Source organism: Thunnus albacares, chromosome 15 (assembly GCF_914725855.1).
Source record: "Thunnus albacares chromosome 15, fThuAlb1.1, whole genome shotgun sequence".
In the NCBI taxonomy this organism is placed as follows: domain Eukaryota; kingdom Metazoa; phylum Chordata; class Actinopteri; order Scombriformes; family Scombridae; genus Thunnus; species Thunnus albacares.
Window position 1 is genome coordinate 7,739,590 of NC_058120.1, and position 144,179 is coordinate 7,883,768.

The window sequence follows — 144,179 nt, forward strand, 5'->3', positions numbered from 1 at the left end:
AATAAAGAAAATAATTAAACCATGTGAAGATATAGTGAAAAGGTTAATGCAGCAGGATGCTAAATGGGTCTATTACTTCTTTACTGTCAATCCAGAAGGTCTGATTGAGGAGCTTTTGCTTTACTGCTTCCTTTAAGCCATAAAGAGATGAATCTGTGTTATTTTGGTCAGATTTGGTGTGTGTATCTGTCATACAGGTAGTCAGCTATATATAAACAAGTGTAACATACTTAATCTAGCTTCAATAGTATAATGTTGTGCTCTGTAGGATGCACCTAGCAAACCAAAAACACTTCATGATTTAACCAACCAGAAACATACTGTACCACCGGGTATTTAATGCCGCTCACTCAGTGATAGCTGAAATGAAGACACATTAGCTTTGTATCATCCTCCATTTCAATAGGCTGAGTCAGGTTTTGTAGAAGATAAAGAGAAAAACTGTGTGCTGATAGACTGTGAGGTCAGATATCTGGCTATGATGCTGAGCTCATAACAACTCTTTCACTCAAGCAACAGCCTGCTATTCAGTTGCTATGTGTGATTATCTGCGTGTGAATCAGCTATATTACTCATTCTATGGAAAGAATCTGTGCTTTGTGTCTCTTTTTAATCTGCTGAAGGCCATCTAAGATGAAATGTCAAGTCTGAATTATATTAAATAGTTGATATTTTTCTTTCAGGATGAACTTGGTACCCCCTTTCTATCTTCTTTCTTTCTACTGAGACTGAAAGGAGAAGAATGTTCTCTGCTCCTTTTGCTTTCCTCTGAGGATGTTAAGGACAATCTCTTCAGTCAAATTTCTTGACGTTTTGTCTTTTCAAAGTATGTTATATTTCTATTTCTCATAAGTATGTTTCTGATTTTACGGTAAAATATCTCTGTCTCTTTGTCAGATCTAACAACTCAGCCTGTAAATAGGAGATTTTTCACCTTCCTTGTTTGCCAGGACCGGCTTGCACCATCTTTTTGTAAATGTGTTACTATAATTGTGTGTAAGTTTTCATTTGTGTAAGGTGAATACTGGACCATGATTGGCCAAAAAACTAGTTGTGATGTCAAAAAAATCCTGCTTGTACGTACACATCTTAAACTCAGATTAAGGTGAGCACAGAGAAACTTTGCACTTTCAACAGATGAATGTGAAAACAGCCTTCTAGTGTCAAACTCTGCACATACATCATCCTGCACAGTGAAGCTCAAACATCCAGCTGAAGGAACAACAAGCAATATTAAGTAGACGAGGGCTTTAAACTCAGCAGCCAACAGCTAACCTTTGTAAAATATGGATGACTTTGCTTTATTTATATCTGCACACATGAAGAAATATCTTTCATCATGTATAGAGTTAACACTAAAGGGAAATATGACCAATGCTATGCTAGTCATTTAGAAGTATTATTAGCATTGACATGTTATTGAGGTTGACTTTTTGTAATTTGAGGTGTATTTTGCTAGTTTTGTGAAATATAATTTAAAAACATCACAGTTTTCATCATTATTAACCAGCATGTTGATCAAGGATCAGGTTAGATATGTCAGCCATATTCCACATGATCTCTTACTAAGGGGTCATATATTCAATTCAATTTTATTTATATAGCGCCAAATCATAACAAAAGTTATCTCAGGGCACTTTCCACATAGAGCAGATCAAGACTGTACTCTTTAATTTACAGAGACCCAGCAAGTCCCCCATGAGCAAGCACTTGGTGACAGCGGCAAGGAAAAACTCCCCTTTAACGGGAAGAAACCTCAAGTAGAACCGGACTCTAGGTGGGCGGCCATCTGCTTTGAGCGGTTGAGTTGAGAGAGAAAGGAGGGGGGGGGGAGAGAGACACAGAGAAGCATGCCCATGTTAGTTTTGTCAGTTAGTTCATCAGTTCAGTTTGCTACACCTGGTAGTTACTGGGTGTAAATATTTAGTAACAACTAAGCTCTATGTAAGAACTAGTTTGTTTTAATTTAGTGATGCATAAATCTACACTTAATAAACACTTAAATTGTAACTAGGATACGTTTGAACAGCTGGTGCAGCCAGCTCTTGATCATGAATCTTGCCTTTGTCATCTTGCTTTTTCTGCCTACATGTCTGCTCCTGTTTGTAACCTTGCTGCTGTCAAGAAGAGTAACAGGAGATGGACCCAAATGCAGGATGCAAGAATCAACATTTATTAACTCAACTCAGGAACAGAACTCATAAGTGCAGTGCAGTGCAGTGCAGTGCAGACCAGACCAGACCAGACCAGACCAGACCAGACCAGACCAGACCAGACCAGACCAGACCAGACCAGACCAGACCAGACCAGACCGATCCAAAGATCCAAAGATCCAAAAACTGAGCTGAAAACCAGGACTTAAATACAAACTGATCTAATGAAACAATAAGGAACAGGTGGCAAGGCTGGGAGCTGACTGGGGAGGACACACGGAGTAGGGCAGGGTTAATGAGACTGCTGCAGGGCAGGTGTGGAGGGAAGAGTGGAGGAAAAAGCAGGCTGAGAACACAGGAGGAAAAACACAGGGCAAACTGAAAAGCAAAAACCCAGCATACACATGAATATAACTTAAATAGACAAATCACACTTAGCAAACACAACAAATAAACATCAGCATTACATACCAACCTAGGAACCTTTAAAGAACTTAAATGTACATTACTGTTGACATAAATATGAAACAATAAGTTTGTCAAGTGGAGTGACCTGCATGTAACAAGAATAGGACTGAAAGACAACTGTTGGTCTGAGCTTCAGTCCACTTTTGCACAAAGTTTCTTCAAGGGTCAGTGTGTAGTAAGCAACAGTCCTCAGTCACATTTCCTTGAGAGAAGACCTAGTGTGAATTTCAATTTCAACTTTAAGGGCCTACTGCCACTCAGTCCAGTTCCACAGACAGGGAAAAAACTGGTGGGCTGGTGGAAGGACATAAAGCCAGACTGGGACAGAACCATGACAGCCACCCCATCTCAGCAAACTGCCTCACAGCCCTGCTACTTGTGGCACAGATCCAATTAAGCAAAATGCCAGAAGTCATTTTTGGAATACCCACTGGTCAACCCACTGCCACTATGCCATCATCTCCCGCAGTTAAGAAATGAGGTTTCTTTCATATGAATGGTTTACTGCTCTCACAGAGGACGACTAACAGCTGAATTACTCTGTTGGGAAACAACAACAGCAGCAGCAAAGCCCAGACAAAAATGGATAGACGCTAACCGACCAAAACGAAAAGGAACACTTAATCTTTTAAGCAAATTAAGCTAAGAAAAAGAAAAACAACTGTCAACGTGAATATTTCCAGATTGGATAGGATTTACAAGTCTGATTTGATGTAAAAACTTCTCATATAACCCGCATAAAAAGTAACTTTGAGTGTAAAAACGAACCATGTCCCACCACTATACACTGTTTCATTATAAATTCCCCCGCTGCTTTGAACAGTGCCTAAAGCTTCGACATGCACACACCCACACACACATACGGCACTGTATATACAAACTGACAGACACATACAAAGGCCACCCAGTCAAGCATATAGAACTCTAACTCATTATAACGAAGCACACTCAAACTTGTGCAGGTCAATATCTCAAGAACATACTGTAGCGTCCGAGAGAACCAGCGATGACACACACATAACCGCACGCAGAGTATCATTCGCTCACATGTTTCCAACTCAGTGCAGTCTGCGGTACTTCAAGAATGAAACACAAAGAGTGGGTTCAGTAACTCAAGCATACTCACCAAGAGATGACGGGTTAGCATGCAAATGTTAATGGCGCCACATTACCCATGAGTATAACGCCTGAGTGGTTATATATCAACCTGGAGGCTTCTGCACAGATTCACACAGGCAGACCGCGCATACACAGGAAATATTCATGTCCTCATATACATTACATAACAGATTAAAAAAAATATGGGAGGGGTTTATGTAATTTCGTGGCAGATTATACTGTCTTCTAATGGGATGAGTTTAGCAATGATAGCGTGTATATATGTGAGAGAGCCAAGCTCTCAATGTGGTCCCAGTTCAAAGAGGGACACCCCACTCCACACACACACACACACACACACACACACACACACACATAGTCGAGCTAGCGAGTCCAGGAAAGTCAAGTCACTGCACAATATTTATTCTTTTCACGGTTAGCCTGAATTCTGTTGCAATACAGTGTAATGTGGTGAAATACAGGCCTTCAGCTACAGTACTGTATTCAAGGTAACATGCTTTAGTGGCGATATAATGGCTCCACAGTGGAGCATTTCATAGAAGTCACCTGATGGGTGTTGGGCTTGTTAATAAAAATGTGGTGTTTGTTATGATTGCTTTGTATTGAGTTCTAAAATGCACTTATGCACTTGTCCTTGGGAGAAGTGCACAACAAACGATTCTTTTTGAATCCAAGTTAATGTCCTCTTCTTTTATGAGCAGAAAAAATACCAGCTTTTTTTTTTTTTTTTTTTTTTTAACCAGAGCTATTTGGACTTAACTGCTGTGTTATATATTTAGTTATTACAGCTATACACTGAAAAGACAGAAAACACTATTAAGACAGATTTGAAGATAAAGTGAAATACTTGCAGCATGACTTCCAAGTTGCTTATGAAGACTTGTGATTAGACATAGATTTGTCTCTGCTGACTTAAACCTAACCTAAGACTTGCTTTAGATGTGACTTGAACATGTCTCAGTTTATTTGACACTTGACTTTTTTAGTCACGACCTGAGACTTGATTTTGCCTTGTCATGATTTACTTAAAACTTGACTTGAGACTTGCTTTGACACAATTTGAGACTTGCACAGCCTGGGTGACCGAGGCTACAGCCCTGAATGTTTTATGAATAGCCCCGGATCTTTACAAAAATAAGAATAATAGCCCCAGATCTATTCATCTGTCATTCCAATTGTGCATTAAAAACCTGGAAAATAATATAATATTGTTGATCAAAAATGCAAGCACATTTTTGGGTCCTCTGTGTGTCATTCAAGCAGCAGATCTACTACTCGGCACACAGGCATTTTGTGTGAACACGAGAAAGAGGGAGAGAGAGAGAGCGCATTGATTACAAGATTTGTCATTGTTGTCATCTGGTGGTAGCTGGCTAGCTGATTCACTAAGGCAAGACTTGAAGACTATGGATATAAGAAGCTTTTTCAAAAAGAAAAAGGATGAGGGCAACGAGGTGTAGGAAGAGTTATCGCCTGTTGCAGCAGATGAGTCAGGACATGAGAGTGCCTCTGCTTCATCTACAAGCTCTGTTTGGTGAAGAAGAGGGCTCTTTAGATAGCCAGCTAGTCTAGCTCAGTGATTCTCAAACATTTTTGTCACAAGGCACACCTTTACATATGGCTATAGCTATGTAAATCATCATGAATAAGACTAATTCCAAGGCACACAGTTTGAGAACCACCGGTCTTGCTAGCCTGCATTCACTGTGATGGAATAATGCATTAATGGTTTACTTTTGTGTAATCTGATGTTTTTAGTCTATGTATAAAATTGATCTAATCATTAAATCAAAAAAAATGAGAGATTTGGTTAGATTTTTGGTCGGCATATGCTGATTGCATCCTTTTTATGAGCAGGACAGGAGAGAAGAGAAGAGAACAGGAGGAGAGAGCAGAGGAGATGAGACAGACAGATGAGACATCAAAAGAGTTACTGGAGGGGTGAAGAAGAGGACAGCATCAGATAGACAGATAAGACACAGAGTTAACACAGTTTGTCACACTTCATATTTGTCACAGTTCAAAACAAGTCCTTTTCACACAGTAGAAGCAGAACCTATGAGACCAGGGTTGGTCAATTGGTCAAAATTGAACAAAGCACTGGCAACATACAGTATGACTGCTTCATCAGTGTCATGGCTTCATCACTTTACTCCTGCTGCTGAAAATAAAAATAATAAGGAAGTTGAATGAGAACTCAGATTGCACTCATTTTGTTTATTTTGATGTCATGTTGTTCTATTCACTTTACTCTGAAATAACTTGAAAATGGTGCAATTATCGGGTGAAAATCTAAAGGTTTCTGGACCCAGTGTTTCATGATCCTAACAACACCTTTGACCTGACAAGACTTGGACTTGTCTTGATTTATTTGAGTCTTTATTTGGGAATCGTTTGGTACCAGTTGAGACTTGACTTAAACTTGTGTCGACTAACTTTAATCTATTGTTCAGAGAAGGTTGTGAAAGAAGCAACAGATTACTGGAGTAGAGAAATAAAGCCAGCTGATGAACTTGATCAATCATACATGATTATTGAACAATATTAACAACTCTCACAACATAAAGCTGTAATGAATATGCAAATGGAAAAGTGTGGGAATAATTTGTTTTCTGAATCAATGTAAGTGTAAAGAAATAATCTTGAAGGTTGTCAAATGTCTTTCTAAGGCTGACAAACTTTAATGAATGCTAATGCACACTGGTTGCTGCAGACTAACACTGGACATAAATTTGTCAGATAAATAAACACGGCTCTGTTTGATCTGCTTGACAAAACACAGAAGTCTCGGTTAAAAACTGAAATGACTTAGTTTTATGGAAGTTTGCAGTTTTGTTCAGACTTTTAAATGTGATGAGTCATTTTCACAGATAATATCTTTTTATATCTCCCAGCCAGAGAGGCAAAAAACAAAAGGAGGAAGTTATATGAGGGGATACGAATAAGAGAAATATTACAGAGTAGCACAGAATAATGGATATATGGACAGATAGATACATACTGTACTTACACATATAAAAGTCGTAACCATGACTACTGTCTTTGATGCACCAATAAATCATTTCTTTCTTTTCTCCCTCCGTTCAACACCTCAAGAGACAGGACACCCAGAGGTATTTCTCATTAAAAATGGCTGAATGGAGGCTATCGATGTTTCACATCGTCCCTGTCAGAAAGCACAGAGGGAAGGGTCATTATCTGACCGGCCTTCCGGATCGCTGTACTGTAAAACATGACAGCTATGGACGCCGTACAGAAACTCCAAATCGATTCACTGTCGAGCTAAAAGAGGTCCGCCTTCAACAGCAGGAAGAGGCAATTTAAGGAGAGGAAACTCGAATCGAGGACTGAAAAGGACAGAAAGATATTAAGATGACAAACACATATATAGAGACCTACAGGCATGTAGATGTTGCTCCAGGTACACCGCACCATGAGCTTATCTGCACTACATGACAAAATAAAAATAAAACCACACAATGTTGCCTCATCAGCAATTCTTTTATTTCACTTTGGCATAACTAACAACAGATGGTCTTCTTCAGTTGACCAAAGGTCATCATAACACTGTATTTTGAGACTGTCCTCACAAGAACATTTTATTTATTTATTTTATTTACGAGCAACATCTCGCAGCCATGCAAATAATGATGTATCAACAGCAGGAAGAAGCAATTTAAGGTCCTTGATGCGCAGCATAGGGGGAAGTGACATCATGTCATACCAGCACAAGTGGTTTTAGGTTAGAGGATGGGTGAGTCAGTGGTCGTATAAACTGTGCCACTTTGACAAATAAAACGTATTCCACAAAATCAACATTGTTTTTTTTTAACATTATCTTTCCCTATTATAAATCGATCATATTTTTTCTGATGTAAAATATCAATCTGAATAGTAAAAGCATAATAACAAATAAATGTAGTGTGGTAAGATGTACGATATTTGACTATGAAATGTGAACAAGAAATATATGTACTGTAGCTTTACGCAATGTCTACACAGGCTGTGTGGTGAAAGCAGCATGTCAGTAGCACAGCAGCTTCAGTCTTCCATCAGCATCTACAAAGGATGCATTCAGGCACAGTGCTGTGTGCAGGTCATCTGATTTTTGGTGGCGCTCAGAGGCAGAATCACTGTAGTTACACACATGAAATGGAAGAATGTTGACTTGAAGCCTGAAATTACACTCTGTGTAAAACACGATGCGTCCTGTGCAGAAAGCTGTATTGATCAAAATAGAAGCGGTCATGTTACATCCACAGGAGACAGAAGCTGAATCGTCTCTCATGTAGCCACATTGTTAGATGGAAGTACTTAATGACAGTACATTCTACCACTGACCCTAACCAAATACTGTTAGTTGCTCAACTTAACTAGCCCTCAACCATCGGGGGTGCAGAGCAGGAAACACTGATATGAGTTGTTTTCGGAACAGCTATATGAATCATATTGGAGGCTTTGACAGACAACCTGTTTCTGGTCTTGTATCCATCATACAATTCTTCAGCTGTAGAAAATTGTGATTGTCCCACTTTTCCTGCAGAAAGCATGTACTTGCTTGTCATGACATCTTATTCTTTTCACACACTCTTTGCAAAGACCAACCACACTTAAGATTTCCTGCTGGCTCCCAGTGTACCTGTGCAGGTTATGAAGCCATAGACACAAAAAATGTCACCCTGATCTTTCCTCTTTTGCTCATGTACTTAAAGCAGAGAGTCTTTTTTAGTTTATCATGTATAATGTGGCCTAAGAATAATAGCTGGATAAAAAAAATCTCATATTTCACTGGGAAATGTATCTACTACATTAAAAAAGTTTCAATTTATCAAGCACTTGAGAGTCAATTATATTTTTGGGGGGCACAGTCTGTTGGAGACAGGAGAGAAAAATGAGTGAGGTAAGGTCTGCTCTTCAGTGCTACTTTAAGTTAATTAATCAGGTTTCAGGTAGGCTAATGGAAAATGGAGTCTTGAGATTACATCTGCAAAGTTTCAGTATGTACCCGTTCATAATTATGGTGTCATAGAAATGAAAAAAACCTAGATGTATTGGACGTGCTGTTGAAATTTTATAAGCATAAAATTCAATCATAAACCAAAACGTTTCTGCGAGGAAAGGTTTTGTTCTGCAATTTCCAGCTTCACTGACACCAGACAATATCCATAACTTGTGAACATAAACTTTGAATGTACTGAAGAATACGGATGAACTAGGTGTTAAAGTCATATATTTTTTTAAGCTGATGTCAAAGATGGTCACAGTTTTTTAGTTTTGGTAGTCATTTCTATTGATAATAACTGAACTGAACTGTCTCACCAAAGTAACTGTTGAGATATGAGAACACAACAACATTCCTTCAACCAAGTCCAAATTGCTAAAAAACCCAAGATTTAAACCTGTGATGTTATCAAAGGACACTCTTTGCCTCTGACAGGTCTAGGACGCCCATGACATGAATTGGCTGACTTTGTGAACAAATGACAGTACTAAGGCCGAACTGCCAGTTAGACGAACATTTTCTGCTTCCAAGCTGTTATTAAAGGCACCTGTAAACAGTCTGCATCTACAAAGTCTGTCCCATATGAATCAAAAGCAACTGCTGCAGACAGTGTCTGTTTTACAAGATTATAATAGTGGAATATTGGCTCAGTCGTCTCTTGCTTTGGGGTGAAACATGTTCTGTATCTGAGCTACATAAAATCCTCTCTGTCTGTGACAGAGCTGTGTGTGTTGTTATAGGCCATGCTGCCCACATAAAACATGCTGCCCATACATGTCTCCCTTGTAGGCAGACATACACTGTCAATAGCCCTGCTGTAAAATGAAAAATCTTATTACTCCCTGTTTCATTTTTCATATTTTTTTTAATATTGTAACATAAACTGAAGAGTTTTACTCTTGAATTCCTTTTTAAAAACTTGATAAATAGGCTCATAAGGTACACAGTGGTCAATCTGTAAATGCTTTTAATAGTCTACAGAATGGATTTTCATCCAAATATTATGTTTTTCCCCAATGGCTAAATCAGTGAATCAGTAAGGCCAGAAAATGTGTTTTGAAAGGAAAAAACAAATCTGCAGCTGGCCAACAAGTAACAAGGCCGTGGTGAGAACTGATTTAGGTATATTAAGGTTGGTTTAATTAATATAATCTTTATTAATTAAGATATGCGGTTTAAATGAGCTGCAGCCCTCACTGCTAATACATACATAAAAGCTTTTTTTTCACTTTTACACCAAACTCTGAATGATTCATTTCCTTCTCTTCTACATTGTTGTTTTGATTTTTAACTCAAAAGCCGCTAGTCAGTCAAACATAAAACTTAAAGAATCTATTCCCTTGCGAGCTTTTAAGTCCATTCTCTTTGAATTAGAGGTGAGGCAATGTACTGTAGCTGTCAGTCTTTCTAAAGTAATTATTAGAATTTTTTTTAAAATTTAATCTATTGCATATGTTTTTCTATTACTTGCTGTGGTATGTTTATTGTGATACATGTGTCTCTGGGGCGGCTTGGGCTCAGGAGATTACAGGTTGTCCACTAATCACAGGGTTGGCAGTTCAACTGCCAGCACCTCCTGTCTGCATGTCAACGTGTCCTTGGGCAAAATGACACCAATTTCAGGTGGCCAGCACCTGTCTGATGGAAAGGCCACCACCACAGCTTGCTGTTATCAGTGTATGTGTGAGTGGGTGAATGAGAGGCAAAATTGTAGAGTGCTTTGGATAAAAGTGCTACAGAAATGCAGCCATTTACCATTTATGTTTTATAACCTCTAAACGTTATGTTCTATGTGGTACTGAAATCTTGGCCTTGAAACTGCTTCATATTAAGGCTTGTTGTTTTTATGCACATGGAATTGGAATTTGGTGAATGAATGACTTAATGAAATTAGATACTTAGATGACTTAAAGGGCACACTTTCTTATTTGATGAGATTCATGATATCAGTATCCTACATGGCTGGCAGGTATCTGCTGTATACCCGGCATCTGAGTTTGGTCTTCATTGAGGATGATGACAGTGTAACTTGGAGTTAACACTGTGAGGTGTCCATTACTGTCATTAGTAATTTGTCCTTTGGAGCTTGTTGTACAACCAGTGTGGAACATCCTTAGGGACCACATTACCAAACAAGGTATATACTGTACATCATTACGTCAGGACCTCACGTAACTCAGTCCATCTGTCTATTGCACTGCTACTGTAACTCCTTTTAGCTCGAAGCATAGACAGTGAACTGAGATGAATACCTGTGGTCCTGCTGCTGTAACATGATCAAGGAAGTAAAGCATCACAGCTATACAAGTATCAAGATCCCCCTTTCACCAGATTCAAGTTGCAATGACTTAATTTCAACTTTGCAACAGTGAATCCTCATCAGGCAGTCACTGATTTCCCAGAATGCTACAGCAGACATTGATTCTTTCATCGACAAAGAGGGAGATTTGACTTGAATACCCAGTTCAGGCATTAAATGGCCATTTAAGGGAATTTAATCCAAAACCGGCATCACAGACTTGTTTGTCCTCTATCAAAGACCTGTTCATCATGAATCACTTGACACAAATGTGTAAAACTCAGGATCAGTGTGAACATTTTTGTTTTGGTGCTTTGAGCCCACAGGTGACTTTTGAATTCAACCATTTTCATTTAAATGTATGAAATACATCTAGTTTAAACTCTTGTACAAGTTGACATAATCACCTTAGGAATAAAAGTATTCTAATCAAATCACTTATACACACAAAGATACACATACATATATACACACACCCACACTCTGCCCCTGTGTGCACTTTTCAAGCTGTTTAACTAATGAGGTAAATCTCACCCTGCTTTAATAGATGTGTGGGCTTGGCTCACTTTCTGAAACTCATCAGTGAACAAACATATAAAATAAGAGTCACACAAACATGAGAGTGCAATAAATGTCTCATACAAAAGTGGAATGAAAAGAGAACGAATCAAAGAGAAAAAGCAGCTAATTAAATCAACATACTTGTAATCCTGGCTGGTGGTCATGTCGACATATAAAATGAGCATTGGTGGCATGTGGGGAAAGCAGAAGTACTGTGACAACCTTAAAGCCTGTCTGCAGCTTAATGAACGTCAGTATATCCAGTTGTCAGCAGGAAAAGTAAAAGGTTTCTGTCCAGATGATGAATACATTTTTGATGCACTAAACTCACCCAGGGTCTGTGTGAGAACGTTGGTTTAACTAACCTGGAACCTGAATCTGAACTTAACTAACATTCACTAACCCTGAGCAGTAACCCCTGTCCCCAGAGCAGTTAGTAATGGTAGTCAGTGGAATAATTAGATACCACTGGCAGGACTCTGTATTGCTTTACCCGCATCCTCATGCGGGGGCGCAAGATACAAAACGGGGAGCCACTGATCAAAACATTGTTCCATAGTGCTACTAGTAGACAAAGACACAACGGGGTACCTTTAAGTGAGTGCATGGTGAATGTAAAAAGTCATCATAAATGGCACTCCTATAGACAATAGGTAAATAAAAGTCCAGTTTGCTACAATGGAATGAGGAATACTGATATGTGCATCTGCCAATTATAAATATTTTACTAAAACAAAACTAATTGAGCAGTGAAAGAGAATGTGTGAGCTTAAGTGTGAAAACATTATTCAGCATGTTCACCTATAAGCAGTGAGATGTCATTGTAAACATATTTTTTAAGTCCAATCTGACGGGGACAGATGGCAACAGTGAGTAGCGTGGGTATGGCACACACCTATCAAGCTTCGGATTTCTCCACATGGATGGAGGCAGCAGTTATAAATGCAATCCAGTTGTTGTTGACTGAGGCAGGGAGGGAGGGAGAGAGCAGAGCAACAATTCAGTTGAAAAGATGCAAGAATAAAGTGAGACCTTCACTGCAGTAAAGGCGCTTTGCTTTAATGTCAATCAAGGCTCTTATCTGAGGTCAGAACCCAGTTATCATCAGGAATCACCTCACTGAGCTCCTCCACAAACATGATTCACCTCCACAGAGACAGTGAAGGAGACAGAGAAAGGTTGAGAAAAAGAAATAATAGCGATTCAGGATGCAAAGTGATTGACACTCTTGTCTCAAGTTTTAAAGAAAAGAATGGATCTTTTTGTGCTGCTACAAACAGTAACCTCTTTGACTTTGAAAACACACTGAGCAGGTGAACGATGGTTGGTAAAGTCTATTATATCACACTGATGCCACAACTTATAACAGGACAGGATGACTTGATTGTCAATTTAGCTGTTCAGTAATTAGAACATAGACTAGATTGTTGGCTGCACTCCTCCATACAAAGATCTCATCAGAGCTGCTCTGTGCTGAATGATAGCAAACTGCACTATGTGTGTGTTTGTGTCTGTGAGTCTGTCAAAGGATACTTTTGCGGACAAATTTCAGACTAACAACCAGTTGATTGGGGACAGATTGTCCAACTGGGGACAAAAGCCGTGTCCCCAGTTGGCAAAACTGATTTTTGACTTGATTTTTGGGTCAGTGGCTATGGTTAGGGTTAGGTTAAGGTTAGGGTTAGGCAAGTAGTGGTTATGGTTTGGGTAAGTTCCCAGGAAATTAATGTATGTCTATGTAATGTCCTCAAAAGTCACCTAGGACAACGTGTGTGTGTGTGTGTGTGTGTGTGTGTGTGTGCGCTACAGTGAGTGTACATGACCTACAGTCTGGTGTGTAGTTCCACATAGTGCCACAAAGTGGAGTGTTACACTGCTGATCAGCTACAGAGTTCAGGTCAAAGGTCAGATTTAATATCAACAGAGCCATATGACTACAGATTAACATGAAGATATTTAAAGGACTGCTGGTTCAAGTTCAAGATTATATTCTGTATGCACAAACAGTGTGTGTGTGTGTGTGTGTACACAAGAAAGTGTGTGTGCATGTGATGATGTGATAAAGTGAGGATACATGAGGTTAATTCTGCACAGCCGGATTGTAGGGTTTCTGAGGTCAGAAAACAAATTAACTCTATTAACTTTAATTAACTTAAGGCCTTACTCACTCTGTCTCTTTCTTTCTTTCTCTCTCTCTCTCACACACACACACACACACGCATGCACACACACACACACACACACACACACACACACACACACACACACACACACACACATACATACACAAGCAAAAGGAAATGAGAAGTTGCCTTTTTCATTCCGACTGCACTTTTACCACAAAGCACACTGGCAAGTGTAGTGATATAAATTTTTACCTGAGGTTTTTTTGTATTTATTCACTGATTCTTAAAGGTTTTAAGATTTATTATAATATCTGCTTTGAATAATAATGTGTCTAATATGTTTTTTTCCACAAAAAAGTTAAATTACCTTGTTAAAATCCTTAAGATCTACTCATTCATCCTCACTGAAAAATCATGAATTTATGAATATGCTAATATTTTTCATCTCAAAGGTTTAACTGCTGGATGCAAGATGTCTCCTAGGCTACTTCACTAAAAAGTCCATTCTTAGTATATGTGCAATGGAGGTTTCAAGTTTTAACATCACACTAAGTTGCACACTGAACCACGATTGGCTCCAAACTAGTTGTGATGTCACAAATCCTGCTCTTAGGGACACATCTTAAACTCAGATTTAAAGTGAGCAAAGAGAAACTTTCCACTTTCAGCAGATGAATGTGAAAACAGCCTTTGACTGTCAAACTCTGCACATACATCATTCTGCACATCTAAGTGAATTAATAATGAGCAAAACACATTTTTGGGTGGAGGGGGACTTTAAATGACAGTTATGTGTACTGTAGATGGCATATTATTCCCAGAGCAGATACTGATATGATACTCTTAAAGTAATACTTCTCCCTATTGTAAAATACACTTATTTGCTTTCTTGCTGAGAGTTAGATGACAGTATCGACACTATTCTCATGTCTCTATACTAAATATGAAGCTAGAGTCAGCCGCTGGTTAGCTAAGTTTAGCATTAAACTGGAAGCAGGGGGAAACAGCTAGCTTGCCTGTCTCCAAACATAACAATATCTGTCTATTAACACCTCTAAATCTCACTAATTAACATGTTATATGTTTGTTTATTTGTAAAAATGACAAGTTCTGGTTTTACTTTGTGGTTTTCCCCTTTGCTTTATGTTAAGGTGAGCTAGGCTATCCGTGTGCTACAGTAGCTTCATACATGAGACATCAGAGTGGCGTAAATCTCATCTAACTCCCAGCAAGAAATATAATAAGCGTATTAATTTCAAGGTCTGTTGCATTGTCTCTGTGTGTGTGTGTGTCTGTGTGTGTATGTGTGAACATGGCTGTTTGAACCTTGAGAGATGCTTTTCTAGCTTTCTGCCGCCATCTCTGCTGACACGAGCATTACTTATATAGCTGACACTATACATTATGTTAATATATAATATATTTTAACTACTAACGTGATTTTAAAAACACAATAGCTTCCATATAAAATAGAAGAAGACTTTATAATATGGAACAAATGTCAGTTAATGCATTACGATGTAAATAATGTCTTTGATACACTGAGTAAGAACAATGAGTAAATGCACACACACATACAGACAGACATCATCTGGGTGCAACCTGTTGCTATTTAGCCTCGACCTGTGAGTGAGGTTGAATCAACCCAGACAGGTTTGGCTGTTAATGCTGTTAATTCCTCCAGGACAACGTGAGAACACATGGTGCCTTGTGTCTGGCAACTGTTCCTTTCATTCTACAGCTCCTTAAAGGGTCAACTCTGTCCAACCCGCCCTGTCACCGAATTTTAAGACACTCCACTGTGTGTGTGTGTGTGTGTGTGTGTGTGTGTGTTGGCAGATGAACTTGGTAGTCTCCCGGCAGGAGCAGGGTATTGAGGTTACACTGACTGTTCTCAAGTTGAGTGGCATTTGGAAGTGGTAAACAACTCCATGGGTTGATGTGGGAGCAGAGTTGTAGCACCAATGGGTGGAAGCGTAGGCTGTGCTATTAAGAGGCTGAGGGAAGTTTCCCCAAAATGGTCACTGAAAAATGTCAAACTGGACTCAGATATGGTTTTGAGGAAGATACAGTTCAGGTCAGTTCAAGGGATTGAGTCTGTCAGAGGATTAGAGTCACATAGTAAGAATATGTAAAATGTCATGATCTATGTGGCCAATCACACAATTATTTTTACCCACATGTATTTCACACATACAGATGTAGCCATCTATCTACTGACCAAATGCTGTTATACATGAAAAAAGAAAACAAAAAGCTATGATGTTCCCTTCTTAATGTGGTGGTGCTATTGGACTCATGTGTCATGCATGTGTTGTTTTTGTATGCTGCTTCAAAGGAAGGGTAAAGGGGTCACTCGTATTGATGAAATAATTATCACCCAGACTCTGCAGTTCCTCTCAGCAACATGTTTCACCTCATTATTTTGGTTATATGGCCTGCAACTTTTCTGTTTTGGTTCACTCTCACTGCTCTCATCGGTGTTGTTTCCAGTCGCAGCTGCAGGAGGCTGTTTTCATCACAAAAGCACAAATAAAAAACCCCACTGTATGCTACCTGTTCAGCACCAAACGGCAAACAGACAGATACAAAAACAGAACTAAATGGAGAGTGATTATTTGACTTACATTCATCATTTGTCCAGAAACACAACTCAGGCTGCATGTTGGTTCATATCTGCTGGAAGTGTAAACTGTTGTCCATATCACCTTTACAAGGTTATGATATTTCAATGTTGTGTTTATAGCCTGTCAAGCCAGTTAATGCCAGTTTAAACTCAAAATACACTTTCTCCACCTCTATACCCATAGGTGTCTGCAAGGATCCTCATGGCATAAATTCCATCAACTGCCTTTGTCAATAAGAGTCGTGGATGTCCGTGTGCAGCCCAAAATTTATGACCATTAAGAAGTCAACTGGTCATTTCCTCCAGAATTTTTGACTTTCTGAATCTGTAAAGTGGAAATTAAGACAGTTTGGACCTCAAATGAAGAAGCATCTCAACCCCATCAAATTTATGCTAGTGCTGGTGGCTTAGAACTTAGACTTTCTTGTTTCATCAACTTCTTTATTGAAACAACATTATGCTGAATTAGACCCCAGTGTTTCAGCTTACACCTTAATCCTGGTGTTTGACCTCAGCAAAACAAAACTTTTGGGGAAAATCAATCATAAAATTAAAATCATACATCTGATATAAAACATAATTTGCCAAATGATCACTGTCAAATACTCTTTTTTTTTAATGTACTGTTGTCCTTGTGATGTTCCATTTTACTTTTACAAAAACTACTTAAGCCAGTTAGTCCTTATTAAGGGACATTCAGCACTGCCTAATATTTGTACGACAGCTGCTCAGTACAGTCACACTATTCATCCATTCAAATCCTTGTTTCTGTCTCAGTTGACTTTTCTATCTTTTCATCACCTCCTCAGTAATTCATTCAGCTCTGTTTATGTCCTTCATTTCTTTGTGAAGGAAGTAAATCTCAGACTGTACTGCTCTTGTCTGTCTTTGCTTTTCTAGCTCCCAGAGAGGCTTACTCATGTTCACAAACCTAGTCAAAACTTTGCAAAGTGTCCAACTGTCATGGAAGTACGATAATCCCTGTAAAATCATCCTGGGTCCTGTCACGGTGTCCACAAAGCCAGTCTCCATTCACTGTCACCCACTCTCTATCAGTGACACTATGGGGGGCTAAGCTGACACTGGGATAGCCGTGACACACACACACACACACATATCCTTTCTGTTCGCAGCTATCTGTTATGCTTGTTAGCTAGAGGACATGTGAAGCTGATGTCTGCCCACTTATACACTGCCTTTCTATGTTTATGTGTGTGTGGCCTCAGGAATTAGAATGAAGGCAGCTCCAAAAGTGATAGATCAGATTCCTCCTTGCTAGACTTAAAGAGAGAGCCTGCAGTAGCTTACAGTGCTAAGCTGATATGAGATCAGCCAGCGACACAGCCGCAGCAGAATCACAAAGTGATGCAGATCCATGTTGTGAAGTGGAGCTAAGCTAGAAGAAAACATGCCTGCAGGGGCTATACTCATCCTGCAACTGTAGATTTCCTGAGAGGATACTTACCTGAAAAGAAAAGTCCAACACAGAAAACAAATTTCTGTTTGAAAAGAACTGTTTTGAAATGTGAGTGATTATTTTCTCGAAAAGAAAATATTTGAGCAGGATAAACTGATTTGTATTTGCAGCTAAACGTGTAATTAACAGCTTCTTTTGATTTGAGTATGAAAATGAGTTTGCACACTTAACAACAGTCCCAACTTTTGAGTGTAAGTGTATTATTACCAATTTGTCTGAAGTAAGGCAGGGGCAAAAGAAGATGAGATGTGTCAGATGTGTAATTGCTTTATTCCCATCACTGACCTGGATAGATAATCAAGAGGCCAAAAATGTACTTTTGGATGTTAAGTCAAGCATGACTTGTATTTTTATATTTTATGCAACATCACACATATTTAGCCAGTTTTCAGAGGGCCTTTTTTGGGCCCACCACCACCACCATCTCCATCCCACCCCCACATTCTCCTCCATTCTATGATGTCCCTTTTCCAGATGTGAAGAATTTTCAAAAAATGCTTCGCGGAAGCTCTGAGGTCCTCACACAAGGGGAAAAGGTACTCGTACAGTGGAAGGATGACAGTGTTATAACCACGGCAACCAATGCTGCTGAGAAGTATTCTGATGTGCCTGTAAACAGGTGGAACAAAGAGAAGAAAAAGCCTGTGACAAAGTTCCACAGCCCATGTGTATCCTAACATACAACCAAAACATGAGAGGTATGGATTTGCATGATCTTCAGGTGTTCAAACACAGGGACCTCCTGGCCTTTCAGTGATCTGTGTCCCTAGGTCAACTCCCTCCTGGCCATGGCAGAAGATCTTTAATTGCGGCAACTGTCTGCAAGAGGTGATAGAAAATCTTGCTGGCCTGTGAACACAGTGAACTGTTTCCACAGATGCAGATGGTGTGACAAGCACACAGTATATACATGTGAGAAGTGTGATGCACCTCCCCACATTGAGTGCTTCACACGTTTTCATGGAGAGTGAAGTCTAGCTGTGGTTTACTGTTTACTCATAGTTGTTGAAACTATTTTATGAGGCTGTGAAATAAGTAAAGTAATTTTATTTTTTGTTTGTTTTTGCTGGAACTTGCTGGATGTCTCAGCTTCTGGCAATGATGTTAGTCACTGTTAGGTCAATCTAACTCAGTTACTTCTCCAAGTTGATGTTTTTGTAAACGACTAGGCACTTTTTATTTTATTTCATTATTGTGACTGAGTATAACCTTATATTTCACTAATACAGTTTGTGTGTCAGGGAGGTCTAAGGAGTAAAACGCATGTAATGCATGTAAATTTGGGATTTAAACGGGTTAAGTTGACTGGAAGCAAGTGTTTTCTTTAATGACATTAAATAGGTGGTGGAGCTCTGCCAGGCCTCCATTTGAAGTGAGCGGGGAGTACTACCTGCATGGCATCCTCCTCCAGTGTCACCAGCATCACCCTTGTTGAACATTTTATGAAGCATAGAAATGGAAAAAAAAGAGCCCAGACTTAATGTAGTGTCACCACATGACTCTCTGGTGTGCTCTAAAAAAGTGCTGAATTAAAAGGTCAGACAGAGTGTAAAAACAAAAAATTGAGACATTTTGGCTTTCAGCAAATAGTAACTTCACTTATGACACACAATATTGCTTGGAAAATACCAAACATTTGAATACATTTTGCCCATAAGGCAGAAGCGCTTTCTCTCTCACACACTCACACACACACAGCCATATGTGAAACAAAAAGGCAAAGTGATTGTTGCAAGCAGGACAGGAGTCTAAGGGGCGGAAGAATAAATGTGAGTCCTGCCTTTCTCTCTGAGAATCACACACACACACACTCACAGGGAACACATACACACCTCCTTCCATGGCTCATCAGCGTGTCTGTCTATTCATCTTTCCGCCTCTCTTGCCATTTCTCTCCCTTTCTCTCTGTTGTTTATTCTCTCCACTACCATTTACATCTTCTCCCACCTCTTACTTCTCTGCCTCTACATCTTTCTTCCCTTTCCAACTCTTTAATCTGTCATTTCCAGCCAGTCTTCACTTATTTTTGCTTTGTTGTTGCTTTTTTCCTCCTCCTCTTCTCTATTTTTTTGGTAACCTTTCTAATAACATTCTCTGTTCTCCATTTCACCTCCTTTCTCTTACATTTTGTCTCTTTTTAGGCCTGAATTTAATTATCCTAATGGAAACATGTATTTCTTGAGTGCTAGCCTGCAGCCACGGGTTTATTGGAATGATGCTTCAACAAGGACAAAATCTGTCACTGCATATATTTGGATGCATATAAATATTAAGATCTTAATCTAATCAAGGCAACAATTTACTGCAGCATCAATGGAAACAAAACAAAACCAAAGAGAGAAATAAAGACACAATGATTTGATGTGATTGTCTGGTGTACTGGGGAGCAGTGAGCTACACACACATTAATAAAATCTTGTCGTAGTTCACTGTGACTAAACAGATGCTCACTTAGGTTTAATGTCACTCCATGATTTTAAAATTCCCTGGAATGTATCAGTCCTTTAAGATAATGAATCATGGCAATGGTATGTGAAATATTCTTTCATTTGTTATATTATGTGGTAACTAGTATCTGAGTAGACTGTACACAATCCTCAGTTTTTTTTTTAGAGGCAGGGATGGACATTTTTGGTTGTATGGGAACATTGTTCTTGGACATCAGATAACCCCGAGCATTAATATTGGTAAAACCACTGATTACATTCAATGATTTAAAAGTCATTCATACAATATCTACCTATGACAACTATGGTATGGTTAATGTTAGAGAATGATCATGGTCAAAAAAAAAGTAAAAGTCATTGTTGCAATGCTTGAACGTTGGATGTTGTACAGTCATTGTGCCACCTGTATGCCACCTCACTGCTGCTCTGCACTCTGATTTGCAATGACAGGCTTCAAGAAAAGTTGTCCCAGATATATTACCAATGATAACAGCAGTATTTAGCTATGAAAGTGGTGAGATAGCAATAGCATCAATTATATTCCTTATGTTTTGTATGCAAACATATGGAAAAAGGATTACATGTTGGCAAAATTTACAAGTAATTATGAGAATCTCAATCCCTGGTATTAAACCCTAGCACATATTGTAGACATGCAGTCAAAAACTGCTCGGAATAGACCTTTTTTTTTACAGTAGACATTCTGACTTGACAAATGAAGCCATTGTTAATCTCATTAGTTCCATCTGTGGTTTTCCTGCTACAACAAGTCAAAGGCTGTGTCTCCTTGTTTACTATATAGTGCACCATATTTACCTTCCACCATTTTAGTTGAGTGTCCGAGCGTGAAATGCACACGCTACATTGTGCTCAACAATGTCAGTGGCATGTATACTACTTTCTGCAAACAATCCCATAATGTATTGCTTTGCATTTTATAGTTGCAAAAAATACCACAGTGTGACTATGTCAGCTGTGGGTGATGATGATGATTCATAATTGTCTCAATTAACTGCTCACTAGTAAACTATTGTGTGTATAATATATACTGTAGGGAGTAGTGAATTAACGAACGAGTGGGAGATTTTGGACACAGCCAAAATGTCTTATTGGCCATGCTAATCTGTATATTCGTGGACTAGTTTATTTAAACTTTTTGATTTCATTTCTTTGATGGAAAGAAGCCATCTAGACATTAAGACATTACTCTAATCAAACAGGGCCCCTTACACAGTAAATATATTGCTGAATAAAACATTAGTTATATGTGTGGCCATTGGCTATAATTGGCCACGTCCATAAATGAATTCATTACAGACTATTCATTCCATTATGCTGGTTTTATATGAATTTATTTTACTGTATTTATCTATGTGATTGCATTTCTACTCTCTATCTACCACATGAAGTACATCCTAACACAGGAATAAAATGTTCTTTTACATTATTAGATAATGTGAGATTTGTGGACCATTTTAAATGAATCTAAACCTTGTCGCCACATCAGAGTTATACCATTCTATTCAAATTTATAGTCTAACGTTGTACTCTTGCCGTTATCTACACCCGCTTTATGCATAAAAATTCACTTCCTTTACTTTATCAGATAAGGTGAATTTTGTGCCCCACTCTCCCAAAGCCATACTTTGTTTTAATTATTCCTTATTGTGTAGGCGTAATGGCAGAGAGATGGATTGAGGAGTACAGTGCTCCATTCACCTTAATGACTAGAGCCATGCATATTAAATACAGAGATGGGGAGTGGAAGAATTGGGGAAGAGAGATGGCTGAGTACACGCTCCATTCCACTTTAATCGCCTTTATGGATAGAGAGGCTTTTAAATACAGGAATGATGGGAGGGTGAGAGACAGGATTAGAATATGAGATGGAAAGACACAAACAATTACACCAGAAAAGCACAGAGAGAGAGAGAGAGAGAGAGAGAGAGCGGGGGAGGGGGAAGAAAGAGGGAGTGTCATCTTGTCACCTCTGGTGGCGTATTGCTGATGACAAACTTAATGGAGCCTCATTTCCCCAGCGCTGTTCACCTCACTGCACCTGTCTGGACCTTTCTCCCTCTCTTTCTCTGCTCTTTATCTCCCTCTTTCTCTGGGTACTATAGTAATTATGTATGCTTGAAGGAGACTGATCATTCTGCCCAGTCACCGTGTTAACATTAATAAAACAGGGCTCTTTGGACACTTCCTCTTCTCTGCCACAGCATCTGTTAATATACTGTCATTACAGCTAAACAATCTAAATGGAGAGGGTGAATCCACTGCAGTTAATTTAGCTTGTGATGAATGTGAATTTAAAGCAACGAGAAGGAGAGCTCTGCCAGCAGTGAAGATTTCAAAATCCATCTCAAAGCATCCAAATGAATACAGAGCTGAGCGGAAGCACATGAATAAGTTCTTGGATACCTAGCATGAACTCTGGTTCATTCATAATGCCCGAGCAAGAGCAGGGTTTAAGCGATAAGGGTTTTTAAAGAGTGAAATGAAGGAGATATTCATGGAGCTGAATCTACCAAGAGCTTATATAGTTTGAGCTAATTGTCAGGAACTTTAAATCTGACCTTTGCATACATAAGAATTTAATGTTTTTACAAGATGTAATGTTTTTTAGAGTGGGGATTCCTCTGCAACTGCATTTAGATCTCCATGCTAACATGTTGATGTTTACCACGTTCACCATCTTAGCTTAGCAGGTTAGCATGCATGTTGAACACAAAGTATAGCTGAGGTTGATGTCATTAGTTTTGCAGGTATTGGACAAATGAAAAAAATACCTGATGATGAAGAGTTAATGGTCCACCAAAGTTACAGAAATTCGTCCAGATGGGGACATGAATGTGTAATCCAATAGTTGTCAGACATTTCACTCAAAACCCAAAATGTCAACCTTCTGGTGGTGCTTAAGGAAAGGTCTGGTCACCACCAAATTCATTAGGTATCATCCTCTGGGAACCATGAATAACAGTATAAAATATTGTACCAATCTATAGAGTAGAGATATTTCACTGGATAAGTGAAACTTTGACCTGCTGGTGGTGCTAGATGAAAAGTCAGGAGACCACTAAAGTCGTTCGGGCACATCTTCTTGGCACCGTGGATATCTGTACCAAATTTCATGTTGATCCATCTGATAGTTGTGGAGATATTTCAGTCTGAACCAAAGTGGTGGCCCAATCAACCGACACACAGACTGACTGAAAATCTATCAAGCTGGAGTCTAAGTCTTCACTGAGGGGATCAATCTTCACAATGTTTTTGCCTCACTGGATGGTCACTGTGTCATATTATGCAATTACAAAGACATCATTCTTGTGACTTGACCCAGAGACATACCGGTTCTAGCTTGCCATCTTTCACGACTTATGTGACGTACATACAGTAGGTGTTGAGGAAGGAGGAACCTGACGTAACTGTTCTCCAACATTATTCCTTTATTTGCGTCACCATCTTCACAGTTTAGCACAGAAGAGCGCTCTGTGCTCCTGTGAAACATGTTGAAAAAATTGTAAAATCGTGTGAAGGAAGGTTGGCTGTACTCCCACTATGACACACTTCACAGAATAGGATGAGCAATTTTCCACACCAGATGCTAATTTTTGTTCCCAACTCCACACGTCTGATGGGTTGGGCTGTTATTGCTTTCACACCCGTAGTTCATTTCCTCGGTTGCTCTGCAAACAAACTGAGGTTGCGTTAAGGAGGCTGATAACCTACTTTTCAAGCTCTCTCAGTGCTTTTGTTTGGTCTGCACCAGTTTGAATACCAACTTTCACACCTGAAAAAGCCAAACGTCCAGTTTGTTTTAATAGCAGGTTAGATGTAAAAGCACCCGAAAATCATGCTTACATTTGCAAAAACTCATGGAAAGATTTGGTTTGCATCTTAATCACTTCTGCAGAGGTCAATGAGAATGATACACTGTGGATATATTTCCAGTGATGACTCAATGTCGTCTCAAGCGCCTGCAAAGGTCAGAGCTCATGTTTGTTGCATTCTGATCTGACCTTCAGCCTTTTGTAGTGTCTCACATTCTATGATGCCAGCTTTGTCCCATCACTGTGTTTAGTATGATTAAACTCGCTGTGATACGTGTGATAGACTAGAAAAAAAGTCACGCTCGAATGTTAGACAGGAATAGACAATGACAAATGTTTTTTATCTTGTTTATTCGCATTACGATACACGCTTAGCTCATTGAGTAGCATGCTAGGAGCTTATCTACTACTGCTCAGCAGCTACGTGCATCAAAAATGATACATCACCATCTGTTTCTGCACAGAGCGTGAACATATTTCACCAGACTGAATTCAAATGAGGCCATACCTTAACATGGAAACAGGGCATCAGAGCAGCTTTATGTAAGATGAATACTGCTTACATCCTCACCTCAGTCACAAGCTGTGCATATGACACAATCCTACTGACAACCACTATTGTTAACTCAGTGCCATGCTGTTGAATACTGTCAACAAAGGTTTGACATTGTATTTCATCTCATCAAGCCAGATCACACTATTAGTGATTTAATGGTGTTTAAATGAAAAACCAACCATTTCTTTCAGTTAAAATCAGAGGAAAGAGCAACTTGGATAGTTGAAATGTGCATATTTAAAAACCTTTTTCATCCATTCATGTGACCATGTGTAGGTGGGAAGAATTACATTTTTCCATTATATATCTAGCAGCATTTACACCTGTTCACTTGCTCAACAGTCTCATAGTTTGTCCAAGTTAATTATGCAGTAATATGCATTGAAATCTAAGAAGGCTTTGTTCATTATGTTCAAAATATCTATGCCTCCTTTACATAATCTGTCAATAGAGAATGTTATGTGAAATGAAAACATATATGTTGCCAATAAATTGAAATATAACACAAATATGTACTTTTCCAAAGGGCTGCAACTAAGGATTATTTTCATCATTGACTAATCTGTCACTTTTATTTACAATTAATAAATCCAGTTATGTCTCTCCAGAGTCCATGGAAAAGTATTCAATTCATTGTCTAACCAAGAGTCTAAACCCCAAAGACATGCAGATTTCAACGATGTAAAAGGAAAAACATGTTCATGATTAATTGGGGGAAAAAAGCACTGTCAACAATTTATAAAATTGACTAATCATGTGCCTGCTAACCTTCACCTTCTTCAGTGTAAAAAGGAAAAGAAAAAAAGCCATGAAGGCTGAAACAACAATTAATTGATTAGTTGATGGACAGAAAATTAAACTCCAACCATTTTGATCATTAACTGTTAATTTTGACAATGTTAACATTTTATTTTGACAATTGATACCTTTGTTTTTGACTATTGGTCCATACACTTTGAGCTTTCAGTATGATTGCAGGCTATTTTTCAGTATTTTCTAATATTTGATAGTCTCAAAACTAATTTGATTGATTGAAACAATAATCAACAGATTGATGGATAATTGAAATAAATACTATTTCCATTACTATTAGTATTGATTAGTTGTAGCCTTAAAATATACATTTTGTTGGTAATCGGACCCCTTTGTACATAAAACATTTTATTGCTGTGGAGGCTCAGCAGTCATTATTGGACTACCCAAACCTGTGGGGATTGCAGCACAGATGAAACCTATTATAGTCAACCAACTTCCATCACTAACATAATGAATGTTGGCGTGTAGCATCTGCAGGGAGTGCTGTAGCCCCCAGCAATACAGCACCCGGGTGTCTGAGGACGACTCTTTAACCTCTCAGCAGGGCCAAGCGCTCCAATCAAAGAGCCATCAGTCCGGCGAGGAGCAGCAGTTTGTACACCCTGGGATCCAAATGTCAACAATTACATCAAAGCATGTGGGTGAAGCTTCTGAAAAGGTCAAACTGACAACATTAAAATCCACAAGAGGTCCTGTCTCACTCCAGGGATGTTAACACTGCTGTCACAAGTACCTTCTACCTCCCCTCTGTCACCTTACATCTACAGGTCAGAGGAAAGGTCATGGCAGCTAAAACCCTGAGAGACAGTGACGACTATGATGATGAAGAGGAGATGGACACTCGAAATAAGCAATTTAAAGATACCCTGTGGTATCTATCATGTTTATATTCAATGTTTCTTAACGTGCATTTCCTTCCTAAAACATTTGAAATGCCAATTTTTGGAAGAATTTGAAATGTACATTGTTTACATCCATGTTTACTTGCAAAGCAGTCTTCTGCTTCCTTGCTTTGTTGGTGCATTTCTAACATTTTTATACTAAAAACTCCACAGCCAAATTCTTAATTTAACTCATGTTTGATGACAAAGAATTATGTTTGGACTAGGCAGGAACTGTGTCAGTTTGGTTTAAAAATTATGACTCATACTGTCAACTTTAGCATAAATTGCTTGATTTATTTTTTCTTTGCCGTGTTATCCTGATTTTTAATTAGTAGATGTTAAAGTAATAGTTTGTAGTATTTTGGGACATTTTGGCTTATTAGCTTTCTTGTATAGAATTAGATAAGAAGTTTAACACCACTGTCATATCTGCCTGTTTTGTCATATTATAGTCTTGTCATCACTGTGACTGCCAGGCAACCAGTGACACTGATCACTGTGGACAAGATAGTCCATGGTCAGCTTTTGTGAGGATTGAACAAACAAGATATAACATATTAATAGGGAGCTTGAGAGGTGCAGGCTTCTTTATGCTAAGCTAAGCTAGCCATCTCCTGGCTCTAGCTTGAAGATATGAAAACCATTCCTTTAAAATTAACTAGATTATATAATGGGTCTGACATCAAAATTCTGTTATGAAAAAAACGCTTTACCTGTACAACTCCCTCTTGCTTCTTGTGTTTGACGCCTCCAAAGGCTTAACATTTAGGTCTCACTGCTGGATACTGCTTGTGCTTGGATTTTGGACCTTCTGGGTATCCACGGTGTGTGTAACGCTTGTCAGTTAAATTTTCCACCTGGGTGGTTTTCTATTTTACTCTGGTGTCAGCAACTGCACCTGCAAATGTTTATTAGGTATGGAAACACTGCATGTGCATCCCCCCCATGGCAATAAATAGGCTAGTGTATTTAGCTTTTTCATCATAGCCAATATGGGAAAATTTACATTTATATACATTTTATATTTACATGAGCCCACAGTGTTTCTCATGAGTGAGTTCATATGCCCACAGTGCATTCAGCAGAAGAAAAAAAACTGCAGTTGCCTATGTAAGCAGCCATGATAGTCAGGAGAACGGATATAATGCTTGAAAACAGGTGTGATGATGGGTGAGATTGGTGACCCCACCAGCCAATCAGAGGCAAACTTGAGTCTGGCACAAATCCAAAATCTTAATTAGACATCAATCTGAAAATAACATTTTAGAAATTTTGATTACATTTTCCAATTTTCAACTATTGATTTTATATATATATGTATTTATCATTTAAAAGATACTGTAAGTGTTACATGGACCATCCACTCTTCTGTGTTTTCCTGATATGCTGTGTCAAAAGCTCTCTAGTAAGTAGACTCTAGTAAGCACTGCGTCATTTTTGGCCCCTTGCTTTCACCATGTTACTGTGCAGAGACATAACATTCAGCAGAATCTGTCTGTTTCACTTCTGGTTGAAACACTGCTGCAGTTCGATGGATCTGGCTGTTGTGGATAACTGTGTGGCATTTCTAAACCATGCAGTCCCACTTGTCAGAGATGGATCAACCCAAAAAGGACTAGATCCAGACTAGCTTCTTTTAAAAACGCACATTGCTTTCTTATCCATTGAGACAGTTTTCAACTGGTGGAGAGTCAGCGCCACTCCACTGAATGTTTCCCTGCTTATTCATCTGCACATGCCATTCATTCTTATCATACATTGTACTCTTTATCCAGCAGATTTACAGACAAAGCAGTATTACATTAGAGAATCTTATAATTATCATTCTTAGTACTATTTAAACACAAATTGGACCGGTCATTCCAGAAAATCAGACAAATCTGATGAAAAAATGAGTTCAATTGGGAATTTAATAGTATATTATTTATTTTCTCAATAGTTTTTAGAGTTCAAGGTCATGAAAAGTACATGGTCAGTGAAAGACCCCACAAACCTTAATTTCAGCTGATACTAAAACAGATTGTGAGTGTTTTCCTCAACAGCAAAGACTGCTGACCTGGTTTGTGCACTGTGACCTGACCTACAGCTTTTTATTTACAAGAAAAGGGAAACAGAGCACGAGAAGAGAACAATGTCAGGGAAAAACAACAGCGTCAGTGAACAAAACAGAGAGAAGTGGCAGGAAAACAAAAGAAAAGAGAAGAGAGACAACTGAGACCGAGAGGACGACAGAGTTGTGTGAAACCGGAGTGGCGCTCAGCAGAGCAAAACTAACACAAAGCACACTGACTGACACACGCGTACACATTCACGCACGATTCCTGTGTCTCACTGAGCCTCGCTGTGTGAACACAAGCTCGAGCTTTAGAAGCTGACAACATCACACACCCTACTAGGCACACAGTTATTCTTCTGACTGCTAAGCAACGAACTGAATCTGCTGTGGTTGTCAAACACTTTGTCGGGGGCCAAAGGTGGATGGTATGGATGATATGAAAATGGCTCACATGGGTATCTGAAGTTACAATATTTACAGGATGCTGGTAAAACCTTGTATGTTTCAAAGAAACACAGAAAGGTAGACAGAATGCAATTCAAGCCGAGTTGGTTAGATCACCTTTGTGTTAAGAGTATAATACAAATTTACAACATCTTGTCATTTTGTCACAATTTACTATTCGTTAGTTACTGTCTGTCAAGCTTTCTATTCCCACATGGCACATGTGCAGTTTACAATAACACACCTATCATTTATTGGTTTCAGACAGAAGCTCAAATTCACAGACAGATAATTTTTACACTGCCTTTTCCAAGTTTGCAAGGCATGACATTGTGTTTTGCACTTTTTGTCTAACACTGGGTGCACATGTTAGACTAGATTTGATGCTAAATATCTGTGTGCACATCTTTGAGGAAAACCTTCCTGATAACATTTGAAAGTTAGTTTCCACTATATAAAAACTGAATAAAGTATTTCACATGGTTCTCTTTAAGATAAGACGTACTGAAAAGCGATCGCCTTGGGGCGACTGTTACAACAGATAAGAATACAACTGAAAGAACATATTGATAAAAGTAGGGCAGCTAAAGGATATGAAATATAATACAACCATTAGAGAATATTTTAGATAAAATTACAGCTGATACTGTATAAAGATATATCTTGCTAATGCCTAGCTCTTGGTTTTGTAACTATTCTTGGAATAGTGACTTTTGATTAACTTGCAGAAGATGTCTGCAGTAATCTAATTTAATTAAACTAATTTACAGCACAGTCCAATAACATACTGTTTCATGTATTTTGGGTCACAAACATGCTAAGTATCCCAAGTGGGATTGTGGATTTGAAGCTTATTCTCTGTTGCAATCAGTCATACAGGATAAAAGTGCCTAAAATGTAAATGTGAAGTGGTTCAGTCTCTCATAGTCATCGCAGCTGTGCTGCATAATATGTTTAAGTAATGAACACTTTAAATAACTGCTCTCCATGTATTCTACTGCACTGAGCTCATTACACTTGAGTTTAGGACATAAAATGGGCCATGGACCTAACAGAGCTGACTCCCCAAATGGTTCAAGTGATAATGTGTATTAATGAGTCTGGGTACCATGGTGGGATTATTTTAACAGTATTTATAAGAATCAGAATCAGCTTTATTGGCCAAGTATGTTTATGCATACAATGAATTTCTAGTGGCTCTCAATATACTTACACACAATCATGTTCAGGAGATACACATTGACATACAGCCAAAACAAAGATAACAAATCTGAACAGAGATACATAAATGTAAACATATGTCTATTATGTACAAACAAGTAGGAGAGACAAAAAAAAAAAATATATATATATATATAAATATAGAAACAACAAATGGACAACATACAATGTCTATATACAGGTGAAACAGATTCTGTAGATTTTAAACAAAGGTACAAGCAGTGCAAAGGTGTGTAAGAGTGCAAAGAGTACTGAAATAAATATTGAATGAGTAATATAAGTTACTTTATATACATATAGTAAGTGGTTATGTGCAGTTTATGCATATGTACACATCTTTGTACAGTACTTACAGCCTGCTTAAATTTATACTTGACAGTGATGGATGACTGATTTAACTGTAAGTGTGATGGTGAAGGGCAAGAAACTGTTCCTGTGTCTGGTAGTTTAGGTGTACATTGTAGCGTAGTGTACCAGTGGGGAGAAGTTGGAACAGGTTATAACCAGGGTGTGAGGGGTCTGCAGTGATTTTCCCTGCCCGTTTCCTGACTCTGGAGGTGTACAGGTCCTGGATGGTGGGCAGGTAGGCACCCATAATCTTTTCTGCAGACCTCCATTATAGTCTGTTCCTGTCCTGTTTGGTGGCCGACCCAAACCAGACAGACTGGATCAGGAGCTCCTGAGGCATGTTGTACTTCCTCAGCTGGCACAGGAAGTACATCCTCTACTGGGCCTTTTTGATGACTGTTTCAATATTGAACTCCCATTTCAGGTCCTGGGAGATTGTAGATCCCAGGAGCCTGAGGGTTTCCCCAGCCGACACAGTGCTGTTGAGTATGGTAAAGGGGGACAGGGATGGGAGGCTTCTCCTGAAGTCCACTGTCATCTCCACGTTGTTGTGACCGCACCACAGGGCCAGCTGTTCTCCTGTCTGTACGCAGACTCATCACCATCATGGATGAGGCCGATAACTGTTGTGTCATCTGCAAATTCAGGTGTTCAACAGATGTGTCTCCTGAGATGCACTTGTTGGCGTAGAGAGAGAAGAGCAGTGGGGAGGGCACACATCCCTGAGGGACACCAGTGCTGACTGTCTGGGTGCTGGATGTGATTTTCCCAAGCCTCACCTGCTGCTTCCTGTCTTTAAGGAAGTTTGTGATCCACTGACAGGTGGAGGCGGGCACAGTGAGCTTGGTTTGGTGAGAAGGACTTCTGGGATGATGTTGTTTGCCAACATGGCTGAAATTTGGGTAGCTTCTATTCAAAACTATGGATTTTCAAGGTTAATAAATCAAATAGAAAGGAAAAGGCATATTTCATCGTCAAGTTTTATTAGGAGAAGCTTAGCCGAGCAAACACAAATTAGTCCCGAAAACTCCAACTGGATCATGGATTACAATTTTTCGCAACAGTAGCTGCAAGACTCTTGGGAAGGTAAAGTCAGTCTGTCAGTCTGCCACTGTGGTCCAGACTGAAATATCTAAGTGTATATCTAAGTATTAGATGGATTGCCATGAAAGTTTTGTGTAGACATTCATGGTCCCCAGAGGATGAAGGCTACTGAGTTTAGTGACCCCCTGACTCTAGGTTTTTAGTCAAATCTCACAAAATATTGGATGGATTGTTGAATTTCCATGAAATGTGGTACAGATATCATGATGCCCAGAGGGTGAATCCTAATGAGATTGGGGATCCCTTGACTTGACCCATCTAGTACCACCAGCAGGTTAATACATTCACTTATCCAGTGAAATATCTCAAGATCTACCACATGGATTATCGCTGTCGCCAACAGGCTCTGTCTGATGCTCTCACACTAAATCTCTCACTCCAAATAAGAGAAAGCCACTTATTGATGAAACATATAGCCATGGTTATATAGGCTTCCTCCACACAGAGGATTTTTTTTTCCCAGGAAAGATTTAAGAGCTACATAGAGGTCAATTTACCAAGCGTTCACGGAAGATTTAGATTCAAGGCTGTTCACATATTTAATCACATCTTTGTCACTCTATCCTTCTTCATTGCTCTCTTTCTCCTCCCCTTCTTTCTCTGCCTCTCTCGCCGTATTGATAACAACTTTAGAGACAGTTCTAACAAGCTGATAGCCAAATGCCTGCTGGGAAGTAAATGAACAGCATTTACAGTCTGAATTGCTGAGTCTCAGTGGCACAGTGCTGCACAGAGATCGATGTGATACACAAACAAGCCATGTGCATGCTTAAAAAAACACTACACAAGTACACACACTTACATGCGTGCAAGTCGAAATACTCATATACACTCAGTGCATGTAAACTCCCACCTTTAAGTTTTTGCTGACAACTTCAAACTAGCTAAAAACTTTTGACTTCTCTGAGAGAGTTCACATGCACACACACACACACACACAAACATATTAGTGCCTCTTTAGCATTTTATAGCTAGGCTGGTCAAGCAGCTAACTGGCTTCCTGCTTGGATCACAATGAGTGAATGCGTGTGTGTGTGACTGACTGTAAGAGAGTGTGTGCAATGTAATTCTTCCCTGTAATTCTGATAAATGATGTATTCAGTCTGGCACTTCCAGCAATTCCCCTCTTTCTCTGTGACTTCTACCTCTCACTCTCCCTCCTTGCCTCACTCTTTCTCTCTAAAAAGAAGTGTAATCAGGAGAACAATGTGAATGAGTGTCATTATGGCCATAGTGATAGTAAAACAAACGAGAAAGTGTTATGGCATATTCAGACCGGATGCAGAAGTTTTGCAAAGCGTCAATTCTCGCACGAGCAAGAGCCTAGCTGTTCACACAGGAAGTGCATTTCTCCGTGGCGGTCAACAAGCGATAGCCTATAGCTCTCTCTCTCTCTCTCTCTCTCTCTGAGGGCTTGATCCCACTGGGTGCGGCTGCGTTGCATTTCGGTTCTGACGTGGCTGCCAGAGCTGATCAATGCTAGTCAGTGCTTGTGATCCCACCAGACGCACCGCAGCGTGTTTCAGAAGCGTCCCAGAAGCGGCTCTCCACTCCACTAAACATTTGCGCCCCGTATATTTTTGATGGAAGCTGCGTCAAGTCATGTCAAGCTGCACAGAGCAGATCGAGCCGGGCAGGAACTGAGACACAGAAACAGCATAGAGCATCAGGTCAGTTTTCAAAATAAAACACCCTGTGCAGACTCCCAATCGTATATCAACAATAAACACAATTAAAACAGACAAATAAAGAAACCATGTACTAACTATGTAGCCTACTTACCCATAGCAGAAACACAAAAATCAAGGAAAATTACCAAATCAACAAAATCTCAGCAAGTCAACAAAATCAGGCAGTTTAATTGCGCTGCTACTGCAGTAATTATGGTAGCCTAATTACTGTAGTAACAGCATAACTGAATTCAAAAGGCAGCTGGCTTGACTGCAGTCAAAACACTCCACTTCTGAAACACTCCTGGTGGGGCATGAAAGCCATGTGGAGGATTGAACAAAACCATGTTGGAGCCAGAACGTGACACAGATGCACCAGGTGGGATCCACGGGTCACTCTGTCTGTCTGTGTGTGTGTGTGTGTGTGCGTGTGTGTGTGTCTGTTTGTCTCTTACTTCGTGCCTGGCTTGATCTGCTCTGTGCAGCTTAACAGCATGTTAAGACCGGATGTGGAAAGTTTGCAGCTTCTGTCCAGACCTGACGCATATTATTAAAGGAGCTATATCGTTTATAATAGATTATCACTGTGTTTTCTTGTCAGATTCACTTGCAGCATGCAGACAAAATAGAGCAGACGCCATAACTATCTGAATGGTGTAATCAGTTAACATGGGCACCAAAAGGAAACTGGCTGTTATGTGGCCAGTCTGAACCAGCCATTAGGCTTTCCATTCTCCTCTCTCTCACTTTTCCTCTGTAATGAGCGCCATTAAAGCCTATAGTCATAGTGCTCCTAACAAGACAGTGTCAAGCTTTTCTCTCACACCATAAAACACCATGATGGTGATGTGTACAGGGGTCTCATTTTGTTAATTTCACCAACATGAACAGGGTCTGGTTATGCTGTACAGGCTCATTGGGCTGCTTATCAACCCATAAAACACAGCTAGGAAATACTTTTCCAATGTAGATTTCATTGCAAGGCAATTTTCCTGCTTTCTAATTTTAACTTTACCAAAATCTGGTGAAAACTGAAGAAAAATGATTGAGGTTGAACGTCAACGAATGTCTGAATATTGAACATAAAGCTCTCTACAGCTAAATGTTTTAGCTTATGGCCTATTTGTTTACATTTTGACAAATGTGCATCATGGAAACTCATGCTGCTTTGGCTACAAGCAGTTTCTCGGCGAAATTACCGTGAAACTGAAGAAAAGGTCTGAATGTGATGATTATGAATCAAAATGTGAAGTTATATGGTGTTCCTTTTTTCTATGATTTCTAAACAGATTTATGGATGTATCCTTGATGGGTTTTGGAGATCCTGCCACCCCTGCAAAAGGTGAGTTAGCAGTGTGTTCACATATTACTAAATGTCATCTGTTTTTTACAGAAATATAAATTGTGATGCTATGTTTTGTTGCTTTCATTGACTTGTTTAGGTTGTCCACAACTGCTTATAGATTGGTAGCTCCTTTCCTTTTGTTTGATTAAATACTTATAGTAATCCCAATATGTGTTACTTTGCAAGACCTATCGTGCATGTGAAAGTGAGAGTCTGGCAAGCTTTTCCCCAATTTTGAGTCATTACTGGAATTTAAAAAGGAAATGAATATGTGCTCCTTGAGCTTTGATTCAGGGCTCCTAAATATTCCCACTGGGTCCTCTCATGATGACAATAACAGCAGCATTACAATGGCTTTGGTTCCCTGCATTAGAGCCTTTGCTTCCTCACTTGGGGTTCTGCGCTGAGCAAATTGGAGAATCTACGATGTGCATAATAAATCAAGCTTTCACTCTCACTGAAGTGCTCCTGTAAGGTTTCAAAGACAGGAGAATTAAAGCACTATTAGAGTTTATCTGCAGACCCTGCTGAAGCATGAAGATATGTAAATGCACACTCTCAAGAAAAGTGGCATTTTCATAATCCTACTAATTCATTTGTAATTACTCTGCATTGTGGTTGTTGTGGTGTATAAATCGTAGGTCTACATATTGTGTCCTCTTGCTTTCATTTTATTTGTGACTTCATTTCATTCTTCTGCTCTCTCTTTCTCGTCTGCTCTCTTATCTTAAACTGCATGCGACTCACCTTACCTCTGAAAAACTCAACACTCTAAAAATTTTAGAAGGTTTGCAATCTGGAGTTAGAGACAGGCTCTCTGCCAGATGATTTCAGTGTTGCCGCTGCAAGTATTAAAAGAACAAGTGATGGTATTATAATACTAAGCTTTACCGTTTTATTTTTCTGTTTCTTACAGAGTATATGTGTGTGTTTCAGGTGTTTGCAGCAGCAGTGGTGGTTCAAATGTAAACAGTGTATATTTGGAAATATCAAAATATATAATATGAATAAATGCAACATAAACCATATATGATAAAAATATATAATAAAATGTAAAAAAAATATAAAATTTATATTTTGATTAGCATGTAGAATAGATGCTAAGATTTTTGTGCTGCAGTAATGTTAAATCTAATCCCACTGTTAATGCCATTACTATACTCATGCATCTACTACTAACTAACCTCTCCTCCTATCAGTAAAACAAACTCAACCATCAATAACACTCACTGCAAACAAAGAGCCATTAAAAACGCCTTAAATTGTTGAAAGTAATGGCTCAGTTTTTATTCATAGTTTAAACATATAGACCTTAGAAATATAGTGGAGATCTGAAAGCTTACAACAGTGATGGAAATGTGTGTAAAATGATTCATGAAGACATAGCAAGCAGAAACCGATGGAGAAACCATGTTGTTGTTGTGAAGACGTTGATCATGTCACAGCAGCGCAGATTGTACAATCCATTTGTGTGTGTCATGTAAAAATGTTGACAAAAAAAAGTTTAGGTACAGTAAAACAACTACAGTATATATTTAATTGTCTGCTTTATTCCCACCATCAGCAAATCCCTCTTCCACTGTCTTTTGTGTATATTAGTGTATGTTGCTCCTTGGCCAAAATGTCAGAATTTGAATGTTCTCCAGTTAAGTAATCATCACTTTTACTGTGTGAGCGAATGCGGAATCCATCCATTTTATGCCATTAAGAAAATCAATTCAGCATGTTTGAGGATGTTGGCAGCATGTAGAAGATACTTCATGCAATGTGGTTTTAATGAGTCGAGGGTGTATAAATGTAGTTCATCTTCAAATGCACTTAGTAGCATCATCAGTGATATAATTATCTCCTTTTCTCCAGAAGTGCCCTGCTTTACATCCATTCAGTTCCACACTCTGTTAAGATGGCCAGTACAAGCTCAGCCTTCTGGAAACTTTACTGGAGGTTGAGAGTTCAGTCTTGTTTCACAGCCCTGACAGTAGTTGTTCAGTCAGTGGACTTTCCTCTCCCTAACTTGACACTTTCACATTAGAAGCCTGTTTTTCTAACCTTTGAATATTGTGCATTTTCTTTAAATGGTAAATACAGTAACCTAGAGCTTAAAAACAAAGTTACCAAATGTCAGCTGTATAAAAACTGTAAATATATATAGTACATTTAATAGTTTCGAGCACATATTCATTAACACATATTCACCACACAAACACCCACGTCCTCAAATAGATAGTACATAATGTTACAGTTGAATAAACATTGACTGTTGGAGAATTTTCTTTCCCAACTCTTGAAAAGGTTTATGATCTTAATTGCTCATCTCCTTACTTTGTATGAATGCCCTACATGATTATGTGCGTTTTGCAGGTTATTGTGCCGTGAAGGGTGATAAGTTGAATTCCATATTTGGCCAGAGGCAAGAAAATATGTGTATGTATGTGTCTGCACCATCACATATTGACACACACTTGACACGTTAGGTGAGAAGTTTCTCAATGACATGCAAACACTAGCTCTCCCAGGGCTGGGATATGACATGAACTGTTGGTCCCAACTGTAACAATATGGTAAAATACAGTTCATTCTTTTTTTCAGTGAAATAAAATTGTGGGAATGAAATGGTTTTAATAAGGTGATTTTGATAGCTGCTGATTGCATATTTTGTGAGATGATATGGATCCTCCCTTTACCCTTGCAGTGTTATTTTCCATGTGACTTGAACTGGTGGTTTATGCATCACAACAAATGATAATGAAGTAAATAATAAAAGGATAAAGGTTCAAAGCAGCGTGTTGCTTTCCGGTACAGCTGATGGATCTTTTATAACATTCTGGACAAAGTATGTCCAAGGTGCTGATCCTGGGCCCACCATGGATTCTTGAATGAAACTACTTAAGGATACCTGCTATTTTTCGTCAATATTGACCCTTAAAATAGGTAATAGCCTTCCAGGAGATGTGGGGGTCAACTTTATGGCCAATTTTGACAGGGTGCAGGTGTCAGCGTCTTCTCAAAGTATGACAACTGCCACTAACTGCAGACACAGAGCTGTACCTTTGCAGCACTTTCAGACATCCTCGACACTTCTGGTCTATGGACATTACTGCGACAGCCAAATAAAAAACAAGCTATGGCACAGCATTAACTAACTCATCCATTCTATTTCATCTCCGTGTTATGACGGTTTTTGCACACTCAGCCCAACCAACCACCACTCCAACACTTACTGGAGGGAACAGGCACATTTCAGCCCATTAAGTTGCAAGACAAAACCAGGTCGCTACTTTTCTAGCTCATACTGTGCTGGGGAAAAATTACTTAAAAAATGCTTTTTCCAGGTAATGCACTGCTTTCATTAAAAACACCTTAACTTAAAAAATAGCACAATCAAAAAGCAATACAGTATTACTGCTCTTTTCATCACTATCAACAACAAGAAACAAAAAAACAGATGTTTTATTTCACTATGCAAAAATCAGTCGCACTGGATGTCATATGAAACACTTATGGGATCTGAAGTAGCAGCATTGGCATAAAAGATTTAAATGACTGTATTGACTTTTTGAAACTCTGTTTACATTATCCAGCAATTGATGACAAAAGTGGCCCCATATGGTGCACACAGTAACACTAATTGGAGGTAATTAAAATATTATGTTCCAAACACTGAAGACTTGCATGTTTTATTACACCATATACTGATAATACATTAATATACACAACTGTTTGCTTAACATATTATATGTGGGCATACTAAATGTCATACACACCATCTACCAGTGTGAGGTGATTTATGAGCATGGCATTTTGGTGCCATACTCAGCTCATAAAGAGACATTCAGTTTGTCATATCAAGTGCCCATCAGGTTGCCTCAGCCAACATGCTTTTTAATACAGGCACTTTTTAACTGGGCTCCAAGGTTAAATTAAAATGTTAATTAAAAGCACGGCTGTTTAATTAACAGATTATGGCACAAACAATACACCCAACACATTTGGCAGTTGTGCCAAATAATCAGTTTGGCAAAACAGAGAGAGTTGAAGAATAAAAAGATTATGAAAAGAATCAGGTTGTTAAATCTGTTGCACCTCCAGCAATCTTGGTCCCATTATTGTTTATAGCAATTTATGCTGCGGGGGCAAATTAAAACTGAATTACCATAAACACAATACTGAAAGAAAAAACAGTCCAGTGTTCTTGATGGCTCAGCAGATTATAGGACACACATACACACAAAAACAGAGCTGCCTAAACTCACAAAAAAACCTGATTTTAGAAAAAAGTCAGCTTTTCGACAAAGCCTCCTCAGCACAGACAGGACTGAGTCAATGCTCAGTTTAATAAAAGTAAAATAAAGGTGAGAGAGGAAAAGGTGTGATGGATTTGTGAGTTTGTAAATTCAGGTTCTTACTAACCTCACTGACATCAGTTGCTGTCTCTTTGATGCTCATCTCTGCATAAAAGTAGCTGATAATACTAAAACACCTAAAATAAAATCAATTAAGGACACAGTCTGTTAGAGTAATGGATTTAAAGTGGAGCTTTTGTATGATAGATGATTAGACAAATCAAATAAAAACACTACGCAGTTTGTTTGACTCAAGTTTTTTTTTTTTTATCACCACATTTCACCTCAAAACACCAGCCTGCCTGAAAACAGATGTCAGATATCTATGGATGTTGTGATTTTTCTGTATATTGACTAATACGGAGCAATATTCATGATGTGTTTTTCAGTGAGGCAGAAACATGTATCGCACATACAGCTGTGGCTCAAGAGGTAGAGCGGGTCATCCACTAATTGAAAGATCAGTGGTTCAATCTCCGGCTCCTCCAGTCCTCATGTCGAAGTGTCCTTGAGCAACATACTGAACACCAAATTGCTCCCAAAGGCCATCAGTGTGTGTGTGTGTGTGTGTGTGTGTGTGTGTGAATGATTAGAAACTCCTCCTGATGAGCAGCTTGGTACCTTGCATCGCAGCCACTGCCATCAGTGTATGAATGTATGTGTGAATGGGTGAATGTGGCTTGTAGGTTAAAGCACTTTGGGTGGTCAGAAGTCTAGAAAGGTGCTATATAAATGCAGTCCATTTACCACTGATGTACATACTGGTGTGATGGAGCAGCACATTTTTCCATCTGCTGGTGCTTTGTGTAAAATTACTGCAAAGAATGTGCCAGTACATTCACATATGATTTCATTTGAATTATTGTTTGAGGCCAAAAAATGTAGAATGATCTAATATTTCACAAAAAAACCCAGCAGATTTTAAAAAGTCAAAAAAGTTCATACAAACGTCTGTAGCAGAATGTGTTGTTTTTTGTCCTTTACAACCCTCATTTATCATCTCACAATCCCCCAGATTTATCTTGTGACCCGTTGGAGAGAGCCAGACCCTTAGGTTGGGAGCCATTGGACTAAACTATCGAACTGTATAAAAAATAGTAAAAACCAATTCCACCTTGAGCTCCTCCAGCTACAAAAGTAAAATGCTGCTTATACACTGATGGATCAGTGTCAACAATCCAATAATATCATATTTAGAAATATCACAATCATGGGGTGACTTTCACTTTGGGTAGTTTTATTTAAGTGGGATTTTGAAGGCAGGACGTTTACTTGTGATGGAGTATTTTTTTTTTAAGTATTATATGTTGCTACTTTTACTTAAGTGATCTGAATACTTCATCCACCACTGCCATCCTCTCAGCTGGGTGTGATCAGTGATGTAGTGTTTTACTTTATTACCATACTACATCTCACAGGACATCGAAAAAGCATGCTGTCACCACTAGTTGGCATTCCAACATGATTATTAGTGTGGGTGCAGTTACTTTAGTTTGTTTAGCATTTACCTCCCTTTTTATTTGCTTTTAAGTCATCTTTTTTTGGTGTATATTTTGTATTGTTATATATGTTTGTTTATATTGTCTGTTTGTCTGTGTGTGTTTTAACTATTTTCTGCTGTTTTACCAACTCTGTATATCACTATAAATTGCTTTTATATGAGATTGTGCTCTACAAAGAAAATTGAACTCTGGTTAAATTGCCTCTGTGGACCAAATATAAATATAGCAGTTGTAACTAGTAATGTCATTGTTGCTGAAGCTGCTGCTGGTCCTGTTCAAAGAATGATATCATCGTCTTTGGTGTCAGTGTTTATATGTTTCAGTGAAACTGAAATCTTAGTTTCAACGGTCAAACAACCCACCAGCTGTTCCCAGACTCTGATTCAAATGTTGCTAAATCCTGATTTGTGCATGGAACGTAGTGAAACTTCAAACCAGTCAGATGAGCATAAATAAAGCAGCACAGGCAGGAGATGCTTTTTGGTGATCACAGACATTAACCATTGAAGCCCATCAAAATCAGATCTTATTCCAAGATGCAGAAATGTGTATTTTAAAACAGTGTCTCTCCTGTGTAAATGGTTTCAAACCCAGCGGGACTCTCTACAATGCAGTAGTAGCCTGCAGGAGCCCATCTCACTGTAAAAAGCTGAATGAGAATTTCAAACTTGATTTCAAATGCCAGCAGAGAGCTACTAGTTTCACCAGCAGCAGCCATGTACAAATTCAGATACCTCAAATTAAACTTTGGTGCTACATCATATTTGGAAAACTATTGATCACGTTATATCCATTTGTCTGTCTATCCATCCATCAAACATGACAACCCAATGATTGGTCATTGGTGACAAACTGTGATGGATGTGTCTGTATTAAATTCCAGAGCATAACAAATAATGCTGAAATGCATATTTGTAGAGGGTAACAAAAGTAATAAAAAGTTATTTAACCAAACCATGATATCTAAAGGCCTACTGGCCTTATTTGCACAAAGTCAAAGATGATACATCTTTGAATTGGGTCTAACTGATGTGAAAGGGTGCTGCAAGGCCCAATCTTGTATATTAAAATTGAGAGTGTGGCAAGCTTTTCCCCAGTTTTGAGTCATTACTGGAATTTAAAAAGGAAATGAATATCTGTGCTCAATCACTGCAAGTCATATAAGTCAAGCTATTCCTACTATTTACCCACATCATGTTAATAAAGACAAAAAAAAGTGACATATTCAAACTTTATGTGCCACTGATGATGCATCTTAGCCCAAAGGAGGCCTGCATCATTAATAGAGGATGACATGTTTTCATATATAATGTTTCAAACTAACTGGAGGCAATCGGTTAACTCTCTTGGGCACTCTTTACCATAACCTGTTTCTATTGCACACACACACACCTCTGATATATTAGGATACAGAACAAATTGGTCAGCTAATCAGATCCATCAATTACTTCCTGTTTCCGCACTTCAGTCCTGCCCCCTGGGAGTGTATGACATGGGCAGGAATGGTTGGTTGAAATGTCACCTTCATTAAGCTGATCCGCAATCAATAGCCGGGCTCTGATGAAGTCCCACGGTGGCTAATCATACAGCATAGGTCGGTGCGGGGGAGAAGACATAGGCAGAGTTGTCACTTTATCTTACTGAAAACACATTTTGCTGTAAGAGAAACAGGAATCGATTTCAACAAAATAAGCGTGGTAAAGTATACATCTGCAGAGGAACACCAATGAGTATTAAAACATTAGGATTAGATTTCCTGTAATTCTCAATAAAGCACCGTCATGACTGTCTCATACTGATCTGAATAACTTTAATCAAATTCTTGTTCAAGTTTCAATTCAGAGAAAACTTTATCTTCAACTGTTTCCTTGTGTTTCCCCTGTATTCCCAGTGCTCCCCTGTCTGTGTGTTTGTGATTTGTGTGAGCGTGGTTCCCCTTCCTTGTTCTCCTGCCTCTGCTCATCCCGCACACCTGTCTGCAGTCAGCTCATCTCGTCTGCCAGTCTGCTCACCTGCCTCTCGTCAGTTCATCAGCTTGTAGTATATCTATACCGTCTCTTCAACCAACTCCTCACTAGATTGTTGTTTCAACCGCAGCTGTAGCTCTGATCCAAGGCCAACTCGTTTTATATTCCTAGTGTCTCGTGAGCTAACTTGTTCCTCTTGTGTCCCAGGATCATTATTCGCCTGCCTGTCAACAACTTCCAAGTCTCTGAGATATCCCTGCCTGCATCGTTGCCCCTCATTCCCTCCGGCTCACGCCAGCCACACTCCTTCTTTACTCTCATTCAACCCTGCTGTTGCCTGATCCCTGTTCCCTGCCATCAGCCTCTCATCCAAATCCTCCCCAACAATAAAAACAATTTTCTTACCATACATCCGTCTCCATGTTCTGCATTTCCTGTGTGTCTATAACACAGCTGGAGCAGTAAAAACAGAATAACATGCGTATCAAATACACGGCAAACGAGGGAGATGTCGCAGTAAACACAAATGGAAAAGGTTTTGTACTGTTAACATTGCTGTGGACGCTGGTCATATATTAAATATTAAGTTTGGACTGACAGATTGTTGTGTAAACAAAAGTTAAACACTTTGAAATATTGCTTTACCTGATATTAACATATTGCCATATCACATTATTATGACTCATCCTTAACAAGAACTGTTTCCGTGCCATCTGCCACACTATTTGCTGCTGTTTGCTCCTATGCTGATTCTTGCTGATGCTGATTAATTAAAGCAGGGCCCTGTTTCAGAAAGCAGGATTAGTGAAAACTCTGAGTTTGGTAACCCTGAGATGAGGGAAACCCTAGGTTTTCAGATCTAGAAAGAAAGCTAACTTAAATTCGGGGCCAGTTACCGTGGTAACTGACTCTGTGACGCTAACCTGCTCACTGGCAGCCCTGAGTTCCTCTCTGTCTTCTCCCTCTTAGAGCCAGACATGCTGTTTCATTTCCTCATTCATTCAGTTTGTATCAAAGCATGTACCGAAGCACATTCATTAATGGAGGTTTATTGTCTGTCAGAATCAAAATCCTTGTTGGATATTAGTTTGTTACTCAAGGACTTTGTAAAATTACCACTTTTATGCACATCAGTCATTTCTTTGAACAGCGGTTTTTGCTCTCACATTCAAATATTACACAGCGTGAATTCACCCTCAGCTCAGAAAAATAAAAAACTCTGCATGCCCTTTTTGCGAGTGGAAGTTCTTTTCTTTATAACACTGTAACTCACAAGACAACTCCGTTTGTTAGAGAAGTTCCTGCACTGAAATGTTTATTGTAGATATGTGCAATCTCAGTTTAAATCTAAAAAAAAATCAGTCGGCCTATAGAGCTTTAGACAGGTGGGATCAATGAATAATTATCTCTATCACTCAGGATGTGATTGGTTGCACTGATGGAACATCATTCCTATAATATTGGAGATTATATGTTAATATTTCTGAGTGAGCAGCATCACTGAATGTTATTGAGCTGAGATACAAATTCAAAACTGTATTTTAACCTTGACGCCTTTTCAAGTGCAAATCACCAAACACATTATTACTGGATCAGACTGTGAGCTTACAGTCATGTCTCTGTGTCTTTGATCTACATTTTTTTAAATCCTCAACTATGTTTTTCATCTTCACTTGCTGCCTCCTGTGTTTTGTCCCCCGTCAGATTAAAGCTGAACAAATATATGTAAAATGCAATGTAGGCCTACAGCCTGATACACAGTCAGATTCCACTTTATCATCATTAAGGAAATGCAAGTCTGGTAAATGATGAATTAATGGACAACACTGAATAAAACTTTGTGTAAACTTATTGACACATTTCCTGCTCTGACTCAGGCTCTATTTTTAAAGATAAATGTGCACCGTCCGCATACACATGCATTAATATCTCTACGTCAACTGTATTAAAATGGAGGCTCTGCCTTTTATTTACCTGTTGCCATGGTAAATCGTAGTATCGGAACTCCATTGATGATGGCTTTTTTCCATTCCACGCATTTAACTCAAGGTGAACATACTCAGAGTTGATTGAACTGACTCTGATTAGCTGTTCTGGAACTGCAAACTCAGGAAATCTATCTCAGGATTAATCAACTCAGAGTTCAGGTTTAGACTCAGAATTTGTGAAGCCTGCTATCTGAAACAGGCCCTGGGTTTCCCCGCCCTTGTTGATACCTAACATGAGGCACCAAATACCAATACAGCATTAATTTTCTTTCCTACAGTACGTGATTCAGTGTTAATTTAGCGTTTAACCTGTGTACTTTCCTTTAATTAAAGGTATGAAGAAATCGGATTCTTGATAAACAACATTTAACTGAACTTCATCAGCGCTGCGTCATGTTGTTCATCTACACCTCCCCTCCAGGATTGCTGTACTCCACTGAATTAAAGCTAATCAGAATCTCTATAAGAAAATTCAAACGGAGCACTCGAGTGTGAAACAGGATCCTGCACTGCTAAATTGAAACAACAAGATATAGGAAATCATTAGCATTCTCAGCAATCAGGTTACTCAAGTTGCAGGTGTGATATTGTTTCTCGTTCTTCTTTCTGTGCCTTGTGGTTGCAATAAATGATGAAATGTGGGTTTACAACAAAAGTGAAATGTTTTTGGATTTAAAAAGAAATTAAAAAGTACAGTATAATATCATAAGCTTTGGTGGGAGGTAGTTTTGAGCCAAATACTTATCAAGTATCCGGTAACGATAAGGTACTTTTTTAATGAGCATGAGTATCATCAGAGTAAATATATCAATATATATCAATATGTCAATATCCATACTTATGATAGACCAGGCAGCCACACAGAGCTCCTCCCCTACAGAGAGCCTATACAGAGTTCACTGCTGCTGCGCCACACAACACAATCTTGCCATCGTCACAGCCGCTCTGTCCACAGGGATTAACAGCTCGCGACTCTCACTGCTTCTAGATGGTTGCTCATGCATTTTATCATACTTCTGTAGTGACCAGCCATCAGAATTACATCACCGCCCACCTGTTAAAAATTCTTTTATGTTTCCTAGAGTTAACACCCACAATCTTCCTCAAAGCCGCCAGTGTTTTTGGTCAGTGGAGCAGAGATACGCCAGCTTTATCCTCAGCATCAGACCACGTTGTAAAATGTGCGTCATTGTAGCCAATTCGTGGTAAAATATAAGCCTCGTCTCTGGAGTCTGTCAGGAGGAGGAGTAATCCAGAGGATGTGTATTTCCCAGTCAAAGTTAAAAGGTAAAACCTGGAGCGGACTTTTGAGTATTCTTTCTTTTTGTGGTTGTGAACTGGAATGAACTGAATTGATTTGGGGTTGGAGGTTTACCGAGTGGATTGAACTCTGAGACTGTGAGACAAGTTTTTCAATAAAATGGTTTGACGGAGCTATTTTCTCTCGATTTTATAATTATTATTTGTCAGACGTGACTCTGACTGGCACCCTTCTTCATTTTAAATGTCAATATACATTCACAACAACAGACTGCGCCAAAAATCTGTAAAATGAATGTTCCCGTCCTGACTGAAGCGAGCCACTGTCCCTCACAACTAGCCTACAGGGGCCTGAAAGATGGGGGCACAGTGATCATCTCAAACAAAGTAGCTGAAAAGTAGGCCAAGTCAACCAACAACTGAGTAACAGTATGTAACGAGTGTTGTCGTCAACTTGACTACCTCACTCTCTCTCCTCTGCTCCACTGAGCTCCGTGTGTGTGTGTGTGTGTGGAAGAGCTGCCCCACCCACAATGACACAGAGGAAAGGAGAGAAACTCATGACCATAAATGACAGCAAAACTCAGTAGAGTCTCACACTGAGCTGAAATGAAACAAGTCCACATAAATGAGGTAAATAACATAAATAAACAACAGTGTTTTGCTATCATTTATGGTTGTGCTGAGTGTCTTTCCTCTCCTTCACTGCGGGTGGGGCCGAGCGCTCTTTGTGTGTGTGTGTGTGTGCACGCGTGCTCCACGGAGAGCAGAGACAATGAACCAGGTGAGGTACTCAAGTTGATGACATAATTACACTCATTAAAACAAAAAAAGCTTTTGCAAGTAAAAAGCAAATAAGAGTAATTTAATTCAAGTTGTAAGTCTTTTTCTAAAAATGAGTCTTGAAAAAGGAGGGTTCGTCTTATATTCGGGTCAGTACAGTAATACTGCATGTGTTGTGTGCATTGATTCACTGAAGTTTATTTATTCATGTTTATGAAAAACCAACTTGTTCTATAGTTCTCTTATGCTTGTGATCAAAAACATTGATCAATACTGAGGTGGTTCTCTAAATAGTTTTCAAATAAACAATAAATATAGCAACTACTGATCAACCCATATCCTTTAGTTTTACCATGCCCACTTCCAGTTTAAGCCCCGCCCACCCCGAGGACAGATACAGATACAGATACTTTAGTTGGCTGAACAGATACAGATAACAGTGTACTCTCTCATCCCTAGTGGGAAGCTTATCTCTGCTAAACCAGATTCTAGATTCTGATTCACTGTTTTATTGATATTTGAACACCAGTTTTGTCCACACCATTTATTTAACCTTTGCTCTTCTGCTCTACACACACTGTTCTAGTTATGAACACTACGTGTGCTTTTGGTTCCCTCTCTTTTGCCCTCTGTAGTATTCAGTAGTTGACAGGTTGAGTCTTCACATGATCCAATTAGGACACTGTTTGCTCTCAACTGACACAGCAGCTGCTTCAGCTGCAAGCTTACAGACACCAGAGAAACCCTTCCTGTCGGACTAATTCACTCAGACTTGCTTCTCATTCTTACCCTAAATGCTGTATTTAATGGTCTTTAAATCACTAACATTTTTTGAAACCTAGAAAAAAAAAAAGAAAAAAGTCAAGGACTTAATGTAATGTAAGTACCATACAATTGTCTTCTTTTATGAGGACTTTTTTATTTTTATTTTTGTGCATTTAAGTGTGAAAGAATAGGTTTGGATTTTTCAAATTAAATCAAGCTGGTATCTTACAAAGTCTTTTTTGTACAAAATCCATCTTTGTGTTTTCTTGGACAGAATGAAGATACAGTACACAAATGATTTGGCCTGAAGCCTCATATTAACTTTGGCTGAACTTTAAAACATATTTTATTTTTAACAGAAAGAAAAACATTATGAAGTGGAGATATGATCAGAACAACCGATAACTCTTTCAACATACATATTGCACATGAGTATCATTTTAGGACATGCTTGAAAAAAAATCCAGACATTTTAATTATTTACAATTTCAGATGGAAAGAAAAATATCGGTTGATCCTGTAACTTTGATTCTGTTTCCAATGTTTTTAAAATGTACTCTACGTATCTAAAGCGAACTATTTGAACTCAACTTGTGACATTTTCTGTGCAGCTTTGACACATGTCAGTTGGCTTGTGATTGCTGCTAAGGAAGAGAGTGGCCTCCCCATGCAAAATTACTGGAGGCTTACAAGGGACAGAGAGGAGAGACACAGCAACAAACAACCAAACAAGAAAAGAACAAAGACAGTCAGCAAATCACTGAAACCAAAGAGAATTTCTGAAGGACAGACTGAAAAATGCTTTAATTTACTAAGCATAACAACTCATAGAGAGAGCACATTACTAATTCAAAAGACTTCTGTGAAATTATTCAAAGAAAGCATTACTAATTCAATCAGCATTACAAAGCTTTGTGAAAACACAATGAGTTCAGTGAAAGCTGAAATATAAAAGCTTCACATTCTTCACATATTCTTGTATATTAAATCCTTTACCTCAACATGTGTGCTACATTTTCCACATGTACAGGTACTGACCATGAGACAAACCATCTGTGGGAGGCTGTGTGCCACAAAAAAAGCACCTGTGTGCCAACAGTAATCCTCACTGATCATTTGGATTCCACAGCAGTAGTCTGATATACGTGTGTGTGTGTGTGTGTGTATATATAAGAGATGCATGTTCACATGAGAGCAACACCCCTAAATTATCGAATTTAAAAGAGTTGGTAGAGTTGCCAGCAGAGGTAGTGGATTCTCTCTTGGGGGTCTGTACGCTGCCAGCTGCTTAATTATATCTGTAATGGGGTTATGCTTAAAATTTCAGTCCTGGTTCATTTTGGTGACACCCGTGGTTACCATGGTAACAGTGTGTGTAGTTTAACCCTCATCCTACCCACATATGTAACATATAAGGACTACTGACTGGGGTCCCTGGGGACTACATGCAACAGCAGTGGTGGAGACCCATCATCGTCTCAGCTTCGACTATGATGTGGATGGTGTTATGATGGAGCTGGAGCGGATGCAGGGGATCCAGGGTGGTATCCACCATCTTCTGAGGCCCCAGCTATGACCTGGTATGCTCACCAAGTACCAATACCTAAAAAAAACATCTGTCCCTTACAGCCTGCACATCAGCTGCCTTTTTTTCCTTAAAAAATGCAGTGGGTCACAAGGTGGCAGATGTTGACAGGGGTATGCACTGACATTGGTTGCCCTCCCAATGAGCTTGACAGAGCCTGACGCCAGTCTGAAAGTAGCTGGCCTCTAAAGACTCCTGGCCACAGACATTTTACAAAGTGTCTTTGATCATTTCAAATACCTGCTGCGGTCCCTCCCAAAGGGTTAGGGTTAGACATGAAGACCAGGGGTTAGGGTTAGGTATAAGGTCAAAGGTTAGTGACTAGGGTTCAGCATGGGTCCCATGTCTCTATGACTTACTGTTCCTGAGAAGAGTAAATCCCCAAGCTTAAAATTGGGTCATGTGTGCCTCTAACAGCAGGTGGAACTAAAGATTACAATGTTGAGAAAACTGGTTTTCAAATCTGCAGTGTGAGTCTGTTTTAATTTCTGGGTCATTTTTGAGTGAATTCAGCAACTATGGAGCCGCGTTTGTTTGCAACTTCAATAACAAAACGTCATTACTCTCTGATTCGCACCTTTGATTGGCCTCCTCTCCATAGCAACAGCGGCTAAGGCTCACGGGTATTGTATTCTTACCAGTCCACCATGTCACAATAACAGACAAAACATGATTTCTTAGAAACAAAGTTGAAATAATTGAATAATATAATCATAATATAAACCTGTAGGATTGTTACATTATGGTGGAGTGTCCTGTGTTTCTATATTCAGTAATATTGAGGATATTGTTTAAAGAAAATTTTGAAATGAGAATACAGAATGGGGAAAAACACTTCCAGAACCAGCATCCCCTCTCACTTTGTAACTCTATACTACAGCAAACACTTGTTGAGCAGCTACTTTGTCAGAAATACAATAGGAAAGCAACTGGTCAACCAAATAAACTAATGTGTTACAAAGTTACATAACAACACATTCATTTACAACAACCACATCCAACACAACAAAACAGTATCTGAGAAATATGAGAAAGATAAAAAATAATTTAAAAAAACCCCAAAAAACGCACCCACGTGTGTCTTATACGCCATTACACCATGTCGAAAATGTGCTTAGTGTTCTTTCTGAACGTACATGTAGAGGACACATTTCCTGGGCCTAGCAGTGTATTTCTAGACTGTATTATTGATGCTCTCACAAAAGATGCAGCTACAGCAACTTAGGAAGGCACTCTGGCAGTGGGAATCTGCAGGGCTCAAGGCATTAACAGTTCAGGCCATTCTACTGGCTCCACTGCACACATACACACACACACACACACACACGGTGCAAATGCGCCTCCTGGGTTGGGAACTGAGCCTAAGGAGTCCCTACAGGCCATGGTGCTTATCTTCAGGCAGGTCACAGTTAACCCTCTGCCGAGCGAGAACAGAGATAACATTTGCAGGGGAAATATATCATCCGTTGGAGGCAGTGAAGGGGTGGTAGTCACGGAATACAGTATGTAATTGGATGATACTCTTAACCCAGAGAACAATGGTTACACATGTAGCCCCATGTTGCGGCTCTTGTGCTCAGAAAAGTCATTCATAACAGGGATGCCCAATGGTCCGAAAACCCATTATCCCGAAAGATCAATAGATCGAAAAACTTCCCACCGGACCGAAAGCCCATAGTCCGACAACCCGTTATCGTCGTCTTTTACCCTTTAATACCTCAGTGTATTTTGACATGTTTGTTAAAAAGTAATTGTTTTATGGTGTGACAACGCTGTGGTTAAGGTTTGCTTAGGTTTAGGCACATAAACCACTTGGTTAGGATTAGGGAAAGATCATGATTTTGGTTAAAATGATCACTTGTATGTCAAGGGAGAGTGTGTATTATCGGAGTACTATCGGGGTGTCCGAAATAATGGGTCTGACCTTCAGAACATTTAATTTTAATACGTATGTGTTTGTCAGAAGGAAATGTGATCATTTTCTTACTGTAACTCCTGGAAAGTTAGCTGCATGGAGATTTGGAATTACTAGCAAATTTGCTACATTCATCGTTTTAGGCTTCGTTGGTTTTCTGTCGTCTTGGCTTTGTAGTTTTATACGTTGGACTGTTTTTGTACTTGCATTTTCTTTTGCTTTTATTTGTTTCCTTTCCCTGTTCTCTCTCTCTGTATAGTATAGAGCACAATTCTTCTGTGTAAAAGTGTAGCACTAACAAAGTCAAAACCACACTGTGCAGCACCAGTCAGTAATTCAGTAGGCATAGGAGACCTGTAAAGGGAATTATTTATTAGAAAGCATTAAGTCATTCACATCCACCTTCTTTGAATTTATGATGAAAATGTTAACCGCTGATCTGCTTTTCTTACAATGATGCATCTCTATCATGCACATCTCTTTTTCAGCCTTGCTAAGTTATATCACTATCGCCTATTATTTCTCTCCTGTAGTTATAGTATGTTCACCTATGATTCTGGGTTGTTTATATCGCATCAGAAACAGAAATGTCATCTTCGGATGAGTTGTGGTGGAGATCAGCTTTAAGCTTCTGTTTTGTTGAACACCCACTCTGTTGATGTGTCCTTGAACCAGACATCGATTCCCTGCCAGATCCCAGGGGTGCTGTTCTACAGCTCATCCTGTATACCATCCTATCTGTGAAGGAGAAAGCAAAAGCTATCACAAATTAAACACATCCTTTGCTGTTAGAACTACCACTGATTGATTTAACTGAGGCTGGATTCATCTTTATTTAAGTAACACTTATCCAGCAATCGCACAAAGAATTCCTCAAACTCATGTCTACAGTTTTTTAGAGAAAATAATACAGTTGCTCTCTCACTGCTCTCTGCATGCAAGTTTGCAGAGATGTGCATCTCCTTTTCATCCATATTGTCTGTTCATTTTCACAATTGAATGTTTCCCTCCATGCTTTCTCTCCTTTCCGTCCTTTGTAATGTTATGGAATTAATCATTGGTTGGTAGCAGTGGTAACAGAGCCGTCCACTGCTTGCTTCTTGCTGTGTGTGTTAATCCTTGTATTCTGTAACAGTTTGCACAAAGGGAATTCATTTATTCATTTAGAGAAAATCTGTACATTTTAAACTCGTTTTATTCCTGTTGTGCTTTCACAAATTGAGATTGTTTTAACATTTAAAAAAGATCTCAATGACTTACAGGTTCTTAAATTACTTACTTTTAAAAGCCTATAAGTCAGATGAATCCAGGCAAAAGGAATGTTGTTATTGAGGAGTATACTAGAGAAAGTAATTAGAAGAATTATACTTTAATCTTCAACAACCTTTTATGTGTTTGTGTGAAAATTCTTCCTTGAGACCAGGTTGAATGCTTCATCTTAACATGGAATATAAATTGCTTTCATGTCTTAAATTAAAATGTACAGGTCACGTCTGAATCTCAATAGGTCTCTCTTCCTCTTATTTCTAAAGGCTTGTATATCTCCCATCATGCCATTACAACAGCCTGAATCCTGCTGACCTCAACAATTCTCTTCTCTTTATTCTTCACCCTGTGTTTGTTTGTGTGTTCCTGTTATCTCCCACACAGTAATAACAGCTCTTTGGCCCCGAACAGAAGCCAAGAGCTAAGAGCAAAGCTATCATATGCCAGCATAATAGACTTATTTTACACTCTGTGTGTGTGTGTGTGTGTCTCCTTGCTTAGAGTTATATCTAGTTTATCATTGATAAATCCCCCCCCCCCCCCCACGCACACACACACACACACACACACACACAAACACACACACACACACACATACATTCACTAAAAACACATACTGTACACTCACTTAGCGATGCAATTACTCACCCACCCACACTTGAATGCATTACAATTATGGACCATCTGCCTTTCTGAGCAGCACAGCCACTTCATGGGTGAAGAATAAGCAAAGGGAAGATGGATGTGGGTAGATGCAAATATGGATAGATGCTAAATCTGATTCATAGATACTGATTACTCTACACTTGACTTGTTTCTCCTTAAGTTTCCACAGCAGCTCCAGCTTTTTCTTCTGTAGATCTAACTTTTTCAGCAGTGAAAGAAATGAACATCCAGTTTAGGGAGTTATGAGGCAAGGTAGGACCCCCTCCGTTTATCTAGAATTATACACATTAACTGTTTTTACATTGTAAATAGAGAAATGGAGAAAGAATGTACAGCTGTCATTTCTTGAGAAAGCAGCCTAGGAATTACAGTATATTTACTCCAATGTCAACATTCATTACCAGTGCAGAAAGTAGTCAAGTAGTCAGGATGAGGAGGTTAGAGTGATGGATGGGGTGTGGGGGTGTGTAGCGCATCTGACTGTCATGCAGGAAACCCCAGTTCACATCTGTTGTGTCACAGACCTGCAAGTAACATTTCGATGGCCGAAGAGCAAAACCTCCTATCTGAAAAATGCACTTTTTTGAGAAAACTAAAAAAACTTTTCTTGCAGAATGCTATTTGTTAAGGATACCCAATACATAATATATTATGTGTTAACAATACCGATTAGGTATTAGTGCCTCGCAAAGTGCAGATAGGAGGTTTTTCCCCACTTTTCCTAGATCATTTTGCAGATAGGAGCAAAGTTGGAAGAGGTTCTAAAAAACAATGCTCTAAATTAAGTTAATAATTAAAATTGAATTTAAAAAAAAAAAAAGTTTGTTTTTAGGTAAAAGATGGGCCAGTGTAGTAAATGTAATAGTTACTACATTGTAATATACTAGGGTCAGAATTCAGCTCAGTCTGGTGCTGATGCAGATAGGAGGTGTTGTGCCTCAACATGTTCCCAGTGAACCTGATAGGAGGTTTTCATCAGGTGACTTTTCTGTCACAACGAAGGGCGGGATTATCTTGCAGACAGACTGAATATGAGCCTTCCTTGTTGTCATCATCCAAAAGTGAAATCCACCAATCAGAAAATTCTGCAGATAGGAAGTTTTGCGCTCTGGCCATGGATTTGCCTTTTTATGAACCGCAATCTCTCCTCCTTCAGCTCTTCCTGCACATCTCTTGCATCCTAGCTCTGACCTATCTATTCTCCCAAACCATCCTCACTACACAATCATTCTTTGTAAGTAAGTGTTTTAGTTGCTTAACCTCAAACTATACCCGTATTTGCTATTTGTTATATATTTATTTATAATATTTCCCCAACCTTAACTATATAGTTGCCCTGCACAAATATTGTTCAGTCAACATATCTGTCGAGGGTTTGGAAAAATCCACCACTTTTTATTTTAACCCTCCAGTGCTTCAAAAAGTCTCAGCGAGAGCCTTCATAGATTTCATTGTCGATCAAGTCGATCAAGAAAGTTTGATTCTTCTATTCCTCTGATCCACGTAACTCACTTTTACAGAAAACTCTCCAAACTGTTTCCATCTGAAGTGAGAATGCTGTACAAGCAGAATCTTGATCAGTCAATGACATCTTACCAAGGGTGAACTGTAATTTCCATTTGAGATGGGAATGGGGAGGGTCCCTCGCTCAATTTTGAAAAAATGATTTTTTTTTTTTGTCTTCCCCACATGTTTACAGTTTTGACATAATCACTTAAGTGTTTTTATGTTTGTTTTTGTTTGGTAGAAATTACTGCAACATATGTTTTTCTGCTTAAAATGATTTGATATGTTATATACTAAAATTATTTTTATTTTATTTATTTATGTTATTACTCTCCTAAAAACATGTTAGAATCGAACATCACTCAGATAATATGGTAAATTAAACTTCTCTCTGTATTAATAATGGGAATGCAACATTATTTATCATAAACTATCAAGTTTATCAAGTTTTTTTTTTTTTTTACAGAAGTTTTTGTTGGGTTGAAGAACAACTGATTTCCCACTTCTGAAATCAAACCCACACATTGTTCTTTTTGCATCCTCACACTGATCCTATTCTACTCCCAAACCACCCCAATATCACACAGTGATTCTCTGCAAGTAATTTCCCAAAATAATCCAGGGAACTGCATTCAAGAGCTGACTTCTTGACAGCACAGGAGTGGATTAGACTGCAAAAGTAGTTTGAGAAGTTTCAAATATTTTGATGTTTTTTTTTTTTTCTGTTGTGAAAACTTGTCACTACTGAAATCTATTGGAACTGCAATGAATCTAAACTTTAGTCAGCCATCTTTCAAGTCTGCAGGGGGTGAGTATTCCATACACAAAAGACAGGTTTTCATATTGAGTGTTGCTTGAAGTGTGGTGAAAAGGATGCTCAGCCTGGTGATGCATGAGTATTGCATCATATATCACATTCAACAGAGAATTAATAAGATATTTCCTTTGTCTTTCTTCTCTTTTCCTCTTTGATCATTGGAGAGTTTGGGGTGTATCACAAATCAGCATCGATGTAGAGTTCACCTCTCTCCGTGAGTGCAGAGGGTGAGGACACTGAGGAAGGAGTGAAACGCAGCCTACATCATCCGAAAGCCTTCTACAGGCAAATAAATTACAGGTCACAGATTTGACTCTGATTCTGCTGTTGACAGAATGCTGGGGGGGAAGCAGGGTTATAGTCACTTTTGTTTGCTTCAAGATGTTTTCACTTCCTCTATTTCCTCAACTGGATGAGACACAGGATTCACTGTGCACTTACTCTTACAAGAACATAATTGATTTGTGTTAAAACATTTACACGGAGTTATAGCTAATGTTCTGTTTAAATGTAACTAATTTTAGTGGGTAGGTTGGTGAATATGCACGCGCTGCAAAGACCCTTGAGCTTATGTGTCTCTTGCATAAAGTGTATGTGTTTGTGTGTGTGTGTGTGTGTGTGTGTGTAAGAGATGGGACAGAGAAACAGTGACTCACTCATTTTAAATGTCACAGGGTTCGCTGAGGTTAATGCATTGTCACATTTTATTTAATTTATTTATGAAATTAAGGCTTCTCTGCCCTTAAGAGCAATAAGTGGCCAGTGGAGTGCTTTTCTGAAAATCACATCCACACAAAAAAACATATGTGTCTTTTAAATGTCACCGGCGGCTCCGAGGTCACAGTATTTTCACACAACTCAAAGGACCTTCTGTCTGAATATCAGTTATATAAAATATATGAACAAATCATAAATAAAGAATAACTATTGTTGAATGATTGGACATGTACTGTATCTGTATCAGAGATGATTAAATGACAGTTGCTCACAAAAGTTTACAAACTTCCATCGTCAGGAAAACTACAGATTAGAGCACAATATTGCACAGACAGCTTTAACCGTCAGTAGCTGATTAACAATATCCCCTATGAGAAAACACAAAGACTGCAATGTACGTGACTCAGAGAAGATTTTTCAACTCAGTATGTGAACATGCCGCAATGTTTTCCAAGATTACGCGAGAATCCCCATAGGATGCTGACTGGTGCCTGACGGATTCTTGTAAAATCCACCTGTCTCACGAGGTAATCTAGCACCATTATCAGGTCAAAATTCTTAAAGGTACCCTGCTGAGTTTTCTTGCAAACAAAGTTTCTGTCCATAGTCAGTGTCCTTGAGGTCGAAAAAAAAAGCATTGACTGCATTAATCTTCCTCATAAAACATTTGCAAAGAATAATTGGTGACATTACATTACATTACCTGCATTGTTAACATCCATATTTACTTGCTAGCAGTCTTCGGGCCCTGTTTTCACACAGGCGCAACCACCAGCTAAAGCAGCGCTCCGACTTCTTTTCCTGACCTTGAAACTTGTTTGTTTGTTTGATCCACGGATGTATAAAGAGAACTGGATACAGGAAGAGCGCCAGGCTTTGAAGCAAATTTGACATAGCGGCCAAACCGTGTAATTACTACGTCACGTGATGCACACTGGCCCAAAAAGACTTTTTTCCCATAGACTTACATTGTGAAAGAGACGTCTGTAAATCAGCGGATACATTTTTCTGAGCGTCACAACCCCGGCGAAATGACTATCAGAATTAAATCCGTTCGGTCTGATCACATTTCAAAAGCCTTGTAGAGCCGCATGATTGAATTGTTTTATCCCCATTCAAGTTGGCCGGAGGGCTAAACCAGAAGTAGCCGACTCGGCCAGTGAAAGTCACCAGTGCGCATACTCTATGGGCCACACAATGTGGAAGATCCGGGTATTTTCATACCGGGAAGTCGATTTTTTTTTGCTTCATGTGCCACTGAGTAACTTTCATAGGAATTAACGGGGCCCCGCCTCCGACACTGTATCCAGTTCTCTGTATACATCCATGGTTTGATCCCAATCCCAATGCAGTTCTCTAATGTGAAGTGTTTTGCTGAGTCATCCAGAGGAATGAGAAGAGATTTATGATTATGATTTTATAAGCAGAAAATTGACTGAATGGAAAAGGCTTGTAGTATTCAAGGTAAAGACTTGGAGATATTCAAAAATAGAGTACTCCGTCTTCTAAATGTTGTGTACGTTGTATACTGATAGGTGAAATGTGGGGATTTAGTCTGATTGTCTGGACCAACGGTTCCAGTGCAAAGAGCAGCAGATACAATGAGCAGCCTTGATGCGTACCACGCTGCAGGAGAAATGTTTTAGACAGAATATCGCCTGTTTGTACAACTGCACAAGGATTAGTGTAGAGCGTTGTAACCACTGATATGAAGTTTCATATCAAAAGCTCAATAACATCCCACAATTCTAGGAACAGCTCTGGAGGCAGACCACTGAGGCCTGGCGATTTTCAAAGCCTCTTTAAGTTCTAAGAGAGTAAGTGGTACCTCGAGGCCTTCTGCGTCCTCACTAGTCAACAAAGGTAGGTTGAGCTCTCACAGATATAATTTGAGGGCTGTCAGATCAGGAGTCGGTTCAGCTGTGTAGAGATGAGAGTAAAACAATTCAAAGGTATCAATCATTTCACCTGGGTCATGGGTAACGGGTCCTGATGGAGTTTGTGTTGTACTAATGATGGAAAATGATTGATTTTGTTTTAACCTGGCAGCTAGCAGTCTATTTGAACCTTCACTCTGATTGTAATATGTAACTCTAGTACAGTGGATTATAAATTCAGCTTTAGCCTTGAGCACATTTTTTAATTCAAATTTAAGAGCCAGGAGAGTTGAGTGAGTCTGATCAGAGAACTGACACTTTTGATCAGATTCTAGTGCTTGTATTTCTCTCTTTAATTGTATGATTCTTTGTTTTTCTGGATGCCTTTAAATGGGAAGCAAATGAAGAGGAATCTCCCCTTATAAAGCATTCAGTCGTTTCTCAAAATATTTGTTGTGAAGAGGCTGTCTCTGAATTGATTTCTAAGAATACTAGGTTATTTCTCAGTTGTTCCAAGAACTGGAGTAATGTTGTATTGAAGTGCCAACTGTGTGTATGTAAAATATTACATCTGCAAGAGATAAGGGTTTTTGTCTTCGGTTGAAGAGAAAAAATAAAATCTCTATTAGCTACCTGTGGCTGTCAACTGCGACACACGTCTCCAGTCTGAGTCTGTATGGGTAACAGAAACGTTACTAGATAAAAGCTTGTAAAATAAAGTAGGTGTCTAGTCATCTTAACATCTTTGAATAAACCTAGGTTAGATGCTTAGTGTAACTGAAGTGACACGAAAACAGTATGCTTATATTAGTAATACAAAAAAAAAAGACAAAAAGGCTCACATCACTTTTCTACATTAAATCAAAATTAAGTGTAGCAGTGTAATCGACAAATTATGAGATAAATGCCGCAATAACAATAATAATCTGCAGTGGTTGAATTTGAAATAGCATTGGCTCCAAGTGATGTTAGCCTCTGGCAGGGGGTTCCTACGCTTACCAGCCTGAAACAGTCCGCTGTCCGAATCAGGTTGAGTCGGGTAAAGTGTCCAATGAGATTTCTTTGTCATCTGATGTGAATGGGGGATGGAGTGGGGTGGGTAGCGCTGGGTCTGTAGGGTGCTGCTGAGCGTGGAGACCAATCGAGTGCAGACATAAACTTCTCAGCATCCGCTATCGTCCTGTTATGCTTGACCTTCAGGGTTGCTGGATGTCTCTGAAATGGGTGTACTCCTCTGTTGGCGATGTTGAATTTGATTTTTTTTTTCTGTGTATAAGGACATATTTTATTCTCCTTTAGCCATACTGCTGAAGCCTCATTATTTATTGAAGTTCACATCAAGTTTAGCGTGTCACAAGGGGAGCAATTAGATGCAAACCATGACTGTCAGGAAAAACAGAAAAAGTGTAGTTTATGTATTTATATTCATAAATGTGGAGAACAATATAGTTTGACACTCTAATGGTTAGGTTTGTCTTTCATCAAAGCTTTCTCTGTAGCCTGCAGGAAGACTAAACAATCAAGTCACCTGTAATGAATTGCAAGCCGTTGAATGTTGAGAGCTGTAGAAGGCCAGTGTTTGTCTTCTTTCATCATTTTCTTTGATTTTTTTTCTTCATCTGTCTCTTACTCCTTATGAAATCTGTTTATTCTCATGTTTTCCTGCTGAATGTGGCTGTTGGCGAGGTCTCCTTTGGAAGTAGAATAGAATAGAATAAAGCTTTACTGTCCACCAAGGTGAAAATTGTCTTCGGCTCACCACAAGAAACAACAACATAAAGACAAACAAGCAGTAAAACAAACACCTAGACAAGGTCACATTATACATTAAAACAGTTCATATCAATGTCTGTGGCTTAAATCCTGTCAGTTCCCTTGTAGAGTTAAGAATACTGATGACGCTTGAGATGAAGCTCTTAAATACATTTTCAGTTGCCAGAGGGACTCTATAGCGCCTCCCGGAGCTCAAAGGCTCAAACTGGCTGAAGAGAGGATGGGAGCTATCTGCCAGGATACTCCTCGCCTTTTTCCTCGTCCTTTCTGTAAAAAGATGAGTCAAGGGCTTTTGGGGTTTACCAACTATTCTGCTGTCCATTAACACAAACCTGGAAAGTTTATTCTTGGATTAGGTGACTGTGGCAGGCAGGAAGATGAAAAGCTAAAACACTCTCGACAAGAGTTTTGTACACTAGTTCTAAAATCCACCGACTAACACCGAGGCCGCTGAGTCCTCTGAGAAGATAGAGTCGCTGTGAGCATCTCTTGACAATATACTTTTGTACAGATAATTAATCGTTTTGTCTTAGCCACACTGATCTCTAGCTGACTCATGTGACACCATGTTTTGACAGCCTTAGTGCGGGCCAGATAGACAGCTTCACCTAAAGGGTCTATTTTCTGTAGGAGACCAACTAAGGCCATCAGCTTATTAACCCATCTAAAATGTTTCTCATTGATCATAAATTCATTAGTGAAAAGAGAGAATAACACAGGGGAAAGAACACAACCTTGTGGGCAGCCTGTGCTCACAGCGAGTACGTCTGACATGCTCCCACTGACACAGACCCTCTGTGGGCGGCAGGGAAGAAAATCTCTGATCCACAGAACTAACCCCTTATTGATGTTGAGATCAATGAGCCTTTTCAGGAGAATATGTGTCTTCATTGAATTAAAAGCTAAGCTAAAACCCACGAATAGAACCCTGGCATATCCTTTAGGATGAATAAGCTGTTTCTTAACTGCATTAAGCAGAGTCAGCACAGCATCGTCTTTGCCTCTGTCGCTCTCATTAGACGGACTGGAGTGGGTCTAGCATGCTGGCCACAGTGGTGGTCAAGTGACTGGCCAGAACTTTCTCCATAGTTCTACACAGTTTGGAGGTTATTGCGATAGGCCGAAAATCATTTGGCATACTTGCGCCTGGCCTGATTATTGAAAATTACTATTATTTTGGCACTGTGCATGTGTCTAGGGGGGAGTGAAACAACCTTGCAAAAACTCCTTTTAGTTGAGGAGCACAGTCTTTAAGAAGTACAGACTGTCTGGGCCAGTGGTCTTGTTCGGTTTCAATTTAGAAAAACTTGAAGCAAGATCACCCTCTTCAGTAACTATTTATGTCTCTACAGGGAGATTTTTGAATATCTTACCACATTCTGTTCTTCCATCCACAGTGTCAAATTCACAGTAAAAACTGTTCAAGTCATTAACAAAGGTTTGACTGTTATTATCACCCTTTTTACTGGATGCCCATTAATGTATTTAGACCCTTTCACTCCTGTCTTATATTACCAGTTCAACATTTACCCTCTATTTTATTTTTAAAAGTTTTTGCCTTAAATATTTTCCCCATAACTGTCTCCTTTTTTCACATAGTAACTCCATATTACCAGTGCAGAAAACAACTTTCCTTTCATTGAGACAGCTTTTGAGCTGTTTTGATACCCAAGAGTTATTATTTGGGAACATTTTCACACTTTTAATTTCAGATACAGTGTCCTCACAGAATTAATATATGGTGTGATAGTATCTGTGTGTTAATCAGCATCCTGGCAGGACTGAAAGAAAATGTCCCAATTAGTTTCCTCGAAGCAGTCCTTGAGTTGCTCTTTACATCTGTCAGATTACACCTCTATTTGCTTGGTGACAAGTTTCACTCTCTTCACCACAGCTTTGTGTTTGGGCAAGAGATGAATTACATTGTGTGCACAAATGCTCCCGTATACAGTACTGTGTGGCTGAGCTATTGTCAACAAACATACACAGCCCTCCTCCAATGGATTTAAATGCTCTTATTGTAGTGTTCCCCCTTTATGCTCAGGGTTGCATGATCTTTGAGTCATGTTTCTGTAAAGCAAACAAGGTTTCTCTGTCTGAATCCCCAGTCATGTGAGCGTACATTTGACAGGGTGATGACAGGCAATGGAAATCTGTTCTGGCATTTCCAGTGTCTGTGCCTCACATCTCTTCTTGAGCCGTGTTTTTTCCTCTCTTTCTTTCACCTCTTCAGCCATCTTTCAGGCTCCCATTTTCATTTGTTTTATTGTATTAAATAATATGTTAAGTTGTAAATCAAAAGGAAAGTTTCAGTTATATTCAATGTGAAATAAAGAATGATGGATACCATATACTTCTGTTAGTTTCAATTCAGGTTTAGTTTTTTTTTAAAAAGGTGGAAGGGTACCAATATTTTCGGCCACATCTGCAGGCATAGTGACAGCAGGTGCTCTCGTATATAGGTGTCGGCCTGTCCAGCAGTTATTTCAAGGCACAAACGCCATAATGAAAAATAGTATCCATAATGGTGCGAAATTCATTATGATGACAAAGTGCACAGTGCAATTATGTTTCGAACAAGTGTAATCCACATCAGGACTGCTCAGAATAAGTGATAAAACAAACCTAAAATCTCAAACAAACAAACAGTGGTGAGCACGGGGTAGGCAGCAGAGGCATGCCCCTGCAACTGGTAAGATAGACATTTATGATCTCAGCTGGAGTATCGTGGTTAAGCAAAGCCTTCATAGTAATGAAATATATTAAAAAAAAAACTGATTGGCATGAAAAGGTAGGTGGTGGTGAAAAATGAAGAAAAAGGGAAGGAGTGACTAAGAGAGGGAGAATAAGGAGATATGTAGGCTGTGTATGTGTGCCTCCAACATATTTCACAAGCAGGAATATTAAGTTATGCATTAAAATGATAATGCCTCATTTTATTCCACTAGAGACTTCTTAATGACCCTCTTCTGTCTCCCTTTCTTGCTGTCTCTCTCTATTTTAATCCCTTTCCGTCTCCTCCTTTATTGCCCACTCATTCTCCCTCATTTAGTTCTGATTAAAATGTGTTCACTGATCCTCCTCTACTCTCATTCCTACCTGCCTTTTCTCTCCAGGTCTTTAAGAAGCTGTTCAGCCATTCACAATGCTCAACAATGAGGGATGAAACCGCATACTCGTACTTAATTGTTGTGTTTCATGTTGTAAGATTTTTAACGGAGGCCAGCTGGTGTTTTCTTCTTTGGTTGGTGGCACACTTTTCCTTCATGTCACAACTAAATACCTTAATTAAGGTAGCATTAGCATTAGCTTTTGTTAAAGGTTAAAAGGCAGGACTAATGAGGATATTTACACTCAGCACAAATTACGTCAAGGGTACAAAATTGTGTGTGTTTTTCAATTCTGTGTGGTTTGCACCAGGAGATATAACTGAGCCCAGTCACAGGTCATTTGATTTGCAAGGAAGTGAAAAAAGATTCTGCACCACTTAAGAGATGCTTTGTGCATGTCTGCAAAGCAATGGAGCTTTCTCTGCTCAGCTTGGAATATTGGTTGAAGAAAAGACATCTTTTTAACCCTTTAAACTCTGCAATAGATATGCTCCAAAAGTGCCTACATTGGTATTTCTGCTTATTGTGATGTCATTTCCTGGAGTATCTTCAAATGCTTCATATACCTAGAATCTGTACAACCTAAGCTAAAAGGTTATGTAAGTAAACAAACTATAATAATTGATAAGGTACTGAAATTGTGTCATAAACTTGACAAACAATACAAAAATTGGATGTTTTTTCTTCAAATTTTACTGAATAAACACACAAAACACATTGTTCCAAAACATTTCTGAATGTAGAAACATGCACAAAATATTTCTTAACACTCCATAAGTTATTTGAACTATGTACATTTTTTTAGTTTTTGGGATATGCTCATTTTTATGAGCAGAGTGCAAAGGCAATTTCAGATGCAATTTCCTCTGCAGTGGTCAGTCTGTAATGATAAATCGGGTGCAATAGCTTTTTGTATATATTTCCATTGCCTCCTCCCATATTTTGTGTCTCTACATAGTAAAGCCTTAAAATACATATTGTATGAGCCAAATTCTTAATGAATATTTCCCAATGTGCCTTTCGTTTTCACCAATAGTTTGTATTATATATACTCGGGGTGTGCCAGAATACAAATACATTATTTGGCAGAGCACAAATAGTGGGTTTTTTTTTTTTTACAAATGTTTGTGTCATACAAATATTTTAAAAATTATCTGTTTTCGGGAAGGGAAAAGAAACATGTCACATTCCAGTGTGCAGGTCAGTTACATCACTATCTCAGTCTCTGTCCTCTGCTTCACTGTTACGTCTATCAGCGCGTCTCAGTGATGGGAGTCACATCCACCTGCTACATGACGCACATTTCCTAATATGGACATCAGTCCCAGAGTTTGGGTTGTTCCCCAGAGGTAAAGCTGAGCTACTGACACACACTAAGTGCTCCCAAGAGACTCTCCATAACCTGTTGTTCCCCCTCTCCTTTCCACAAAGTTAGGCTGTAAAAAATAGGCAATAAATGAAAAGTGCAAAGCAAGAATCGCCTTTGAAGTTCTTCCCTACACGTTACACGCCGTGCTGTCTCGTTAGTCAGCACAGTTGTCAATGATCTGGGAGACTCCCGTTCAAGAACCAGTGTGGAGACCTCTTTCACAAGATAGTTTATTCCTAAACACTTATTGTAACACTTTAATTCTAAAATTAAAAGCGTAATAGAAACCAAAACAGGATTTTTAAGCCTCTTTCCACTTTTACTCAAATACAAATACAAATAATTTTGCTGCCTTAACAAATACAGATACAAATACAAATACTGGGCCCTCTGCACATCCCTAATATATACTGCATATGGAAGAGAAAAGTGAAGTATAGAAAACCTTGACACTGAACGGAACCTACCCAGTAAAGAACTACTACTATTGTACATTTGGTAGTTCATTGATATGAAGTTTATGCAGTGTTTGAATGCATGAAGTTAATTTTTTAATCTGTGAAACAGCTGTTGAGCTTGTAAGCAGCTGTAAAACAGTTATGCAGTCAGGCAATTTTTTCCAATAAGATCTATCCCGAATTTCTAAAATCTCAGCCGAAAATGATTTAACATCAACTCTTGGAATGGTGTTCTGGCTCATTTCGACATCTGGTTATGCCACAGAACACTGCATATTACGCAAATCTTCTAGTAAAACATGCACAAGCTGTCGTAAGCCCCCTGTATCTACTTTTGTGTCCAGCTGCATTATTCTCCATTTTCACCAGACGCTGAAGCTTGTGTTTTGGGATTTTTACTTTTTAAGCTTTTTATTTTGAATTGCAAACAGTCAATTTTCATTTGCTTTCAGATGTTTTTTTCAGTTCATCACGGCGCCGTCTGTTAAGCTGCTGTCATTGTTGTCATATTTGTTTATTGGTCATGCCATTTACAGCTTGAGTCAGTATCTTTTTTTTTCTTGTTTTTGCTCTGTTGTTGTTGTTTTGGTCGTGCTCCAAACCAGCATTGACCTTTGTAAAGGGATAATCCACTAAATCGCTCAGCCGGCCATAAAGAGCTTTTTATTTACCGCACACTGTCTCCTGGCATTTTAAAGCCGCTCTCTCTGTCTCTAACTCTCTCATGATCCTCCCACTCACTCTCTCTCCCTCTTTCTCTCTTCAGCCGTCTCTTTCCTGTTTCCTCTTGCTCACTTGAACTCTTGTTCATTGCTGCCACCTCTCAATCTCTTTTTCTTTCCCTTTTTTTTTGCTCCTTTCTCCACATATTTTTTCCATTTTGTAATATTCAGCCTCTTCATCTTTTATTCTCATCATATTCTTCCTTCTAATACTCTTTTCTTCACTCCTACATCTTGTCTCTTTTCAAATACTACTTATTGCTCTTTTCTCAGCCCTCTCAGATCTCTCTCTAACCTTGTTTAGTGTGTGTGTGTGCCATTGTTATTTCCGGGAGATTTAATTATCAATCCTCTAGATGAGGGAGTTGGCACATACAGCCAAATTATCGCAGACTTCATAAATTAACACAATGTAGAAAAATTAGACACAGACAGACATGCACATACACAGACACACACACACACACACACACAGACATGTGACCAGTGTGTCATAACAAGTCAGACAGAGGCAGACATAACAACACACACCCACACAGTCTGAGACACACAAGCAGCTAGATGAAGACAGACAGGAAAGTGAGTGTGCATGCACACCTAAATACACCAGGTCAATACACGTACACAATACAAACACACAGACTGTGTGCGTCACAAGCAGTGAGACATACAGATAAACATGCGCGAGGTTTTTTAAGGTGTAAGGTAAAAGACAGACAATGAATTATAGACAGGCATGTAAGACGGACCCCTCATTATATTATAAATGCACATTACGTACATTCATCAGTTGACTCTCAGCCTTCACCAGATACTAGGAACTGCACTGTTATGGTGATAGAAAGAAAGCCCTTATAACTTGATGCCAGAATACATAGACATCAAATCTAAGAGTAAACCCAATACTGCACAGAAAGTGATGCTTTCTGTATATTTCCAATGTAACAGTGTTGGGCAGTGCAAGAATCACTTGTACAAACAGATTTGTTTTGTTGTTTTTTTTGTGTTGTTAATATTTTTGTATTACTGAAATCAAGAAAAAAGGAAATATCAGAAATGCTCCCTTTTTTGTCTCATCCTGCTGGAGTGTGTCAGTGCCTGTGTTTGAGATTACTTGGTAGGCTTCCAGTGTTACACTGTACAGAACAAGACACAAAGTAAATAAACTCGCGCTGTAGCAAAAAATCATGGGACAGACAGTGTGTTGTTGGCAGTGGTATTGAAAATAAATCACACCAGCATTTAACAGGTCTAAAGTGACATTTTCAGGTATGTTTAAATGCCGTTTTATTTGCTGCAACTAAGCAGTTAATTAGCTACCCAGCCTGCAAACTGACAAAAGTGGTGGACTTCTCCCCGGTGAATGTTTGTTTGGTGGCTTGTTCAACAAGCTAAGGTGCAGGACAAGATGTGTGTTCATGTTTGTAAGTTAGATAAGAAGCAGACTTCAGCAGGGAAGATAATGTGGGTTGTTCAGAGTCTGTGGCTCTTGTGTTGTATAACAGGATGCAATCAGGCTCAGTGTGACCGGCTGTTCTGTCCATGATAGAACACCACATTGTGGCCTAATGCAAGATTTGATTTCCTGTATCGAAATTAGATCTCCAGCTATGTAGACCAGCTTGAGTTGAATTAATACAAAACTAGGAGGTGCCATAATGAAACAAAAAAATTTAAAATATAAATTTCTCCCTTTTGGTGTCTGATTTTTTTTCTCAAAGGAGAACACAGGAGAAATGATTTACAGAGCAGATATGTATGCTGCAGTAGACAAAAAACAGTTGGACTTAAAGAGGGATGTACACGTAACTTCAGAAAAGTTTTCTCATGGTTAGAATTTGTTCTTAAGCATAAACAAAATGGTCCAGACCTGTTGAGTTCTCTACAGATAATCTCCCCTTCACAGAGAGAATACACTGAATTTGATTTAACAACTGTAATGCCTTAATTTGAATGAATATGTGATACTAAAATCAACTAAAATAAAAGCTAAAATTTAAAATATTTTTCACAGTTTCATGGGACAAATCTTTCTTTGCCAGAGGCGTTATCTTTCCGGGTTGTCAATTCATCCTTCCCATTCTCGTGAATGCAATATCTCAGGAACGCCTTGAAAGAATTTCTTCAAATATGGCACAAACATCCACTTAAACTCAAGGATGAACTGATTCAAATTTGATTGTCAAATGTCAAGGTCACTGTGACTTCACAAAGCAAGTTCTTAGCCGTAACTCAAGAATTCATACGCTAATTATGACGAAGTTTCACACAAATGTGTAATAGGATAAAATGAAGTGATGACATTTTATATCCAAAAGGTCAAAGGTCAACTTCACTGTGACATCATAATATTCTGCAAAAACACTTTTCTGGCCATTACGCAATGCCATAATTCAGGAACAGAAGGGGAGATTGTGACCATATTTCACATTTGGTCGGATACTGAATTGATGACACTAATCTTGGGTGCCCAGCTGTGGTGATTATATAGATCTTCTGTGTGTGAAGCATCCTTGTTTTAGAATTTGTAGCTCCTTTGCAGCACATTACAGCAATCTGAAGCATTGTCTACTGTCATGTCTACAACTTCCTTCAAAGTCTTCACAACAAATATTATATGCATCTGTACAGATATGGATGTAAACTACAACATGACTGTTTGTTGGAGGCATACAACCGCAAGGTGGTATTTCTAGTTTTATTATTTATTGGTAAGAGTAATCCGGCATGACAAGTTATACAGTTCAGCTTTGAAAATTCTCTCACTCCGACAGTTGCCTCAAGGGTCTTTATGCAGGTTGCTGTCCAGGTGAATACCTGACAAGTGTAACATCACCTGTAATGAAATGTAAAATGTGTAAATGTGAAAACTTTATGTCAAACTATTTCTGCTTTATTTCTGTCATGGTACAACTCAGTGAAGGCATAATCTTGACAGTTACAATATTTTCTAGTTTCTTCATACCATCAATATTGGTACAGTGTGACACAGTGCAAATGGAACTGCAATAAATACCAGTTACCTTACTTATTATTGGTCAGTTCTTGTTAATATTACTTTAGTTTTTTGTATGCTGCAGTTATATGTACTTGGTTGTGGCAGTGATGTAGTGGACTGTTTCATATGAAAAGGTGTTTCTGATATTTCATCCACCTCCAAATTTCACAAACTACAGCTCACCACAGAATGTGATCTGACACAGTATAAATAACAATTTGACCATCACACAATTGTAAAGATGTATTATTACAATTTTTGCCATGATATAACACTGTACAGGGATTTCTATTAGTTATGTAGTTCAACAAACTATCATGGTTAATTTATCAAATGTCCGTTCACTCCTTAATTCTTGTAAAGTGTGCTAGTAGTATATCTGTAGGTTTTGGATGGCCAGTTTGAGATAAGAATCCCAGTGCACCTACTCATGAACAGGTGGCATTTATTTATCAAAGTAAAACAAACAATTTAAAATAACAAGTGTTTTCTCAATCAGACTTGTAGGTTTACGATAAGAATAGGAAAATGTTGCAATGTTTAACTCTAAGCATAAGGTATAACCAAGAGCCTACAGGTGGATGATGATGAGTATGAAAAGAATATATATACAGTATATAAACTGTACATCTTAATTATAACATGATAACAATATGCAAGAAACAACAATAGCAATACCTACAGCTTTTAGTGATGACGAAACAGAAATATAATATGACCAATGTATATATAAAACACTGAAATAATACTGCAACCAAAAACTAAACCCGTAAGTTGGTGAATCAGAAATGTTGCAACTATTGAAGCTCTCAAAATGTTTAAAATGGGTGGATCCTAAGACTATGGAGTGAGATTTGTTACATAATGATTTGTGTGAACAGATCGACAATCTGTGTGTAAATGTGTAATCTGTAAATATAAACACCTTCCACAAAGGTGGTATATAAGGTCAGAAAGGAAAAATGGAGAAGAAATGAAGGAGCAGAGTCCGGTGTGCAAGCCAGCTATAGTGAGAAGTAAAAGTTGTTTTAAACTCAACACTGTGGAACTTACTGTGTGTACGAGATTTGAATATGAAGTTTTATTGCTTCAGAAACATTGGTCTTGCTGCGTTTTTATTTTGTGTTCTGGTTTTGTGAACATTTAAATTAGTAATGAGGATAATACAAGACTATGAGATAACTACGTAGTTGACTGGAAAAAAACTTACTGACTTGACTGAACTGGACTAAACTTCTTCAAGGGAAAAGAATATATACTTGCATCCCAAGAGGAACTAAATATGGACTAAAGAAAATGTCAAATTGTAACACTACCTGGGTAAGAATAGAAACTGAGAGGTGGACAGTTTAATTTTGTTTTGGTTTGGTTATCTGAATAGGAGCTCTGAACAAATTTAAGTTGGTTCGTTTTATTTTAGAGAGTCTTTATTTTTTGGTTTCATTTAGCCATCTAAGTGAAAAGTGTGAAGAGTAATTATTTTATTTTATTTTATTTTGTTTTAGTTTTATTTTTTTGGAATAAATTTACTTTGCTTATTTTCACAAAGTAGTATTTGTGTCTTACTTATTATCCTCCTTACAGGGCCTAGATTTAAGATACTGGTGTTTAACTATTTTAACCTATCTCACTTTAGAAAGTAGTAAAGGATGGTCAAGTGTACCATATGCTAAAGGAGATTAGAAAGGATGCATTGAAGCACATTTCCTTAGCATTTAGAGAATTCGACCAGCACTTACCATGGCTGCCACTTAGATACTTCCGGATCATTTCACCCTCTTAGGAACCTTCCTAAGCAAAAAAGCCAGAGTCTGTCCAGAGAAGTTTGTCACAGCCTCTATAAGGCATTAGAATATTTAAGTGCATGTAGAAAAAAAAAATCACACACTTTATTATATAAATATATGTTTAATATATTAATTTACAAACAGTAAAGTCTTCACTGAATATGTTTACTAAAAAGTGTTTTTAATGCAACTGTAAGTTAGTGATAATAAAGAGTTTTCAAAGTTATTTTACACAAGGCTTCACACAGTGCAGGCTTTGTTAGACAAACAGATACCAGACAAAAAAAAATCTGATTTTTATTTGTCTTATATTCTCATTGGAACTTTTAATTAAGAGAGAAATGTTATCACACAGCTGTTTTCCCCTCTGTTCAGCATCAGCATGAATGCTTGCTTTTTATGCACTCATGCTACTCATGCTACAATGTAAATATTTCCAGTGTATTAAGAAAAATACTTTACCATATACCTTCAGTCTAGTTTTCTGCCACAGTATTTTTATCCAACTGTGATCAAGGCAAGGGACTGTAATGGCTCTAGGTATTGGTGGAGCATCTTCTGAAGCTGCTATGAAAAAAGTGTGTGTTATCATTGGTGTGAGAGGGTTAGTCATAATGCATCTGACACAGAACACACACAGCTGAAAAACATAGCTGCAAGTGGTGTTTGTTAGGGACAGCAAAACAAAATCCAGTTGACTGTAAAGTCACAGATGCATGCACACAAACCTGACCGAACTGACAGGGAATTACCAAGAGGTATAGAGCACATGCTAAAGCACACATTTGTGGTGACAAATAACAAGAAAAAAATGCATTACCCACTGCTTTAGTGGTACAGTCTCCTAAGATAGATGTGTAACCTTACAATATCAGAAAAAAATGGTATTATACATCTACATTTTGCTTGCATCACAAAGGGAATAGGGACTTTCAAGCACGTACAGGTCAGGAGAGAACTGGATAATATGATAAAACTTTAGTGAATGTATTGGATTTATTTCCACCAAAGATATTGAATTCTGGGCAGCTTGCCCTCTTCATCCTGATATTTCTAACATATCCTTCTTCAGAGTTGAACAATTGTCCGTAAAGTAATTAGAACAGATCTGTTGTTAGGTTTTGACACAATTCTGATGATCTTGTCCCATTCTTCATCTGAAAAACAAATGATGAAATAAATTCTGCACTAAAGTGTAATATTGTGGTGGTTTCATGACCTTCCCCAAATATTCCGGATGGTTATAGGGAGAACTTGAACTTGTGTCCCTGTTACAGATGCATTAATGTTACTATGAACCTTCAACAAACCCACATAAACTTGCAACTCAGCCATAGGCAGATTGAAGGAATGGTTAAAGTAAAAAACAACAAGAACAAAAAACTGCTAAGTGTGCATGTTCCTTCAGAGTCCACTTAAGCTGTCAAGTAATGGTTTGGACGCAGGTAAAGATAAGGACTGTTCAATAGAGATCGAGAACCAGTTGTACTGTAAGGAATGCTGCAAGCTTGGTCCATAGGCCTCTGAGTTTTCTGATTTATTCTTGATATTTCTTAATCCACAGAAAGTTGCTACACATTCTGTAAAGCAGCTTTAATACTAGGAACCATCTTACTGTGCCAGTTTGAAAAGGTTCAAAGTGCACCATGATAATATTTGATAGTGGGGAAAAACATACTTTACCACTATACTTGACCATTCAGTTTCTTGTAACTGGAAATAGGGACATTGGGTAGCACAGTGAGGGAGTATTGATTGAGCTCAGTCCAACTTGTTAAACAAGACCTCAGGGAAGCAGTGGATGCAGGTAAAAAACAGTGGAAAGATTTTTTTTTTCAGTTCAGTGGCAAACACCAGGTTGTCATCTGCATATAAGGATCACTAAGAACTTATTCTGACCTTAGGGAAGCTCTGTTCCACTTTGTCACTGGTAGTGAGTGGCTTCATGGCCATCACATAAATAACTTGTCAAAAGATGTACCTGACTTAAGCCCAAGCCAAGTTGAAAATGAAGTTATCTTAAGCCATTAGAAGCTTTGGGGTTAGCATTCAGTAACTCTAGCAATAGCCAAAAAGCCAAATATCTATGAAGAAATACTTTCTTCTTGTACAACGGTTTTCTGCCTAGCCACGTAACATATGTCTGACCTGTGGACCCTATGCCTTGTTCAGTGGTAAGTGTTGTCCTCTGAAATTCACTGAATTGGGCTGGGATTCAGTCTCCATCTTGGAGTTTTGACCAGCTGATGAAAGATGTGCTACTGACAGGTACAAAAGTACCATCAGAGATGATTATCTTGACTATCATGACAGGTCACCTGTGATCCTACACCTTCACTGGCAAGCTGAATTGTGAGATCAGAATGTTTTCTTGCAGTGTTATTGTATAGGTCTGTGCAATTTTTGATGCCATTTCAGGGAAGTTGGGTGGGAAGTACTTTGTCAGAGATAGAATTACCATCTCTTGATCATTTGACTACCGTTAGCCATGCTTATCTTCGATATGGATCAGAAAAAAACAGTTTCCATCGCAGTTTCTCAATAAATGAATACATACACTTCCACATATTGTCCAACCCCATCTGTCTATTTTGTGGCACAAATCAGAGTTTTGTAAAAGTGGCTGGACTCATTCTGTTTCCATAGCAAATCAGTATGTTACAGAACTGGTTGTACACAGGAACAATATCGAGCTACATATGAGAAAATAAATGATCACATGCAGAATACACTTGATCCTGAAATACTATTTATATGTATGGGTAGAGATCTGAAACAGGGTGGTCTCTTTTGTAGCAGAAACGTGTATGTATGAGTAAATGTATTATTCCATTTGATTTTTAATCTGTTTTAATGAGCCTCTATTTCAATTTCCAAGAATTTAAAAGACTCACTGAAATAGGATGAGAAATGTAACGGGTACCGGAGTGGATTTTTATGACTCATTCAATTTGTCTTTATTAAAAAATATAGTCTAGGTCAGGATAGCCTCAAGGTCTAATATTTCACTGTGCTTCCATTTTCAAATAAAATTCATTGCAAATTGCCTGAAAAGCAAAGCAAGTACATCAGTCATTGAAATTCGAAGACAGTTTCCATTAAAGATGTCACCATGTTAATCCAGATACTCACTGTACTGAGAAAATATAATACTTATGAGAAGGAGAGGAAAGACGGATATCTATCTATCTATCTATCTATCATCTATGTGTGTTAGTGCAGTTACAAAAACACCCCATACACAGAACCACAGACTGTCCATGTGTGTCTATGTGATTGTATAGGTTGATGTGTGCGTGTGTGGAGGCATGAGCAAACCATTTTCAGATGCCTGCAATTTTCCTGACAGACCCTTGGTGTTCTCACACACGCATGCACACACACCGACTGTAACGACCCTCGCAGCTATCCGTACAAGCTGTCTAAAAACGTTTTGATTCCATTCAGGCCTGTCTCACATCCTTGTCTCCAATGCATCAACTCTCTCTCACACTCATACACACGCTAAGCAAAAAGCTGTGATTGCTCAAGCATCATTCAGCATTTTTACTTGTGTTGTTTCTCATTATCTAATTGTCTGACTGCTTGTTTTTGTTGCCTCGTTGGACCTATTTTTAACTGTCACCATGTCCCGAGATGTCATTAATTACTTTATTTTTTTAAATTTATTTTCTATTTATTGAGCTTTCCTCAGGTTTAAATAATATATTGATACCTTTCAAGGTAGGGACAGAACATTAACAAAAAACTTAAACGAGAAACTACATGCTCCAAATAATAAACATCAATGACTGAATAAAAAAATAGAAATTATAATCATTATAATTGTACTTGTGCATAATAATAAACTCATGTTTATTTAGCTATACTAAGTCAGTCACTCCTGACTCTCCAAGCAAGCCCAGACAGGCCATTAATAACTGACTGATTTCTCTAGTCCAAGATACTTCAAAAAATATCCCATATTTTATAAAAATCTACAAGGAAAATTAATTTCTTGAGTACAATGTTAACATAACAGATAGAACCCAGTGGACTAAGTTGTTAGAAAGGTATTTAACAGGTTTTTTTCAGATTTAGCCGCCTTAGTGTGGTCATAGTCAGAGAAAGAACGAGGTGTAAGGAGAGGAGAGAGAGAAAGCACGGAGACAGAGTGAGAACATTGAAGGTTGAGCAGAGAGGAAGAGGATTAGCTTGAGAATAAGAACATATTTGAAAGCAAGGCTGAGAGAGAAAGACAGGAAAACAAGAGATAGAAGAAAGAATGTGAGGGAGAGAAGGAGAGTATAGACTAAGGAGAGAACAGGAGGATGAGATTGAGAAAAAAACAGGCCTAAAAGCAATTCCAAGCAAAATGTTTGGACAGCCAGAGGAGAGGTAGATAGAGCAAAATAGACCAGAAGAAGAGAGAGAGAGAGAGAGAGTGAAAGAAGGACATACAGAGAGAGAGAGAGAGAGAGCCTTCCATCCTGTTAACCACTGTGGAGTGGGAAATGGGATTTTGTGTCACATTGCTCCAGCAAATTGCTGCATGGCGCTGGCTTACGGAGGATAGCCACTGCTTCTTCTTGACATATAGAGCTTTTCAGAGACTAGCATGGGACCCAAAGGTATCCTGCTGCAAACTTAAAATGAGTGTCCGAATCATTCAAGATAAATTGGTTCCTGAGGTCAATGTCCATGGATGCTGCCAAGGTCTTGGTGGGCTGCTGTGGGGTGAGTTGGCCTGATTTAACATAAAAATGTTGAAATGGAGGACCATGCATTAACACTTATGTGTTACTGAATATTTTCAGTGACATACATATAATACAACATAAGAATAACACCCATCCTCACAGGAACATTTAATCACATCTAGGTGTGATTAAGTTGCCAATTATGCATCAGTAAGATATTGGTAATATATTTTCTGAAATCAATATATACATTATGATATGGCAATTTCATGGAAAATAAAAATAACTTGATAATATGATATGATATGATTTTTCTGAAAGATGTAGTGGTGCTAGTGATCTGTCAACTGGGCGTTTAGTAATTCTTACTTGTAACATTTAAATCAAAATTACATAACACAGACTTATCACATCTTAATAAGAAAAAGGTTTTTTATTATTAGCAGTGCTTGGATTACTGTGTACATCTCAGAATACATAGTACAGTGAGAATTACAATGGTATCCATTACTATATCAGGCTAACAATAGTGATTTATCTGCAATGTTAAGGTCAAACTCAAAATTTGAATTCTCCTCAGTTTTTGTAAAAGGAAATATAAACTATAATGATACTGCAACTACTGTACTTTTTTCAAAATAGGATAAAACTATTTTTGAACATATTTGTGGAAAGAATGTCTAATATTCAAGCCTTTGACTGGGTGTTTTCCATAGCAGTGTTTGACTGATATCTGAAAGTCAGTGTTGCTAGGTGGTCGATTTCCATTTTGTGTTCCACTGTCTGGTTAATGACATACAGCTTAGCTTATAAACATATCCCATTTACACCTGACATTTAAATGCCATCTGTATCTGGATTTGTTATCTGGATATGGGAAAACAAATGTTAATGCAAGGTGTAAATGCACTCAGAACGCATTGTGATCAGAATGAGATCGGATTGGCCAGATCACATTTGGAGGTGGTCAGGCTCACATTGTGATCGGATCTAAGCCAGGTGTAAATGCAATGTGTACAGCTAGAGCTCATTCATCAGAATCACAGTAGTAGTGGTAGCAAGCGGTCAGAACGTGTGTTCCTGGCAGCAGTTTCCTTGACCTTGGATGCGCCCTTTTCGTTGACAAGTCTGCCAGCTCTGCCTAGCTAATTTGCATATTGAGATCCGATCACAATGTGGGAACAGTTGAGAAATTTGTACCAGCTTAATATCAGGTGTGTGCAAAGACCCATAGATTGGATGTCATTATCTAGATAATGTATACAGATCACATGTTAATACCAGGTGTAAATGAGGCCATAATTCAAGAAGTCCACAAGCATTGCTGATCAACCATTAGTAACTTAAGCTGTCTTGCAACATTCAACATTTGTGAAGACACATCTCTGCTGTTAAGTTTGTATTCTACTACTCTGAAAGTGCAAGTAAGCAAGCTAGGCTAACAAGCTAGGCTAACTAGCACATAGATTTCATTTTTTTCTTAATCACAATTTTGACCAAATTCATAAGGTATAAAACCTTTTGAATTTGGTCAATATTGTAAGGTCAGCATTATCTGTTAATCTCTTCTAAAATTGCTGATTCTCTATCGTGAATTAGCTGTTTAGGGAGAGTATTAGTAATAAGTTTGTGGCTTTTTTTGTTTTGTTTTGGTTTGGTTTTTTTTGTTTGTTTTGTTTTTTTTTTTGGTTGTATACAGATTTTATTTGTTCTATTTTGCTTGCTTCCACTGCTGGTTTGACCGCGTCTGTATGCTCTGTTGAGAGCCGAGCAGATTCCTGGGCTTTGTGGGTGGGATATCTCTCTGTGTCTCTCTTTCTCACTCCTATCAGTGTCTTTCCCATCTCTCTATCTTCTCTCTATATCATCTCTCTTTCTGCTGCTCTCTCACTCCATGCCCTCTGTCTCTCGGGACATTAGGTCTAGTGAATGTTAATAATTTATCTTGCTGAAAGACAATTCTGCTTCTTCACAATGTCAACATTTCTGCAAGGAAAACTGTACAATGTCCAGCATTTCTGTTAAGAGGGTATAAAAAGAGGGTATAAAAAGAGGGTACATTTTTTCAACACACTCAGTACATGACACAGATACACACACAGCACTAAGGTGCTGATTCATATGTGTTTACTCCTAAAAAATTGCACGCATTTATTGAACTATGTGGATGTGTGTATATAAATGCTGTGTCATTTTGTGTTATCACTTACAAAAGGCATACTTTGCTAATGCACATTATGTTTTGGTGTGTGTGTGTGTACACATAATGAATTCTCTTGTCTCTAAGTTAACTACTGGGAGTTGGACCAAAAGGTTATTAGCTTTTAGTCTTTTGTGTGTACGTGTGTGAGCATGTGTGTGTTTAAAAATGAGAGAGAACATTGTTTGGCCTTTTACCAAGGACATAATTATTTTGTCATTTGTCAGTTTGAATATGGTGAATACAGTGTTTGGCCTGTTACCAAAAAGGTATTTCTGTGTGTGTGTTTACAGCTTGTCCATTAGTTAGCCCTTTATTTGAAGGAATAATATGCATATGGGTATGTGTGTGTTTACAGATAAGGGAAAACAGTACATGGTCCTCTATGGAGGATACACCCATTGTGTTGCTGGGTGTTTTTGTAGTGTGTGTGTGTGTGTGTGACAGAGAGAGAGGGAGCACTGTTTTGCTGACATTACCATAAGCACCATATTTTATTTACAGCACTTTCGTGACACACAACAAAGTCTGCAAAACATTAGCCTCTAGCTAAAACCCCAGAAAGCAGATAAAAGCTAATATATTGTGTTTGTAGGTGTTTTATTACAGTTGTACACACTGAGACCGGAAACATATTTAATGCTCGAGCTTAAAAACATACAGTGACAGTGCCCGGAGAATAAATATGACTCTGCTGTATTTGGAGCCTTTGAAAGGATGCTTGCCATGTTTAGAGTAGTTCAACAGGATAAAATACTGGTAGGGTACAGAGTGTTTTGCTTAAAGGCACAAAATAAAAAGAATAATTCAGTCACAAAGTTATCTCTTCAAGACCAGGCATGAAAATACAGTATCTGATATTAGGATTCAAGTACTGGGACTGTAGCCTATGATCGATTAAGATGATAGAATATTTAATAACATCAATATCACAGGTACAGTAGGTGAGAACTAAAAGTGGACATGCTCCCTGATGTCCATCGATCAAGGCATTAGCAATACATCACTGAGTAATGAATTGGAAAATCAAAGCAAGCTTTCTCGCCAGTTGTTTGACATTTTAAACAAGCAACAAGCAGGCATTGCAAGCAAATTATTGACTTACAAGGCAACCTGACCCTGATTTGCCCGCAGCATACAGTATGTGAATTTTATTTGATTGGATTTGTGACTGGTGGAGAATTTTTTTTAGATTGACTGATTTCCAGAAGAGATTATGAGAATCATAATAGAAGGCACAGAGGACAACTGACTGTTAACCTCTGTGGTATTGGATGTTGTTTTTTGAGGAAGGAAAGTTTATTCTGACGTTGGACTCAATGGAAACAGTTAGAAGCCCAGTGCCTCCTGAAGACAAAAAGTTAAATAGCTGGGAGCAATACTATGAAACTCTTTACACTAGTTATAGTGAGTATAATTTATTTATCTTTAGCCGTAAACTAAAACATTACATGCAAACATGTAGGGTTGGGTACTGTTCACATTTGAACTGATACTGGTAGTGGTGCTTGGAATTCAGTACCGTACACAACAGTACCTTTTTTTGGTACTTTACTCTCTCTCTAATAACAAAAATGTAATTTGTAAAAGAACATTTTGTTGTGTAAGGTAAAATAAACAATACCAAATAATAAATTAATAATAAACAAGGTAAAATAAGTTGTTTAGGCTACCTGTTGGAGATGCGCCATTTGCCGAAAATGCACTAAGAGCCTGTCGTCCGCAGCTCTTCATTTCACTGTGGCTGTTTCTGCTTGTACTAATCCTCTCTGTAGTATTTCTAACTGATCCACTGAACAAATAGCTCCAAATATCTCCAGATCTTGTTGTGTCAACTTGTTTTTATTGAAGAATTGCACCGCTAACGAAGCTCCACTAACTCAACGATAAACACATTTCATTTTTAATGTGGCACCTATTGATCTAATGTGCATAGGTACTCAGTAGTACTGATGTAATTCGGTCGGTACCCTTAAAATTACAGAGTTCAGTACCCAGCCCTCCAAACGTGTGTGTGCGTGCGTGTCAGTGTATTTGTGTAAATGTACATGTCTCACTGTGCCTCTCTGAGGATTTGTCTCTAAAGTGCTTTGAATTTCGGTAATCTGTATGAAAGGTGCTATACAAACTCTGATTGACGGATTGATGTGCAGTAATCTTCTCACAAGGACATTAACAGTATGGTGTCTGGGAATCCATCCGATCTGCAAATTGCTTACATTAAAGGATAAGGGTGGAGATATTCCATGTATTTCTTATTGTGAAGAAATCCCATAAAAAGACAAACAACAAGAATTGATCTTTGTAGCCACAGCCTGATATACAGTATCTTATTATTATTATTAGTATTATTCTTTTGTGCCATAAACCTCTGTTGTTATCCACAAGCTATTAAAAACACAAAAATGAGCCACATTTTCGCTAGCTGACATGTTTTTTTATGACCATGAACACAGCCACTGTGCTGTGGTTTACTTTGAATTCAATATAAAAAGTTAATTGACACTATTAACAGAACTCGAATGGACCAACCTGCAGCTAACAGCGCAAAGAAGAAAAAACTATACAGGTTTTATGCACCTCCTAATTTTCTGGATTCTGTAATTAGTGCACGCAAATGTTCGTTCAGTGCTTATCTACGGAGAGTGCAGTTTTCAGCAACATGAGAGTTAGCCTAATTTTTTCCCGCCGCCTTACTTATCTTCTCTTAACTGAGTGCAGACTTTTTTTGTCAGCTTGGACTTATAAGATAAAGAACACGAGCAGCTAGTCTCTCTCGGGCCATGGAGGAGGTCTGTGATGACATTACAGCTCAGCAGTGCCACTGGTGGATAAGACACTCAAAAAGATTTTATCAGCTCTTCTTTGCAAATGAAGATGTGATATGGCTATAAATCACTAGCCAGATGCAACAGAGACAGGAAATGTAAAGACATTACTGTGATTCATTTTTATTTTCTCGGTTACTGTGCGGCTTCATTTATCATTTTTCTCTTATCCCGATGTGTGTTTCAGTGTGCCATTCCGAATTCAGTAGGCTACTCATTTTGAGCTCAGAGGGTTCATGTTTCTTGTTATAATTTGCTGTGTCTCAAGTGGTGGTTTAAACTCACATACAGATGGATTTGTTCTTTGTAAGAGCTGTGCAATCATTAGAGCACACAGACATTTTGAATGTAATAGCACAAAGAAAAGCACTTAAAGGCTTTGCTAAGCAACAGTAAGATATACAGTATGTGAGAAGGTATAACGTCTTGGATGTATATACATGTGTGTAGGATGTCTGTTGTGATCTTGCATAATCTATTGTTGTATGTCTCATATTTTTGTTGGGCAGCTGTGTTAAGGAAGATTCAAATCATCATCAGAGTCAATCTTGTCACTCAGCGCTGTCAACTATTATGGATTAATGAAACTTCAGAAAATGAACCAATCCTCTCTAATTCCAGTTTGTGATAAAACCAAAAATCCCTATATATATAGTTCTATTTTTAATAAAGGCATTAAATCACGTTTACTCCCTTCAAGTTCATGAAAACGTACTTTTCCAAAGAACAAACATCAACTGTAGAAAAACTCCTTGTAGTCATAGAGGAAAGAGTACATTTTTTTTCTGCACTGTGATAAAAATTTTAGATAACTGCCTCCAAACTTCAGAACATCCTCCCGGGGTAATTGTATGGTAGCCATGCGAGGAAAAACTGTCAGGTATTGTTTATACTACACTACAGTCCAAACAGGATATTTCCTTAATAGGGCCACAGACCACAGTGTATTATAATAAATATGAGATTTTTGCTTGTTCTGTACCTTAAAATGACTCAGTTAATTTTTTCTAGACCTGCTATTTTCCTGAGCTAATATTTACTTCACCACTGTCATCTGTAGTGTAGTGGTTTCATTTTCATGCTCTCTGCTGCGGTGTTTGTTTGCTCTAACAAGTCTCTCAGATATTGAGGAAAAATCATTTGAACGCCTCTGATGCTGGTTTATTTGATTAGCTATCCGTGCATCATTTGTTTCTGAGCTGGACTGTTTTCATATTGTGTGAAAGCATAGTAAACCGCACCAAACTCGATCTATGTCAGACATTGATTTATGACTCAAAGGAAACAGTTTTGTGTTCCTCTGTCATTTTTCTTATCTGCCATTAGTTAAGACCGAAGGGCAATGATATGTTGTTGTGATATTGAAGGGCTAGACCATCAGACTGCTAGAATTTCTTCCTGACTGACAAAGGGAGAAAGAGACAACACACTGAGAATCTCATTCAAAGTGCGCTGAGGGAAGTGAATGCTTTAAGACATATTCCCTCAGAGAGATACATCCATCTCAAAGCAGCTGGTTATTTCGGCAGTAAACACTCCGAAGCTCGCAGTCGCCTCTTTTCTGTGGTGTCAAGACCACACTGACCTCAGCCCAGCAGGCTATTACAATATGAAGTGGACACAATCTGTTACAGGTGCACTGAAGAGGTGTTGGCCTTGTTCAGGGTGTTTCCCTTCTCTCCCCGCGGTGCATGCTGCAATAGACTCTGTCATGCTCAGGGATATACATTATGTAGTTAATAATGGAGGGCAGATTCAAACATGCTGGTCCATATTATGCCACAGAAGGCTGCTAACTGCATAAGGTATGTTAATGTTCACACCGAATCAAGATGTTACCAGTAATTATCTGCTTTGGCCTATATTTATGATCAAACCGCCCCCCCTATCAGTAATTATCTAGAAGAGACTGTGCTCCCAAGAAAAACGACACAATAGGCCATAGTGTAAGTTGTGTTACGTAAGTGTGGGTACGTGTTACATTTGAGTCACAGATGCTATCTAGTAGCTGTAGCCGTAGTAATAATGACCCAGAGAAGTGGTGCAGTTTAGATGACGTCTATATAAATTGACATATCTCCTCAAGGTGGCGGGTTGGATGGATGTCTTCCCCAAACTTGCAAACAGTGGACTTTGCCACAGGAGAGAAGCACTGTTTGTTCCCTGTTTCCAACCGCGAGTCATGACAGTTTTTAAAAATCGTAACTACAATCATCCCCTAACCTTAACTCCATGGTTATTATTCTAGCCATGATGACAAAGGTCATCCAACTTTAATGACGTTGTAACTTTTACCCATACCACATCTCTCTAACATTAGTAAGTCATTATTTTAACCCAAACTATGATCTTTCCCTAAACCAAGTCGTTTTTGTGCCAAAACCTAACCAGACCTTAACCACAGTGCTGTCGCATCATAACACATCATTATTTTTTAACAGTGATTTGTAACTATTTTGGAAAGCACAGACAAACGATGTCCTGCTCATCTGATCACTGCCGATACAGGCACCTGATTAGAAAATGCTCCAGTGTGTTATTCTGGAGAGCACGGTCAAATGACATATTTGGTTGTTTAATTTGGAGGACTTGTTGATCTAGAACTATAACTGAATTACACTTATTAACGCAATATTACATTTCATAGTAATATTGAACAAAAAAATGTTAGAAAAGTAGCCAGTTGATTATTTAATATTAAGTAGAGAAAGCTCACAAACGCAGTTTTTACTCAATATTTAGCTCTTGACTGTAAAAAATATGTCCTTGTCCTCTCTTGTTTTGTAGGACACATTTCAGTGCTACAAATTTGTTTTGATGAAAACAATAATTTAGCTGATGCTAAAGTCACTTAAAATTAACAAATTCGTTCAAGTCAAAGTGTTTTATGGCTTGAGCTGTGATTGGTTGCTCATGCCTCTACAGTTAACACAACTGCAATTTGCAACAATTCAGCTTTTGTGGGCACGTGCCCCCTCAAGTCGAATGGGCACAACGCCTCTGTTTGTGAATATATCATATGGAACCACACAGATGCTAAAGTTAGCAGAGCATTTATGTTCAGCATTAGCAAGCAAGCTGGCCAACCAACACACACGTCATCACTTCACACATGCAGAGAAAATAACCCAACTCATAGACCTGTGTCTGCACAGTGCTGTGGATAATGATGGGTTTCCCTGATGCTGGTAAGTGCTGTTCTTCACTGCTACACAAATCCCAAAACACATAGACAAACTTCTGTTTTACCAAAGCCATTTAGCTACTTGTAGTGGTCAGTCAATTTCACTTCCATGTCTTTATTCTCATAAAGGCAAGACAGTAACATGTTTCCAAATTACTGCAGTTTTTTCAATTTTTTTTTAAAAAAAGTATTGTCTCATACACTTCTTTTTTCTGTTCATCAGAAAGTGACCTTCATCAAGACCAGTTAGGTTAACCAAGTATTTCCCTGTAATACAATAGCTTAAATGCTGTAAAAATTATGCAGAAGAGTTGCATCATAGTCTTTAATAATCTGCTCCGGCCTGTCATCATCCTCCTTTGCAGTGTTTGAGCACATGACAGAGGACGACAAACGTTTCGCCTCAAACACAAAGACGGTAGGAAGTATTACAAATACAATGGACAAAAACATTAGAAAAAAAAGCGGTAATGTAAAATACACCTCAGACATAATAAATGAGTGTGATACAGACCCCCACACATGCACACACATACTTAGAATACGCTGTTGTTGTATTTCAATCTTTATTACACCCTGTTAGTTACACCATCCACCCCACATAAAACACCTGCTTTGTGTGTACGTGCATTTGTGCTGTTGTCTGTCAATTTTCACGGCCGTGTTTCTGCCCCTGTAACTGTCTGTTTGTCTTGAGGAATGAGGTTAAATGGATGAAATTAAAGGCTATAAAATACAGCTGATTATTAAAAAATACTGCTGGCAGAGTTACAAATTGCCCTATTCTATCATATTCTGCTCTGTTTAGCCTGTTAATTGATTTCCTGTACTGCAATGAAAATAACTTAGCTATATTTTGTTAATTTGTTCATTCTTCCAGTCTCATTTTGCTGTCCTCTGTGTGTAATTACATACACTATTTTGCTCTACTCATTTTCATCCTGCTTTTGTCACAAGGAGTATATTCATTCCTCAATTTTCTTCCATTGTTTTTTTGTATTCTGCATTCATTTTCATTATCCCATTATCCCCTTATTCCTATTTAGGGTTATGAGCATGCCTTGTGACCTAGAAAGATATTTTACCACAGAAAAAGATTCTGGATTCAATAAATAGAATAGGGGGCACTACTTTCACGCTCTTATTCCAGTACACTGAACAAAATGTTCTTTGGTTGCATAAGTGTTTCTTTTTCTACGTGAAACAGCTATCTGAATATCTAATAAGATTAATGATGACTTAGTTACACTTAAGTCTCCCATTAGAGATGTTGTAAATATACACAAAGATGTTAAAACATTACAATTTTTAACAACGGTAGCAGATAAATAAGTACTGTGAAACCCCTACACACCTATGGTCACCCCACACAGGTGTTTTCCATCATGTTGCCTGATTAGAACTTGTGTACGGACTTTACTTTATCTGGTTTGGTAATGACATCAGGTAACGTTCAACATGCATTATCTATACCCAACATCAGCCTGAGCAAGTGTCCTATTAGCTATTACAAGTGAAAACACCCGTGTGGATGTGCAAGGCCTTTAATTACAGTTTGGAGATTCTTTACTTAAGTATTTCAATTTTATGCAACTTTATATTTCTACTTCACTAAAGGGAATATTGTACTTTTTACTCCTACATTTAGTTGACAGCCATCGTCATTAGTCTCATTTATACATTTTATATTTAACACACAAAAGCTATGATCAGCTTATACAATATGATACACTATTGTAACTACACAATAGTATATAAAGTTGTTAAAATTACAACATTATTTGATTTACATATTAAAGGTTGAATAATATTAATAATACAATGCTATAACATAACATAAAACCACTCTTTATAATGCATTTACTTTGAACAGATAAGGATTTTGCTGCCAATACTTGCCATTTTAATTGAGTAAAAGCTCTGGGCCCTTATTTATCAAAAAAAATTGGACTTAAGTGAAAAATTTAATTCTTCATCATGACCAATGCTATTTTGTACAATCACTCCAAAACATGTCTCAGAAGGTGTGTGTTCACCTGTTTCAGTACTGCAGCCATCTACGATCTTAACCACTGATAAATAGATTTTTTTCTTAAGTTTTTCTCAAGTTTTATCTTTTCTGTATGATAATTATGGGCCTAAATAATACATCCACAACTGTTTTGTTTTTTGGGTTGTTTTTTTTTTTTACCACTTTTGCACAGCTTTGGCAAAGATATGTCTTCAAGATCCCTCCTGCCTCTTGTTAAAATATAACCATAGAAATGTCATTGAAACTATGATGCAAAAGAAAAGAAACAATAATAATTCCCCCAAATTAATAAAGTTTGAACACTGAAAATATATTTTTTTTCTTGATGGATATCTTCTGGTTAAACTACATGTCTGAACCTGGCCTCATGGAGACACACAGCTGATGTCACTGATGGACGCTTATTTTGTCCAAGAAAGTGCTTTGAAATTGCAGCACTTAGCAAGTTATACCATAGCTTTTTACACTTACGAGAAAGCCCAAAAAGCCCAGCTTATGGTCTCTGTGAATGTAAGAGAAACACATACAACGTGATATTTTGCTTCTCTGGCTCATCCTCCAGGGTTTCACTATTGCTTTCCTCTGCAGGGCTCTCTCTCTCTCTATCTCTCTCTCTTGGGTTCTGTTAGAGTGAAAACTCACTGTCTTGCCATTACAGAAGTCTGTTTTTGTGTGTGTGTTAATACTGTACAGTATGTGTGTGATTGTGTGGCTGCATGCATACCTGCGGACTGATATAATTTGATGCTTCAGTAAGCCAGGAAGATGACTGCTGATAAAAGAGTGCGGATCAGGTGTGCAAGTGTGTGTTTGGGAGAGAGAGACTAGGAAATGAACATGGCCCTTCTCATCAGTGATTGGCTAAGTCATAGACTCCTCACGCTGTAACAGTCAAAAGGTTGTGACTAATCAATAAACACACACACACACCACAGGCTGTTTTGCAGGCAGCTGTAATCAGTCTGTGGCTATGGGAGCTTGAGATGGCAGATTGATTCTCTCTCTTTCCTTGTACTTCTTTTTCAGAGTCTCTGTTTACCCTTTTTTTTCTCTGACTGGCTGACTTGCTCTTTGTCTCCGTCTTTCCATTAAACTTTGTTTCTCTCCCAGCGCTCTTTCCTTTCTCTCCCATAACCTCTGCCTGTCACTTCCTCCTCCCACTGTGAGCACTTGCTTCTTACTTTTCATCACATTCCATTCCCTCGGGTTTCACTGCTACGTTCCACGTCATACTCTCTCTTATTTCATTTGTTTTGTTCATATGTTTACCAGAATAAAAATAGCCCCTCTCTGTACAATAAAATCAAAAGCTTGTTCCAAATGTTCTGTGGAACTGAGCTACTGTCTGGTTGTTAGTGATCTTGGAAGTTTTTATTCACATTTTGGCCTTTACATATTTGATCAAAGATGGGGAAACCTATCAACAAAACAATTAGGAAAACTGCAAAGAATGAAAAGTTTAAAGAAAATCTCAAATATCATTTTCCAAACATTGTTTAAAGGAACCCTTAAATATAAAATACAGATATTTTTGGATGGCTAGACTACACTGTTTAAGAGGAAAATAAAGTTATAATGTGCTTGTTGGCTAATGCAGCTAGTGCATCTTTTCCTCATCACAAATATTAATCAGAAGCCTGATTCAAATCACTAAGTCAGTCAAACAACATATGTAGTGATTATAATGCCTTATGATTGACTAACCAAACACACACACACACACAAATGTCTGAAAACATCTTAGTAACAACTATGCTGAATTAGCAGTATTGACATTAACAAAAGGTTGTGTTTATCACAATGTGATAAAGGTAAGCAACAGCAAAACTACAACATTATTAAATTTAGTAACTTAAAGGTACCCTGTGAAGTTATTCTGACAGTCATTGTCACTTGGCATAACACATAATGTGTTTTCTTCTTCCTTCTTCTTCAAATACTGGATGCTCACTGCTTGTCATGTATTTGATTACCTTACCAGGTGTAATGCTAGTTACCTTGAGTCATTTTGCATATGTCCCTGCATTCATGCTGTAAGTTAGAATTTCATTAATATATTTCCAGTTTATACTATATATCTTTTAGTGTGCAAATGGCACTTGCTCTTCTCTGTTAAATATCCTCTGTTACCTCTGCCACAAACTGCCAAAATACAGACAACATATTAAGTGTCCCACCAGGGATAAAAACACACTGGACCACTGCTACACAATATTAAAGGATGTATATCGCTCTGTTCCTTGTGCAGCTTTGGGACTCTCTGATCACTGCTGGTTCATCTTCTCCCAGCGTACAGGCAGGAACTAAAATCTGCAAAGCCTGTGGTTAAAACTGTGACAAGATGGACCAAAGACTCAAAGATGGAGCTACAGGCCTGCTTTGACTGCACTAATTGGAATGCTTTTGAGCCTGTGCCTACAGACCTAGATGAACTTACTGACACTGTGACATCTTACATCAGCTATTGTGAGGACTTGTGTGTGCCCACCAAAACTTTCAGCACCTTCAATAACAATAAGCCCTGGTTCACAGCAAAGCTCAGGCAGCTTCGTCAGGCCAAGGAGGAGGCCTACCGGGATACGGTCCAGGATCGTGTGCAACCAGGCCAGAAACATACTGACAAAAGAGATCAGAGTAGCAAACAGGTGCTACACTGAAAAGCTGAAAAACAGGTTTTGAGCTAACAATCCCGTGTCAGTGTGGAAAAGGCCTGCAGGACATCACCAGCTGCAGGAAACTCTGTAGAGAACCTTCAACTAGCCAACAACCTGAATGTGTTTTACTGCAGATTTGATCAGCCCACTTTCACACCCCCAACAGCTCCTACTCAGACATCACACAACCAACTGCACACCCTCCTATCGGTGACCCCTCCCTTCTGACTCCCCCCCCCGGCACTGATGGTCTGTGAAGAAGATGTGTGTCTGCTCTTTCAGAGACAGAAGATCAAGAAGGCTCCTGGCCCAGACGGCGTGTCAGCCTCCTGTCTGAAAGTCTGCACTGACCAGGTGGCCCCCATCTTCAAAGGCATCCTCAAATCTCTGGAGCTGTGTTAAGTCCCCTTCTGCTTCAAACACTCCACAATCATCCCGGGTCAGCCAGAAACCCTCCATCATTGGACTGAACAACGACAGGCGTGTCGCCTTGATGTTGTGGTCATGAAGTCCTTTGAGAGACTGGTGTCGACCCACCTGGAGGACATCACAGGCCCCCTGCGGGACCCCCTGCAGTTTGCCTACCGGGCACACAGGTCAGTGGATGATGTCAACATGGGACTGTACTTCACCCTGCAACAGCTCAATCCGCAGGGATGTATGCAAGGATCCTGTTTGTGGACCTCAGCTCAGCGTTAAACACCATCATCCCAGAAGTCCTCCTCACCAAACTCGCCCAGCTCACTGTGTCCGCCTCCACCTGTCAGAGGATCACAAACTTCCTGACAGACTAAATCGCAAGGAAAATCGCATCCAGCACCTGGACAATCAGCACTGGCACCCCTCAGGGATGTGTGCTCTCCCCACTGCTCATCTCCCTCTACACAAACGACTGCACCTCATGTATTTCCTGTGCCAGCTGAGGAAGTACAACCTGCCTCGAACACTGGACATAATTTGTTCCAACTTCTCCCCTCCGGTAGGCGCTACACTGTACGCAAAAACCACCAGACACAGGAACAGTTTCTTCCCCTTCACCGTCACACTTATGAACAGTTAACTCACTGTGGCACTTAGCAATAACCCTGGAATACTATAATACCCTCTGTACATACAAATTATATATAATTATTTTAGTCTAAACACAAAGCATGCATTATGTGCAACACAGTCCACTCACTACTGTATATCTGAACAGGCTGTATATACTGTACATAACCATCTAACCATCTACTATATGTATATAAAGTAATATCTTTTTTTTTTACCATTTAATATTTATCCCTTCACTTCTTTGCACTATTTGTATCATGTATACAGGCAACAGAAATTGTTTCACCTGTATATAGCCATTGATTGTGTACATTTCTGAAGATTGTTGTGTTGTGTTATTCTGTGTAAGTACATTGAGAGCCACTACACCAGAGTCAAATTCCTTGAATGTGTAAACAGACTTGGCCAATAAAGATGATTCTCATTAAAACTCTCAGTTGTCTTTTCTGTATATCCTATTACTATTTGTGGTTGCTGTGACCCAGTTTTCCCACAAGCATCATTAAAACTTTTACTGTCTGTCTATTCAAATTCTCACCTTAGTTGAATATTGATATACTCCAGTGATATTTTAGCACAGCAAGTCACTAATACTCCTGCCTGCTGTGTCTGTACCAGTGAAATACCAGCCATCCATCACCAACAAGACACCTGTCATACACATCCATCATCTCTCACCACTGCAGTCACACAAACCAAACACATCCAAACAAACAAACAAACACAGGTATGCACACATACATACACATACACACAAGTCACTCAGATGGAAATATATCCTTCATCTTCAGCCTGGTACAGTCACACACACACACACACACTCACATAAAAAATACACACTACACATGAAGTACACACACACCGGAGTCATTCAGTCAGACAGCTGTATCCATCATTCAGCTGAGTACAGTCACAGTACCAGTCACATTCTGTTGGCTGAATTTTGCATTAGCATAGACTGTGAAATACTATTCTAGGGCTTTTCTGTGGGCAGGTAGGACAACTATATCTGGACAGCTGTCTCCATTAATTCTTTATTTGACTTCTGGTGACTGTTTCTGTCACACGCACACACACACTTGGCCTTAATGGTCCAGTACATATGAAGTGCTTGTAACTAAAGATGATAGCTGGGATTTGAGATCTAAGGACATATAGTATTGTTTTTGTGCAGATCTGAAATTAAGTAAAAGCTTAATCTGACCACTTTGGCTCTAATTCTTCATATCTCTTGCTGCAGTTAAGATGTTAAAGAATATTTCCTTGAAAAGTAACCAGGAGAGTGAATCATCAGTTGGATTGGGGCTGATATGACCTAAATATTATTTCAGTAAGAGATGCAATACACAACCTAACATAGAGGAAGTTGAGGTGGTGGAGCCGGAACTGTGCTGGCATGAAAATGTCACATTATAATGGCCATGCTGTACACCTGAATAAATATGATTGGACATTACTAGTTAGCTGGCAGCCAGGCAGCTGCTGAATGAGCCACGTATTGGTGAAGCATGAATGACGCAGCTGATGCCAATCATCGAATGCAATCGCAATTTCGGTTCCTTGCCTGAACTAAATCTATGTAACAGCTGAACAAAGATGAGATGGAAATAACATCCTTTGTTGACTCAGTTGCTTTAGGGGTGTCATTCTATAAAACGTGCAATTAAAACCTGCCTCACTCTGTCTCAAGACGCTACAAACTCCAGTATTGGCATAAACCACCAGTTATAAGCAGCCATAAACCAAAAATATCTGTTTTTGCATTTAGTTAAAAGTTAATAGTTAGACATTTTGAGAAATACACTTATTTGCCAACATATGATTAGCTTAGCTTAGCATAAAGACTCAAAGCAAATTTGCTTGCCTGGATCTTCCTGAAGGTAGGCTAACCAAAATGCACCAACCAGCACCTCTAGTTATCACTAATTAACACACTGTATCTTGTTTGCTTAATCCATACAAAAAACAAAGTGGAAAAAAGTTTCTTTTCTCATGAGAGGTTATGCGCCGGATTGTTTCTTAGCCGGGCACAGTCTATGCTGGTTTCCTGTCTACATGGTGAAGACAAGACCCCAGGAAGTCACTGTTTTCTGCCAAGAAGTAGCTCCAGCAAGTAGCTCCCATTTCCCTTTACAAAGACAGGCTAGCTGTTTCCGACTGTTTCCAGTCTTTAAGCTAGGCTAAGCTAATCACCTGCTAGCTGTAGCTTAATATTTAGTGCTGGCTGTAGCTTTGTATTTAGTGTGTGGTAGTGTAGTGGTATTGATCTTTCTCATCTAACTCAAAACAAACTATTTCTTTAACTCTTATACAAGTCTCATCACAGCACCCATCACTTTGTAACATCCTAATGAAACACAAAAATCCCACAGAAGTTTGTTTCAACGCTATACCTTTTTTTCAGAAATACAATTTCAGTAGTAATACCAAATGCAGCAAATTTATAGTTCAGGGTTTAGCTGATCAACACCTGATTACTTGGAGGTGTTTCATCTCTTACAAATATCCATCAGCTGTCAACAGTATACATACATACATACATAGATACCTAGCATATGGAGGCATGGGTTTTCTTTCTGACTTGCACACTTAGTACAGGTTTATACACAAAAATCAATCACCCAGTCAATCAGTCACCCAGTCAGTTAGTTAGCCAAGCAGTTTTGCAGACAGCTATATCCATCACAGCTGAGTGAGGTGCAGTCTTTGGTGTGAAGGAGATTTGGTAGGAGTTCAGGATAGAGCAGGGAGGAAGTGACAAATCTGTGACGCAATGCAGCAAGCCAAGACTTTCATCATTCAAGGCCTGTTTGAGGCTGAGGCACCTTTTAGAGCATCGGACCTCATTTTTCACTCTTTGTCAGAAAAGCAATGTCCAAGATACAAACTGTCAGCTGTTTGTTATTATAGTCACGAAGGTGACCTATAAACACAGTCAATAAGAATCCACACAGAATTAAAAAGCAACTCAGACTGATGTAGCAGAAGAAACCTATACTATGTTCCTGCAATAGAGGAGGCTGCAGTTTCAGGACTGCATTTCTCAGATCCTAGTTTTCTGCGACTGTGCCACTTAGCACATTGGTTTACAGCAAAAGTGCAACTAAGGCAGTATTCCATCCAAATACTACTTTCTGTCTAAAGGCCCTTTCAGACACAACACTACAATGGCACCACTGCACTCTGAAACCCATGCTGCGTTGAGCAAAGCATGTGCGCCACTCAGCGAGCTTGTTTCCGAAGTTCAACGTAATTCAACAACAGCTGCACACTGACAAATATCCACAAAGCCAATAGAAAGGAGGCAACCAGCTAGGCATCGAAGGCAAAATGGAGGAAAAGCTGATACTGTGTTGTCTGAATTCCCTGAATTATTATACAACACAAGTTTGCATTTGTTTCGGACCTCAGGAGGAAAGCCCTATCTTGGAAATATGTTTCCAACCAAGTAGACATATCAGGTGTGATTCAACAGTCAGTAACTTGTAGGTAGGCAAAATGTGTAGTGTAGTCTATATGTTAAACATAGCTTAGGTTTGTTATATGGTTTACCGAGTGTTCCCCTCAAAAGCTTGACAAATCTAGCCTATTAGTTTCTTATTGAGAATTGGTTTAGTAGGCCTAGCTGTTACCTATAGCCAAAGTAATGAGGTAAAGGGGTATAATTTTCATACAGTATATTTTATTACAGAAAAGTTTTCACATTTTTCCATTTATTTAGAATTTGAGTGTAAAAGGTGATGGAAAAATCTCAGGGACAGATATATTAAGAAGAGAAAGACCATAAGAGAGAAGAAGAGTGGTGCAGGGGCAGAGCAGAAGATGACATGGAAGTATTTCTCCATCGTGAGCTTTCTGGAGCCTCATGTCAGAGACAGGGCCACTTCCTCCAACATGTCCCTAGAAGAGAGACCCTCTAGTTCCCAGGTTTCCTCAGCACCCCTGGCTGCTCAGTCATCTTCACCTGGTACTCTGACTCAGAAACCTTTACCCTTTTACCCTCCCTGTCTACCCCTGCACTTCTGGCCACTGACGAATCTTCTGAGACCCTGCCTGACCCTGTATCTCTGGCCCTTAATATATCCTGGGGGCCACCATCTACCCCAGTGTCCCATGTCCCTGAAGTATCCTGCACTCCATGGGTTACCCAGAGTTCACGCAAGACAAAAAAGAAAAGACAAGGACAGAATGATGTGTTTGAGTCAGGTGATGAAAGTGCTCAACCAGTCTGCGATGAGGAGGAGCTCTTTCTTATGAGTCTAGCCCCACACCTCAGAAACCTGTCACATGAAAAGAGGAGTGAAGTAAAAATAGAGTTCATGACAGCTTTATACAGGACTGAGTTTTCCTGAGAAAAAAATCCTGACTAATATACACATATCTATCACTTCTTTGACTCAGCTTTAATGCATCTTAAAAAACATATGCACACACACAAACACACACTTCTATTTCCCTAACTCTGAAAACTCACCTTAGATGTTCCTTTACACATAAAGGATAGGACAAACATCATCCAAGCAAACTAGTTCTTTATTAACAGAACTATAAGTTCATGTTTTGTGTTTTGTTTCATCTACAAAGAACTACAAAGTCTGTTGAGAAATGTTTTGGACACCCTATGCAGTGGCAGTCATAAAGCCAATCCAAATCACTTAGGAGTGGAGTATGAATGTGATACATCAGATGCAAGTATTAAACCTCTACCATCTTCAGCTATAAATGTACAAAACATCTTCAAATTATTACCATTTTAGATAAGATTTTAAGACTCAGGCAGCAGGTGTGGGTCACAGAAACAACAGGTGGGCACATCAGGCTATGTTGTACTGCCAAGGCACTTTACCAGCGGCAGAGAAGAAGCTGTTGAAGGCCTCTCGTACAGCTATGGCCTCTAGGGTGGAGTTGTTGGTGCCCGCTCTCCTCACATGTTGAAGTGCAGGGATGTTCTCTTCTTCCAGTGGGACAGGAGTTTCTGGCGTGGAGTTCCACACGTGGGGGTTGTGAAGGGCCACTGTTGCTTTCACAATGGCATAAAGATTCACAGGCCTCACTCCAATCACCCGGTGGTAGATCCTCCGCTGTGCAGCAATAATTCTAAAGGCATTCTCAATGACTCTCCTGGCCCATGAGAGGTGGTAGTTTAACATCTTTTTTGGTTGGGATCCAGGATTAGGCCTCAGCACATTCCTTCTTGTAGTAAAATGAGAAGAAAAAGGACATTAAAATATATAGAAACATCAGAATAGAATAGCAGGCCAAAAATTCAAAAATATAAACCAATAATAAAAGATTAGAAAGTTTAACATAGTGCTGCACCAAAATGTGAAAACAAGTGATCAGTGAAAAAAGCAATTCTATAAAAATGTGATGCTGCAAGTGATTTAAAAATAGAGACTATTCTTTAGTAGAAGGCTGTTCAGAGTAGAGATGTCACGAAACCCAATGCTTTGGTTCCAAGTTGATGCCGAATTCTGAAAACGTGACGGTAATTGTTTTTCTACAGTACCGTAGGTACCGGGGATGCAACTCTTCAGGAACTGACGAGGGCAGCACATACGCCTACGAGTGTTCTAGTCTGCCATTAAATGCCAAAGGAAGAAGAAGAACACCTACCTACACAGAAGAGCAACAACAGGTGGAAGAGGGCGACAAGTGCAGCTGCAGTGACAGCTCTATCTCTGCTTGTAAAGAAAAACAGTAAGAATTGTGTAAGGAAGTACTCTGCATTCAATGCAGATGATCAGGGATTAATAATTAAGTCACAAAAACCAGTATGCAAACGGTGCCATGCAACTTTTCAGAGAAAAGGAGGAAACACTTTCAACTTACGCCTGGGACACACCGGATGCGTGAACCTCAGCAGTGCATGTGTGTCGCTGAACTGCTGCGTCTCTCAGGCTTGTAGCGTCCACACTGGAAGCATGTCTACTGCGGCACTTCTGCCACTGGAAGCCCTATCTTTCTATCATGTTCCCTGTCTATTTCTGCTGAGAACCACGCACGTCACGCGGTGAAAATAGGTGAGACCTCGAATCTCTAGATGAAGCGATGCAGCAGCCTTGCGTCTCACGCGGTCAGTGTAGCCGCTCTCACCTGTTAACATGGGCACCGAAATGAAAAGCAAGAGGTTCTGCGACGCACATGCGCTGCTTATGCATCCAGTGTGTCCAAGGGGTTAGCGACCTCAGAGACAGACATCCAAATTTATTCCAAAAATTCAAGGTGAGTGAGTTTCAGTTCATGTTAACGTTACATTAACAATTTATCCAAAGTGTTATCCTTATCCTGAAATAACATTACACATTACCGTTATGTTTGTTTGAGACAGCTAGCACTGCTGTGTAGCCAACTATATTTACATAGAACATTCGCAATGACTAAAGGCTAAATGCTACGTGTTTAGGCTAACATAATGTAATCATGGCTCATAGTAGTAGGCTACCATTCTTAAAGTTCAGTCTGTGTCATCTGTCATCAAAATATATTATATTAACATTTAAAATAAATATTTCCGGTCTGTCACCATGTCAGTAAATTTAAACTACTGCGTGTGCAGCCTCTGCTGTTTTCTTACAGTCATTGATAACTATACCTGATGACTGAAATCTCATAATTTTCCTTTCACAGTATCAGAGAAGAGGATGTCGACCAGGAGAGGCAGGAGCAAAGTCAGCAAACACATACGCAGCCAACCATATCAGAAGCTTTTTTGTAATGTTAGTAGTTATTGTTGTGAATGCTGGAAACTGAGCTTCATATTTGGAAAAAAAACCCCATCATTTTAATAATTGCCTCCTCCTTTATGTGGACTCTTCTCACAGGCACTGATGGGTCATCCTGACCCTCATGCATTTCGAACGGTCCAAGCTAAGTGTGACAGGGGAAGGACTTTTTTTTTTTTTAATGGCATAAATACATCAAAATTGAGTTAGCAATCTCTCTGTGGTAAATTGAAAATAGTAAAAAGTTATAATAGTTATTATAATAAAAAGTTATACTCACTTCATTTCATTCCATATATAGGCTATTATTATTTATTATTATTTAAAGCGAAGGTAAGATGGGAAATGATCAATTTATAGACATAATGTCAGTGTAGAAAGGGCTAGTTTTTGTGTTCTAGTTTGACAGATTTTTTGCAATCATAAGACGGGACGGGAAATTCGGTGCAAACTGTTTTAGTCAGAATGCAAGGGTTTAAATTCTGAGGTTGAAACCGAGTGCGGAGGTAAGAAAATCACCAGAAACTTACAGACAACACACATCCTTCAGTTGCAATGAAATGGTCCACTACTGGTGCTTGCTGCAGGTCCTTTATTTTTATCAGTGGCGATGGTGGTGGTGGTTCCAGGAGCCTCCTGGCCTCCTCCTCCAGGTGGCTGGGCACATCGACTGGGGCACAGGTGTATAATGCAGTGTTTCTCTTGCTGAGCATGGTGTTTTGGGTTCCAAATTTACTTCTCCCGTAATTTCTGATCAGATAACTCTTTTCCTCCTCAACCCCTTTTGCTAAATCTTGAAATAAAATGAATTTTAATACCGTTTTGCCATCTGTAATTGCAGCAGTTATGTTTGTATGTATGGTAAGTGGCCTTGCGATGTCTTTTTGAATGTCCCAATAGTTAACTTTCTTTGTCTCTTTCACACAAATTACTTTTATGGCCATTGTGGGCAGTCTGTCATTACTGTATGGGCCTGCAGGTCTTCCAAAACTTTTAGAAAGTGCCATTCTGAAAATATAGACACAAAAAAGACATGAGACACAAAAAAACACTGTTTACAGAGGCAAGGTAACATTGATTTTGTGAAAATAATAAACCCATCAGAACATGTTTTATTTTTCCCAGTAGCCTATGAATTCAAATGTACCGATTAACTAGCTAATAAACTCTACATGAAGTCATGATGTTGCACACTCCGTTACATGCACCTGTTGCTCTGGATTGTAGTCTGCCATTACACAAAAGAAATAGTGCAGTTCCGGGTCCTTGTAACTACAGCGGCAGCAGTTCGCTCAATAGGGCAGCTATGTGCAGGTACCGAAGATGTCGAAGATTTAACAAGGCAGATTCCCAGTTAACAGTAACTTAAGCCTGCAAAATGACCATAAAGTTGAATCAACACTTCTCTGAGACAGCAAAAAATCTGAACAGTTTAATCTTCATGAAAGTAGGATTTATGTGTTGTATTTGAATGCATTATTTTTATTCTATTGTTAGGTTTGCCTAACTGGCAACTGAGTGTTTATGCTTCTGCATTCTTCCACCTGTGTAATTGCCTCCTAATGCATATTTCTGTAATAAGCAAAAAGTAAATTTCACCGCCAGCTGTTATATACATTATGTAGACATTTCTCTAAACCTAGACAATAAGTCACAGTAGTTTTCTCCCAAGGCCAAGTTACTGAGTCATTACTAACAACTAATGCATCTGTGAATGTTTTCATTTATGCTTTCAATAGGTTGTCAGCAATTAACTTAAATAAATCATCTCTAATTTGTGCTTTGGAGCTGGACAGTGGAAGTACTGAATGACAACAGTTAAGGTACTTTCAGAAAGGGAGCGGTTGTTGCTGCGTCTGCTACCTGGTGACATATGGTGTTGTGTATTTTGAAAGGGAAGCAGCAAGGCACAACTCTCCCACTGCAGCGAACGGCTACATTCGATCGTACTAACAACCACTACAGACTCATCACATAGCCAAAGAGTGCGCTGTAGCTGGTTAGGCATATGACACGATTTATATAGCCAATTTGGCATACTAATGCCATATGGCTTGTTTAGTGGCCCAATCTGCATTATCAAACTTTGAAGCTAATGTTGTTCCAAGACCATTTTTATTAATTAGCAAATCTACGAGCATGTACCTGGTATATGACTGTTTTCTCTCTTCTCCACACATCACAGAACCAGGAACAGAGGACTCAGAGGCAGTGCAGCTACGTGACTCATTGCTGAGCGTTCAATGCTCCTCTTCAGCTGGACCCAGACATTCTGTAAGTAGCCTACAGGGTACTTTAAAATAAACTTAATGCTTGTTTACTGTTAAATTTGAATCATAAGCTGTAACAAACATTTAGGAATGCTTCCAGCAACACGTTTACTGTGTTTTCACAGTTAAGCAAATTCATTCATCTGTAAGATGTGAGTTGTGTGAGTTCTGTCTTTTTGAAGGTTGCAATTACCTTTTAAGAATATTGTAAATGTTGGTCTTCTGCAACACTAGTGTAACCATTTTCTCTCCCTTTCACGAGGCTATGACAAGAGGTGAAGTTGCACACTTGTCGCAGAAGCAGTGCAGTCATCTTGAGCTGGACCCAAGCATGTTGTAGGTCAACTTTACAGCTCATGAATTATGCATACTAAAAACAGATATACTTATCAGTGATACTGATAATGTGAAAAAATGCAAATGTTCAAATGCTGCTCTTCCTTTTTTTCCTATTACACTCAAGAGTTAAATGTTGGACTCTGATTTCTGTGACATTTAAATTTAAATATGCAAAGATACAACGTGTTACTGTATGACAGCTGTCCTTACCTTTCTTATTGTTTGTGAACTAGAGCGTTCCACAACAGCCAGAAATGAAGGAGGACTTCAGCAATACTTCCCTGACACTAAGACTACACCGTAAAAATCTCTGGACATGTACCTGGTATGTTGCTTTGTTTTTTCTCTGTCACTCACAGCACTTAAGTGGTACACCATGACCCTTCAAACAGTTTATTTTCAGACAACAACCGATTGTGTTAGTCATCTGCATCATTGGTGTGACAGTTTTTTCTCCTCTGCACACATCACAGAACCAGAACCACATGGACTGAGGAACAGGAACAGGGGACTCAGAGGCAGTGCATCTACATGACTCTTTGCTGAGCATTCAGGGCTCCTCATCAGCTGGACCCAGACAGTCTGTAAGTAACCTACAGGGTACTGTGAAATCGAGTCAATGCTTGTTTACTGTTCAATTTTAACTTGTTTTTTTTTATCTGTTTGTGATTAGGTGTGTTGTGAGGGCTGTTGTGAGGGCTGACGGTGATCTCCTGCCAATCAGCACCTTTTGGTACAGGCAGAAATTCATCCACCAGGCTGTCCAAAATGGCCTAGACCACATCTGGCACAGTGGAGATGCCCATCCAGTAACTGGAGGTAATGGTGGTGTGGGAGTCACCAGTTGCCAGGTATCTAAAATGAATGATAATGCTGTCAGTAAAAGTAAAACTGCAAAACCTCCAATCCAGCTTATTTAAAATACTGTTTATCATATAGCCACCATTTTATAATCATTTATAAATCACTCACCTCTGACAAATTATCAGATGCTCTGTTGGAGAAACTGTCTCATGGTAATTTGTCTGGATCCTTGAGATCCTAGGTCCAACTTTCCCCAGCAGACTGTCAAACTGCTTCCTGCTGAGCTGAAAGTAGACCTGGAACCAGTCGCTATGGAAACAGAGCTCCTTCACAAGCCTCAACAATTCCCAAAACTGCTCTCTGGACCTGAGGGTCTCATGCACCCACAGCTTCTTCTTCCATGGTACTCCCCTTCCTCTTCTTACTAGCAGGGCTAGTGCTAACACATGTTTCTTAGCATGGGACAGATGCGTCTTCGTTACTAGCAACAACAAAATTACAAAGGTAGACGTAATGATGTAGTGATGTAGTGTTATAACTCCCGCTAGAAGTTTTGTAAAATCCACCTTTTCTGCTCCGTCCTCCAAAACTTCCCTGAACACCTAGTCAGATGTGCGCTGAACCCAGCAATGAGCACAGTGCAAATCACATTGTGTCTGAAACGGCCTTAATGACTTATAGTTTTAAAAGGTTTATTTCACCCAAATACTACTTTCTGTCCAAGTACTTATAATTTTAAAGGTTTATTCCACCCAAATACTACTTTCTGTCTAACAACTTTTTTTTTATTCCACCCTGTCTTGCAATTTAACTTGGTTGCTAATAGTCGCATGTTGGGAAATTTGTGTAATTAGCATAATTAGCTCATTATCAGGTAAAATAAATATGGAATCATATGCTATGGCCTTTGCAGTCACTAGATATTTTAAAGGTTGGAGAGAGGCAAGACACAAGGACGACTCTGGAGAAAGACAATTTGGAAGACTTTTCGCCTGGTCTTCCAAATCAACCCCCCCAGGCAAACTAAGCTTCTTCTCCAGTAAACCTCCAACACTGAGAGCTTAACTTTTGTCCCACTTAACTTTGGCTGAAGATATTAAGCCAAACTGGACAATATCCCTCACCAACATATCGGTATTCTGCTGACTGTTCACCACCAAATCATGACCAAATCATCTGCATAGGCTGACAGTTTTAAAGGTGCATTACAACCTGGAATAGTCAGACCCTGAATGTCAGATCTAAGTTTGTGCAACAAAGGCTCAATTGCTAGAGAATACAACATGCCAGAGAGGGCATATATATTCTTTATTGTTACATTTCTCAATCACCTCATTCAAAACATCTAGAAAGACTAATTCCTCCACTCCCACAACTGGAGCATAAATATTAATAAACACCATTTTTACATTTTCATACACTGCTCGTACTTTTAAAAGACAGCCTTTAATGACTTCAGGTTCTACAGACTGTGGAATAAATTCCTGGAAAAAAAGATTTCCAACCCCATAACTGTTATCAGTTTTGCGATTTTTCTCCAGTCAGCCTCATTATCAGCAGCACTGTGTGTCTCTTGCACAAAAAACACATCTAACTTTTTAAGAGAACACAGCTTGAGAAGAGAGGCCCTTTTGCCATTATCCCTTGCTCCATTTAAGCTACCCATTCTAATGTCCCCCACAGTAAAGAAAAAAAGCTGTAAAACAAAAACAAAGTAGGAATAAATTGGAATGTTTACTAGACTTATTCATTGTCTCCTAACTGCTTTTGACATTTTGAATAAGTTTTTTTAGACAATAAGTCTCCTGGTCAGTGAAAGCTTTCTCCCCAAAACCACTTGGACTTCTCGGAAAAGTCTTCACTGAATCAAAGAATAGTTGTAAATCATGGAACACTTTGTCAACTTTAGCATTTCTAGGTCCATTAGTGTCCTGCAGAAACGTCCTAACACTCAGAGTAGCCCACATCTGTGAGCAATCAACCTTCACTCTTTTCTGAATGCAGACACTTCCTCTGAAGAGAAACTTTTTTCACTTTATTAGAAGACTGACACACGTCATCAGGTTTCCTCTTCTTATCCCTGTCTTTAGAAGAGTCTTTGTCTACCAACATCTCACTTTCCTCCTCTAGAAAACATTCTGCCTCCTTTGTTTCAGTCTGTGTTCACTGTGTCACGGTTAATACGTGTGTGACTATTCAATAACCTCCAAAACTTTTACTAACAGAACCTAGACCAGCACCACCTGAACCGGCAGCCTAAAGCTCAGCTTCAGTCTGTTGTGAACTATGTATTTTCCTGTAGTGAACTCTGTGTTGTTCTTCAAGATGAAAAAGACCTCCCTTCTGAAGGAAACAACATGTTTTAGGTGCAGAGATTTACAGCCCAGAGGAATCAGTTTTATTGGAGACATTAATTGTCCGTGTCTCACCAGTTCTCTCTGCAACATTTCATTGCTAATGAACGGGAGGACTATGGACAAAATGATCTTTTTTAACCAGCGGCAACACCTGAACAAAGGTGCCCTGGATCCTCAATTGCTTGTCTATCCCTCTATTAAATTCCTCCACTTCAGCATAACACACAACACAATCACAACATAATCACTGCTGGGTTAATAGAAATATTGGTAACACTTTTAAAAAAGGGTACATTAATTAACATTACTACTTCTTGGATAAGGCATTAACTAACATTAGTAAATAGTTGATAAAGATTTTATGGCATTTTGTAAAAAATATTACATTCTCTACTCTTACTTGTGATGACTGGACCAGAGAGGAAGACCTGCACAGCCTCCTGCAAGTACAAATTCTGCAGCACAGCCAGGCCATATATGATGGCCTACCAAAAGAAAATGGTTAATCTTTAAACAACATAATTTAAATATACCATTATACCAATACAGAACAGCAAGCCATTATACACTGTTCCGTACACAAGTAGTGTAGGCATGTTAGGCATGCTGGTTAGGCACTTACGCACTGAAAATGCAGGAGCAAGAAAATGCACAAATACATTACATAGTTAGGCTTTCCTCTACCACCACAGATGAACTGCACTTCTGTGAAGCTCAATTGTGTTGATGTTCAATGCAGCACTACCTTCAGATAGGCAAAAATGATGTCCTGTTGTTCCTCACTGTCGTGGTAGACAGGCACCTGGGAAGAGGACTTCTGATGCAGAGTAGGGGTTTATGGCACAACTTCACCTACTTCCAAGGTGCACTGAGAAGGGAAAGAAGTCTAAAGAGGTCAAAACTCCAGCAACTTGTAGTATATACAAGAACTTTATTGTTAGACCAACGTGTTTTGGCTGGTACTTTTTGAATATTTTGTAATTTTGTATACACTCACTGGAAAGTTGGCAACCATTGCTTTGTGTATACTTCCATGTAGGAATGACGTACATGTACTCTATATAAGTGTCTTTGCCATATGGAAAAAACAACTTTGAAAGTAGACAAAAATGTAACAGAATACAATAGCATCTGTACTCTGTTTAATTTAGGCTTAAGTCTTTTATATACATGTTACATGCATGTTGCTGAGCTGCTTCTTAAATCAATTTCATACAGGCATTCCTAATCTGCAAGAAACATTCAAAGCTCATCAGTGAACGAGCATAAAAGCAAATACAAACATGGCTTTTCCCTTCCTCATGTTTACTAACATCCCACCATGACAATCCATGATTCTCAGCAACTCCACGCTCCAAAATTCTTCCCACATGAGACATGTGGGCCCTTCTTTCACAATAATTTCCGCCCTAGGCCGCCCCGTGTCCAGCACGTAAATGAGCTGCAAATAACAGCTATTAGTCAGATAATAGTGTGTGCTATGACAAAGAATTAATATTTGTATTAATTAGCCTACCAGTTGGTCCCAGATAGGATTCCAGTCTCTTTCCCAGGGCTTAATTGTCGCTGAATAGCTCAGGGCCACTGTCGGGGGCATTGTCTCTGCTGAAACTAAAGTAGAAAAACACAATGAAGACTATCAATGATACATGTTGGTTAATGTTTAAAAAAGCTAAACCATCAAGTAAAAGAAGTTCTTGATCTTGATACATTATGACCCTCCTGCCATACAGTTAAAAAAAAATTAAGAACATGACAGGACAAGAGCACCATGACCACTGGTAGATGATCACCACAGGTTACTCAAGAATAATGGTAGTCATGTTTTGTAAGTGCTTCGAAGTGAAGATACCCATGGAGAACTCTATCAGCTGAGGGGAACTGTACCCTTGTAGTCAATTCAAAATACCACTCTGCTCACTGCAGTATGAGCCTAAGAAAGAAACATAATAATGAAAAACCAAATGTACTGTAATAATTCAGTTGTGCATTTGGACATTTACACAGTAAAAATGATTCTTTAACAGATTATACTTCAACAGTAGCATGTTCCTTGTGGTTAGGCATAAAGGGAGATCAAGGAGTATCCGGTCATTAAAATTATGTAGGTCGTCTTTCCACTCTTGGTACTGGTAGTGTGTTCCTCATTGATGGCAAGATTTACATTAGGCAGAGACATCTTGAGAGCCAAAGATTCAAGAAGAATCACATTACAGTAATTCTACCACAGCAGACTGCAATAAGATATCAATAGATCAACATCACTGACCTACCTTGAACAGAACAATACGTGAGTTGGTGAGGATTTTGACCTTATTTGTAATAAGGACTGGGTCACTTGGGTACGTTGCCTGGGCAGTGCAGGCACATCATCCTCTGGAATGAGATGCCTTGGGTATTCTTTTTCCACTGATGGACCATGCCTTTCATCTTTTGGTGGATACAGTATGTCACTCAGATCAGCCTCATCATTACTGTCTTTGTCCACTGTTGATGTAGCTGTACTCAAGTATTCCACCTTAGTGCTCCAGACTTTCTGGAGCAGTTCACAGTGTGTCTGAAATAAGTGCCATTTCAAATCTATATGCACACACACACACACACACATATATATATATGCACCACTATATATTTGTGTAGGCACGATCTCTTTGTCCTTGCACAAGGACAGTGCCATGAATTCTTTTGACTGTAATATGAAACTGTGAAACTTCACAGACATAAATTAGGACTAAGCCTGGTACTGGACCAAAGGACATTTTGAATCTTCTGTCCTGGTTTGAGCTTAATCTGTGTCCATGAAATCACTTCATATAAGCTACATACAGCACATGACAGGATCTAACAAATAGTAACATGTGGCATAGGTCTGAAGAATAGGCCTACATAATAACTGACTATTAAAAATGCTAAATATTTCATCCAACATTACAAAACAATATCAAAATGAAGAGACTGGCTAATAACAGATATTGTGAGGTAAACAGGCAGTCAGTACAGTTTAATTAAGATTATTTAAACTTAATTAAATTGGTAAAACAAGTATTAAACTAGCATTTACACTTAAGACAGTAGGCTACTGCTGATTTAATGTAGCTGACAGACACAGATCATATCAACATGCGTTTATCATTTTTTGAAGTTTAATTAATGTGCTGACTAGAATAAATTATCATTGTCAAACAACTTGGCTAACAGTTCTTTTTGCAGCAAGCTATCATAAGCTAACAGATGATTGTTTGCAGTGCCTTCAAGAAATTTATTGTAGTTAGCAACTCACGTTTCAGCTAGCTGATGTTAATTTTGCTGTCGAATTCAAGATATCAGAATTGTTTTTAACATTAAACAAATAAAACTTGATTCACATTCAGGGCGGACTGGGAAAATCATTCAGGCCAGGAAATATAGCGCAAAATATAGCCCCAGTCAGGCCACTTTTTAAGCAGGGGGTCCGGGGCTCCTCCACTAGGAAAATTTTAGTCACAAAGACTTGATTTACTGCATTCTGGTGAATTTTAGTGCATGTGAATAACAAACTAATGAACCAACAACTGCATAGTACAATGTACTGTTATGAACCTCAAATAAAACCAAAGGTGCATATCAATAAAGAGAGTGATGACAATACCACTAAAAATGTGGCACCAATGCTCCTCTCTCCTCCTTCAAAAAGAAAAAAGCAATAGCACAGCACACCATATCTTTTAATGTACCAATATAATACAGTTAACTACTCTCTTCACCTATTGTGTCGCAAAAAGGAAAATGCGAATTAGGTGCATTTCCATTTTCCATTTCTCAGTATAGGCTTAAATAATCTGCCAGTAAACAGAGTAGAAGAGGCAGAGGTTGTCAACCAGAAATATAACAAATAGTTATATAGCCTTGACGTGAGAAAATGGAGAGAGGTCTTCGAGAATTTGTTTCAATTGGACAAGACATTGTTCTTTCATGTCAGCTAGTATTGGCCATGCTTCATGCTATCTGGAGATGACAGCTGATCAGTCATGTGAGTTAAATGTTCGCTACGTCATTATTTATTTGACAAATGCATTTCCTTTATGCATTTTGCACATAAACTCTTATTTGACATTTCCAAAATCCATCTCAAGCAAGCGTAAAACCTTTTTTGCGAAACTGAGGAAGTTTTTTTGAATTTTGGTGTTTCCATTAAGTTTTTTTAATGCGATACTTCAAGATGCGCATAAAAATAGGTTAATGAAAACACGGCTAATGACTGTCAGGGCATCACCTTTTCTTCTGAAGTGCCACCATATGGTTGACATTTGTGGTTTAGAGTGAAATGTCTCAACAGCTACTGAACAGATTGCCATGAAGATTGGCACAGACATCCATGTCCCCCCATAATTCATCCAATACTGACCACTTACCTGTAAAATTAATGTAATTCCCGACAGACTCAGCTGTACTTTGTGTTTAGTACTAATTAGCAAAAGTCAGAATGCTAACATGCTAAACTAAGATGGTGAACATGGTAAACATTACACTTGCTAAACAGAGGCATGTTAGCATGCGGACTTTAGCATTTAGTTCAAAGCACTGCTGTACAACCTCACAGAGCTGCTAGTGTGGCTGCAGACTCTTAATCTTAGTTTATGTACTGTATGTTTTGCAGAGTTTTTAAACTGCAAACATTTGCATATAGGGTAGGATATTGTATTTCTCCTTTTCACCACCAAGAATGGTCTGAAGGCCAGATGACAGACCTTGGACACAGTGTGTAAGATACAGTAATTGTACTGTATATGGTTTGGGCTGAAACAGAATACAAAGCTAAAGGGGTCAAGAAAACGTCACTCTTTCTGTTCACTGGAAAAGTAGAAAATGGATAATTTGTGTCTGCATCTATCTGTCTAGTCTTGAAAATGCAGCTTTTGTTGCAGTTGTGCTTGGATGTAGAATGGGCCTTCTGTCAGCATTATTTTTTACACCATTGTTCTCCTGTTGAAAACACTGCATCTGTATGCTGCAATGGTGTCAAACTATGTGCCATCAAAGCCCAGGAGTATGCAGGTTTTTCATTCAAACCCAGTGGCATGTGACAGGCTGAAAATGAAAGGGTACAAATCTCTTCCAGGGTGACCTTGGGGCTTAGCTACTGTCAACCTCGGGCAGTGAATTTAGCCTAAAACTTTTGCTGCATGACATCCTGACATCTTTTCTGAGTGTTTTCACCACGGGGAGGCTAATATAGCAGAAATGTGATTAAAGTAATCTTTTAAGAAGAGCATTCTCCCGGATTTGAAAGGGTGAATGAGGGCATGGTTTCTTTCTTGAAAAGACATATTGGAAATCATGTAATGGAAAACTCTTTACACATGACCTTCATGTAAAGTGTCCAGTCTGACTCAAAAGTTACTCTGCTCTATCAGTACAAGAATAGAATCTACACAAAGCTGCACAAATATTTATAAATATAATGTATATATATATAATTATACTATTCTGATCTTTAGGCATTCCAGCTGAAATGGCTTTTCTTCTGAGGGTGAAGAGGTATTGTAGCTCCTATAAAAGGCCTGTTATTATAAATAATGTGACCTATATTCACAGTTTTTTTCAAACTCAACAGAGTAAATGTGAGTACTGAAATAGATGGAGGTCTAGGTATATATTCTGATTTCTTGGCATTTTTTCTCCATTTGAAATAGACAGTTTTTATCTACACATAACACATAGGATATATAAAAACATGAATGTAGTCCTAAATTGCTCACTTTTGACCAATATAAGCTCTTGAAGAGCTGAGATATATACCTAGCATCGATATACTCTTAAGGTTTATTGGTGTGTTTGGAGAAATTCCTTTATGTGCCAGTTTTAAATATCCAACATCATAAAAATACTATAAAGACACCTGTTTACGCTTGTGTATTAGACACAGGTAATCAGCATAGTGCTGCACCTTTATAAATTCCCCCTCAGGGTCACCAGGCTACTACTTTCTGCCACAAGTTGAATGCCTCAAGAGACACTAAAGAAGTCTCTAGCAGTGTCCAATCACATCATGCAAAGACAGCCCCTGGTTGTGCTGTGCTCTGGAACGATAATGACATCTGTATCAAAGAGATAGAGGGTTTCAGGACACTAGCTTCACACTTTGCAAAGAGCCACTGAATAAATTCCACGCTGGCATCCTGAGAACTGTTTACTACATGATGGAGTAGCTTGTCCCTTTACTTTAGGCTTTCATCTGCAGAGTGACAAGTCAGGGTTTTTTCGTTTCAGTTCTTGTTGGATCAGTAACCTCACTTTACCCTGTAGGTCATTGGTGCTCTTGCTTGAACAGTGTCACTTACCTCATACAGTAGCAGCACACTGTAGTTTTTGTGTAGCTTCTTCTGACTTGGTTCACAATAGGGATGTGCAGAGGGCCCAGTATTTGTATCTGTATCTGTATTTGTTGAGGCAGCAAAATTATCTGTATTTGAATAAAAGTGAAAAGAGGCTTAAAAATCCTGTTTTTGTTTTTTATTACGCTTTTAATTTTTAGAAAATTATTGTGTTACAATAAGTGTTCATGAATAAAAATCTTATGAAGGAGGTCTCCACACCTGGTCTTGAACTGGAGTCTCCCAGATCATAGGCGACTGTGCTGACTACTGAGCTAAAACTCTGCCATCACCTCAGTATAGACAGACCTCTACCTATTTATACACCATAACACAGAGACAGCACACCGTGTAACATGTAGGGAAGGACTTCAAAGGCAATTATTGCTTTGCAGTTTTCATTTATTGCCTATTTTTTACAAACTAACTTTGTGGAAAGGAGACGGGGAATAACAGATAATGGAGATTCCCTTGAGAGCACTTCATGTGTCAGTAGCTCAGCTTCATCTCTGGGGAAGACCCCCAACTCCAGGAGTGATGTCCAAATTGGGAAATATGTGTCATGTAGCAGGTGGATGTGACTCCCCTTGTTGAGACCTGCTGATAGACATAACAGTGGAGCAGAGGACAGAGACTGTGATAGCGATGTAATCGACCTGCATGCTGGTATTTGACATGTTTTTTTTTTTCTTCCTGAAAACAATTTTAAAAATACAACAAATATTTTTCAAATAAACAAATATTTTTAAAAAACCTACTATTTTTGCTTTGCTAAATAATGTATTTGTATTCAGGCACACCCCTAGTTCACAACTCACATAGAAACTATTTCAACTTTCTCACTATCAATCTTGCTATTAGACACAAAAACTCTTAGCCCTCTTAGGCTTAGTCTGCACAATATCACCTGCAGAATCATTTTGTGATGAGCCATTGCTGTTTCTACAGAGAGAATGATAGCACCAAATATTGTAGCACAGTGCTGAGATTTTACACATTTCTACAGTAAAACATTGTGTGGCAAAATATTTTAAATGCATTCCTTACCACATAAATAATTTTCAATGCCTTTGTTAAAGCTGAATGGTTTTTATTTGGGTTGCAATCCTCCTTTTCTCCTCTATTATTAGTGCAGTGCAGCTTTCTATGGTCACCTGCTCATGACACATATGGGGCCTGCTGGTCAAACACATGATGTAAATAATAAACGAATGACGTTTTGCTCAAACATGGAAGTCCATTCTTAATCTTGGGACCCCATGTGTGATGAAATAATGTCAAGTCAAATGTCCACTTACTAGCTCTCCGGAGCTTTCAACTGCATCTTGTGGTCTGGGGTGGTGACTGTATCCTTTCACATCCAACACCAAACACCATCTTTGAACTGAGGCGGGGGTGCAATCCACCCGTTGGCATTTCAAGACCGTGTCTCTTACCTGTGAATCTCCCATACATTAGTACATTTTCTGCACATAAATTTGACTGTTTAAAGACAGTAGATGCTGTTACGCACTGGGAATTGGAATGATGGATAAATGAAGAATGCCAGTGTGATATAACTGTCCTGATCACTTTTTACTTTCTGTAGTACATCGAAAATGTTTCAGCAGTCTGAACACCGATCATGAGCAACCATTCTGTTGTTGAATAGTTATATTTCACATGTTACAGAAGTTTTACCAAACTTTTCTTTTCACTTGTTGCAAACTATCAGACCATCTGTTGGGGAAACCTGTGGTGTAACTATTCAATTCTTTATGTCATGTTGTTCTGAAGCTCTTGTGCATATAGGAACATGCCCACACACAGACAGATGGCACGGTGACTACATAATGTCCCACATATCACATATCATGACAGAGGGACATAAAAGCAGAGTCATTACAGTGGATTTATCACTCCACTTATCATGCCTAAACAAGCCTGTGTATGTCCACACATGAGGAGTTATGGCTGCCCTCAGGCCGCAAAGCCTCTCTGCGTCGGTGAGCTGCAAAATTTTGATTATGCACCAGTCTTGCAAGACATGGAGCTCACAGGCTAGCAGGAAGAGACACCTGTTTTCAGAAGAGAACACAAAAACAAACAAATTCAGATTTTCACCAGTCCCATGGTGCATTTGTGGAGATTACAGATGGTCTTAAAAGATTTTTTTTTTTTTTTATGTGATCACTGCTTTATGCCTTTGTCTGTTCTGTGGAGTAACATTAAGTTCTGTGAATTCTCATTTGCATAAGATAAGAGGATTATATCAAAGCAAAGATGTGAAGATTTAAAGTTACAGGCTAATGCATTGTATTTAAAGGTAGATGTCTCCTAGTATTTCAAACCTCTTTCAAACTGCAAAAAAATAACACTGCACGCTGTGAGGCGGCATCTTCACTGATCCAAAACAGGTATTAATGAGGTGTAACCTGCCTGACTCAGCTTCTGTCCATATTTACCCCAAGTTCATCTGGGATTTCCAATCTGAAAGGCAGCATGGGAGACTAGTACTGGGGCTTTCAGTTAGTTCCTACAGAGTGTTTGCTAGCACTCACGAGCTACTTGGTCGCCTTTTAAAAGTCTTTTTTGATGAACTGGCAGTAAGGGAGGCGGTAAAAGCAGAAAAACACACACGCAGACACACAGATCAGAGGAAAGAATCTGGGTTACAGTGTGCAGAGTGTTTTGGTGTGTCTGTGGAGGTGTCCCTTTTTTAAAGCAGTTCTTCGCAACGGCAACGTAAGCTCAGCGCTAGTTCAATTATTCATTGTCTCTACTGATTCCCGTCTCTTCTTTCTTCTGCATTTCTGTATCTGTCCTTTCCTCCCTCCATTTCTCTAATGTTATCAGTACATCACGTCCTCTCCGTCGCTAAGCCACATCCCTCTCTCTCTCTCTCTGTCTGTTGTGATCTGATTGACAAGTGTGATGGTGTTTGCCTCTCCTTTCCCTGACCTTCAACTCTCAGCAATGCACACACAAACATACACACACAGCACACTGCAAGACTGCTAATGGCTTCTACCTTAGCAGACTGTCAATAGGGAATTACAGTCCTTATACACCAGAAAGGAAACCACAGACACATAGAGAAAATTAAATATTATGCCAATAAAGCAGAGAAAAGACATGGTTCTGGCCCAGACGGGATTAAGAATATTGGCATCATCCTTATAACATTTGACTTTATTATTTTTAAGGCGATATTGTTTTCCCTTTATTTGCTTGTTTGTTACAGCACACAATTTTCATAATGGTTATGATTATACAGTGCTTTAATCAGAACTTCTTTGGAAATGAATGGATGGAATCTCACTCAGATGGAAAAAAATAATAACTTGCCAAAAAGGACATGGTAGCAGCAGGGCCTAATGATGTTGATGTCAGTTGGCCAGTTTTACATTAAATCTCCTCAATATTCATGGTTCCCAGAAGATAAATCCTGCGGTATGTTTCAGTAAAGGTTAATGGTTGAGTCTTTTTCACTTCCCATCAAACGCATCCCTGTCGCCACTTTAAGCAACCTTCAAATACTCAAGTGGACTTGTGTGAGACCGACCTTCTGAGGATCAAGGGAGCACAGACACACAGCATCCACATAATACCATGTATAATACCTAACATACACTGCGTGGTTGCAAGAGCCAGCATAAGTTGATATTAACAAACTTTATTTTACATTGTGATTTTTTCTCTAACCCTACTCAGAAAATGTAATTCCAAAGCAGTTTATTTTTATCACTATTGAAGACACTGATGATCACATCTTACAAGGATTCTTGAGACAAACTAACTGCAATGCACAAATGGCTCTTACATGATTCATCGTTGAATTTTGTGGAGTCTGTAGATGAGGGCAAGTGTTTAATTTTAAATCATCTGTTCCACTTGAAACACATTGCTGGTGCTTTTGGTGATACCTCAGGCTTTATCTCTACAGCCACCATCAGACCTCAATATGAACTTGTACTCAAGAAATTGGATTAAAATCTAATGACATTTACTCAGCACATTCAAGCTCCCCAGAGGATGAACCCATTCCATTTTGGACAGTACATTTTTCCTTCAACGCCACCATTGTACTAAAGTTTCAACTTTGCATATATCTCATTCTCAAACAGGAAGATTGTCATGAAATGTGCTGAGCACCTCTAAGGCTCGCTAATCAACATGTTACATCTCATTTGTTTAATCTGTACAAACTGTGCAGGACCATTTCACGGGCGAGCCGACATTCACGCCCACTTCACACAGTGATTGGCCAGCCGTGCGGGGGTGAGAAAGGAGCCAGTGTTTGAATTTCTCTTTCTAGCTCTTTTTAATTCTTGAAACCACTATTTATGTCACTTTTTATGTGAATAACAGGGTGTAGCACTATGATTGCCTTCTAGGGGAGACTGTCTGAAAATATGCACCATTAATTGAGCTTTATACTTAACAGAAAAATAAGAGAGGGGTATTCTTTGATAGCAAGATGTGAGTTGGAGCGAACAGATACAAATTAGCTTCAGACGGAACATACTGAGGCAAAGACACGGACGCATTGTTCATTATTTTATACACCATATACTGTTCTCTTTTGTTTTGTTGATGCGTTAACACTACAGTGATCCAGTCTGCAGCAAAAAAAGTGATTAGTGATTGATGTTACTGGTTGTTTTTGAATAAACAGAAGAAGAACAAGGTAGTCAACATGAACAGTGAGAGCCACCATGACTGAACACAGAGAAAAGAGCAGCATCTACATAAAGATGGGCCAAAGAAGACATCACATGTAACATTTACTGTCTTTTGTTAATTTGATATACAACATATATGATTCATACAAAACTGAAAGTTCATGGGTGTCAAAGCATTATGAAGTGAAGTGCCTGAATGATTACAGTATGAGAAGAGTGGACTGCTCTTCAGTGTTTCTCTCAAAATAAGGACACGCTCAGATGCCATAAAAGAAATGTAGGGGTTGTGTATCCTTGGGTTGCAGACAGGCTAATCTCACCAGTCAATGTAACTCTTAAATCCTTTCTGCTTCTCATCCTCCTCTTACTTTTCCTCCACTGACCTCTCTCCCACTGTCTTTTCATTTTCAAGTGTCTTTTATTGTTGCAAGGCACAAAGGTGCTTACTGACAAACCCAAATATTCTTGCAAAGAGAAAAATCCAACACTTGCAAGCAATGCAGACATCAGTGGATTTTGCTCTAACCTGAATAATAAAAATTACTTTTTTTTTTTTTTTTCTCTATTTGTCACTCCCACTAAGTCTTTCATGAATGCCTTCTTTTGATTCCACTCTCCCCCTCTCTGCTATATCCCTCCCTCCCTCCCATCCCACATTTCTGTCTGCATCTACTGCTTTTTCTTGCTGCTCTCGCTCTCTTTAATGACAGTATTATCCTCACATAGCCATCTGAGTCTCTCTGCCTAAAATCCCTCTCCCTTAGAGAGAGAGAGAGAGAGAACGAAAGGAACAACTAGGCTGGAAAGAGGTCTAGGTCTGAGCTCTTTTCGGGCCAACAGGGAGAGGGAAGACCCAAAAAGAATTTCTGTCAAGTCATTGTTATGGAATGCCATTCAGAAAATTACTTGAAAGAAAGCTGGATGGGAAACCTGAAAATGTGGAATTAAAGTTTGAGAATATGGAATGAATATGTATGGAATGAAACTTGAGAATATTAAATTGCACTGAAAAATCTGATTAAACAAATCTTGTATTTTCAATATTAGATGGTTCCTGTCAGATTTCCCATTGCAAGCCTGTCTCCTACTGTATGCACCACTAAATGATTTTACCTCATATGTTTTGCAGGAAACATATTTGCAGTGCAGATTACGTTCATTGAAGACATTTTTTTCTTGTCCAAAAATTAGCGCTTTGGAATATGGAATGGGAATATTAAGATTTTGGTTAAATATTAAATCAACACATCATTTCACTGTGACTTTTTTTGATATTTAACCAAGACAAATATCTTTCCCAATTTCCCATACATAATCTTAAAAACGTGAATCAAGCTTTAGTTGCCACAAACCAACATAAAATAAAAACATTACAATCCATGCGATGTACTTACTGTTGCAACATAGTACATATCGTATTTACAACAGTTATTTAAATGTAAACACTTAACACAACTTATGCTCATTGACTCACTCATTTACAAGCATTGTTTCTACCTACATTTGAGCTACAAGATAGGCTGACATGACATATCTGAAAAAAAATTTGGTGCCATCACTGGGTTTGAGGAAGTATGTTTCATTCCATATTCTCAGATTTTTAGTCCATAAATTCAGACTTTTCCTCACAAATAATTTTCAACACAACATGCCATACATTATATATACATTATATACTGTACATATACTGTATACTTCTCAAACCTGATTCAGCTGTGAAGAAATATTGATTCATTTCTTTAGCTACAGCCTTTACCTAAACAGTTAAAAATATGATTGATGAAATCTGAGCTGAATTGAATTATTGTTGAATCAGCTTTGAATCACAGTGTTATTGATCTTTTCTGATAAATCTGGACTCATTTCTCACTGTTTCTGGATTATCTCAGCAAAACAAGACAGACATTAAAACTAATTCAGGTAGTCAACTCAAGCTATGCTCCCACTTACTGCTACACTGCTGCTACTGTACATAAAGTATGCCAAAAGCCCCTCCATCACCCCAGCATCCACCTGTAGCAGAGTCTATGCTTGTCTAGGTAGGGAGATTATCATCACTCCCTATTCCCTGCTGTGCTGAGCTTAGTGCTTCCTTGTGGGGAGTGATATGGTCAGAGTGAGACGGAAAATATTAACTCTGTATGTATTATTCATTCACTACACTCACATAAGTTAGTTGACATATAAATCAGTTGGCTGGCTTAGCGCAACCAGTCAACCTGGCTGGCTTCAATGAAAAAAATCTCCTGTGGCCCAAAAACCCATTTTCTCCATAGACCACCATTACATCTGTTAAACTATTCACAATACACCTTGAACTGCAAACAAGATCAGTTATTACTGTTTGTAATATGAATGTTTAAACCATAAACGTTTAATATTTTATAACCTTCCAAATAAGAAGTGCAAGGTGTTGCCTTTCACACTGGAAACACGCCCTTCTCAGACTGAAGCAAACGTTAGCTTACTGGGAACACCCAGCAGTGCACACTTGGGCTAACGTTAGCTATTTTAGCTAAATTGTGCTAACAGGGTATGTATCATAACCAAGTAACATTAAAATTACCAAAATATTGCGACAATAGTCTGACTCAGTGCAAGTCCTGGAATCACAGAAGAGCAGCAGGTGAACCAGCTGTCAATCACAACTGTCAGTCAACGCCCACATGGCAAACTTCAAAACCTATGATATGTCTTCAAATCTTATAACGGAACAATCATTTCTAAAATAACCACCAGCACACTTATTAAAGGGCCTAAATTCAGTGATTGAGACCACAATGACTCGTTGAAAAAAAATTGACTTAGTATTTCTACATAGAAGTTGACGCTTTTTGCAGCATTTAGCGACCATCAGTGACATTGCATTCTGCACTGGCTTCAACCTCAAGCTGTGGTAGTTGCCATTTGGTCACACATCATGGGAGCAGACAAGGAAAAGAGAAAACTTTGTGTATGCACCAGGTGAGAAGTTTTCATTGGACACTAAATGGTTAGTTGTAAGTTATATTCAGGCTCAGACACCACATCAACCAAGTTTCGGAATGGGGCCAATTCTCCAGTCAGGCACAACAATAGTCGGCCAATGGTCAAAACAGTTTTGTGGCTATTTGTCTCATGCACACAGTATTTCACAGTAGTGAGACAGTAGTGCCATCATTCCCTCTCCTCAACAAAAGCTAAACTCTAAAAATCACAGAAGAGAGAGCGAGATGGAGGTGGGCAGAGGCAGAAACGGAGAGACAGAAAAGCAGAAAAAGACTGAATGGAAACTTAGAAAGTAACGCAAATCAGTGAGTCCTGCTGTTATACAAATTTAAATAAGCTCCTTTAGAGCAAGACTCCCCCATGATGAGCAGAGTGGAGGCAGAGAAAAACAGAAAATAAAACAGTGAAAATCCTTCTGTCAGACCTGAATTTAAATCAGCATGTCTAGAACAAAACCCACTTCACCACAGCGAGAGAGAAAAATAATGTTTTTTACCTTAATGTCATTCCTGCATTTAAATCAGCAACTTCAAAAACAAACACTACACCATAGCAAAAGGGCAACAGAGGGAAAAATGAGAGAAGTAATAAAAGAGCAGCAATAACCCTCCTGTCATAGAGTAATACGATTAACCTTTCTTATATAGCACTTATCAAAACACCGACTACGTTTACATGCACAAAATATTTTGCCCTTACTCTGAATAAGACAATATTCCTACCAAGCTGTTTACATGGTTAATTAAAATGAATATTCCACTAATATTCCTGTTTACATGCAGAGGGTTTTCAGGGTTTCCCTCTGCTCCAGTGGGAACAGGAATCACAAGATCTCTGCAGGCAGTGAAGTAAACCAGTAAGGTGAAAAACATTATTGACCTGCTGCCTGATATTTATAAGTGGTTTTGATTTGACTGAGATTGTAAATTTATAGTTACAGGCACATCAAGTCCCTAGGTTGTCCCATGATGTATACTACACTGCTGAGTGTTTTTGGTGCATCACACCGAGTCGTCACCGTCAGTCAGGATAATAAACAAACCCCTCCGCCCGCGCTCTGTTTTTGCAGCCCGCCCTGAACAGCTCTCCGCTCTCCTCTCATTCCTCTCCTCTGTCTGCCTTCCTGCTCCAGCATATGTCATTTTGCCTGCGCAGGGGTGCGTTACACAACCAACTCGTCATGCATTTCTATCCCAGGCTTGCAAACTGTTGGCTAGTTGGTTTGTTTACAACGCACAGAGCTGACAGTAAACAGGCTAGAGGAAGTGTGTCAGAAACTGTGGTAAAAACCCCAAATGAGATGCATATTCTGAACGTACTGTATACATGTCCAATGAATGCTCCCAAAACCCAAATAATATCAGCATATCCCACTTAATTGGAAAATGCTACATTCGGAATAAGGCCTAATTCTGGATATCCAAACAAAATATGCTGTTTGCATGACCTGTATCATATTCAGAATATTGTTATATTCTGAATAACAGTGGAATATTAGTGTGCATGTAAATATAGTTACTGTTTCAGTGGGTTTTACAATATGGATAGCAATGATAGCAAAATTTGAAACAAGAATAAAATAAAAAGGGGCAAACAAAACTAAATAAGACATCAACATGCAGATCAATTAAGTAAAATAAAGCCTTCATTTCTTAAAATGGAAAATATCAGACATACAGTACAGTGTACTTGAGTTATTACAGTATGTCATATGTCACATTATGTAACTTGAAACTGCACTAGTAAGCATTTTTATAATAATACATCTGCCTCTGATCATCTTAAATGACCAAAGGGGAAGCTTCAACACAGAAGGCTTTGCCATTATCCCAAATAATATTAATAATTATCATCATCCTCATCATCAGTTAAATTGGGTTGGGTCACATAGGGTCCCATATGTCATTAGAGGGAGCTAGGTTCAATTATATTTAATTGGTAATATGAAATTTATTAATTTGTGTTTTCATAATTTAGATTAAAGTTTTCATTATTAGAAACAGTTAATTGAATTAGACTTCAGTGCTTGTTTCTGTAATAAAATGAGTGACATTTAGCATTCACCAGTGAAGTATTCACATCTTTTACTTGTGAATGTACTATGTAAGTGTATCAATAATACAATGTAATATACTTTGTTACAAAGTCCTGCATTCAAAATGTTACTGAAGTACAGAACTATGCACTTAAGTATCTATAGTAAAATTCATTTTGTAGAAAAATGCTCCCTTTGGGGGTTAAAGCGTAATGCATTACTGTACAATATATATGATTGTTAATACTGACTAACTGATGTAAGGGTAGTGTTTTACTATTGTTGATGATTAAGGTGGAAATCTTTTTTAAAAAAGTATTTTATATAGTAGTTTAATCTGTAGAAATGCATGGTATTTCAGAAAATGACCATGCTTTGAATGCAAATTGTTAATCTGTAAAGTAACTAGTAACTAAAGCTGTCAGATAAATGTAGTGGGATACTTCCCTTTGAAATATAGTGAAGATAGAGTAGATGTGTAACATAGCATAACATGGAAATACTCCAGTAAGGTACACAGCAAGTACCTCCATGATTAGTTACTGTCCACCACTGGCAGTCACTGCCTCCTCTGTTTCAGCTGATAATGATATAAGTGATGTTTGTGTTTCTGGAAACATACACTCTGATATTCTATGTATTAAATCATGTCCTCAGTTCTCATTCAATAATGGACAATGTTGAGGGATGTTAAGACAAAATGGAAATTGACTATTTAAAAATTCCATTCTTATATTCAGGGCTTGTAGGCAAATCACAGAATAACTGAGCTGCAGTAACATTACTTTATTCCCAAAAAGTGACCCAAAAAGCAATGCGTCATGAAGCAAAGTCTGTCCCTCTTCATTTTCTATGAAGTGCAAGTGATTTGCTTCTCAATGCAATGTAGTTGACGGCATATGATGCATGTGAAAACACCCACAACTATTATTTTCCATGTAAAATCCCACACACCTGCAGCGTCTTTATATCAACTCTCCAGAAAAGTAGCAGTTATGTCACATTCGCTCTCCGAATCGACACACCTTGACTAACCGTACTTTGAATACTGTTCCTGTGTGCCGTTTCTTCTTTTTAATGTTTTAATGTATTATGTAAAGCACCTTGAATTGTCCTTGCCTATGAGAAGGCTTATACAAGTGAACTCACCTTGCCATATCTGGTGTGTCTGATGTGTGCTACAAGCTTCACTGAATAACACAACGTTACAAGATGCAGTCAGTGGAGTTAAACTGCCACCTATCCTCAAGTGCAGCAAAGAGAAGGAGAGAAGTGGTTGAGGAAGAAGTGGCAAGACAGAGGCACATGGCTAAACAGCGACCGCAAGTACTTGAAACTCGGCACAAGCTAAAGACACAAAGAATGATGCCCTCCACAGGTTCCCAGAGCTGACGGTGATTTCTTCAAATCAAACGTTTTATGGTGTAGGTTTAGTGCTGGTTTTGGAACTGTCCTCTTCTTTCATTCTACTTGAGTTTGCAGACCTTTACAATAATCAACAAGCGCACCTAGTTTTTTTTTTTAATGCCTTGAGACATGAGTTCTTATATTCTTAACCACAAATCTTATGAAAAATGCTTATCATAAGATCTGCTGAACTCTGAGACTAAATGTGCTGTGACTTGGCGTTTAATCTGGATACTAGGGAATATCAATAAATAGTACATTCAGAGGACAAATCTCAGATCTCTATATTAAATAATGAAGGATTGTGAAAGTAGAGGGGCGGGAAAACGCCGTCGGAGAATCAACCTGAATATATGTAGAATTTTCATGGTCAAATAAATTCAGGATTGTGTCTTTGATATCGGGTACAGAGAGAGCAGATTTAAAATGGCTTCCAGCAACTCTACATCAAACACTGACACGCTGGGGACTAAAAACAACAGAGGATACATGGAGGGGAGGTTTAGATATGCATAACCACATGTGATTTAGCTGGTGAGATAATGAGAGAGGCTGTGTGTGTGTATGTGTTCTCCAGTATGTACTGTATAACTTCGAGAGGAGCGCAGAAGACCATTCCCCTCCACTCTGCATAATTCAGTTGGCAGAAAACACTCGGGGGCTGCAGAAGACATGCCTTGAGAGACTTGATATGGTGTGTGAGTGTGTTTGACATGGTAAAAAGGTAAATTTTAACAGGACTGATGTCACAGCAAGCGGCTCAGCAGGAGTCTTGGAGCGCTTAGGAGGAACACTCAAATCCTTTCCCCGCCTCTTCACCTGTCTCTAACATCTTTTTCCTGTGGTCATCTCTTAACTCCATTTCAACCCGGCTACTAGTCAAGATGTCAGAGTCAAGATCATGTTGATATTGTGTCTGAGACAGATTGCATTCACTTAGCATCAATATGCATCTCTAAATCCATTTCCTGTCACAATTTCTGATTGGATTACATGTCCCCACTCGATATGCAAATAAACATGTACATCACGTCCAGTTCACCGTATCTGTGCAGCTGGAGGAATGTTTTTTTCATAGGGTGGTACAAAGCACCATCCATAGCTGTACTAGACAGGGTAATCTGCTCTGCATGGTACAATATGCACCTCTTTGTTCCAGTGATAGAGGCACAAAATTGACAAAAGCAAAATTACAAAAATAAAAGTGAACTGATAAAGAGGATGGTCTAGACCTGCTCTATGTGAAAAGTGTCCTGAGTTAATTTCTATTGTGATTTGGTGCTAGATAAATAAAATTGCATTGACTCTTGTACATTTCTCCACTTGTCTTTCTTCCCGTGTCACAGAAAAAGGAGAATTTTACTTTGAAATTTGAACTACGTTATGAAAACTAGGCATACCTTGCCTCTCGCCATCCAAAGATAAAAATATATGCTCTTTGCCATGCTGGCTTTGTTTATTTTATTCACTTTATTTTTTCCTATTTTACATAATGGTATGTCTACACAGAAAGCATTGCAGTCACGTTTTTCAATCATCCATCTAAAGCACGTCTGACAGAACAGATACACTTCTATTTTAATGAATACAGCTGTCTACAGAGGCCATGTAAGGGCTTGCGTTTCACTTACACTATACACACGTAATCGTAGCCCGAAGCATATTTTTACGCTTCAAGTCTATTTTCCTCCATTTTACATGCCTACCCTACAGTGATTGTGTATTGGGCTCTGAGCACTTCCACATATTGGGTGACCAACACTGTGCCTGAACGCCTCATCTGTAGACATACAAAGGGAACACTTACTGTTGCTGCTCTGCTAACATGCTGCTCATGCAACACTTGCTTTGTAGAAACAGTGTTATTGCAATTTGTTTTCTTTGATTTTGTTAGGATATCACCTTCGCAGATTTGTTCTGTTTGTTATGTTGATTTCATTCCACCCTGAAGCTAAATCTAGCTACATCCATTGCATCAACACAAATTAACACATCAGTTGTTAAATATCAGCAGTCTTGGGGAAGATGGGTGTTTTTCATGTTGTGTCTTGGCCGCTGCCAGACCTGGCATAACACTCCTTAGTTTCAGTCAAGCTCAGTAAACACTGGATCCTACATTTCCCATAATGCAACCAGTAGCATTTTTCATCTGTCCCTCAAACTTGGAAAACGGCCATGGCAGTTTATAACACAGGCTTTCTGTTATAAATTTCAAGCCTTAAAGGTGGTGACATCACCTGGGTTATCCATCCATCCATCCACCCGAGACATATCTTTGAAAGTCTAATCTCTCCTTCTTTGGATTAAGGCTGCTGTATCTTTGACTTGAGACCTCCCATGACATTATCCAGTGGCTACACACGCTTTTTCTTCTTGATAACCCACCAGCTAAGCTATCTCTGTTTAATTGAGCTGCTCTGCTGCGTGTGAGGTCGGCTCTTAACATACTGAGACAAATGTAGAGCAGCTTGGCTGTCACTTTGTATGTCCATTGAGACTGTATAAAGTGTAGCTTTTATGGATTGAAAGAAGCTCATCGGGGTTAAGAATACCTTAAACAACCCCACTGGAAGAAACCACAAGCATGGAGGTCAAGCTACAAACCAGGCTGTTTTTTAAGTTCTTGAAAAGTTGATGCTTTGAGGATGAAAAGTTTTCACGTCAGAAGTAATCAGTTTTTTACACTTCAGCCTATCTAAGATAATTCCATGTTGAAATTCAATTTATTAAGGCCTATCTTAGCTTCCATAGAGATCTGACATGGCAAGAAACAAAGGTAGTCAGGTGATAATACAACCAAATTATTATTTGGTAATATTATCATTATTATTCTCAAAACTGCCCGTTTGTACACATCAATCAGTTTTAAAAACTTACGGTTAAACTGTGACCTTCTGTACATTCTGTGGTTTTCCTGTGGCATGAAGGATTATTGTTTTGAGGACACTTACTTTTTAGATTTATTTTGAGATTTCACCTCAGATAAAGTGGTTTAGATTATCTGGCTAAACTGTTGGCCTCTTTTCAATCTGATCTAAGTGTTATGTCTTGCCTGTCAGACTTTAATGTGGTAATGTCACCATGTTCCCAGATCTCAGAAGTCATTTTGATGAGTAAATACTGTCATGAATGATAGAAATAATGGCAAAAACTACTCGAATTATGCAACTGATTTTTCCATTAAAAGATCTAACAATACCACACAGTTTATTATTATTCCCCTGCAAGGCTTCTTAGTTAATTTTTCCGTTTCTTAAATAAGCTATTATGCAAAATGGCACAACTCACTGTTCAATACAGAACATCATCATCATGATTTATGTGACAGAGGAGCAGAAAGAGAGAAGAGATGGGAGAAGTGATTGAGATTTTGCTTCCGTCTTTCCTGTCTCCTCTGATAGCAATCAGTGTGGGTGCCTGTGTATCGGCTTTATCCTTTCATCTCATGTGTTTGCAAAGCTTGTGTATATTTGTGTGTGTGACTCCCTGGAGGTAATGTGTTGTACAGTAATTTGACAGTGTGACACAGTTAGAATGAATTGGCTGCAACAGAAAAGAGCAACACACATCAGTGCTGTGGACAGATAATCTGGTTAGGCTGAGGACACACTACACCACTGAGCAGACTGAGAAGAGATTTAAGATTACACACCTTTCTCGAGCACACACACTTTGCACAGCACACACGCTTCATTGTCAGTTGGATGACAGGGAGCACACACTGGTAGATTTACTAAACAAACTAGATCACAAGTTAGAGTTACGGAAAGGACATTGGATAAAAAGTTGAATTTAAGGAACACGTTTTTTTTTTTTAGTTTTAAAGAGGAATTTCACTGCTGTAAATAAGATGATTTCTTAAAACTTATGACTAGAGAAAAATGAGAAAAAGGCTGTATATTCCCCAGTTGCTCTAAAGGGGGAGATCCTAAAACAACCAGAATACATTGTATGCTTGCGGTCCCATCCAAGGTTAGGTGTGTTTACATAATGCAGGTGGTGAATTTGTTTCCTATCAGAGTATGATATAATATTCTGTGAAAAAACAAAGTCAGGGCTACCCAAGTATCCCAAAATGTGTTGCAGTACAGAGTTCTCAGTCCTATCTCCATTCTGTCTCACAATTCTCATCAGGCACTGGTCAATGCTGTAAAGTTACTCTGGCCTCGGCACCACTCTTTTGGCTGTGGCTATAATGTTGCTCCAGTGGTCACTTGCTCCTTGTGTGATATTCGGCCTTGTAACAGTAGCGCAGTAGCCTAGGTATGACTCCAAGTCATATTGTAAAATATAATTCAAATACATATCAAATACATTTTAGATTCAGCTTTTTCTGGGGCTCAAAATTCTCTGGGTCCTTGTCGGTGGAATCACAGAGTTTACCCAAAATAAACTCAGCATCTTGAAGTTTGTTGCAGTGCAGAGTTTTCCATTCTGTCTCCATCATGGTGCATCTGCCACAGATGCTGCACAAGTCATCACAGAGCACTAGTAGATATTGCAAAGCCACTCCAGCTGCAGCACCTGTCTCTTGGCTGCAGCTGTAATGTAGCTCTGGCTGTCACTTCTTCCTCCATACTCTGTTGTGTCTAATTCTACAGCACAGTATCCGGCCTCAGAACAGTAGTGCCACATCTCTGTTTCCAATGTCATATCATGAAACTAGTTTTCTTCCAAATATACTGATATATTACTGTCTGCTTTTCCCTATTGCTAGCAAGAAAATATGCTAGATGTGATGTTTTGGTCAGAGTTTGAGGACACCCCCCTTTGAAAGTACTTGAAGGCACCACTACAAAAAATGAGAAGTAGTTTGTAGTCAAAGGAAAACCTCCAGAGTCCGCCAGATGACTTTTGCCAGACTTTTGCAGCTGGATGAAGATGGATAGTATAATACAGGGAAGACAACAGAAAGTTTAATTTCATTCATATATAGGTACTTCCCACATTAGAACCACAGGAATTAACTTGATGATCCGTGAAGTTGTCCTTTATGGTTTTGGGATCGGCCCATCTTCTTGGGGCCTGTCTGTGTAGAGTTTAAATGTTTTCCTGGTCTACGTGGCTTTCTTCTGGTTTTCTATGTATGGGTTAGCCCTGTGATAGACTTTTGCCCAGTCGAGGGTGGGCGCTGTATCTCACACAATTAGGGTTGGGTACCGTTCTCATTTGAACCGATACCTTTCTGACAATATCAACAAAAACTGAAAATGAATTTAATTGAATTTAAGCACTGTCTTTTAATTTACTGGATGGTTAGAAGGGATAGTTAATCTTTGTACAGTTGATGTACAAATGTATTAATTCTTCATCATCTTGTTTTTGTCATATGACCTCTGTCATCTTCAAAATAAAAGAAAGGTATACTCTCTCTTTGTTGAAAATTTTCATTCACTTTCTCTTACTAACAGGCTAAGCACTTCAGTGGCCCACATAACAGTCACTACGTTAGTGTTTTGTGACTTCACAATCCTACAGATAGTGACAAAGGGAATGCCCTGATAGTTTTATTAAATTTGAGGAATTTTAAACAGTGAATATAATCTTCAACCTTTGATTGGATGTAAGGCTGAATATTGTTACCAAAACAAGTACTTACTTACAAAACGAGTATTTACTGCATATTTACAGGATTACTCATTCAGATGAAAGACGTTTTTTTTGGTCATGTCAGGTATGTTATGAAGTGATTGACTAATACTGGCAATTTTATCCTGATTCTTCAAGATTCATTACGGTAAGATGTTCTGGTAGATGGCTAAGGCTGGCAATATTTAATATACTGGAAGTGAAATGTGGCAAAAGAGCCAAAATTCAAAATTACTTAACCCTATCTGGGTTTCACCAGACCCATATATACTGTCAAGAGAATTCTTGCAAGTTCAAAGCCTATGGAGCATGAGTAGCATTTTAAAAAACACACTTAACAGATCACACATTAATAAATGTATCATAGATCATACAGCCGGCCTCAAGTGTTGCAAACATCCCTCATTTTCTAATGAATTCTTTCTGATCTCCACTGCCCTACAGAGGATCAACAAGAAGGACTTAGTCTAATACAAGTGGCCTAATGTTTCCCACATTTACATAAAACTTTCAACCAATTTGTCATATAAATCAATTAATCTTTTTTTTTTTTTTTTACAAACTGTTGTGTGGTCAAACTTTATTTAAACTCACAATAATGGAAGATCACAAAGTTTCCAGTGATACATACTACTGTGTAGCATGTTGGATTTTTGTGTCTTTAAGTCTCAGTGAAGTGTTGAAACAATTCAGTGTCTATGCATATAGCATACATATAGTAAGTGATACTATTATACAATTTGGATGTTTTTTGGTGCTGTGTTTAGAGGACTCACCTCAAACTGAAAATGTAAATTGATAACCCACAGTTCCTCTAAGATAGTTTCAAAATGCCTTAATGTGTTTTAAAATTCCAAATTACAATAAATTATTTGTGCACTTACTGTAAATGTATTGCATTATATTACCATTCATGATTCATAACAATACACATCCTTTATTTGATTTTAAAGGGGAAAAACATCATTCATCATTATTATTTCTTTAAGTTAGCAAGTATTTATGAGTCCATCCACTTATTTAAGAAATTTAGCATTTTAAAAGGCTTTTAACAATGACAGGAGGGGGCACAATACACAAGTAAAATTAAACTTATTTCATGAATTGTTGATTTTTTTACTGATAGAATTAGTCCTTGTTGTCTGCACCATCACTGATGAATACAAATCCAACAAAACAATACTACAATGATTTATGATGAAGAATTAATTTTATGGGACTAGTGTGAGCCACTGTATGTGTTTCATGTGTGCACTGTACTAAGATTAATCATCTCTTCTAATCATCTTGTAAATGAAAAGGCAGTGCTTAAATCCAAAACAAAATCAGTGTGTTCTTACGCATTACAGCATTCAAAAAATGTATTTAATACACTCAAGACTCAAAGTGTCTTGGATTTCGTACTTCTTGTTTACATTTGTTTGTACTGATATCACATATCTTGTCATACTTTGATAAGATGTCTGGCATTAAAAGGTGTGGTAACTCTCTGGATCGCTGTATTCTTTCTTGCAGAATAATAAGGCCAGGCTGTGTATGTACAAATTCATTTATTATTCATTTTTCAATAACTGTAAAGACCCAGCACCATGTGTGTCTTAGTCCTTTGCACGGAAAAGAAAACTATGTTCCGCTGTGAATGCCAGTCTTGTTAGGTACACTTAGAGACTCACAAAATCACAAAGCAGACATAAAACCCAGACAAAAGCACCTGAGGTCACACTCCATCCGCAGCTGTCCTCCCTTGTGTCTCACAACCACAAAAAGAAAATGTTTTGTGAAATTTAAAATAGATGTCTTAAATAAATAGACAAACTGTCACATGATGGCACAGGACAAATATTCGTATGATGACACAGGACAAGTTAATTCTGGGCAAATATGCACTACTGCACTTCCTTTAAAATGTTGAATTTTACTTGATTTCATACATTCTATGTATTCTATGTTTTAACTTTGCTTTTATTTATTTATTTTTATTATGTATTCTATTTTCACTTTATTTTATCTTTTATCAAAATGTTTTATTTTCCCTCTTATGTATATGTTTTTATGTTAATTATTATGTTAATGTCTTTTATGTCTTTCTCGTTGTGAAGCACTTGGTGCATGTAATTTCTTTTGTTGTAAAGCACTTTGAGCTACATTTTTTCGTATGAAAAGTGCTATACAAATAAATTTATTATTATTGTTATTATTATTATTATTATTATTATTATTAAATCTTGCGAATCGTAATCGTTTATTTAAGCCAAATTCCACATCCATGGGCCAGTTAATTAGGCTATATTTACGGTAATTATTTTCATTCACTCATTCAACTCACAATTCAATGTCCCAATTTGATTCGATTTCCAATTCGATTCAATAGGGATATTTCAGTTACCAATTTTGTTTGGATATGAAAGAGATTCTCAAAGAATTAATGCTGTAAATTGTGCAAGGAACCGTCTAACATGCTGCATTATTAAAATATTGTTTAAATTAAAAATTGACCCCAAAGCAGTTACATTAATATACTTTTTATTTGTTAGCTTGGTTAGCTGTTAGCTCTGTTAGCGCCGTCACCCATTTGAAAATCACGGTGTATTTGTGGTGTCCACACTGCGGCTGTCAGCAGCTCAAACTGTCAGAACAAACTGTCAGAACAAACAGTCTGACAGCAGCTTGAGCAGCAACATGGTAAATTACTGTTAAATAAAGATAAATGAGTCGCTCTTACTGAAGGCTGGCCACACGAAGGGGTTAGACCTTCACGCATCCACAGGCATATATTAAAAGATCGATCTCTAGATTAAAATATCATATTTTTACAGAAAGTACTTTAATGCTTACCTTCCCCACTGCATACAGTATGCATGTGAGTGGGCATTGAGCCACGCTTTTGTATTTTCTGGTCTTTTTTCCTGAGTAGCGTAGCTATGACATCACAACAACATGATTGGTCAGTTGCAATGATGGTCCTGGAGCAACATTAATTATGATGTCATAGGAACATAATAATAATATCAGATCATCATAATATCAGATCATGTGAGGACCAACAGCAGGGCATCTCACTGAGGAGTCCTCTATTTGAAGAAGTGCTAATCAGTGGGTGGAATGAAACTTACAGACTGTCGGCCCTCCATGGCCCATGGTTGGCCATCACTCGCCACAACACTAGTATCAATAAAATATGGTAATACTTTTCTCAACACTAGAGGGGATGTTCTGGAGCAGTACTGAAGATGTGTAACCAAGATTTCAGGGGCTTTAAAACTGAGCAAAAACTCCATTCTATTCTAGAATTGAATGTAAAATTAAATTGTAATGAGATGAAAACAAAACAAAGAAACAAAAAAACTCACACTCTGCTTCAGTTGAAGCATATTTACTGTACTAAAGTCCACTTCATTAATGCAACTAATATGTCACACCTGCAGTAATGTTTTCTACTTGTTACTAGAAATTAGTTGGCACTTGGCAAGAACAGGAACAAGAAACTGATGAGACTTGATGAGACAGTAATATACATCACATATCTGAAATACTAGATGTAGAGCTGGCATTGCAATATTTTATAAATTCAGTATTTACCATCATTGATGAACATGCATCTTTTAAAAAGCTTAGGGTTAAAGATAGATCAAGTCCCTGGTTCTCCACAGAATTATTAATGATATTCAAGGCAAGGGACAAAGCCTGGGCTTTAGAGAAATATACCGGTGAAGGAACCCGTTGGCTGATTTTTAGACAACTCAGAAATAAATGCACATCCTCCCTGAGAAAAGCAAAAGGCAATTATTACATAGAATTAATCTCTACCACCTCTACAAATCTGTCAAAATTCTGGAAAGCAGTAAATATAAATAATAACAAATCCCCTACATCTGTTCCTTCTCATGTGACATTTAATGACTGCTCAACAAATGAGACATGAGAGATTTACCATGCTTTAAACACACATTTTGTTGCTGGTGGAAATCTGTTTGATATGGTGTACTCAGTATCAGCTCTAAATAATAAGCCCTTGGCTCATGTGCCCTCCTTAAACTGTACCTCTCATTTCACCCTAAAGGCCTTCACTCCCTCTACTGTTAAGGAGGTAATTCACACAAGCTATCGATTACAGGAAAGCAACTGGAGAGGATGAACTAGACCCTTATTTTTTAAAGCTATGTGCTCCATTTATTACTGGACAAATTACATAACTTTTTAATCTTTCTATCTGTAATGGAGTTGTCCCTCAGGTCTGGAAATCTGCACATGTAGTCCCACTGCATAATGGTGGTGATAAAAATGATCTCAAAGCAGACCTATTATGCTCGTTTCCAGCTCTGTATTTTTATTATGGGACTCCACTAGAGTATCTTTGCATGATTCACTGTTCAAAAAACTCCTTATTCATCTTATACTGGCCCTTTATGCAGCCCCTCAGTTCAGCCTCTATCTTTAACAGGTTGTCTTATGCCTGAATCCCACTGGGTGCGTACGCGTTGTGTTCTGGCTCCGAAGTGGTTTTGTCCCGTCCTCCGCACAGCATCCTGCCCCACAGGGAGCGTTTCAGAAGCAGAGCATTTTGACTGCAGTCAAGCCATCTGCCTTATAAATTCAGTTGCACTGCTACTACAGTAATTACGGCAGGCAAGCAAAAGCCCAGAGTGCCTTTAGGCTACCGTAATTACTGCAGTAGCAGCGCAACTAAACTGCCCAATTTTGTTGACTTGCTCATTTCTTTCAACTTCTAAAAGGTACCAATAATTTTGTCGAGGCTATTTTAGAATGTCTTTGTAGAATAAGCATGAATTCAGTTATTTTCACAACTTTTTGTTTTGTTCCTCTGCAAACCAAACATAGATATGCACTGATAATAAAATATATTTTAATTTCAACACTGTTTGGGGCAAATGGTGCATTATTTCAATAAAATCCAAGGGTACCAATAATTTAGGCCACGTCTGTATGTTTTAGGCTGTCTGTCAGCACGCTCTGACAGGTCAGGTTTGTCATATCTTAACACTGGCTGACGCTGTTGTGAAACTAAAGGTCAAAAAGTTCATGTAGAATATAAAGAAAAATATACGTATATACTAACATCGGCTCTGGCTTTCTCTTCAGTCAAATTTTCTCCTCTTCCTCCTCAGACTGTAGATCTGATGTGTTGCATGTCAGATTTCTACAGCAGTTGTCGTGCCTCAATGTAATGATCTAAAAATTAAATATGGTTAAAACTTCACTTGAGTTTCAAATTAACAGTATAAAAAAACAGAATTATAGACAACTGAACAGAACAAGGTTGATTAAAATGATTTTTTTTTCAAATTACATAACAAGGTAAATAAGGCAAGCTTACAATAGCCATTTCTTATTAGAATATTATTTGAGAATTAGCATACCACATAACTTAGTAACTCTGACATCATAGGTTAACTAGTCAGGTCCAGGCTCCTCTGCATTTTTCACTGCCTTGTCCACTCTTTTCGTCACTTATGTAATTTTGCCAATAGGCGACACCATCATTATTAATAAGTAATTGGTGTGGCAGCTAGAGCACCAACAAAAGGAATGGTCCAATTTTATCTGATTAGTCACTGGCGTACTGTGATGATTAAGCTCCTCTTATCAGAAACAATTTACTTATTTATATTCTCTGACAAAACTGACAACATTTAAATTAATTCCTAACATATTAATATTCTGAAGAGGTTTACATTTTTCTCCTGGCACTTGAATCTTCACTTGAAGGTTTGATAAATAAGGGCAAATGTTTTAGTAGTTCATTTGGGTTTGAAAACATTAGGTATACTGCATAACATGTAATGACTGAACAGCAATTATAGGTTTGGTGTACATATTGAAGACAAGCAACCTACACAAAGCACTTACAGTCGATTGTTGTCCAGTTCCACATAGATTGCAGTGTATGTGGTAATGCAGTCAGTGTCAGTTTTTGTCACAGTCTCTGAATCTAATTTTGCATAAACACCCATCCAATCAAAACGAAAGTGTGCAACCTCTTCAATTTTAACAGCTAATATTAGAACACAAGAGCCACAACTGATACTACCATCAATTCTACTACTGCACCATCATTCTTCCTGGGAAACAACAATAATGACAACAAGCTAAAAATGGCTTCATCCTTGGTCTTTTAATTGCCAATTAGAAAAAAAGAAAAAGCTGATAAGCCTCAGTGGCTGCTTAGTCAATAGTGCTTGGTAGAACTGCCAGCCAAGCAAGAGGGACTGCTGCCAGGTACTGACCCAAATCTGTACAGCAGTGGGACAACTGTGCGCCACCTGGACACTTCTTTTAGTTTTAGCTGAATGAGCCCAAGTTTGACTGTGAATGTGCGTGCATATTTGCTTTAGTATACACTATTTGAATATTTGATCTTCCTTAAACAGTTTTTTTTTTTTTAAAAATCTAATAAAACACACATCAAAGATCAAAAGCTGTAGAGTTACTACCCTAAAACTGGACAAATGACAGAACCGTGGAGTTTTTGTTGTTTCTAACCCTAAATGCATGAGACATCCCAAAAATATATGAAATAGGGGTATGGCCACAAAACCATCCCTATGAGACAAAACAACACATTTTTGAACAAGCCCTGAAACTTTAACACAATTGAGTATATCTGATGTTTGTGAAATTTTATGACTATTCATATAGTCAGAGTTGAATGGGTAAGTGAAGAACAAAGACCTCTCTGACAGTTCTTTGTATACAACATACACTCCATCACTGCATTTTACAATGTTATGTATGTGACATGTCATTTCCAATGACAAAAACATTAGCCCTAGTTGAACCTTTAACAGTCCACTTGTCACAGCCCATCTCACCACACTGTGCTTTCACCGACAGTCCACCTACAATTGGCCCAAAAATGTGTTGCTTTTTTAAAGAGGTACCATGTAAAGGAGCGTCAGTAATTCTCATCTATTACAATTGGATAATTTGGACAAGGGGAAAGTCTGGTTTTCTGACTAGCATTTTTCAGCTTGTGAAGGTAGCTTTCATAGAGAAATGCAGAAAATGAGTCAAGGCAACCATGTCGTTGTACTTCATCTGACAGGTGGACCAAAGCATGTACATTATAAACAATTTGATCTTTGCCATATATTTCACAAAAGTGACTAACAAAAGATCTAAGGTGTGAGCATACTGTGTGTGGCAGGATAGTCTAGTACTTACTAAGATAGCAATACCAAAGAAGAATTACATGAAATTACTGTACATATTTCTGTCCCGAAAGGTACCTAGCATTACAGGTCCTGTGCACAGCAGAAACTGCCTTCATTCAGTGGCCTTCCAGCGATCTAATTCCTTCAGCGATCTGAGCTTTTAGGCAAACTTTACAGGAATATATAGAACGTGTTTTGCCAGCATTCTTTCTGCTGTGTTTGCAGGTACTTGGAAACTCAGATGACCCCTGAGTCAGATGTGTAGCGTTCGCCTAACAACACCTAAACAAAGCTAATGCATATAATCTAGAGGGAATTGTGAAACCATGCCAACACTACTGCCATGAAATGCATGTAGCCCCTCATGATGACAATTCTTATCAACCATGTTGTCAAATGATCTATCTGTCCTTCATGGTCTGTACATGAGTATGTCATGCATCTGTTAATGTATTTTTCAGGTGGCACACATTTGTCACAGCCATGGTAGGCATTGTGGTTCTTTGTGTTTTTAACAAAGGACTTGGCTGTTGTGTCACAAATGACTGTGTCCAGCTCGAGCTTCAATTTCTTACCCTCTAAATCAAAACCTTTTTCAAGCTGTTGTAACTCAGTAACAAAATCTCCAAGGAACTCTTTTGCTCAGCTGGGTTTCTTTGGTCCACAGAACAAACCCGTCAGTACTGGTTCTTTCATGGGAACACTCAGTAACAGACCAAGGATGGGCCAAAGTTGCAGACTAGACTTGAACAACAACTGTTTTTCAAAAAGCACCTAGCAACAAATTTAGCTACTTTTAAAACTTATTTGGAACTTTTTAGCAACTTTTGAAAAGTGATTCAAACGCTAAAATGCATTTCCTTCTAAATGACACAAAAACAATTTTCTCTGTCACACAGACACAGACAACACACAGTATGTCTGCCTGGCTACAAAAGTACATAAAGGGCTTTTAATTTGAAACGACGGATACAGGAAGTGACGACACGTTGCGACACCACACATGGCTGAGGAGTTTGTCTCTCCCCTATCTGTTCATCGACTAGGCAGCCCACTGTGTGCAGTAAGCAAACGGTTAAGTTAAAGATAAGTTATTGCTAAGAAGCTTTTTCTTCTTGTTCCTACAGTTGAATGTTTGAGCTTAACTGTACAGAATGATGCATGTGCAGCGTTTGGTTCTGTCCCAGTCTGGCTCTATGTCCCTCCACCAGTCCACCAGATGCCCTCAGGCTTTTCTGCCGGTTTAAGACTGGATTGAGTGGGAAGAAGGACAGATGAGATAGGTTGCAGATTACATTTAAGGACCACTTGAGAAACTGTTGCTTTCTACATTGACTCTCGTTGGAATTAAGTGCTAAAGTGAACTGAAACACTAGTTATGTTACTCAGAGCTGCAGCTGTCTTTTAGTTTGATTTATGTTGTCACATGCAGCCTTAATATGCAAGCCACTCTGCTTGACAGACTTATTTATTCATATTTTTGTCAACAGCAATGTATGCTGAAGTTTATTTTGTTGTGTGCTCATTGTGACTTGTGCACTTATTCAAGTTGTGTTCATGTGAGTTGTGGGGTTTTTTTGGTTTTCTGCTTACTCTGTGTTTCCCTTCTGTGTTCCTGTGCTCCACACCTGCCCTGTTCCCTGTGTCAACCCAGCCAATCAGCTCCCAGCCTGGTTTTCAGTTCAGTTTTGTTGAATCCTTTGTTCAGTATTGTTCAGTTCAGTTTCGCTTTGCCTGCACTCCTGAGTTCTATTCCTGAGTTTAGTGTTTAAAAAAAGTTTTTTCAGCCTTGACCCCATGACCCCTCCCCCACTCACTCGCTGTGTATTCTCTGGAAAATGACCAACTGTATTCACACATGGCCTCAATCAAACATTACACAGACTTTGTACTAGGGAGCTGGCAGGGTAAAATCCGTTGAATGTCTGGTCCAAGTAATTCAGACATTTGCATTCTCATATACAACTCCTCTGGATAATGTCCGGATAACTTCAGGGTTGCAGTTTATATGTGTGAAAGGAGCTTGAGACTGTCCATCACATCACCATCCCTTGGTTAGCGAGTGAACGATCAATTAGCAAGTGTCTGGCCACAGATCCTGATTGAGATGTGAGAAAAAAAACTACGTTTTAACAAACAGGTTAATGATCATCAAACCATCATTAATTCCTTGCATACTTTCTGCATTTTTCTAAAATATTTCCACAACTCTAATTTCACCTTCTTTGATGGTGGAAATGAGTTAGGAAGCTTATGCTTTTGATAGATACCAACTGAAAAATTGGAAGAGAGTGCTTGTGAATAAATAAAAGTGAGGAGTTGGTGTTATACAAAAAATATTACCATAAGCTGACAATGAGAAAATAACAAAAACTTAGAAACACAATTTAACTTCTTCATGTTGCTTCTAAGTATAATACATTTCTCATGATATTTGCCAGAGATTATATAATGATCCGATAAAACACAGCATGAAATAGGGCTGGATATCAGCACTGGTCTCGAGATTCAATTTGATTTGATTATGATTCACAAAAACCAGAATGGATTAATTTCAATTAATTTTGATTCAATTCTTGATTCAGTGACATAAGATAAATACTAATATTGCATTAAATACTTCTCGATTCATCCTTAACTTAAACGTCTACCTTCAACAAGTAAGCATTATTTGAATATAAAACTGGGTGAAGTGCAAATTACTGGCTGAATAGTAAACACATTTCTCAGTTATAAAAATAATAATCAAGGATTTTTTTTTTCTTGGGCACATGCAAAAAGCCTAAAACATGACACATCTGTTTTATGCTTACATGTGCATAACAGTTGAGCAAGAATAATAAAAGACATGCAACACTTGCAAAGGTTTCATCATTATGCATATTTTAAAAAGTAAATACTATCACATACGGCTGCGCATGAATTTTCAGTACCAGCTACTTCAACTAAGTACAGAACACTTAAATGATCAATGTGAGCGCAAACAGCAGAAAATGAAAGTCCACTCATTAATTCATCTGCACTGTTTGTCTTTGTGTTTCTGTTTACAAGACATCATGCTACTCCTGCTTTCTTTGTAAATATCATTATATATTCAAAACCAAATGCATATTTTTTTATACAGAGCCGTTAATACACAACAGTTTGAAACATGCAGACATGAGCCGAGGTCCTGGACACGGTTTGTGCTTCTCTTGACAAAAAACATGAACTGGTACTTATTGGGCACATTTTAATCAGATCAGGGCTTACATTTATTGTTAGATGTGGGGGCACAGTTATAAAAGTCATATAAGTAATAAAGTTATTTTATATTAAACATACAATATGTATAAGACAAAGGGCAAAACTGACTTAACTAGAAGATTACTAAAGAATATTTAAACATAATGTGTACTTGGGACCTAAAATGGACAGAAATATATTGTTTTTGATCAATGTATCCTTTTCTACACTACAAATTCTTTTGAAAATCTGAATCCATTATCAAATTCCCTTTTTTAATCTAAATCCTTTCAAAACTCGTAGAGAAGCTTTCTATGGTAACTGTTCAATTATTGAAAGCTACTAAAATTATAAATAACTAAAACTCAAAATATCCAGCTAAAATCTGTAGGTTGAGAAAACAGAAATCTCCACAACAACCTGAAAATTAGATCAGATAGAATTTAATTCATCCTGAAAGTAATTTTGCCAAAGATGCTCAGTATACACAGTAAAAATAAATATATACATAGTGACAGAATATATCCATATTGATTAAATACATATTTACACAGTGAAACAATAGCAGCCTACTGACTATGGCACACCTTAGTTTCCAACAGCTACTTGCTCCAAATAATGAAGGTCCTGATTCAGTTGATCCACTTTAAATATTGATATAATTTGAATCTTTTTTTTTTTCCTTTTTCTGACTTGAGAAAATTGACATGACGCAGTCAGCTTTTCTAGTAGAGAGGACATCTCATTCTGTTGGAGTTGTACCGTACTGTATTGATTGTATAGTGGTGTTATAGAGTGAAGTTTCTTTTACGTCATAAACAATCTTTGGCTTAGTTCAAACAGCTGTGTTGTGTTGAAGCCTGTTTCCCCACAGAGAGTACACAAGCCAAACAACACCAAAGTTTCATTTTGGCCTGCATCAAGCTAAATCATGCAATTAAACATTTGTTAGTGACAACTGATATGATGTGATGTTTCACATTTTAATTGGTGACAGCACCAGCTAAAAGTGGGAAGTGGCTATCTGAATGTTTTGTACTCTGAGCTTTGCTAACAAGAGTGTCAAAACTCAAGTCATTCACACCAGTGTGCCCAAACAATTTTTCACACTGTCATACTATAATTTTCACTCACATATGCGAGCGAAATGCATTTCCTTTCTTTTCAGAAAGAAAAATATGTACATTTATTAGATTTTAAAAGCTAATTTGTGTGTGGACCATTGTCAGAATTTGACAAAATAGTCAGCTAAATTAAGTTTAAAACTGTATTTAATCTTACTTTACACAGGTGGCAGATAAGGATGAAAAACAGTCAGACCCCAGATCAGATTGGCACCAAAGATGTATAATGTAGAACATTAATGTATCTTAATATGATTTAATTACTTGAAAGAAGTTGTGGACATTTCCCTTTCTTAAGCCCCATTTTGATCAACATTAAAGGTGGAGAACATATTCAAGGTGCCCCTTGGTTATTCAACTCATCTTTCCAGATGGGATTTTAACCATCAGGAAATTACAGGATCTGGTCTGTAATAGACACAGACATTCAGCAGAATGAAGCCAAAAGCCTCCACAGTGGAGCGCAGAAGACTTGAAGGTAAGGCAAAGATAATGAGGGAGGTGAATTTGAGTCAAAAATCATCGTCCTTCTCAGAGTCATTGCTCAAATCTTAATACGCAAACATGAAAAACTGTATCTTTCAGTGTGTTTAACTTCCCAAGGATGACAACTCCAATGTAAATCACCAATTTACGTCCACAAATCCACTTAGAAATCAGAGAAAAAAGACGTTTCAGAATTTGCCTGAGAATAAGAATAAGAAATAATTAATCCCAAGGGAAATTTAAGTGTCACAACAGCATTGTCCAGTACAGATCACAAATTAAGATAAATAGTTAAATAGAAAAGGTTGTTATTACACAATGTGCAGTAATTATGTACATAGTATATAATAAAATGAGAGTAGTGAGATAGATAAAACAGTTATCCATTGTGCAATGATTATATACAAAGTAAATAATGAAGTATGGTAAAAATAAAACAAGTAGGATTATTATGCAATGTGCAATAGAAACATTGTTATTATACATTGCACAGAACGATAGTAATAATTATATTGTGTAATTCTTAACCAGTTGTCAGTTATTGTGAGAAAGGGGGAAGCATAGGGTGGAAAATGTCAGCCTAATCCCATGTTGCAGCAGAGACGGGAGGAGTTGTAAAGTTTGATGGCCGCCGGCAGAAATGACCTTCTGTATGGAACATTTAGGGGAGATCAGTCTGTTGCTGAAGGTGCTCTTCTGTTTAACAAGCCCACCATGGAAGGGATGGGAGATGTTGTTTAAAAAGCTCACCAGCTTGATTAGCACCATCCTCTCCGCCATTGCCCATCATCATCTTATTTTGAAGTTTTCTTCAGTATTAAAGTAATCCAGTCATAGTTGTCTGTACATCCATGGCTACATTGTAAACAGGAACTTCTAATAGCTTTTTCGACATGACATTTTAATAGAATCAATTTGCCAAAACATAAAAAAAATATCAGCTAAAAACGAGGTTCAAAGAGTAAATCAGCACCTGCGGACATTACAACCCCATTTGATAAGCTTTTATGGGATCTTGCTCTCCTGATAGTTTTATTTTTTCCTGTCATCATATTGGTTCTCAAAAAGGTCTACAGTATGTGGTGTAAGTATGTTTCCATCTATCACATCAGCACAAACACTTTTTAGTTGAAGGGCAGATCTTCCCGTGGAAAAAACTCAGAGATCCACTTTCAATAAATGGAGGTATACATCAGACCAGCAATACATCATCCAGAGTATGCTCATCACCATGCCCCTTTTTAGGGGAAAACAATCCTGCGTCCCACATAGACGGCAACAGTGTTAACACTTTAAACAAACTGGTTTAAATGAATAACTCTATGCCAAAGAGTTGCTGTGTAGTTGGTTGCACCAACAATAAATCCAAAAATGCTGATCTCCAATTTGTCCCCCTACCATGTCCTAAAAAAGATCCCAATAGAAATGCTTTGTGGCTCCAAGCTACAAGAAGGGAAGAGAACAGGAAGCTATGGGACCCTGCATCTCCACACATGTGTGTGGAAAACAAGGGAAGAGCTAACTTAGCTAATGCTATATAGTGCTGTGAAGGGGGATGATACTGTATGCAAAGCCATGATTGGGCTCAGCTCTGCACTTTTTTTCATGCTTGCACAAGTATCTTGTCCAGTTCATTAAGCCAAGGAGGGAGTTCAAATTGCTCACTAAAGACCAGCTTTTCCTCACCTTACTGAAACTGTGCCAGAGTCCATCCATGGTCCTCTCGTGCCAAGTTCTGGACATGAGACACTCTACCATACAGGACATGCTCACAAAGTGACTAAACATGATGTATGCCAAGAACACCTTCCTCATCCACTGGCCTGACAGGGAATGCATCTCAGCTACTGTACCAACAGAGATGAAAGTGAAATTTCCTCATCTTACATCAGTCATTGACTGTTTTGAGATTTGTATTGAATATTCCAGGACACTAGAGGCAACGTAAGTACAAAAGAAATAGGACTGAAATGTGCAGGATGTTTATGATTGACATTTTTCCATAGAAAAGAATTTCCATCGTCTTAAATTACAGGTTTGTTTTTTAACCCAGGCCCTATTTAAACATTGTCTGGCATGATGATGTTCACAGTATAGGCTATAGTCAGACACATATTCATATGTTCTACTGAGGAAATGGTCACTAATGTACACTGTATCAAACATTATGGTGAGTTTCATAGGCTAGTTATGCACGTAACTCACATAAATGGCACAAAGCCTAGGCAACTTATGATGTTTGATACAATGTACAGTTTGCAATCATTATATCAGTAGAACATACAAATGACTGTACTGTAGGTTTACAATTTTGGAAAAGGATATGTATCACTTAATTGGTGAGAGGGTGCAATGCAATGCCTAGTTTCTCAATGCTAAAGAGATAGGTGAAATTATGGCCAGACCACAGCATGCCAGACAATGTAGATATAAGGCCAGGGTTCAAAAAAAGTGAATCCATCCATCTTTATTTCACACAGGGCAAAGATTTACCTACATTATAAAAAATAAAAAAGGACAACGGTGAAGTACTTCATTGCCTGTAGCCCAACTGGAAGTATCACATTCCTGTCAAAAGGTTGAGATGGCAGAGCATCCAATGTCAAGATTGTCAGACCCAAAAGAAAAAGTTTTGTTGAGGCATATGACTGTGCACACTCATTTTCCATTTTAATGTGAATTTGTTGCCCAGCACACATTAAGTAATCAGCATTCTCCTACATGGTCTAAGCCCTCTCATTACTTAAATTATTCATATCTGGCAATACCACATATTAGGAGTAAGCTTGAAATGAATAGATAAAGGTTGCATAATGAATAGTATTAGACATGTGTGCATAGTATCCTTGGCAAGATGACTTGTTTTGTGAATTAAAAGTCCAAGTTGAGGACCACGGTCACCCCCTTTTTTTCATTGCCAGACAGAGGTACCCTGGATACTCTTTACAGATATTTAACAAATAATTTGGATTATGTTTTATTCATGTGTTTCAGATCTTGGCCGATGGGGGGTTTACCCTTCAGGAGGACTTCACTCTGTTAGGTGTCAGTCTAATTACCCCAGTGTTCACTAAAGGGAGGAAGCAGCTGTCAGGAAGAGAGGTTGAGGAATCCAGGGTGAAATCCAACGTTCAAATACATATTGGTAAGTTTATTACAAGAATATAATTTCTCTTGCATTCAAACAAGTATTTTATGATTCTACAAAGTCAATATCAAATTCATTGTATACTGAGTGTATATACAACTAGGTCCCTTTTCTCAGCAATGAAATGTTCACAAACAATAAGGGAGTGCAATATTCTGTGTTTATTTGGCAACAAAAACAAACTACAATAAATAGCCTAGACTTTATTATTGCTGTGATTCATTGCTTGAACAAACTGAATATAAGAGCCACAAAAAGAAGATTCTGTGGCACTGTTGCGGGCAATGAAGCCCTTTTCAAGGATCTTCACAAAATTTACAATAAAGGAAAAGTTTTCTATGCATTTCTGTCTCTTGGTCATTGTTTACATTTTCAAGCAATGTAGGAAAACAATAACGTTTTACTAACAGATGTGTTCCAGCACACAGTGTTATTCAGTGGCTCTGTCTACTGCCCATGCATTTAAGATATTTTGAAGGATATTATCAATTAGTGCTAGTATCTTCTACTACTGTAGTACAGATTTTTTACCCAGCCCTTATTTGCAATAATTTCACAAACAAGTAGATGAATTTACTGATGTGCTTTTTCTCATAGAGCATGTGATCGGTGCCTTGAAGAATAGGTTCCACATCCTCGACAGCCCACTTCCTGTACAGTTTGTCAAACCTCTGCGGGATGAAATGGGAAGCAAAGAGGAGGCAACAGTTGACAAAACTGTACATGTATGCACTGCCTTAGTCAATATGTCATCAAGTGTTGTGTTCAACCGTGACAGGGTTGGGGATGAGAAATCACAAGGTACATACAGCATACGGGAGGCGCTGGTTAGACCAAAATAAAGTTCAAACAAATAAAACTAAACTTTCTCCTCAGGGTTTCCATCCATATAAAATACTGCACACTCCATAGAGTACACATACAATATGCATGATGGACTACGTATCAAAATCATACCGCTTCAAGGACAAGTTCAAGACAGAATTTTCAGTGCAGAGTACACAAAATAAAATTTAAAAAAACACTGCGTTTTGGAAGAGCGCTTCATCGGGTTGTTTTTTTATTTGTGCACTTTATAGTGAAAATGATATGTTTAGTTTTATTTTGCTCTAACCAGCACCTCACTTAATCTGGATGTGTCTGGTATTCTGATATTCATATCTGTTGTGCACATCTGTATTGCTTTACCTGCACAATTCTGCCTGTAAACTATATACGTCTAGGCATAAATTGTAACATATTTACTTAATACAGTGGCTTCTCACTTCATATACCATGTCTCTTATCTACCTACATCTACCTCAGAGCACTGCTCTCCCTGCACTCTCTGTAGATTCTGCTTCCATCTCCTGAAAACACAACAAATTAATTGTGATACAAGTCTTTTTAATGACCTGTCATGTACCCCGGGGATGGCAATAACTCATTGTTATCATTTATAGTCTTTTAATGAGATCACATTTTAATAAATTGTGATATTATGGTTCACAGTTTTGTTGTCTAATGATAAGCACGTATCTCAAATTTCTCTAAATGAGATGTGATGTGTTGAAGGTGAACACTTGATTATAGATACTTTGGCAGGTATTGTAATATACATATTACAATATTGAAATTTTTGTGATTGTCATATTAATTGCTTCCCTATTGCCCAGCTCTCCATGAAGCCCAAACACAGGTATGTATTTAGCATTGACTGGAATGTATTTAATAATGTTTGTGTTTTTATCCCAAATGTTTACTCTTTACTATGATTACTCTGATCAATGTTATCTGTTAATTTGTTTACCTCAACCTCCTTGTCCATCCTGGTGAGTGAGACTCCAGTCAGCTGAAGGTATATATGCCTTGGCCATATTCTCATTTCGTGGGAAATGGAAGATGGTGCTTTGCTGCGGGGTCCAGGATATGAAATCAGCCTAGCCTGTGTGACAGGTAAACATCTGCATCTGCACCTGACATTGACATTGATATGACAAGACACTGATATGGTAAAAAAAAAAAAATCCTGGGTTGGGCCTTTTAACTCTAGCCTGAAGAAGATGACTAAGAATGGCCCTACGTCATCCAAGGAAAAGGCACCTGACAGTATAAATGTCCATACTTACAAATGTACTCATGTCAATTTTATTTTAGCAGTATTCAGTGTAGTGCTTTCAGATTAAAATCTATGGTAATGGTAATGGAAGAGAAGCTGATCATATCAGATTATAGAATAGAAAATTATTTAATTTTTGCATGCAAAAGGCAGAAATTTGTCTTTGGTTTGCATGTGCAGAAATCTGCTATTAAAATGGGTACATTGAAACACATCATATCACATCCAGACAGGACATATTAAAAACACATTTACATAAAAAAAAAATTGGAGCTCCATTAAAAGGAGTGATGATGAGGACTGAATCAGGGTTGTGTGCTGAGGTAGCAGGCTGGCTTCATGAAGTGGCTGTCCTTACTGATTAAGACATTTTATGACAACAGGGACAAATGATTTTCTATAGATGTTTTTCTTTGCACAGGGGGCTCTGTACCTTTGCCCTGAAGACAGTAGCTGAAAGTGGTTATTTAAGAGATGGCTGCAGTTGTCTAAGATTTTGCCACTTAAGCATTGGACTGCTTTGCCGCAGTGATAGGACAGTTGGGTTTGTTTGCAGCCTGTAACTGTTCTGCACAGTTTAACTACTTTGGAAAGCTTTGTCTTGCTTTCAATATTTAAGTGTGCAAACCAGGACACAATGTTAAAAACTAGTATACTTTCAATTAGGGATAGCTAATAGTTTAAAGTGCATTGGCTGACCTCAAAATTCCTTAGTTTAGTTTAGTTTATCTAATGTGAGATTTTCTATATTGCACATAATTTCATTTGTGTATACTGAGTATAGTACAAGTGGTTCATTTTCAAGGAGAATAACGTGTCCAGATGTCCTCTCTCATCTTCTGTCCAATTGGAGTGATTGCTTGCTCATTTAAAGGGACACTTTGCTTCAATTGCTCCTTTGCCAGAACATTCACATGAAACATATACATCGAAGGACACCCCAAAGTATGGCTTATCTTCACAAATTCTAAAGCCAGTCATACCCATTTTCAGGTTGATGTGGGTCTTGTAAATGTCCTCGGACACCATTATGCATGACAAGGTGTTGGATGTTGCAGTGCACAGGCCAAGAGCATATTTGTAGGTGTCTATGGCAACCACCCCCTGGTCCTTGCCCCACTGCAGGGATGGAATTCTCAGTGGGTTGGCTGATGAGTGACTGCAGATGTCATTTATATGTGTTTGTGATGGTGTTTCCAGTGATGTGTGCATGACTCTCTGTGCAGTGGAGCCTGTGATCCACCCCACCTGATGCTGATGCCAAGACTTACAGGCAGCTTGGTCTTTTGTTTCCTCCTCCACCTGAGAGGCTTGCTCTTCTGTAAAGCCTTCTAAGCTGTTGAACCAGGGTTTGGGGATGAAAGCATCAGCATGGTTCCTGAAAGTGCTGAGACCAATGGGAAGCTCCTTTGTTTTAGAGAGCATTTGCAGTAGCTGGTTTCCCTGCCACTTCTTAATATTTTGGCCTTCATACTGTAGAACTCAATGTAATTAATCATTGCCAGTTCAACAGTTTTGGTTGGATTCCAGGCACAGGTGACACAAGTACATTCAATATAGCCCAGACGGACACAGGCCTCCAGCTTAAACAATACTGCCCCAATGTGACCAGCTTTCCCCAAGTCTGGAAAAAAAATAGAATGAGAATCAGGTTTATTGGCCAATTACATTTACACATACAAGGAATTTGGCTTGGTGCTTGTTGACACAAATAAGACAAAAAATAAATCTACAATAATATTAATAAACAAATAGAAGTAGGCTAAACAAAGTGTTGGAGGTATTAACTGCAGTAGGGTGAGGATCGCTGCCATTACTGTACAGAATTTACAGTAACAGTAGAATAATAAATATAATATACACAGAATATTGCAGGAGTGGAAAGAATGTCGCTGTACACCTCAGGATATACAAAGTCAATACATAGTCTTTATTAAAGCCTTAACTATAGCGCATGAGGATGCAGTGATGAGAGTTATATACAGAATATACAAAAGGTAGAAGAATTGCAGGGCATTCCAAATAGCACACATTGATTATCAACATTATCAGGCAGTTTGTTTTTGGTTAGGTATTACCTGCCATGCAGACACAATGGGCTGCCAGGACCTTCTCATTACTTTTGACAGTAACCCAGGTGTTGTGAGGCTTCTCTGTGACCCTATAGGATGGCTTGACCTGAGTCTTAAAGATGGTACAGTCTGATGCTATTGGTTTCAAATCCACACCACCTCCCAGACAGTAATAAATCCCTTCCAAATGGGGCTATGTTAACTTTTAACCTAAATCTATGTAAGCTAATGTGAATGTGCTGTAATGTGAGCTAACTTAAATTGCCACGATCACACATTTCAGATTTAAAAAACAGCAAACAAACCTTTACAGCACTATATATGACCGGTATAATTGTACGTAGGCGACTATACAAATAAAGCATAATTTGACAGCATAGTTTACTTAATGTGTTTGTGTCTTTAGAAACGTAACGCTCTTCCACTTCAAGTGCTCTTGTTGTGGCCAGGGGACACAATAATTCCTTTAACCTCCTTTTTAATGTTTTAAAGGACTGTGGAATGTCCATTTTTATATCTGGTCCTATTTCCTCTATTAGTTGCGGGGCTGATTGCATTAGCCACATCCTCAGCCTGCACACCTGGCTCCAGTCCACATGCAGATCTCATAACATGGATTTTATCAGTAATTTTAACTTTTTCTGGGTTTGTGCTTCTTTCTTCAAAAGAGATGGGATTCATCCCAACGAGCAGGGTAGCCAAATGCTGTATTCAGCATGCGGTCCACTCCTCTCCATGTACATGACTGTTTACACAGCTTACACCTACTCTGAAACCCCCCTCTTCCTCTCCTGTCACATCTCAGGATGGCGTCTCATGAGCCAGCCCCCCCTATCGTCCTCCCCTGGCATTAACATTTTCACCCATCCATCTCCTCATTAAAATTGGTTATTCAGAGTCTCGCTCACTAATTCCCATTATCACAAACTTCAGGCCAAAGAAACGTGTCCCCATTCTTAAATGT